Raw genomic sequence first — 143,577 nt, 5'->3', positions numbered from 1 at the left:
TCCTAGTCGCAGTAGAGTATTTCACCCGCTACCCCGTGGCAGTGGCCATCCCTGATAAAACGGCCTTGGTGGTGGCCCGGGCATTTGTGGAACATTACGTACTTAAGCACGGGATCCCAGAACGAGTCGTCACCAACCAGGGTAGCGAGTTCGAGCTGTTCCAGGCACTGTGCCGAGAATTCGGAATCCAGAAGGACCGAACCACAGCGTACCACCCCCAAGCGAACGGTATGGTAGAGCGCATGAATCAGACCCTAGCGGGGAAACTCAAACGTATGGCGGCCGCAAATCAACGGGATTGGGACGAACACCTCCCCTACGCCCTTTTCGCCTACGCCGCCACCGTACACACGTCGACGGGACAAACCCCGTTTTTAATGATGTTCGGACGTGAGTCTCGTTTACCCGCAGATCTGCTATTCGGCATTCCTTCCCCCCAGCCGGAGGAGGGAAGCCGCCCCGTGGAACACCTGTTGGAGACCCTGCGAGAAGCCCGAGGCCGAGCATACCCGCAAGGGGAAGCCGCGCATCAGCGGCAGGAACAGGGCACCCGACCCCGCATGGAACCCCCTTATTCCTGACAGGCGCTAAGGTATGGCTACACACCCCTCGCGTCGGGGCCGGGCAGGTGGGGAAACTGACGACAGATCTCCCCCTGGACGGTACTAATTTATGGCGGGGAGAGGAGTCGAGAGACAATGTCCGCCGCTTAAAACCGTGGAAAGCGGCCCCGGCGAGAGAGAACCCCATCACCCGAAGGCCCCGAAATCCCGGAGTACCCGCACCCCTCGTGTTGGGGGGCCTCGCACACTACATGGGCCCTGCCGAGCCCCCGAGACGCCCCGATCCAGTCCGGAGACGGCGCGGACGACGGCCCCTAAACCCTTCTGCTGCTGAGTTTGTGCCCCAGCCCACAGGTGCCGGAGGACGGGGAGAGCCGCTGGAATGGAGGAGGTGGCCGCCGCAGGAGCTACAGAGGACGGAACCACCCGCCCCGAGACCAGCCACAAGGTCCGGACGGATCCCCCAGACCCCGCAACGTTTCCTCGTGGGCGCGGCCCAAGCAAGGTGCTCCAGTCAACCCTGGACGGGGACTGGCACCTCGGGGGGCTATGTGATGCCGCCGCCACGAAGCCGTTCGGCAGGCGCCCCATCCCCGACCTCGCCACCACCAAGCGACGGAGCCAACCCCTCGTCCCCCTCACCTCACCTCACATGAACACACCCGCACGCATTCCCCCCCCCCCCCATAGAGCTGGAAGGGGAGGTCACCTGATCAACCGGTTTTTATCCGAGAAGCCCTTATCGGGATTGACTTTCACGGTTTCCGGCGACCAGGGAATTGGACGACCTCCCCCGACGCTACGTTGCACCGCGGCGCTGCGACCAGCCTTAAGATGGTATGGTCGCGGCGAGGGGCATTCGGCCACCGTGGTTGAAGCGCATCCCCCACACACACCCCCCACGTATCGACGGGGCAGGCAGGGGAGGGACGGGACGGCATGATTAGCAGGACTGCAGGGGCTCTTGTGCGTAGTCGCTGATGGTTAGGATAATTACGCTTGAGCGCGCAGGCACCATTGTTAGGGAAGGTAAAGGCTTAAGCTGAAGTATGAATAATCAGGAGAGCGGAGGCACGCGGGGAGCCGCGCACAAATTCCCACGGCGAGCCTTTGTGATGGACGCCGCCGCATAATCTGCAATAACAAAGGCCTGCGTGAGAAAGGGATTAATTAGAATTTACGCCGCGCACGCCGCACATTGATTAGCATATGCGCCGCGCATGAGCGGAGAGTGTTTGGGGAGTCCGGGAGAGAGGATAAAAGGGATCGTAGCAAGATCGAGTGATCTCACTTTGCTTCAAGAGGCCCGCGTGCAAGTCGGCTCCCAGCTCTGCCCTCCGGACGTCCGCGTGACGTGTCCGGACGAGCATCGAGGAAAAGCCACAGGACGCCGAATACTTCGAACCGTGAGTAGCAAGGTGAAAAGGATCATAGCCGATTAATAGGGAATAGGTACAGGGGTAGTGGAAGAGGCCAGCCTCGTCGATTCATACTGACTCAACCACCAGTTCCAGGTAGCAAACAATAAATCATTAATAGCGAATCGTGGCCTCGTGTGATCTCGTCGAGCAGTGTGAACGCGTGTAGTGCTGCGTGTACAACGGCTCGCCTCGTGGGAGCGCTGCACAGAGCGGCGCGAGAGTGGGTGTCGCGTGTGTGCAGGTGTGTGCGCTCGTAGTGTGGGGGAAGGGGTCGGTGCGTCCGCAGGTCCCCGCTCCGTCTATCGCCGCAGGGACTCGCGCGGTGTGAGGGCAGCGTCGTTCGCCCTCCGACCCCTGACCCCCGTTTAGAGCGCGTGATTTATGGAGAGACAACACAGCATTTACAGGTGAACGAGAGCGTGCGACGAGCTATGCCTCTCACACGAGCTCGCGGAGGGACGGACCAGGGAGGGGAGCCGTCGGGAGATGAGCCCAGCGACGGCAGCAGCGGCTCGCAGAGTAGCGAGGGGTCGGCGAACGGCAGAGCCCCTGCCATAGGCATGGAGCGCGGAGGGACCCCGGGGGCCAACGGCCCCCACACACTCAGCTCCACGTCCTCCTGTACCACATCCATCACTCCATCTCTTCTCTAGCCCGTGCCGCGCCCGTTTATCCCCCTCGATCCAGCGGAACAAAAGCTGTTTAGGCATGCGGTGACTGGGCATGCGGGCTACATGACCCAGCCAACGCAGCCTTGCCTGCCGGAGGAGCTCACCGATGGGACTTTGTCCAGATCTTTAAAGGATGTGTGAGCTCCTCACACAAACCAGCCTGGTTAAACCCAGGATGGATCGTAGGCAGGGCAGCCTAAATGTTTCTTACCGGCGAAGATGTTCCATTAGGGGGGTCCAGGTTTCGCAAGCGTAGAGAAGATAGGGGATGACCGTGGCCGAGAAGACCTGGAGCTTCGTGCGGAGAGACAGACCAGGTAGCTTCCACACAGCGTTACGCAGCAGATGAAAAGATATTGCCGCTCAACTGATTTGGAGTGAGACCTCTGCTGTAAAACCGGAGCCGGTCATGAGCACACTGCCCAGGTATGGGAAAGTTTTGGAAGAAGTCTTGAAGGTTCTTGAAGGCTGCCGACTCCTTATCTACAGCTCTGACAAATTGTTTCATAAGGCCCAATTCGATGTGCAGTGGTGGCATCAGCACCTTCCGGGGGTCCACCAGTGGCTCCCACTTGACGTTGTGCGTCCCCACAGAGAACTCGGTCCGCTGTGGCCTCTCCTGCCTGTGGTAGTGCGCCTTGGTGTCCCTGCTGTCCCAAAGGCAAAGATAGCAGGGAAACTTGGTAAAACCGACTTGGAGACCCATCAGGAATGCCACCATTTTTAAGTCTCCGATGACCTCCCAGCCGTACTCATCATACTTCAAGGGATCCAACAAGGTCTTGATGCTGTTGTAATCCTCTTCGAGGTGCACCAAGTGAGCCAGGGGAAGAGACAGGTACATGTTACCATTATGGAGCAGCACGGCTTTGAGGCTCCTGGATGAGCTGTCAATGAAGAGGCGCCACTCATTCTGGTTACAGGCGATTCCGATTGCCTCGAACAGACTGGTCACATTGTGGCAGAAGCAGAACCCATCTTGACGGGTGAAGAAGCTGCAAAAAGGTTGGTGACGTTTCTGTAGCGTCGGTGTCAGGCATTTTTGCACGCTTTTTTATTTAACTCACTTCGTCTGTTGTATCCTCAAAAAAGAAATGTTGTAACTCAATTTTTACACACTTCCCAATGTGCTATCGACTGCAAACTTCGTATAGGTATGTCATACTGATGACAACACGATATTCTATCATAAAAAATCCAAAACATGTATATATTTTTTACTTTTACACGCTTTTATTTAACTTACTTTATGTGTTGTCGTATCCAAAAAAATTGTAACTCAATTTCAACCGTATTCCCAATGTCGTATCGACTGCAAACTTCGTATAGCTGTGTCATACTAATGACAATACTATATTCTATCATTAAAAATAAAATATATATATTTTCAAACAATCTTCTTAACGGCTCCACGCTCAACTGACGTTACCTGTAAATCACCACGGTCCTTTACGTCACGGCAAGCCTCGGGGAGCCACGCCCAGGGGCGGGGGATGTGGAAGGAGGGGAGGGGCAATGGGGGAAGGGGGCAGGGGCAGCTCGGACAGGACATTTCGTTAAAGCGTGTTTTTTTTAAAGTATTTTTTTATATTTTATATATAGCATTGTTATGCACACTTACATGTAGTAGCAGACATGTGTCCATAGGGAGTAGTAACCCGGGATAGGCGGGATGAGCCTGACCGTTGGAACACGAGGCTCTCCCAACCCCAAGAGAGGGGTTAGGGGAGATATTCCAGAGCCCCCTAGAGAGTTCCAGAAGGGGGGCGTGGCCAGGGGCGGAGAGACCCTGGCACGAGTATAAAAGCCAGACCTCTGGACGAGTCCGGCAGTCTTCGTCAAGCTGAAGAAAGAAGACCAGCTAGGCTAGGAAGCCTGAAAACCTCAAGACCCGCCGTCCTTCTAAGGGCCGGAGCTGTAGTGGGCCAGTTGTCGACCCTGGGAACCCCCGGGACGCGACATCCTTCTAAGGGCCGGGACTGAGTGGGCCAGTGGTCGGGACCCGAGGACCTTGGCTGGGTCGGGTCAGATAGCCTCCCCCTAGGTCCCCTTAGCCAGAGGAACGTGAGTGTAGTCCGAGTGGTTAGGGGCCGTCCATAAATGACGTCACGCGATTTTGGACGATTTTTGACCCCCCCCCCCCACTTCGTCACACGGCGTCACAAAGAGTCAGACCCCCCCTCAAATAAGACGTCACAAAGCTCTGCCCCCCCCCCCCAAATAAAACATGCTTCAAATTGCTTTAAACTATTGTTATTGTAGTGCGTATTTAATGTGGTGCTGCACTCTGATGTTGTAGGAGAAAATATTTATTAAAAAGTCTATTTAATTAGGTAGAACGTGTTGTCTATATTTATTTAAAGTTGCATATTTTTACGCGACGTCACATTTCTTAAACCCCCCCCCCTCGTCACACATCGTCACAAATGTCTGACCCCCCCCCCCCCAAGTTGCGTGACGTCATTTATGGACGGCCCCTTAGGATACGCTAGCCCGGAGGCTATACCTCCTTGGGTATCGGGTAGAGGGGCCGCTACCCCTCTGTGTTAGGGACCCGTGTATCCCGCAGTTATATTGAATAAACGTGTGCCCCAAGCGCTTCGTCTCCGGTCTCCATGCTTGAGCCTTGACGTCAAAAGCTCGGAATTGGATTTGGTGAGACCAGAGGCGTAGCTAGGGGGGGGCAGGGGGGTACATATGTCCCCGGGCGCCAAGGTAAAGGGGCGCCAAAATGAGGCTTACAACGTTACATTATTGCGGCGGGCGCGGCAGCCTGAAACTACTGCACAAATCTACACCTCAACCTAAAAGTTTATATATCCCGCCACACACAGCCTACATGTCATGTAATTACATTTTGGTATGTGATTAAACGGGTGGAGAGGGGGGGGGCGCCAATTTTATAGTTCGTCCCCGGGCGCAAAATATCCTAGCTACGCCACTGGGTGAGACCAAGATATCTGATCAAGTCGTTGAGGTCTTTTTGGTTGGGGTAGTATGGGTTTCTCTCCTCAGCTCCACCTTTGAAATTGTCATCTGGATCTACAACGTTTTCCTCGCTCTCTGACTTGCTGCTCTCTTCTAAAGATGGCTGCTCTCTCTCCGGAGGAGTGGGCACGGGGAGCTCATGGCAGTGTGGCACCGGGGCGATGGAAGAAGGAAGGTCCGGATACGTGATAGCAGGTGCATTCTTGCCAGTCCGACGTTTGGAAGGGTCCACCATGCAGAAGTAGCAGTTGCTTGAGTGGTCAGTGGGTTCCCGCCAAATTCCTGGGATAGCGAACTTCATGGCTCTCTTTTCCCCTCTGTACCATCCTACAAAAATACATTTATTTTACCCATTACTAATGTGTAAGAGATTCTCGCAACATGTTTCATATATTATATATTTTTCCAATAACAGTGAAAATTGTAAAACATTTTAAAAATGTAATCTTTTACAATTTTCTATTTTTTCACAAATTTTATAACATTAAATTCCGAGCAACAATTGTCCATCTTACCTTCAAAAGTTTGTTTACATTGCTCTCAGGTGAAATGAGGTGCTCAGGGTTTGTCTTGATCCCCGACAGGCATGCCGAAATATGCCTTGTAGGCCTCACACATCTAAGCAGATGATTCCACAGATTACTTTTTCGCTCTTGTCTTGATAAATTGGACGCAGACATAGCAAAATGCGTCTGCCGAATGCTTGCAGCCTCTTGATGCCATCTCAGAAAAATGCAGATATGTATCCACTTAGGCAGCTGGAACTAAACTGAACTGGTCCGCTTAAGGCCCCTGTATTTCTACTACTATTTATATTACTGGAAAGTTATAGAATGTTCTGGAAGTTACTCCAAGTTTACTCAGCACTGAATCTATCATGAATGTTCTGAAAAATATGTAAATTTAAAAATATCACTGTCCTGGTCACAAAAGCAAAGTTTGTGGGGAATAATAGCCATTTTCTGTACTTTTGAGGCATAAGCAATTAGGAAATAGCACTTACTACCCAGGAACAAAAATAAATAAATTGTTACAGTGTTATCGTTGCGAAGAAGAGTCACGATACGATACAAAGGTCGTGCTCAATATCGGCATGTCGTGACTGCGGTTGCTTGTTCGATGTCTTTGTAAAGGCGTGGGGGGCAGTAGCGGCTGTGGCCAGGACACCGTAACGGGCGTGCTAATGTCCCTGTGACTGCCGAACGTGCTGAGTGGCTGATGTTTTCCACTTGTGCACCGCACGATTTATTTGCTCCCCCCCACGAACAGCTCCCCCCCACCCACAGACCCCCCCCCCCCACCCACAGCTCCCCCCCACCCACAGCTCCCCCCCCCACCACAGCTCCCCCCCACCCACAGCTCCCACCCACAGCTCCCCCCCCCACCACAGCTCCCCCCACCCACAGCTCCCCCCCACCCACAGCCCCCCTCCCACCAACAGCCCCCCCCCCACCCACAGCTCCTCCCCACCCACAGATCCCCCCCACCCACAGCCCCCCTCCCACCAACAGCCCCCCCCCCACCCACAGCTCCTCCCCACCCACAGCTCCCCCCCACCCACAGCTCCCCCCCCCCCACCACAGCTCCCCCCACCCACACCTCCCCCCCACCCACAGCCCCCCTCCCACCCACAGCCCCCCCACCCACAGCTCCCCACCCACAGCTCCCCCCCCCACCCACAGCTCCCCCCCACCCATAGCCTCCCCCCCCCACCCGCAGCTCCCCCCTCCACAGCTCCCCCCCACCCACAGCTCCCCCCACCCACAGCTCCCCCCCCCACCCACAGCTCCCCCCCACCCACAGCCCCCCTCCCACCCACAGCCCCCCCCCCACCTGCAGCTCCCCCCCCCCCACAGCTCCCCCCCACCCACAGCTCCCCCCACCCACAGATCCCCCCCCACCCACAACCCCCCCCCCCACCCACAGCTCTCCCCACCCACAGCTCCCACCCACAGCTCCCCTCCCACCCACAGCTCCCCCACCCACAGCTCCCCCCCACCCACAGCTCCCCCCACCCACAGCTCCCCCCACCCACAGCTCCCCCCCCCACCCACAGCTCCCCCCCCACCCACAGCTCCCCCACCCACAGCTCCCCCCACCCACAGCTCCCCCATCCACAGCTCCCCCACCCACAGCTCCCCCCCACCCACAGCTCCCCCACCCACAGCTCCCCCCCACCCACAGCTCCCCCCCACCCACAGCTCCCCCCCACCCACAGCTCCCCCCACCCACAGCCCCCCCCCACCCACAGCTCCCCCCACCCACAGCTCCCACCCACAGCTCCCCCCCCACCCACAGCTCCCCCACCCACAGCTCCCCCCCCACCCACAGCTCCCCCACCCACAGCTCCCCCCCACCCACAGCTCCCCCACCCACAGCTCCCCCCCACCCACAGCTCCCCCCCCCCCACAGCTCCCACCCACAGCCCCCCCACCCACAGCTCCCCCCCCACCCACAGCTCCTCCCCACCCACAGCTCCCCCCACCCACAGCTCCCCCCACCCACAGCTCCCCCCCACCCACAGCTCCCCCCCACCCACAGCTCCCCCACCCACAGCTCCCCCCCCCACCCACAGCTCCTCCACCCACAGCTCCCCCCCCCCACCCACAGCTCCTCCACCCACAGCTCCCCCCCACCCACAGCTCCCCCTCCACTCACAGCTCCCCCACCCACAGCTCCCCCCCCCCACCCACAGCTCCCCGTGGTGAAGAGTTCCGCACTCTGAACTCACTTCCTTACCCCTTTTGGGTTTTGCTTTCGGTTCTCTTCGCTCCCCTCGCAGGCGCTCCCGATCTGCGTGGTGTGGTGTGCGTGGCGTGGTGTGTGTGGTGTGCGTGGTGTGAAGGCTGTATCGGTACTCGCCACTTAGACCATCAACTACTGCCTCTGTATCAGTAACATCTCACGAACACTATCCCCTCCCCCACCAACCACACTACCACCATCCACACCACCACCACCACCCCCCCACCAACCATACCACCACCACCCACACTACCACCACCCACACCACCCCCCCACCAACCACACCACCACCACCCACGCGTCGGGTCCTAGTTTGCGATGGAGAGGGACTCTCCCCGCATGTTCAGGGTGCGGGTCCCGTCAGACGCTCAGAGATTCGGCGTGGTGGCCGTCAGCCTGTGCCAGCTGCTTAAGAAGGCAGCGAGGAAACTGAAGCTCGCAGAGGTGAGTTGTGTGAATGGAGGAGTATTAGTTTGTTCTCTAGCTACTATTTCGCGTTGTTGTTGTTGTGGTTTATCGCGTATACAAACCTGTCAACCCCTATGTGGAGGCCCACGTGCACCCCCTCCACTCCCCCTTCTACTGGCTGGCTCACCACCGCCCGGGGTTATCTCCCCCACGCCCACGTACACCACCACGAACACGGAGGTGGCTGCGTGCACGCGCGCGCCCCTGCAGGCGCTCGTTGCACACAAAGGCTAGCTCTAGAAATAGCCGTATGAATATGCACGTGCCCCTCCTGGTGGTTCAGCCCTAATCCGCGTGCCCGCAATGCTAATACAAACTGAAAAAAACGGCGGCTGTATGAATATGCTCACCTACCCCCCACCGGGTGGATAAGCCTTAATCTGCCGTGCAAACAGGCTAATGCTAGCGGGAAAGGAACGGCTGGACAGGGCTAGGGGACACGCCTCACCGTTAACAGATTTATACTGTGTAAACGCAACGCGCTGTGTAAACACGCACGCGAGTGCAAGCACGCGCAAACGACGGCGGCTCTATGTGCTGCAGTAGACCCGCCTCACGTGCACGCTCAAATCACTCACACCACCCCCACGCTGCAGCCCTACGCTCACGCAGGGCACCCCGTCTCTCCACGCAGACGCACCACACACAGATCACAGACGCTACGCCGAGGCTCTGCCCACACACACAGAAATCACACTACACCGATATTCTGAACTAAAGTTTATTAATGGCGCCAATACCCATTACCCGGAGGAGGAATATTTCGCGAGGAGAGCCTAGCGTAACTCTGCCTATGAACCCAGTTACACAAACGTTCTACCACATACCTCGTAGCTGTACTTACGGTATCGCATGGACGCTGTGAGAGTCGGAGGGAGATGGACGAGCGAAACCCTCGCTTATCACTGCCTCGTATTAGCACTCGCTGGCATTACACGGATGCTGTGAGCAGCTAGAGGAGGCAGGACGGCCGGGAGTGGGTCTGGATCGCCCGGAGGTTGAAGACAACAGAACTCACCGTCCCGGGGCACCTATATTTATTCTCTAAACTTCAAAGGCCCAGGGTGATGTCATACCGCGCAGCCAATCGGGCGCCTACCCGTGCTTCCCGTCGTCGTCCCTCTGTCTCTACCGTGGCCTATTCCCCTCACTTCAAAGGCCCAGGGTGGCATTGTACTGCGCAGCCAATTGCGCGCTCACCTGCGCCGTCTACATGGAGGGCCACGGGGTCTGCTGCTGCTGCTGCGACCCATTGTCCTCCCGTGCTCATTAATTCTAACCCACTGGTCTGCCCTTCTGCCCAATATTCCACCCTCCGCCTCTCCCAGTGTCGTGAGTAACTCATTGCGGTTTGCCCATAATTACTGATTGTAATTATCAGCGAAACGTCGTACTCAAATTTTAAAATGCTGTTGATTCTCTCTTCAGCACACCGGTGGGCTAAAGAAGTGAATTATTTTGTCCTTTGAAAAACGTGACACATTTTTTACTGTTTGGCCATGTCGGGTGGTGGAGGGTTACGACACATTTATAAATAACGCGATCTGACCCAAAAACCTATATTATGAATAATATTGGTCGCGAAAGCCTACGTGTTAATTTGAACCTTTTCGTTCTGCGCCCATGCAATCTTAAGCCAATTTAGGGGCACCGCAATGTCACCTGTCCTGTGAGGGTCGGCCAATCTCCTGGCACCGGGAAACCGTGGGACTCTCCCTCTAGGGGCCCTTCGGATTAAAACCCGATGTGCCAGGCAACCCCCCGTCAGGACGCTACATGGGTGCACTGTGTGTGGGTGTGTGTTTAGTGTGGGGCCGGGAGGGGATTGCGGCGTTTGCGGAGTTGCTCCGTGGTCGTGGCACCACACCTACCTTATTACAGACCAATCCAGACCTTATTGGTCACCCCCGTGCCCCTTATAAATCTCAACGTTCATCCTGAAAAGTCCCATCACAAGGGAGAAACGGACACGTTTTTTGTTGTTGCCCGTATTGAACCGGCTGTACGCCGTATGGACCTGAAAACGAAATGTCCCTGTACAAGAATACGGGTGAGCCGTGTGGGTTGACAGCTTTGCTGCTGTCTAGATGGTTACTTGCTTCGAGAGCTGGGTTCCTTCCCCACGTGCTGGCACGCAGGCCCCCCCCCCCTCACCTGTGAACAATCTGGGGAGTGTGCCGAGTATTTTGCTCGGTTGGGATCATCCGTGCGAGTCGTCCTTCGCGTACAGCACAGGGCTTCATGGAAGCACGGGGAAAACTCAAACGAAATTAAAGTTAATGGTTCAAATGCTTCGCCATCACTGACCATGATGGTGAAGTATGGTGTCACAACCCCAAATCGGGACAAGTCATTGACTTGTGAAGTGGATGGTCCTTTACAAGCCGGTTATAAAAAGTATAATTACACATTTCTAGCGCTTTTCATCAAGGATCTCAAAGCGCAGTACAGGACGCAGCAGCAGACACTAATCATAAAATAATATAAATATTTTTTTTTAAATGACTAAAAGAACTAAAAATGTAATAAGCTTCTTTTTTCACACGCTGGTTTCCTGCTATAAGTTTTACCCACCAAGCAACATAGCAGGAGGCTGTTTCTTCCTGACCTGCTTTTGTGCTTTTGTAGTGGTGATACGCGCTGGCGGTAAGGATCGTGTGTCAGCGCGTGGTGATTGGCTGTGTGTGTTGGTGACGCGCGCTGAGAGTGAGGGATCATAGGTCAGCGCGGGGTCATGGGTTATGTGGTGGTGATTGGCTGTGTGTTGGTGACGCGCGCTGACAGCGAAGGGATCGTGTGGCAGGGCGTGGTGATTGGTCAACTAAGGTGGGTGCTCACATCGCGGTCCGCATAGGCTCCGTCTCCTCGGAGCGGAGGGCTATATAAGGCGGTGCGCGCGGGCGCTCGTGGAGTTGGTGACCAGTGAAGACAGAAGACGGAGGAGGAAGAGATAGGGCCCTGAGACCCCTAGTCCCGCTGTCCCTGTAGGGACCGGGGCCCTGTGTGGCTCGGAGGCGGGACCTTGGGACCCGGGGCCGGACGTCCGTGTGAGGGCCGGGCCGCGGGACCCAGAGGTCGTGACCCACGCACAAGCTGGGGTGGGTCTGTAGGTTCCCCGGATGCTACGGGGCTGGAATGCCCGTGTGTGTGTAGCCGGGTGGAACGTGTAGCGTGAGCTGTAGTGTCCACACGTGTCGGGTGGAACGTGTAGCGTGAGCTGTAGTGACCACACGTGTCGGGTGGAACGTGTAGCGTGAGCTGTAGTGACCACACGTGTCGGGTGGAACGTGTAGCGTGAGCTGTAGTGACCACACGTGTCGGTTGGAACGTGTAGCGTGAGAAATAGTGACCACACGTGTTATTGTGGCAAGACAAGTGACAATAAAGTGTGCTACCCGTCAAGTGGTTTCCCGCCGTCATTCAGAATACTACACTTTTACCATCTACATGGCAGAGGCTCTGTCCCATTAGCAGCAGTTGCACTTTAACAACTCTGGCACCCCCCCCCTCCCAGCCAGTCTACATAACAAAAGCTCAGTCGTAGTCTCAAGCCGCACCAACCTTACCATAATAATAAAAAGGGGACCTGTCCTGGCTCATCCCCCCCTCAACCAGTATATATACAGGGTAGTATCTCTTGGAATTTCTCATTTACTTGATACAGCAAGCGTGCTGTGACGGTTCCACCTGAAGACGGAAGCTTGTGTTGCCTCCGAAACGTCGTGATTTTTATTTGATTTTTTATTTAATTTTTTTACCTACGTGACTTTACCGAAAAAACCTAAGAATATGAATCCTTGCAGTCACGAAAGCTTCAAATCTAGAACGGTTGGACATGATATTGTGTGAAAGAATTTCAACATTATGCCAACGAATATACCATAGGTGGAACTACAGTTGATATTTTTGTACAATACTGCACACACACCATGTCCACAAAACGCTCAGCCTTTGAGCATTATGAAAACAACCATCAAAGGTTCCTGAATAACTGCACTGTGGTCCTCTTGTCTTAATGTCACCCATCAAATACATTTGAGAAAAGTGACCCGACTGACATACAGCAGCAGTGATAGAGAGATGCAGCTATAGACCGGTTTCAGCCTTATTAGAACTCATCGGTACAATGAAGTCACAAATTGTTCTTGTAGTAATGGCGCTTGAATTCCCCCCCGCCTCCCCGCCTTTGTTTCCAGAAAAAGGATAGGCCTCTGCGTGTCTGCTTGGAGGATGGGACAGCGGTGGATGAGGATTATTTTTCTGTGCTTGACAAGAATACCTGCCTGGTCATTTTAAAACGTAACGAGCGTTGGACAGAAGGTGAGTGTACCTAGCACACACCATAACATCCACACAGACATGGGCGGTTTGCAATTCATTTTATTAGGCCTTTGGCAAACAACGGGTTCAACATACAAAGCATCCTATCTTAGGTTGAACAACTATTTGGTGATGCTGCTACAAGTTGGCAGTAGCTACACAAGTACAACAATAAAAAACCGAAACACTCTTCATGAACCCTGCCTTGAAAGAAAATACAGTATAGTCCCTCGGTTTGCGTTTTTAATCCGTTCCACGAAAACTACTGTTAACTCAAATAACACTTAATCGAATTCACTTGTAAGTTGAAAAATAAGTAAAACAAATCACTGAGTCTGCAAGAGAGCTGTTTCCACTGCCAAGACAAACAACGTAATGTAAAAAAAGCCAATCGAGGTATAAACGCTCATAAATGGACATCGCTGATTGGCTGAGGCATGCACAACTCCACTTACGAGCGTTCTGATTGGTCAAAATTGGTGCCCGCGTGCATAACGTCAACGTACCGTTATTCATATTTTTAACGTTAGTCGAAACCATGGGAGGCGAAACGTTAACCGAAAAACCGTAAACCGATGTCACTGTTAACTGTACTGTATAGACAGTCATCGACTTACGAACACCGACTTACGAACACCCAGAAAAACTAACCAGCTTATATAAAATGTATTTTAACATCAACTTAAAACGCAAACTCGGACTTTCAAACTGAACCGCAGGACTGTTTTGTGCAGCGGAGCGATCCTCCGCGAGGTGTCATGAGTCAGCCTCGTGCTGGGAGTGTTTGTGTGCGCGCACCTGCACATGAGTGTGTGTGTGTGCGTGCACCTGCACATGAGTGTGTGTGTGTCAAAGTGTTCATGTGTGAAAGTGTTCACGTGTGAAAGTGAGTGTGTGCGCGTGCCCTCGTGTATGTGGGGAGCAGTAGTGCAATGGCGAGTTCGCTGTGCTACCAACCTGGCGACCCCAGTTCGATTGCCGCTCACGACCAACACCAGTGACGATTATCTGAATGGGTCCTGAGCCTCCCCTAGGTTGATTCGGCCTCAAATAATTATTTGGTGCGGTGTGTAAACATCACCACTGGGGGGTCAAAGGCGGGTCAGGTGTAGTGCTGGCCACTCACCCCCTCGTGTGTCGTTCCGGCCTTCATAGGTACTCGATAACAGCACTTGCCCAACCGTCTGTTAAGGCGATGTGTGGGATCTTTGTGTTTCTGTCTGGGTGTTCCGGCAAAAACAACCCCTACCTACCTCCTTGGTCGTGCCGCTGTGGAGACTCTGAGCAATGTAATGTGTGCAAGGCCAATTCCAATCGGCTGTTCCTCTAATGGCGCTCGTAGTCACCACAGCGGCCAATGGGGGCGCTGAACGGGTGCGAGGAGCTGGTAACGCCTCCACCTTCAATTCAATTACCACTAAAACACGTGTTAAAAATATAACTAAGCTTGTGCCGGAGACCCCGGACGAACAGGTGTCTATGACGTCTACTGGCCAAACCCTATTTGACAGATCCAGGAGACTGAACCCAAAAATGGCGTCACATGACGTCGGGTGACATCATCGTTGTTGGCATGAGATGTAAATGATAAAAAAAATCTGAAAATCCCCCCAAAAATCTGATATCGCGCGTGCTTGCGAGGGATTTGGCTCTCGAACGGCGGGGTTTTTGTCGAAATTGTTTTGCTAGCCAGCATGCCCTAAGCCCCGCGGTGGGAATAGGCTATTCCTTTTTCACGTCCGCCACCTTTCAATTAGTTAAATTAGCGATTTAGTGGGATTTTGCTATATTTATTTATTGCGCGACATCGACCGTACCAACTCACACCAATTGCGTGCGGGGGGGGGGGGCGGACCCTGCCAAGTGATGCGCGTTCGGTCGCGCTCACGGGGGACATTTTCTTTTACGAGTTGAACATGCAATAAATATACACATAACGCTGTGGCTATTTCTTCACTGCGTGATGTCCTCTTCGCCCCCCCCCAACACGATATGTGCAGTTACTGCTATAGAGTCCGTAGATATTAATATTATTACAGAGCTTAGATAGCATTATAGGAGTAGTATTGTTTACTATTCTTCAACAAATACGTTCGCAGATATTACAATAATGTGTGCACAAAACAAAATTTTCATTATTAGGTTGCTAAAAATTCCCTTTTTAGCTGTGCTTTTATGACGCTGCGACGGTCTGTGATGTGGTCTGCTGCCTGTTGATTAATTAACGTCAGTGCCACTGCCACTCTATTATCTACACTGCTAATTTTCCTTTTGCCAGTCTATAATCTGTTGCCTGCTTCTTTACCTCACTCAGTGTACTGCCAGCCTTTCATGTCGACTGTATTCTGCTTTTTCAGATGCTGCCCGTATTGCCAGCTTTTTATGTCGACTGTAGCAATGCTTATGTCATTGAGTCGGCGTACTGGCAGTCTATAATCTAGACTGTAGCCTGCTTCTCAACTTACCTGTGCGTACTGCTGCTCTTTAATTTACACTTATTTCTGCTTATTTCTTCAATGCATGTCTATTGTTTCGATAGCTTACGTCATCTAAGTGCATGTGCTTGTGTGTGTGAGTCGATATGTCTGTGTGTGTCAGTCCATGGGCGTGTGTGTTAGTCGCTTTGTGTGCTTGGCTCCATGTGAGTCAGTGTAAGTCCATTTCTTTAAGGATATGTAGGTCCATGTGCACGTGTCAGTGAATGTATGTGCTTTATTGACCTGCTCAAGGCCTATGATACCATCAGTAGGCCTGGCCTCTGGGTTGTTCTTCATGCTTTCGGAATCCCTCACCCTTTGCTCACGATTCCTTAAGGACCTTCATGATGGTGAGCGACCCCACGTCAAACTACGTGGCCGTCAGTGAGAGCCATTCCCTCTACACCTTGGGGTGTGACAGGGATGTCCTCTGGCTCCCACATTATTTAACATATCTTTTGACCACATAGTTCGTGAAGCCTTCAATGGCTGTACCAGAGGAATTGCCATATAGTACAGATACAATGGGAGGCTGATCGATGCCCGCGTGTGGTCAAGGGATGGCTCCATATTGCTCAACCATGTTATGTATGCTGATGCTCTGGTGATTGCTGCTCACTCAGAGGAGGAGTTGGAGGCACTGCTGCTGAACTTGGAGCTTGCCACTAAGAGGTGGGGCCTTACCATCAGCCCCACCAAAACTAAGCACCTGCCTGGGTATTTTGTACCATCGAACAATCCACCCCCACAACTCACAATTGGTGATGCGGCAGTTGTGGGGAGATTGGAGAGATTCCCATACCTGGCCAGTGTGCTCATGACTGGCTCCGGTTTAATAGCAGAGGTCTCACTCCAAATCAGTCGAGCGTCGTTATCTTTTCATCGGCTGCGTTACGCTGTGTGGAAGCTACCTGGTCTCTCGCTCCGTATGAAGCTCCAGGTCTTCTCGGCCATGGTAATTCCCTCCCTTCTCTATGCCTGCGAAACGTGGACCCCCCTAATGAAACATCTTCGCCGGTTAGAAACATTTAGGCTGGCCTGCTAACAATCCATCCTGGGTTTAACCATATGTGTGTGTGTGCATCTAAGTCGATGTGTTTCTATGTGTGTGGGTCGACGTCTGTGTGTAAGTCCATGTGTGTGACTGCCTTTTTCGCCCGGGCAATGCCGGGTACTTACCGCTAGTAATCTATACAAATCGTAAATGTGATTTTCTTTTCATCTGGAACTCTTTTGTAAGGGCGACCTGGCTTGTAAAATTGAGTCTCTACAGACCTGCATCTAACAGCTGTGCATTGTGTGTTTTTTGTGCCTCAGTGGGTGTGCATGCCGTGTCTCATGCAATGGGTCATTTTGAAAGACCCACACACGACGTGCTTGAAATTTTTCGGAATGATCCTAATGGAAATTCCACAAAAATCTTAAAGAATTTTCTAAATTCCATTGAAGACTGCTCGGAAAAGGAATCCCGGAAAGATGACCCTAAGTGGTTTGAAGGTGGGTGCCATTAAGTACACTTGTGAATTCAAACAGAATTCCCACTATGATATCACTCTTACCCCTCCTATCACGGCAACTGTGTAGACTAAAGGTCAAAGGAGCTGCTTGCCGAGGTGCTGTCTCCCTAGGGAGGCCTAGATAGTCGTGGTGGTTACACCGCTACTGGTCTGGCAAAGCGTGGGGGGTGAACACCGGCAGTCGACGGTGCACAAGCTCCCTTAGTGGCAGGGGGGTCACTGCGGTCAGTGAGCGTACGATGAGAATGAGGTTGAGGGTAATATTTTGGGTGCCCCTTGTCGCTGTCTACGCTCTCCACCGAGGTCGGTGATCTTGAGGAAAAGGAAACCTATGCTAGGCTCCGCCCCTCCCCAGATGGCCTTCAGTGTGGATGATTTATACCGAGAGGACTGCCTTTGAGATGTGTACCAAACCACTGCGGGTCAGGGGCCAAGGATAAGAATTGAGCCTCACTTTTAGACTTTGCAATGTCCAGGCAGCTGAGAATTGCAGGGTTCACTGGTTCCAATGGCCTGATCTGCATCGCTGGACATTGAATCTACGATTCCGGCAGTACAGAGAAGGACATCGATCCCATTCTCGTGGGTGCCCACCGGAAGCTCTTGCACACCTGCAGGGTCTTCAGGAGTGCGGTTTTTACTACATCGTAGACTGCTCATAGCAAACCCCAAGGCTCCTCTAAAAGTCCCGGAGGATTAAATGTCGGATGCCAAGCAGGTTTGAAGCCTGCACAGTTGTTGAGCTACCACCATGCGTTAAACAAGAGTTGTATATGCTGCCGTGCGGGGCTACGTTGCCAGCAGAGGGCAGCGCAGGAAAAAAAAGCCCAGCACCACGAAGTATGGTAAAAACACGCCATGTGGGAGGAGGCTCTCATAAAGCAGTGGATTGACAATATAATATCAACGTTATCTTCCTCGCCTGGTGTATGCAGGCCGGGGGTTCAATCCAGACCCTGGTGCCTGTATATTTAGAGTTTGCATGTTCTCCCCCGTGTTCGCGTGAATTTTTTCTCCGGGTCCTCTGGTTTTTCCCTCCACATTTAAAAATATGCATAAAGACTAGTTAGATTATTTTGCTGCTATAAATGTCCAAATGATGGGCCACTTTGTTGAGCGATCATTTGTAGCCAGGTCGCTTCTGAAATCAGTTAATACCTCAGTGGCTTTTTCTAATAGAGTGGGGATGGTTTAGTTTTATTTGTATGTGTTTGGGTAATTTGTTTACCTTTCTTGTACTATGCACTCATATCATGTTTTTGTATTTTTTGTTGTTACAATGTTCATACCCGCCCATACTGGACATCTGTGAAAAGAGCTTCATTGCTCATCGAATTCCTCCAGTCTAAATAAGTAATCTGATACTGTTATGTATGTCGTAATAATCAAATTTCAAAATCATGCTAAAAGCCACCTCTAATATGGCTGTCCGTGTACATTGTGTGTGTGCCCAGGTGTGGAGAACCGCTTCAAGCATAAGCGGGAAGAGATGCGCTACCGCTGCAAAACGCGGATGCGGGGTTACTTAAGCGACGTACGTCTGTGCTGTACACATATTTCATAATGCAGTTAAAGCTTCTCTATCCGCAAGGGTTACGTTCTTGAAAATGCTCACGAATGCAGAAACCTTGTTCCGATGGGAAAAATGGGGTTACGTTACGAGTGAACGTAGGGGGGAAATTATAAATGCTTAATAACATTTACTAGAATACGTAAATAAATAATATATTAAAAATAATTACATGTTTTTTTTATCACCGATGATGATTTGACGACAATGGAGGTGGTGGTGGTGGTGATGGTGAGGATGACTCCACGGGAGATGCAGCTGTTTGATAACAATGCACAGTTATCATTTGAGCACTCTGGGGAGGTAGTGCTCGCCGCAACACTTTCCCTGATTGCATTCACATCCTTCTTAACGGAACTCACAGTCGACTCATTCATACCAAAATGTATAAACGAGACGACTAAGTACGTATAAAGAAAAGATGCACAATAGTGAGTTCAAAACGGGATCACTGCGAGACTGAGGACGAAGTGGGCAGCCGAGAGGGCTTGCTTAATCTTTGCAGACCGTTTCAAATGTAACAACATTCTGCGCGCACCTCCCTGGTGTCGCTGGACCGGCACTACGTAGACTCGCGAACACCGGAGCTCAGCCGGTCACGAATAGGGAATCAACATACATTTGGTGAATCCAGAACTCGCGCATAGCGAGGGTTTACTCTACTTAGATGTACAGGAGGACTCTACCACGTGGTTAACAAATGGCTTGTTATCTGAAGCCAGTTACGTAACTCGTGTGGCATAGAGTCCCAAGTGAGCCCCGATCTGCCGTGGCCGATTCCTTATATCCCCAGCCTCCTTACGCCTGTGGTTCTCAAACTTATTTTGCCCCCAGCCCTGGTGAGAAAATGCATTCACTTATCACCAGTAACATTGAGGATAAAATCGTCAGAAATAAAAAATTAACTAACAAGCATAATGACAAATAAGACTTCAACTTATAGTGAACATGCTTGTAAAGGTTAACCGACCCGCCATGATTCAGTGCATTGTCACGATTTGGGATCAATATAAAAATTTTAAATGTTAGTTTCATTGGAACCATCCCATTTGATTTACAGTAATGTCTCGTGTACACCTGTGTATTTTTTTCTGGGTCCTCCGGTTTTCCCTCCATATTTATAAATTTCTACGTGATAAGCCACTTGAGCTGTCATTTGTGGCCACTTTACTTCAGAAAAAGAGCTGTATATCTCAGTGGGCCTTACCTGGTAAAATAAAAATATATATATGAATGTGTATCCTACAGTGAGTATAACCGGCAAGTCGTGTGCAGTCGGGTAGAGGGTGGGTGTTCCAACCTCACTATCGTCTGTCTGGTCAGCATGGAAGCCGAGGATAAACGCACCCCTCTATAGCTCCCTCTCGGAGAGGCCCTTCCATTAACAATGGGGTGTTATCAAGCAATTGCAGGGCTGCGCCTTCACCTTTACACAACTTGTCAAAGATTGTATTTATGAGCGTGGGAATCAACAATATGTCAAGTAATTATTACATGCCATAGCGCTTAAGGAAAACAAGGCAAAGGAATATATGGCCATATCAAACAGTGTAATTATCAACAGTAGCATATAATTACAGCAAGTTCAGGGATAAGGCAAGTCCTCATCTCATTGTTGGTGAAATATTGCAGTGGATTTTGGTGGGTAAGGGAAGTTATTTTGTTGCAAATCAAGCATAACTATAATTAGCATTGTGATGGTTTAGTGGTGCGCTGGTGGCTATGCTTACGAATGATTATAACTGTAACTTGGGAAAAAGGTGAAATGTTTGCCATGGAATGTTTTTGTTTAACTTTATTTCTTTTTTGCTTCTAAGGCAGTCGCATATAAAAATAAAGTTCCAATGGCGCACCGGAAGAGATACGAGGAGGTGCTTCAGCTGATAAGGAATGAGTTGCAGACGCAATGCTTCAATCAGGATTACTTCGATAAGTCTGCTGCTGTGGCAGTGCGTTTATGTGGCAACAATGGACAATTCTCTTGCCAGGTGCGTGGCAGTCCCTTTTTACTTAGCTACATGACTGGTAATTATTTGCATTATATCACCATAATAATATATCGATAATGGGATGACTAATCATGTAATTGCAGTTATTGGAAACTGTGTAATAAATGCAGTACTCGAGTTTTACGAAGCAGGAATTTCAGAAAAAGTAGTACAGATTACATTAAGGCTTTGAAATCACTGCCATATGAAGGCATGTTTTATGCACATATACCCAACAAAATCATCCACAGAGATGCAGTAGTGGCCAGGTCGCTACTGAAAAATAAGTGAATACCTCACTGGGCTTTGCTTGGTAGGATGGGGATAGTTTAGTTGTATGCGTTTGGGTGATTTGTTTAACTTTCTAATATTACTTTGCACTCCAATCATGTTTTTGTATTGTTTATAAGGGCAGAGCACGCTGAATAATTAAATGGGGAAAAGTCCGTGAAATAGTGGGTAAGATGAACATGGATGAGAATATGATAGATGAGAAGATGATATATGGTAGATGAGAAGATTGTGGATGAGAAGGTGATAGATGAGATGGTAGATGAGAATATAGGAGATGAGAAGATGATAGATTGGAATATAGATAAGAAGATGGGTGAGAATATGATAGGTGATTAACAATGGGAGTATGAGAGCAGCAAACACAAAGGTAGCTCCCAGGAGCCATAATGCACGATAGAGTCAAAAACATTAAAACAAGTGTAAGTATCTTCTTGGTTCTTTCGGTAAAGTCACGTAGAAGGGAAATAATAAAATAATAAAAATAAAACATAATAAAATACAATTGTATATATAATAAAAATAAAACATTATAAAATACAATTGCATTTTATTATGTTTAATTTTTATTATTTGATTATTTCCCTTCTACGCGACTTTACCGAAAGAACCAAGAAGATTAATCCCTGCAGTCACGAAAGCTTTAAATCGAAGTGTAAGTATATTATTACACAGACCTATATAGCAAACACAATATCTTTAACCACAGGAGGAATGGAATTTCCCAGATAATGTTTTTTCAGATGTCACTAAAGAAGAAGTCATTGCCGTCTTTTGGTGGCATGAACAATGCCAAGAGGAATTACTGCTCATGGTCAAATCAAATACCGGAGGACGAGGTTACCCACATTTGATGGGAAGTGGTCTAATTTTTCTCCACATTTTCAGGGTGCATTTAATCAACAAGACTGTCAATATCAGCACAAGATTAACCCATATGCCAACTGGGAGAGCAGAATACGATTCAGCGTCTGGAACCTAGACCACCGGTATGTCCCTGCACCCACCCATAACAGTAACTTTCTTGCTCCCATTCACTTCCATCAAGCGAGTCAGAGAAGTAGTGACCATGTGTCGTAACCACGTGAGAGGAATTGTGCGTACAGATGCAGGACAGGAACACGTCAGTGGCGCCGGTAGCTTATAAAGCAGATTATATTCGATGGTGTCAGCGACTGGAAAATAAGTAAGTCCTACGGGGAGAAAAGACAGTCATTGGAGTGAGAGAACGTGATAAAATGGTGCATGCAAACCATATTGGTCATCATTATGGGGACCATGTTGAGTGCAATTGTTTGATAGTGTAGTGTGATTGGCCCTTTTAAAGATTTTAAATAGTGGAGGTTTTTAAAAGTGTGAAAAGAGTTTGGAGTAAAGTATAAATGCCTTCAAACTTGTGGTAATGGTGTATGGGTAGCGAGACAATACCAAGGGTAATAGAGGGGCGACTTCCAAACGGAAGTCTCGCAAGATGCAAACAGGTGAAGGCGACGCTGCAATAATGTGGAATAAATAGATGCAAGGAAGAAGATACATGCGCAGTTGATGGATGGCAGAGGGTTTTGTGTTGTGGTCAAGTATTACGAGGTGTGGCACAGAGATTATGGATAAAACAGACTTCCAGTTCACCAGCATGCTTTTTACTAAGGGTCTGTAGAGTACCGGCAAATAAGTAACTGAATCTTTAACAAGTAAATACATCTATCATCTGAATGCAGGTTGACTGATACAGTGATTGGTCTTGTATCAGGACTGAAGATTGAAATTTTCAGTTCACATTGTTAATAATTCAGAATCAAATTTGGTGTTGATAGTGGGATTTATACGTGTGTAATAAAGGTCGTGGAAGCGACTTCTGGAATCCGGTCTTTATTTGTCTTTCGTTCACAACACTCCTGTCTTACTCCTTCACGCTGCTAACAGACAGCGTGAGAGAGAGAGAGAGACTCTTGCTGCCACGTGGCAGGCCTCGACCCCCGCTCCTGCGTGGCCTCACCCTTCGTTCGCTCCAGATCTGACCACGTGTTGCCCGTCTCCACCCCTTTTAATACCTGAGTCACGTGGTGCCTTTCCACCAGTCCTGGTTAACCTCCATGGAATCTTCCAGACTCCATCGTACGATCCCAGGACCACGCCCCTGACTCGTTCCCCCATTGGCTGTGGCTAAAGCCAGCAGATCCAATCATCTACTTACAGATGTCACCTTCCCATTACGTCAGGGCCACGCCCCTAGACTTCTTCCCATTGGCTATGGGCCAGGACCGGTAGAGCCAATCATCGTAACGAGGTGTGATCAATCAACCACCCGGATATATCCTCACATTACACGTGTTAGTGAGATTCCTATAGCTACAGACATTTATTTTTACCTGATATTCATCTGAGGCCTATATTAATGGGTATTTATTTGAAATATGTTGCTATCTTTACGAGGGGCAGAAGTCGCACAGTTTCAGAGCAGCAACCTCATATAATGCATGAGAGGGTAGACCGATCTAGAAAGGGATCTGAAGAGGTTCAGTGAAATAAAACACGTGCAGGACAGATACATTTCAGAGGATTAGGGTATTGTCGGTGAAAGCTGAGAATAAGGGCATATTAAGCCTAATAAGATTGTGTCCATGGAAGCATGACGATTAATTAGAGAAGATTAATATGGAAATACAAATTAATAGGAGTTGATATTTTGTAGAAAATCACCAATCAGGAAGCAAACAGAAGTTAGTGATTGCTATTATGTATTTTGATGTTCGTATACAGTATGGTGCACCAACCCCCACCACCTGGCGATTTGAAGAGTCGTCACATTCTATGATCACGATTCCATTGAGATTCCAATCTTGTTGTTTACATTGCGGTGAATGTAGCCGCCACTGTTGACTGCAGGGATAAAGTGAACCATAGACATACAAAATACATTCTTAGATACACGAGTCAATACTTCTGAGTTTAATAAGAAATAATACCGTATTTTCCCACATATAGCCCGCAAAAATAGCGTTTTGTGTAAAACAAATTTCGGATAGCCCGCACCTCCATATACCCCGCATGCATATCTTTAACGTCGTTACCGCAGCTTAATTCCATCATATTAATACGAAGTTTACATTTGCAATACATTCCACTATCAATTGTTCACATTAAAATCATAACGTGCACAAAGAAAACAAACTAACCGGAAACGAGTGAACTTAAGACAGTAAATAAGTAACAAACGTAAATATCCAATAGATAAGTAACACATAACTGGTAGATAAGTAAGTACAGTTTTAGCACTGGTAAATTGCGCACTTCGCAGACAATAGCGGCACTACGGTAACTCCGTTGTCTCGCCCCCCCACCTCTCTCTCTTCCCTCCCCCCAGCTCTCCCGTCGCCGGTAAACAAAGTGCGCCCACTTCAAACATTGTCGTTTAATTGTACAAACAATTCGAATCATTTAAAACGTGATAAAATGTGCAATTTTAGTGTGAGTGGTTTATTCAGCAGTGCTTTAGTCAAAGGTAAGTGTTGCATAGTGGATAGTCCGACCATGAAAACATTTTACGTGTCACACGTGTAAAATATTTTTGGGATAGTCCGCACCTCCATATACCCCGCAGGGTCTTGTTTTGTTTGTAAAAAGTGGTATACCCCGCGGGTTATATGCGGGAAAATACGGTAATCGGTGCATCATTACACCCCTGCACTGCAGTGTTGTTGTTACCTTGCAGTGGTGAGCGTATAGCTGTGTGTGTTGTATATCCTATACTCAACGTGCAGTATTGTTGTAATGCCCTGTGGTGTTGTTGTAATGCCCTGTGGTGTTGTTGTAATGCCCTGTGGTATTGGTGTAATGCCCTGTGGTATTGTTGTAATGCCCTGTGGTGTTGTTGTAATGCCCTGTGGTGTTGTAATGCCCTGTGGTATTGGTGTAATGCCCTGTAGTATTGTTGTAATGCCCTGTGGTGTTGTTGTAATGCCCTGTGGTGTAGTTGTAATGCCCTGTGGTGTTGTTGTAATGCCCTGTGGTGTAGTTGTAATGCCCTGTGGTGTTGTTGTAATGCCCTGTGGTGTTGTTGTAATGCCCTGTGGTGTTGTTGTAATGCCCTGTGGTGTAGTTGTAATGCCCTGTGGTGTTGTTGTAATGCCCTGTGGTGTTGTTGTAATGCCCTGTGGTGTAGTTGTAATGCCCTGTGGTGTTGTTGTAATGCCCTGTGGTGTTGTTGTAATGCCCTGTGGTGTTGTTGTAATGCCCTGTGGTGTTGTTGTAATGCCCTGTGGTGTTGTTGTAATGCCCTGTGGTGTTGTTGTAATGCCCTGTGGTGTAGTTGTAATGCCCTGTGGTGTTGTTGTAATGCCCTGTGGTGTTGTTGTAATGCCCTGTGGTGTTGTTGTAATGCCCTGTGGTGTTGTTGTAATGCCCTGTGGTGTTGTTGTAATGCCCTGTGGTGTTGTTGTAATGCCCTGTGGTGTTGTTGTAATGCCCTGTGGTGTTGTTGTAATGCCCTGTGGTGTAGTTGTAATGCCCTGTGGTGTTGTTGTAATGCCCTGTGGTGTTGTTGTAATGCCCTGTGGTGTTGTTGTAATGCCCTGTGGTGTAGTTGTAATGCCCTGTGGTGTAGTTGTAATGCCCTGTGGTGTTGTTGTAATGCCCTGTGGTGTAGTTGTAATGCCCTGTGGTGTTGTTGTAATGCCCTGTGGTGTTGTTGTAGTGCCCTGTGGTGTAGTTGTAATGCCCTGTGGTGTTGTTGTAATGCCCTGTGGTGTTGTTGTAATGCCCTGTGGTGTTGTTGTAATGCCCTGTGGTGTTGTTGTAATGCCCTGTGGTGTTGTTGTAATGCCCTGTGGTGTTGTTGTAATGCCCTGTGGTGTTGTTGTAATGCCCTGTGGTATTGGTGTAATGCCCTGTGGTGTAGTTGTAATGCCCTGTGGTATTGGTGTAATGCCCTGTGGTGTAGTTGTAATGCCCTGTGGTGTTGTTGTAATGCCCTGTGGTGTTGTTGTAATGCCCTGTGATGTTGTTGTAATGCCCTGTGGTGTTGTTGTAATGCCCTGTGGTGTTGTTGTAATGCCCTGTGGTGTTGTTGTAATGCCCTGTGGTGTTGTTGTAATGCCCTGTGGTGTAGTTGTAATGCCCTGTGGTGTTGTTGTAATGCCCTGTGGTGTTGTTGTAATGCCCTGTGGTGTTGTTGTAATGCCCTGTGGTGTAGTTGTAATGCCCTGTGGTGTTGTTGTAATGCCCTGTGGTGTAGTTGTAATGCCCTGTGGTGTTGTTGTAATGCCCTGTGGTGTTGTTGTAGTGCCCTGTGGTGTAGTTGTAATGCCCTGTGGTGTTGTTGTAATGCCCTGTGGTGTTGTTGTAATGCCCTGTGGTGTTGTTGTAATGCCCTGTGGTGTTGTTGTAATGCCCTGTGGTATTGGTGTAATGCCCTGTGGTGTAGTTGTAATGCCCTGTGGTGTTGTTGTAATGCCCTGTGGTGTTGTTGTAATGCCCTGTGGTGTTGTGTGGCCCACTGGACGTGCAGGATTGAGAAGTCCCGTGTGGTGCTGCCCAGCTTGAAGATTGCATTGGAACAGTCGAACGGTCGACAGATCAACTGGAGATACTTTTATGGGCTTTTATTCACTTGGGAAAACCTTAAACTAGTAGACATTGTGTGTCATGACAAGACGTGCCACAATCTCAATTGCAATACACAACATTTTTACGTGTAGTAAAATGATCTCATTTTGAGTCAGGTGGGAGAAGGTGGGGGGGCGGTGAGTTTTTTGGGAAGTGTGTGAATTGAAAGGGTACATAAGAGAAATGACGGAGAAAAATTCGTGTGGACCTTATTTTATCTGGGATTTTATACAGCGCTTTTGTGAATGCGCTTTGCAAAAATGGCTAATGGGGAAAAAGAATGGGGTTTGAGTGTTGGGGAGGGGATGGCAAGGAAGGGCGATGATAGGGAAAGGGAGGGGCGAAGTTAGGAGAGAGAAGGCCGGTGAAGGTTTCAAGGACGAGGACAGGAAGTAGAGGGATACGCTATTGAAAAAAATATAAAAAATACTTTTTAAAAAAACACCCTTTAATGAAATGTACCGTACTCCTAATGGCAGAACTCTACGACTCCAGGAAGTGGCCCCGCAGCTTGCCATAACGTAAGGGACCGTGGTGATTTACAGGCAACGTGAGTTGAGCGTGGACAATTAGACCCGTAAAAAATGTTTAAAAATATATATTTTTAATGATAGAATATAGTATTGTCATCAGTATGACATACCTATACCAAGTTTGCAGTCGATACATTGGGAAGACGGTTGAAATTGAGTTACAATATTTTTTTAAGGATAACACAACAGACAGAGTGAGTTAAATAAAAGCGTGTAATAAAAAGATAAGTCTTAAGGGAGGAACGAAAAACGTGACTGAGCACAGGTAGGAGGGGCGTAGTAGGGACCAGTGAGATTGTGAACGCAGGTGATAGATGGGACCTAATAAGAAATAAGAGACGCGAGATAGGGTGGGGCAGAACCATGAAGCGATTTTTAAACAAGGGTGAAGAACTACATCATTAGACCTCCTTTGCCAGTACCAACATATAATAATAGGGTTTTTCCCCTTTTTTCTGGCAACAAAACTGAAACCTTTTTACAAGGAATCATGTCTGCATTAACCACCATACTTGTGGTCAAAATGCAAACAAAAACACACTCTGATAATACATGCATTAAAATTGTTTTTTTACCCTTTTATCTGGCAACAAAACTGACACATTTTTTATAAGGAGTCATGTTTGCATTTGTAATAAAGGTCGTGGAATCAACTTCTGGAATCAGGTTATTTATTAAATCCTTTATATTAAGTTCGCTTGCTTGCTTGCGTGCTTGCTTGCGTGCTTGCTTGCTTGCTTACGACCGTGCAAATCTTTTGGTCGTTTTTTAACCCACTTCCCGTGATCCAATCGAGCTGACATTTTCCACACAGACTCGTTGTGCCAGACAATTAATGTTCGTGAAAAAAAATTCCCAAAATTTTACACTTTTTAGGCAAAAAAAAATTATTTTACATATATTCAAATAGAACTCATTCATCGCTTTGGCTGAACGTCACAGTATAAGAGCCCAGAGCGTAACCCCTCCACAGGCCGTGGCGGAGTAGCGCAGTTGGTAGCACCCTCGCTTCCCATGCCAAAGGTCGCGGGATCGATCCCCGCGTCCTCCACAGGCGAATATATTTTAAATCCTTTATATTAAGTTCGCTTGCTTGCTTAGGACCGTGCAAATCTTTTGCTCGTTTTTTAACCCACTTCCCGTGATCCAATCGAGCTGACATTTTCCACACAGACTCGTTGTGTGTGACAATTAATTTTCGTGAAATTTTTTTCCCAAAATTTTACACTGTTTAGGGAAAACAAATTAAATATTTAATTACCAATTGCTTAATACTGGCAGACAATCATCTGACCCATAGATTGCAGCCATCTCAAGCCAGAGGACAAGATGACTTTAGCCGCCACGCATATAAAGGATTTAGAGTGAAAAACTTTGTTTTTACGGGTTTACTTGTTTCTCTTTCGTTCACAGCTCTCTTTATATAAACAATGGGCGAGGCAAGTGGCACATTCGGCACGTCAGACCCCGGCAGGTCAACAACTGGGGATGAAGGACCAACATAGGGTTTGAGCCGTGACGAGTGAACATACCAACGACGTTGACCGTACTGGATGCGAACACTCTGGGGATTCCGAATGTCCACCAACCTCACAGGCCCCGCGCCAAGGCCTGTGCAGTTTAGGGGACGTACCCACCGGCACCTGAGGGCAATGGAGCCATGCCACATCGCCCACCGACCAAGGGATGTCAACTCGTGATCGACGCGCGTACCTCTCGTTCCGTGCCTGCGTACATTATCAGAGTTGTGTTTTTTGTTTGCATTCCGACTGCAGGTATTGTGGTCAATGCAAACATGACTCCTTGTAAAAAAGGTGTCAGTTGCCAGATTAAAGGGTAAAAAAACTATTATCATGTTTTGCTACTGGCAAAGGAGGTTCCAATGGAATACATGCATTGTCTAGAGATGGCTTTCTTTAGAGCCTCGTCTCAATTGGTGCTAGACCAGAGGACGCCAAAGGCAACGTTAGGGGTCGGTGGTTGAAGATCGAAGAGGAGCTCCCCTTCGCTGCTGCCCCGCCATCTCCACCTGCCACGTGGCGGCTCAACCTTGAGCCGCTCAGCTGCTCCCAGCGCGCCGCCAGGTAGCGGTGCGGTAGAGAGCGGGGTGAGCGCCACGTGGCGCGGGGCATCGCAGCCACGAGAGCGGGTCGGCATCCGCGAGAACGAGAGGAGGTGGCTGTACCAATTGAATAAATAATGCAGAAGTTACATACCGTGTCGGAGCCACCTATTGCACAAGGATGGCGGCAGGCGCTGTGTGTTCTCGTAAGTGAAGTTTGGATTTACGTTTTCTTTGGTAAAGTTTTTCACCAGGACAAGCACTATAACGAATTGGCATTCTATGGGGTCACGCTAAGCAAGGTCTGTCTGTATTCTATATATATAAAAGGGAAATTTGGGAATGTGTCTGTTCAAGATGTTTACTTCCCGACATGCAACAAACTTGAAATTTGCCATGTAGGTACTTTCCAGACTGTACACTATGCAAAAATTATACAAATAGACTTTTGTATTTTGGGGGGGGAGCGCAATAATGGATATATTTTGCACGGCAAGTGAGCTGTGACGTCACATCTGTCATGTGACCCGTGTGCGGAAGCGTCACGCAGTGTGCCTGCTCATGTCACCCCCCAACCCTCCGCGGGTAAAGTGAAATACAAATGTGTTGCAGGTCTAAGGCGTTCTTCGCGCAGCATTGGTTTATTATTTGAGTCGTTTACTGCCGTACGCACCCTTAAAGTTGTGTGTGTCTGCAGCAAGCGCGTGTATGTGTACCTATGGACGCGCGCGCGCGTGTGTGTGTGGGGGGAGCGGTAGTGTAGTGGTTAGCGCGCTACGAACCCGGCGACCCGAGTTCGATTCCCGCTCGCGGCCACCACCGGTGACGATTATTTGAACTGATCTCGGGCCTCCCCTAGGTCGACTCAGCCTCAAACGAGTAACTGGTGTGGTTTGTGAACATCGCCACTGGGGGGACAAAGGCGGCCGGGCGTTGTGCTGGCCACCCACCCCCTCGTGTGCCGTGCCGGTCTTCATAGGTGCTCGCTAACAGCACTTGCCCCCTACAGTCTCACAGGCTACACGGGGGATCTTTGTCTTTATCCTGTGTGTGTGGGAGGGGGCAGCGACTGCGTAGCGATTCGCGCGCTGCGCTACGAACCCGGCGACCCGAGTTCGATTCCCGCTCACAGCCACCACCAGTGATGATTATTTGAACCGGTCCTAGGCCTCCCCTAGGTCGACTCAGCCTCAAACGAGTAACTCGTGTGGTGTGTGAACATAGCCACTGGGGGGACAAAGGCGGCCGGGCGTGGTGAATCCAATTCCTGGGCGAAGCCGGGTAGTAAAGCTAGTTCAATTTATGAAGCGCCTTTCACCGAGGACACAGCGGCAAACGCTGAGCACAAAAACAACTCATGAAACAAATACATGCCAATGGGCATTTTCTTAACACATAGTTGAATCAACGGAAGTGTATAAATGAGTTTTAAAAAGTTTTACAAATGTTTACGGACTCGAGAGACACTGAGACCTCGTGAAAGAGAGTTCCAGAGTCTAGGGGCCATGTGGAAATAAGGGCGATCGACCGAAGCCTCTGACCTGGGAACGAAAATCTGCATCCCCAGATCTTAGGGGCCTTGAAGGCACATATGGGTGCAGTGTGTCTCTAAGATAGGCTGGGACGAGGTGGTTCCGAGCTTTGTAGGTTAGCAGTATGATTGTAGACTGAATCCTACGTGAAACTAGAAGCTAGTGCAGAGAGGCCAACACAGGCGTATGTGATCTAAAGGAGGTGTTCTGATTAACACCCGAGCAGCCGCATTTTGAACATGCTGCAAATTGTTAAGCACCTTCTTAGGCATGCCAGGGAGGAGCAAGACTTTGCAAGAGTCGATGCGAGATGAAATTAAGTCTTTGAGCATCTTATCTGAAGCAGAGATAAGGGACCAGATACGGAAGGGGTCGATTCATGAGTAATGAATGAAAATGAGAAATGTAGAGGTATGGTGGTTATACAGAACAATTAAGCATCACAGGTGGTGATTAATGCATATGGTATCAGGAAGAGGTGAATGAATACGTTGGAGCACTTATACTTGTGTATAATGAAAGGCAGGTTGTAGAGGAGACTAAAACAAGGGACTAAGAGGTGTTGAGAGATTCTAGATTTGAAGCTTTCGTGATTGCAAGGATTCATACTCTAAAGGTTTTTTCGGTAAAGTCACGTAGGTAAAAAATATAAATAATAATTTAAATAAAATAAATTACGACGTTTCGGAGGCAACACAAGTCTCCGTCATCAGGTGGGATCGTCACAGCTAAATTTACTGTATCAAGTGAGGCCAAATCCAAGAGACAAGCTCTTAAATACAAGTTAAGGGGGAGGGGGGAGGGGCTTATCTGAATGTGGTAGCCAGGGAATGGAACGGTGGGGGGGGGGGTCTAAAAGAGAACAATGGTGCACATCGACTCGGGGTTGCGGCTGGTGTTGGCTGACAATCCAAATACAAAAAAGGCAGTACTGTTAAACGCTGGGGATGTCAACACTCGGTAAAGTAGAATAGTACCTGTCAAATAAGATGGTACAAATATGTGTAGTTAAATCTTTTTTACATGTGTAATGCGAGCAAGAACAGGGTGGTTGCTGGCCTCCGCGCCTCTCACACGGGCCGGAGTATTGAGAGGCGGAGCGTGTGGGAGGAACCACTGCTCACCTCGCTCCAATGGGAGACGGGGTGAACGGGGGGCGGAGACGGGGGCAGCATGGGAAGGAGGAGTCAGGGTCACGTGAGAGGGGGGATATAGGGAGAGAGCCGGAAGGGAGCTGGAGGAGAAGAGAGTGAGAATAGGGTGGAAGCCACGCTGGCGGTTGAGGGAGAAGTGGCGCCATTGCCACGTGGTCGGGGACCTACGCGCACCGTCGTCTAGCGGTGTGCGTGGGCAGCCGGGGCCAGCAGAGTGTGCGGGGTCGCACGTAGATAGCGAGCAGGCCAGGAGAGTGCGGGGCACACGTAGCAGCGGTGTGGCTGGCGGCGTGTGCGGAGGAGCACACGGAGGAAGCGGAGTAGCGGTGTGGGCGAGGGCCACACGGAGCGTGCGCACGGCGCACGGGAGAGGCGGCGCGGGTCCGAGCGAGGACCAGCGGGGTGCGAGACAAGAACCCAAATAAAGGACGAACGGAGACCTACATCGCCTGACGGAGTCCTTTATTACACATGGTTAATAACATCTTTCCAATGATTACTCAGTTTGTACCCATCATCACGGTTGAAGTTATGTCTGTGTTTGTATATCAAACCTTTGATGGTAGCCAGAAGGTTTGCAGAGCACCTTGGTCTCGGAAAGACAATATCATGAAAGCCCACAGCGTTGTAGCAATGATCGGCAACGGCGTAAGACACACATTTTTTTTTGATCATTGCTATTTACATTTAGAATCAACATCACGCGTTGAGAGTGATTTGGCTGCTATAAATTCCCACGTGAGGACAAGCCACTTAGTTGAGCTACCATTTGCGATGTCCAGGTAGCGTCTGAAAAAAGAGCGATATAGCTCAGTGGGCCTCACCTGGTAAAATAAAAAAAAATGTGTTTATTTTTATTTGTATCTATGGTTTGTTTACCTTTCTAATACTTTGCACTCCTATATCGTGTGTTTGCATTGTTTATTCTTGTAACGCTCTGACCCGCCTGTGAAAAAGAGCTTTATAGTTCATCGGATTCCTCCAGGAAAGATAAACATTCTGATTCTGTGAGAAAATAATTATCTCATCAAAACACTATACCACAGAGCTCATGGCATTTCCAACCAACACCACCTGGCCAGTGAATTAAAACATGTACATCGGGCTCTCAAGATGAATGGATACTCTGACCGCACTATCCACCAAGCTGTTTCTCCCACCATACAGAAACAACCACTTGAAACTCCGATCAAAACTATCCCGTTGCAATACATAGCAGGCGTGACCAAAAAGATCTCCAAAATTCTAAACAAACATAAGATCCAAGTCCGATTCCGTACAGTACTTAAAATCCGTGATCTGATTCCATCTGTAAAAGATGTCATTCCTGACTTGCAATACCCTGGAGTCTATAAACTGAGTTGCAGCTGTGGTGATTGTTACATTGGGGAAACGAAACGTCATGTTTCTGATCATGTCCGCGAGCACAAGTCAGATCTGAAACACGGCAAAATTGAGTCTTCTGCCGTTGCCGATAATTGCTACAACGCTGTGGGCTCTCATGAGATTGTCTTTTCTGAGACCAAGGTGCTCTGCAAACCTTCTGGCTACCATCAAAGGTTTGTACACGAAGCCATCCAGATATACAAACACAGACATAACTTCAACCGTAATGATGGGTACAAACTGAGTAATCATTGGAAAGATGTTATTAATCATGTTAAAAAGATTTAACTACACATATTTGGACCATCTTATTTGACAGGTACTAGTCTACTTTACCGTGTATTGACATCCCCAGCGTTTAACAGTACTTCCTTTTTTGTATTAGGATTGTCAGCCAACACCTATTACAACCCAAAAATGCACCTATTCATCTTCTTGGTTCTTTCGGTAAAGTCACGTAGAAGGGAAGTAATAAAATAATAAAAATAAAACATAATAATATGAACCATCTTCTTAGGTTTTTTCGGTAAAGTCACGTAGAAAGTAAAATAAAATAAAAACAAAAATCACGACGTTTCGGAGGCAACACAAGTCTCCGTCATCAGGTGGGACCGTCACAGCCAGATTAGCTGCATCAAGTGAGGCAATGATTCAAGATGTAATCCCTTAAAAGCGAGTTGAGGGGGGAGGGAGAGGGAGGGGGGAGCTCATCAGACTATGGTAGCCAATGAAAGGAACGTATCGGGAGGGAGGGGGGGCGAGGCCAAAAGGGTGGGCGATGGACGTGGAAGCGCTTGTGCGCAAGCGGCCAATTACTGCACACGCCAACACAATGGAGCGATTGTGTGCAAGCGGCCAGCCACTGCACCCGCCAACACAATGGGCAGAGAGGAGGAGGCGAGGTCTAATACACATGATAGACAAAAGAACGAAAATGATGATGGGTACAAACTTAGGGGGAGCTCATCAGACTATGGTAGCCAATGAATGGAACGTATCGGGAGGGAGGGGGGGGGCGGGGGGGGGGGCGAGGCCAAAAGGGTGGGCGACGGACGTGAAAGCGCTTGTGCGCAAGCGGCCAATTACTGCACACGCCAACACAATGGAGAGAGAGGGGGAGGGGGGGGGTCTGATACACATGATAGACAAAAGAACGAAAATGCCCATGTTTATACCAATGCTGGCTGAACAATGAAGAGAGTACTGTTAAAATAACTGGGGATGTTAACACTCAGTAAAGTACAGTAAAATAGTGCCTGTCAGATAAGATGGTCCAAAAAATTTGTGATTAAGTCTTTTTTGCGTGGTTGATAACATCTTTCCAATGGTTACTAAGTTTGTACCCATCATCACGGTTGAAATTATGTCTGTGTTTGTATATTTGTATGGCTTCGTGTACAAACCTTTGATGGTAGCCGGGAGGTTTGCAGCAATGATCGGCCACGGCAGAAGAATCAGTTCTGCCGTGTTTCAGATCTGACTTGTGCTCGCGGACACGATCAGAAACATGACGTTTCGTTTCTCCAATGTAGCAATCACCACAAATGCAACTCAATTTGTAGACTCCAGGATACTGTAAGTCAGGAACGACATCCTTCACAGATGGAATCAGATCACGGATTTTATGCACTGTACTGAATCGGACTTGGATCTTATGTTTGTTTAGAATTTTGGAGATCTTTTTGGTCACGCCAGCTATGTATGGTAACGTGATGGTTTTGGTCGGAGTTTCATGTGGCTGTTTCTGTGTGGTGGGAGAGACAGCTTGGCGGATAGTACGGTCAGAGTATCCGTTCATCCTGAGGGCCCGATGTACATGTCTTAATTCACCGGTCAGGTGGTGTTTGTCAGAAATGCCATGTGCTCTGTGGTATAGCGTTTTGATGAGAGAGTTCTTTTGAGATGGGTGGTGGTGGGAATCCGGTTTCAAGTAGGAGTCTGTGTGGGTGGCTTTTCTGTAGACAGAATGTCCCAAGGAACCGTCAGGACTCCTCTCAAACAGAATATCCAAGAATGGTAGTTTACCGTCTTTCTCCACTTCCATGGTGAATCTGATGGATGGGTGTCTAGAATTGATGTGGTCCAAGAAGTGGTTCAATGCTGGGAGGCCATGTGGCCAGATGACGAAAGTGTCATCCACATATCTCTTCCACAAGGAAGGACGCAGGGTGGATGTCTGGATGGCGTCTGATTCAAACTTTTCCATGAATATGTTGGCTATAACTGGTGACAAAGGGGAGCCCATAGGGGTACCCTCATTCTGTTTGTAGAAAGTGCCATTCCAGGTAAAATAGGTGTTGGTGAGGCAATGCCTAACCAGCGCAGGTGCATCAGAATTCAATCCATGTTGGACTAAGTCCTCAATTATTGTTAGGGTGTCCGGTACTGGGACTTTGGTAAACAAAGATACTACATCAAAGCTGACGAGGATGTCATCAGGAGATAGTACCATGTCCTTAACCATAGAGACTAATTGGGTTGAGTTGAGTACTGCTGAAGAGGTCTTGCCTGTGAAAGGGAGCAGAGTATCTGATAGAAAACGGGCTAGTTTGTACGTAGGAGAGTTTATCGTCGACACAATGGGTCGTAGTGGGGTGCCTTCCTTATGGATTTTGGGAAGACCATAGAGTCTGGGAGATCTTGCCGCCGATGGTTTTAGAGAGGGACGTTTGCTTGGTTCGATTAGGGAAGTCGAACTCGTGATGATACTGTTGGTTTTCGTCGTTAGGCTTTTAGTGGGATCGTTTTTAATTTTGGAGTAGAGAGCACATGGCATTTCTGACAAACACCACCTGACCGGTGAATTAAGACATGTACATCGGGCCCTCAGGATGAACGGATACTCTGACCGTACTATCCGCCAAGCTGTCTCTCCCACCACACAGAAACAGCCACATGAAACTCCGACCAAAACCATCACGTTACCATACATAGCTGGCGTGACCAAAAAGATCTCCAAAATTCTAAACAAACATAAGATCCAAGTCCGATTCAGTACAGTGCATAAAATCCGTGATCTGATTCCATCTGTGAAGGATGTCGTTCCTGACTTACAGTATCCTGGAGTCTACAAATTGAGTTGCATTTGTGGTGATTGCTACATTGGAGAAACGAAACGTCATGTTTCTGATCGTGTCCGCGAGCACAAGTCAGATCTGAAACACGGCAGAACTGATTCTTCTGCCGTGGCCGATCATTGCTACAACTCGGTGGGCTCTCATGAAATTGTCTTTTCCGAGACCAAGGTTCTCTGCAAACCTCCCGGCTACCATCAAAGGTTTTTACACGAAGCCATACAAATATACAAACACAGACATAATTTCAACCGTGATGATGGGTACAAACTTAGTAACCATTGGAAAGATGTTATCAACCACGCAAAAAAGACTTAATCACAAATTTTTTGGACCATCTTATCTGACAGGCACTATTTTACTGTACTTTACCGAGTGTTAACATCCCCAGTTATTTTAACAGTACTCTCTTCATTGTTCAGCCAGCATTGGTATAAACATGGGCATTTTCGTTCTTTTGTCTATCATGTGTATCAGACCCCCCCCTCCCCCTCTCTCTCCATTGTGTTGGCGTGTGCAGTAATTGGCCGCTTGCGCACAAGCGCTTTCACGTCCGTCGCCCACCCTTTTGGCCTCGCCCCCCCCCCCGCCCCCCCCTCCCTCCCGATACGTTCCATTCATTGGCTACCATAGTCTGATGAGCTCCCCCTAAGTTTGTACCCATCATCATTTTCGTTCTTTTGTCTATCATGTGTATTAGACCTCGCCTCCTCCTCTCTGCCCATTGTGTTGGCGGGTGCAGTGGCTGGCCGCTTGCACACAATCGCTCCATTGTGTTGGCGTGTGCAGTAATTGGCCGCTTGCGCACAAGCGCTTCCACGTCCATCGCCCACCCTTTTGGCCTCGCCCCCCCTCCCTCCCGATACGTTCCTTTCATTGGCTACCATAGTCTGATGAGCTCCCCCCTCCCTCTCCCTCCCCCCTCAACTCGCTTTTAAGGGATTACATCTTGAATCATTGCCTCACTTGATGCAGCTAATCTGGCTGTGACGGTCCCACCTGATGACGGAGACTTGTGTTGCCTCCGAAACGTCGTGATTTTTGTTTTTATTTTATTTTACTTTCTACGTGACTTTACCGAAAAAACCTAAGAAGATGATTCCTTGCAGTCACGAAAGCTTCAAATCTAGAATTAATATAATAATATGAAATAAATTATTATGTTTTATTTTTATTATTTTATTACTTCCCTTCTACGTGACTTTACCGAAAGAACCAAGAAGATGAATCCCTGCAGTCACGAAAGCTTTAAATCGAAAAATGCACCTATTGTTCTGTTTTAGCCCCGCCCACCCCTCCAATACGTTCCATTCATTGGCTACCACATTCAGATAAGCCCCTCCCCCCCTCCCCCTTGACTTGTATTTTAGAGCTTGTCTCTTGGAATTTTGCCTCACTTGATACAGTCAATTTAGCTGTGACGGTCCCACCTGATGACGGAGACTTGTGTTGCCCCCGAAACGTCGTGATTTATTATTTTATTTCTATTATAATATTTATTATTTATTTTTACCTACGTTACTTTACCGAAAAAACCTAAGAGTATTCTGATTCTGAAAGCTTCAAATCTAGAATTCTGATTCTGGTCAGATTAACAGCAATTGGAGGCGTCTGCGAGTGTGACGTCACGCTTTTGTGACGTACGCCTATGGCGATGGCGTCATTTTTCATTACGACGTCACGGTGTGAGTGGAGGAGGAGGGGGAGGGTGACGTCAATTTACCGCTCAAAACGATTTGGTGGTTGACGTCACCTCGTAGTGTTGACCGCTGGGTGACGTCACGCTCTCCATCCCGCCTACCTCCGCCGCCGCCTCCATCGCCTCCTCGTTCACTTCACTTTAAATTCCCCCCCAACACCGGCGGAGCCATGAGGGACGTGACCGCCTTCCTCAAGCAGCAGCAGTGCAAGAGCGCCCCGGAGCTCGCGGCCGAGTGGCAGAGGCTGGAGGAGCTCTACAACAAGAAGTGAGCGATTGGCGCACGCTCGCTGGGTGCCGCTGAGTCACCTCCGCCGTCCAGGCCTCAGCCTCGGCCTCGCCTGGTTGCCTTGGCCCGGACGCGAGGCGCGCGTCCCGCATGGGAGGGTCAGGCGAGGCCGAGGTCGCATGTCGGGGCCCCGTTGCGTGTTCGAGGCCTTATTGGGTTGAGGTAAAACTCTGCGGGTAGAGACGCAGTGAATGAACGAGGGAGGCCACTCTGGCATTGGTGGTGTTATTCTACAAGCACCGGCGCGTCTGTATCGGCCTGCCAAGTCGCGAGTTTGAAACAACAACCAACAACAACCAACAACAACAAACAACAACCATGACGCGTCACAATCGAGGCGGCCGCATCTGCTGTGTTAGTCTGTACTTGTTCAGCCCGTAGCAACATCCACCAGCAGTCGCGTCTACACCGTCAAACTTGTAGCGTTACTGTGTTTATTATATACCGTCAGCGCGCCGTGTTTACGTTTCGGCATTTTGTGCTGTTGCAGTGGCGCTGTCATTGTGCTGGCGTGTTTGATCGGTTGCATCAAGTTCGTCCGCACCATAATAGAGGGCTTTTGGGGGTTATATCGCGTAGAAATATAAATGTTGTGTCGTTAAACCCGCCACCACCCGCCACTGCAAATTAGTAAGGTTTGTCTTGTAAACAGAACATGCCAATTCGTTACTAGTACAGCAATACCGATGTGTTGGAGAGTAAATCCATAACATTTACAATTTGAGTCCGACGTTTCGCCAGTAATTACAACTAGTTTCATCGGGTTTAACGACACATTTATATATACGCGATTTAACCCAAAAAAAACCTCTTTGGTCGCAAAAAGCTACATGTTAAACTGTTTTTTTGCACCGTACGTAGCCAACCGTGCTAACAGGAGGTGCGGGAGAAAGGACGACAAACTAAACACAAAAAAGCAGTTCTAAAGAAGTGAGTTTTCAATCTGGATGATTAATTAAAAGTGCATAGCTCCATTGGCTTACTAATATCTGAAGAGCGTTCCAGACGGCCCAAGACACGGTTCGTGTCGAGGTTTGGTGAGCCAGTAGAGGGGTTTCAGGGGGTAGCCTAGGGAATATCCGACATCCATAAAGGTTTTTTTGGGTTAGATCGCGTAAATATAAATGTGTCGTTAACCCACCACCACCTGACACAGCCAGTCAATACGATTTTTGCACGTAAACAGGACGTGCCAATTCGTGACTAGTATAGCACACCGGTGTATTGTGGAGAGTAAACCCACGACATTTACAATTCGAGTACGACGTTTCGCCAGTGATTACAACCAGCTTCATCAGGCGATTTTCCGGAATTGTGAAGAAGTCATATTTTAGTCTTACATTATTTGAAAAGTGCAGAAAGGCAGTTCTGGTGGATGATATTTGCATTGAAGGAGAGGCGTCCTAAAGTGCCTTTTTGCAATATTGGTGCTGTTGAGTATTAAATGTCCCTTTTTTGTTTGCGGTGTGTATTTAGACTGTGGCATCAACTCACACTGCACATTACCACGTTTGTGCAGCATCCCAGTTTTGCTGAAGGCGATGGCTTACTCAAGGTATGAAAGACACGCCACTTCGGATTTGTCCATGCACCCTTACAAATTCATCAATGTCGCATATGTCCATACCAAGTTAAATGTATGTCAGACCCATGCTGATTTAACCATGAGATAGCTTCTTTAAAAGGGTGCCAAGTATAGTTGATTAATATTGATTTATAAGGTTCACGAAACTTGCAAGGGTCTTTAATTTATGTAAGTCTAATATATATTATTCATGTTAAATATAAGCCAAATGCGTGAACACATTTGTACACACAAGAAATGAAAAATAAAATGGAACACATAAATGACACAGTAAAAACTATACATAAAAAAGGGGGTGTATTTGTGAAGCATTGTATCTAGTCAATAAAAACGGGGAAGGGCTGGGGGGGGGATAAAGTAACAGGGGAGGGGAATAAGCAACAACAACAAATCAAATATGATGTGCGCAGCAGTGTCAGTCTGGTTGTTATGTGTCACTCATAAGCATGATATGTGATTTGTTACAAGCGTAATGCATTATTGTTATTAATCTCGCCATGTCTTACCACCAGTAACATGTTTATCCAGTATCGGGCACCTGATGGTGATGTGGCTCAGTCTGTAGCCCTGGCAATGTCCTCCATGGAGCACGGCTCCTGTAGGAGAGCAAACAGATCAATTGCTAGCTGCTCCTCGGTCTGTGTGTTACTCACGGTCACGTGTGTGTCACTCACGGTCACGTGTGTGTCACGTGTGTGTCACTCACGGTCACGTGTGTGTCACTCATGGTCACGTGTGTGTTAATGTCGTGAGGGTGGCCCCACCACATGTGACATGTCTACCATCTATGCACTCTTTCCCCCATCATAAGCCACTTCGTAGAGCTATCATTTGTGGCTTGGTCGCTTCTGAAAAAGAAGCTAATAGCGCAGTGGGCTTTACCTTGTAAAATAAAAAATATTTTTTGGTGATTTGCTTACCTTTCTTATACTTTACACTCCTATTGTGTTTTTGTATTGCTTGTTGTAACTTCGTGGCCTGCCCATACTGGGCATTTATACAAAGAGCTTGATAGCTCATCGGGTTCCTCCAGTGTAAATAAAGATTCTGGTTCTGACAGCCACAGTCTCCTATGACCAGTCTAGGTAACTTTGTTCAGTTAAGTCTTTTGTTAAGTTGTTAAGCCTTCTGAACAATTGTGCTTTATGGTACCTTTTGTTACAGTGTGAACAATCCTTCCATGGTTTGTCAGCAAACCTGGTTGGGTTGGGCCCCACTTTTTGTATATACCTTAACAAATGTATGCTGTCTTTTTTTTTTATACAGATGTATGAAAACTTTCTCTGTGACTTTGAACACAGGTAAGCCTTGTCGTAATGTGCACAAATAATTTCCAATTAATTTTAAGTCCTAATTCGTCTATTAAAATGTGTGCACTCTCATGATGATTTTTTTTGTGTTTTTTTTCCTTTGCAAACTTTCTGTGCTGTCTAAAGAGTAAACCCACTGTCCCTGGTGGAGATCATACTGCACATCATCAAGCAGATCACTGGTAAGTCATGGTCACGCACGTGTAGAACCACGTGTTTACTATACACTGTGCTCTTCTATTTACGGAGAAAAGATTCACCGAGTCTGTAGACTCTTGAGGAGGCCCTTCATTGTGGTGCTTAGTCACTGCTGCGTAAAGTATGACTCGTGCCTCAACACACAAACCACCACCTGTGAGGAGTTAATAAAAAAAAATACCATGTAGCTGAGGCAGCAGCCTTCCTGCTCTTCTCCACAGTGCTGGATTACAAGTGTGCTCCGGGCAGTGGTGGGTGGCTATACCACATGGCCTGTAATCCAGCACTGCGGAGACGAGGATTGGTGGATCGCACAAATGTTGTGAGACTCCCTTCCTGTGGGTGTGGAGGTGCCGTACCCAGGCTTGCCGGGAGAATACCGTGCAGCAAGTGTGTAAAAAAATAATCTCCATCCGTTCCATTTGTATGGGATAGTATTTCACCCTCGCACGTGTGGGGGTTTCTCCAGGTTCTCTGGTTTCTTCCCACATGTCAACACTAAATAATTGGCTGATAACACCTTAGTAAAAGAATGAGTGAGGTTTCAAAAGTGCAATTTAACCCTTTCCCGTTCAGAGACATCTGCAAGTTGCAGAGTGGGGTCCCGTGAATTTTATTTAGAGAGGCGTAGCGCCATTGTTTTTGAAGACATTGGACTCACCGCGGAGAACCGTAGCGACGCGACTGCACTGATGGCTGGAGCCAAACTGTGCCACACGCCCTCCCGCTTAGACTTGTGGGAGCCTCAGTACGTCAAAGACGTACAAGTGAAATTATTTGATTTTAGTTTCTCTGACGATTTACACGTACGTCATCGGAATGGGGAAGGGTTAAACATGAGTAGGGTTAAACATGAGTAGGGTATCACAGAGGGTATGATATGCGCATTGATAGCAGAGGAAGGAAGGCTCCGTTCATTTTTAGATTAGTTGGACGACACTCCAGGACTGGAAAGGAAGAAGACGGGGTTCTACAAGAACGAAATGCTTAATGTGTGTACATTTTCCTGTGTTCAGATCCAAACGAAGCTCTGCAGTTTTTGGAAAAGACAAAGGAAAAGGTGAAATGCACTTATAAAAACGGGTACATTTCCCTAATCAGATGGGAGTGGGTGAACGCCAATGTGCGTGCGCAAATCTTCACTTTGCGGTCATTTATACGATGTGTGCGTGGAAACGTCAACTTCAGTGCTGGAGAGAGAAAATAGTGAATCCTGGCGTTTACAGTTCCAGATTCCCTACATATACAAGTGTTGAGAAGTGACAGTCAGTAGAAATATCTCATGATTGGAGAGACTGATATTCGATTTAGTTATAGAATATATTAGTAGTGATCTTTTTATGTTATTTGCTTCATGTGTGTATTTGTTAAATGCTTTGTTAAGCTGTGCTGACCTTAATGGTTTGTTACAAACGGCACTTGCTCCAAAAGTGCCTCGGCTGATCAGTGGTTCCCTGTGCTGTCGTGCACGTCGTTCATTTAAATGATCTGGCTTCTAGAAATTTTAGCATTTTATTTCCAGCCACAGTTTTCAGAATCATGTTTAAGTGAAAAGGCACCGTATGTCGGACCGTTAGAATTCTCGTAGACTCACCACCCTCTCCTGTGCTTTGTCGTCGCGCGCAGGTGAAAGGCAATGATGAGGCTGTCATCCTATGCAAGACGTCCATCGGGGTGCTCAAGATGCAGCAGAACGAACTGCAGGACACCAAGGTACTGGAAACCGTCTCCTGACGTTAGAAGGGATAGGTCGGTGGGCGGCGTATTTGCCGTCTCCTGATGTTAGAAGGGATAGGTCGGTGGGCGGCGTATTTGTCGTTTTCAACGGAATGTGGTGGCGTAGATGGGCGTTGCGATGCACGCCTGTAAAGTGGCATTCTAAAGGTGGAGGCTGGTGGATTGTGCAAAGATCGTTGCTGTGAGGCTCTCGGCCTGCCGGGCCGTGAGGTGCAAGGATAATGGCAGCGCGACAAACCAGTTTATGCGGTAGCCGCTCGGTTTTCCTAGAGTTCTTTTCTTGCCACCCACATAGAAAAAACGAATAAGAGTTGGGCGAACATTATCAGTGCAGGACCCACCTTAAAACATGTTTCTTCTTGGTGAATACATAATAAATACACATTCCAGATGTAACATCCTTAACTCCTTTGCATAGCTTATGTGATTTAATGCCTCTGTCCCAAAGGTAAGTTTGCCATGATATATAACTATGAAATGCAACACATGTTGGTCATATTTTTCCATATATATATTTTTTTAATGTTAGGTTGTCAGCCCGACTCGTGCACGTGACGTGAATGTGCTGCGTCTGTTTGCGAATCTTTGCCTCAGAAACTGGTGGAGGAGGTGGGGGAGACCCTGGACAGCCTGCCCGGCGTGACGAGTGTGCACAGCCGCTTCTACGACCTGTCAAGCCGCTACTACCAGCTGATGGGCGACCACGCCTCCTACTACAAGGACGCCCTGCGCTACCTCGGTTGCATCGACATCAAGGACATTCTTGGTAATAACCCAACCAGCCAAGTCAGTTGTGGCCTAGCATGAAGGCAACCCGATGTCGTCGCCATCTCTCACAGTCTCACGATTTAACAATCCACCCAGCGCCTGCAGCATGAGCCGATCTTATCGCTTCATCCCCATGACGGTCATCCACTTGGGTGTCTTCTTTCCATCGTTGCTCTCTCTCTCGGGTGTCCGCAAGCCAGGATTGCAAATGACGATGGTGATGACCACTGCCCAGCGGGATTGCTTGACTCCGTTTTACCCTGCCCCGTGAACCAGGTGTTACAGCCTAATTAGACCAACACCCATCCCTTGCCCTGCGTGTTGCGATGTGTGCAGTGACAGAGCAGCAGGAGAGGGCATTCACTCTCGGCCTGGCCGGGCTGCTCGGGGAGGGAGTGTACAATTTCGGGGAATTGGTAAGCTTCCTCACTCAGCCGTTCATTACTCAAGGCACTTGTGTAACTGTTTCCTCAATAGGGAAAGCTCCTTTCACGTAGACTTTGGATCCCACATGTTCCATGTTGCTGCCAGACCACCCGACCTACTGGTAAATAAGGGTGGCCGAGATATGTATGTATGTAGGTATGTCGAACTCCTTTCTCACCGTACGTAGCCAACCATGCTAATGGGAGGTGCAGAATATATGGCAATATAATTGGTGTACATTATTTTTTTTCGCTTTTGTCGTTTTGGTGACCCACGTCACTCTTGCAAATGAGCATCATCCTGATGTCTGGAGTTCTCACCAAGGGGCACAAGTAAACTTGAATGTGGCATTGTGTTGCTTGAGTGTATACTTAGAGTGCTATCCTAAAAAAGCAAAGATGGCAAACTTGCCAGTGCAAGACCCTCTTGAAATATTTTCCCAGGCTACATATAATACCTTACCAAACCCAGCGGTGGGGTGTTCTGTGGTTCTAAGTTTGTATGTTGAAATTCTTCTTGGTGTCGACTCGGGCCCCCATCACATTGTGATTGTCCCAAGTGATGTTATTTCCCCCATCAAAGAAATGTGGAATTTCTGGCATTGGGCACAAGGCCCACAGTGGACATATGAGCTCCACCCCATTGCCTATACGACTTTTGTTAACCAAGGAATGTCTCGCCGAGTCTTGGGTCTTTTTCATCTGGAGGGTCCTGCTCGCACCTCCGATGAGCGCGGTTGGCTTTGTACTGTGCGAAAGAAGTTCAACATACTTTCTCTGGATGTTCGACCAGTTCTCCGAGTTGAGGTATTGTAACGTACGAGTCATGTCACGTCAACGAAGCAGGGGCTCGTCCTGAATGCTGCCCCTCTCCGACAGCTCATGCACCCGGTGCTCGAGTCGGTACGCAAGACGGACAAGCAGTGGCTCATCGACACTCTGTACGCCTTCAACAGCGGCAACGTGGAGGAGTTCCAGGCACTGAAGCCCAAGTGGGGCACACAGGTGCGGGATCTTAATCTTCTCTACATAAACTATTTTTTATTTTAGCAGGTAAGGCCCACTGAGCTATGTAGCTCTTTTTCAGAAGCGACCTGGCCACAAATGATAGCTCAACGAAGTGGCTTATCACGTGGTAATTTATAGCATCCAAATACTCTTAACTCACGTTTCTAAATGTGAAGGGAAAAACCCGGATGACTCGGAGAAAAATCCACACGACCACGGGGAGAGAGACATGCAAATTCCAAGTATACAACAAGCCTCAGGTTTGGGATCGAACCCATGATCTCCTTTATACTCGGCGAGGGAGTTAACATCTCGCTATCACGGCGCTCCATGCATCTCTCAACCCTCTCACGTCACCAGTCTCTATATCCCCCACCTGCATGGTGGAGCTATAGTAAACTAACGTTTAACAGCACTGTGGTAGGCACCTAATAAAACAAACCGCATTGCGAGAGAGTGGCAAAACCTTGTACGTAGAAATGAGTTTGAGGCTAACGTAGTGGTTTGCCGCGTTTGCCCCCAGCCTGACCTCGCTGCCAACGAGTCCAAGCTGCTGAAGAAGATACAGCTGCTCTGCATCATGGAGGTGAGTGGTGGGGAAAATCGAAAGCCCGTTTTGACGGGCGTGGTATCAGTAAATCAAATCAGCCGGAATGCGCCCCGATCTCGTCCCATCTTAGAAGCTAACCCAGATCGAATCCAGATAAATGCTTGCATGGGTGATCACCACGCACAACAGTCTGTTATATGCTGCATGGTGTGCGTGGCAGAGGACGGTGCATCAACATCCATTGGTATAATGTACCTCTATGCTCTCAGCTTTCTGTGTAATCATATCTCCTCCCACAGGGATGTATGGTAATTGTGAAAAGTCTGGAGACTCCGTAGCTTCCCTGGGTACATAAGCACAATGTATTTGTTGTTATTATTAACGATCATAATATTCCTTTGGATAGCGCTATGGTTAAGAGTCCTCAACTGACATGTTACGTGCTAGGAAGAAGGGCTATTGCCACAAACATCACCTATCTTGTCTGTGTGTCTGTCTGTCTTTCTCTGTGTGGATGCACACTTGCGAATGATTTGGCTCTCAAACCGTGGGGTTGACGTTTAAAAAAAAGTAGCCAGGTACCACGCCGTAAGCCCAATGGTGAGCCATCGCTATTCCGTTTTCCCATCCGTCAACTTTAAAGTAGTTAAATAAACTATTTAGTGCTATTTTATTATTTCCTCGCGCCACTCCGCGAGGGCTAAAGCTGCCCGGGGGTTGCCCCTAGCAACGCACACGTGTCATCGGTGGAGGGGGGGGATTTCTCATTCGCGTTCAAAATTTAAAAAAACGCTGAGGTAAATTCTTCAAAGTGTAATGTCCCCCCACCCCAATGTGTGCATTTAGTACTCTCTGGTCGGTAGATAGTAATATTATAGCGCTTACATACTATTACTGTAGAGCGGGGGGGGGGATGGTGGGGGGGGGTAACGGCCCAGCCCCCAGCCTGCCAAGTTGCCACCTCGGCCGGCTAGGCAATCTAGGCGAGGTCGTGGGCTCTTCGCGGGACTAGGCCTCACGACGGCACTCTTGTCAGGTTAGTAGTTTGTGCTTTAGAGTCCGCATGTACTACTGTAGTGATAGCAGGTACCACCACAGTCAGTATGTACTGCTGTAGTGATAGTAGAAACTGCTGTCGAGTTGGTATATACTGCTATATAGAGTTAGTAGATACTAGAGTCAGTAGATACTACTATACAGTCAGTAGCTATTACTGGCTCGGTCGATGCTACTGCACAGCCAGTAGATACATCTGCAGAGTCAATAAATACTACTTAGTTGTATGTAGGGTGTGTACGTTTTTTACCTACGCGGGGGTAAAAAATAATTTTTAAGGGGGGGGTCAAGAATTTTCGGAAACCCTACTTTATATAACTTTTGGACTTCTGAAAGCCTCTTATAATTTTGTTGGTGGAGAAATGGACAAACGGGCCACCGGGCTTTAACAATAGCTTAGTATCTGTAGTGTTTTTAAGATAAGTTTTGAAATATATGTTTTGCCTGGGCAACGCCGGGTACTTCCCGCTAGTCTTTTCTATATTTTTGAAGGCCACAATGTTATTGACAAACGGGTTGAGTTTATTTGATAACTGCGCTTGTGCACCATTGTCAACGCAGCAGCATTAGCGATTCATTTGCTCAAGGCACATTTATTAGGTTGCAAAGTTCTAATCTCATTTGAGTGTTTACTCAGCCCATTACCCACACACATCGAGTGACAAGGCAATATTTGTCCTATTATACAGGCTCCTGCTTGTCATAGGTTCGTAGAATTTGCATGACTGGGTTGTGGCCGCTAGTGAGCAGGTAGACCCATTGCTTTACATTGCAGTAGTGGAGAAAATGTCGTTTTTACGTACGGCTGGATGAATAGCCACTTACAAGTCTTATGTCCAGATTCGTTGTACCGGAAATGACTTGGGTTGATGTGCAGTCAAATTCTTCAGTGCCTGCAGACTTCACGGCGGTTCACAGTGGTCGAGCAGCCTAGTCGTGTTTCCGTAATCGTACATCGGCTTTCTCCGAATTTCTATCGGTGATGGCAGAGGGGGTGGATCTGCCATGGAACGTGCAGATGTAATTTAACGTGGACCATTATGGACTTTCACAAAAAGAAAATGCCTTTTGTGGGCCCACTTTCACTTGAAGTGGGGGGACCATGCTGGCTGCTTTGCGAGTTGCCTTGCTTGTATTTCCATGTCTCGTTTGCCAGATGACGTTCACACGGCCGGCAAACAACCGGCAGCTCACGTTCCAGGAAATCTCCACCAAGGCGAAACTCCCGGTCAACGAGGTAATGCATCCTCACAGCCCACGTGAAGTCGGTCACTTTCCCATTAATGCTCTGGCTCGGTGTTCTTCACTGCAAGGCCCGTGGGCCACTGGCAGCCCCTGGAGGCGAGATGTTAACTATCTCGCCTGGCATACAGGGGGTTTGCATGTTCCGCCCGTGGTCACGTCGATTTGTCTCCGGGTCCTCCGGTTTTCCCCTCCACATTTAGAAACATGCTTTTTAGAGTATTTGACTGCTATAATTTTCCACGTGATAAGCCACTTCTTTGAGCTATCATTTGTGATAGCCAGGTCGCTTCTGAAAAAGTGTTGTATTGCTCAGTGGGCCTTACCTGGTCAAATAAAAAAGTTTTTATCTTACACGCACACACCGATGTCACCAATGCCTTCCTCCCCTCCGCCGCCACCCTGTGCCAGGTGGAGCTGCTGGTGATGAAAGCCCTGTCGGCCGGCCTGGCCAAGGGCAGCATTGACGAGGTGGACAAGAAGGTGCACATGAACTGGGTACAGCCGCGTGTGCTCAACCTGCAGCAGGTGACCGCTCCTCCCCTCGTGCTCGCACCCTCCGCGGCTCTGGGGATCAACACGCACCTTCTTGGACGTGCGCAGCCCTATTGCCAATCCTTTGATGGATGAGGGCCCTACCCCCCATGCTGTGTGGGTCATGGTGGGGTGAGCTATAAAGCTTCTTTTTAGAAATGTCCAGTTCACCAAGTGTCATCACACTGGTCAGTGCTGGTTGGTGACGGTAGGGAACACGCACGTATTTGGCTGCTATAATTTTCCACAAGCCACTTCTTTGAGCTATCATTTGTGGCCAGGTCACTTGTGAAAAAGAGGTGTATAGCTCAGTGGGCCTTAGCTGCTAAAGTATCAAATAAATATAACAATGGCTGTTACTGTGCGTCCGTTTCCCACAATGCATTGTAAATGCTCGTTTTTTGCCGGCGGTTTCCCATTCACCGTCTGGGTACTTCCCGCTTCACGTCAAAGATCTGACACATTCTAGGCGATTTGGTCATGGGGCCACCATATGTAATGCCATGTTGTTAGGCTATTCCTGTAACAACACAGAACACGACTGAAAAGGTCGTGTGGCTCTGTAGCAGAGCTAGACTCTGGAATTTTAATAAAATGGGAGTTAAAAACTAAGCTGGAGGCCAACTCGGTATACTTTGCCTATGGGGTCCATAAAGTAAAATAGGTGACTGTGCAAAGTCAACGGTGCCCCCCCCCCCCCCACCGCAATAAGGGATGTAAGGTTGCCAGCACGGTCGCAGGACTACCAATGGGGATGAGCCTCATTCCTAATTTTAGCAGGAACACGCTTGAAATGTAGGAGAAAGTTATTAGATGACTCCGGTAGCCACCCATTACTAAACTGGCTTCACAAGTGCAATGAGATGGTCTCGGATTGGTCACCAATGACTGCAAAAAACACAACCATCACGTTAAATTTGGTTCTGCGCTCAAATTTGGCCCCACTACCGTATAGACCAGAGGTGACGAAGGGATTTCCGAGGCAGCTGTTACTATCCATCTATCGGAGCCGTTCGGACACGAGAGGTTTTTCGCTGCTCTGCAAGAAGACGTAAATTGATTAATCTCATTCCACCATGTCCATATCACAATTGGGACAAACGTGAAAACAAAACGGCGTTCACGCAGCCGTCCATTTTCACTCTCTCGGCCCACCGCGACGGGTACTGACGTTGTCGCTTGCTCGGCACAGATCGCGGGGATGAAGGAGAGGCTGGACTCGTGGTGCGACAACGTGAAGAACATGGCTGTGCTGGTGGAGGACCGGGCCCACGACATCCTCACCTGAGGCTTCCCCCCCCCACCCCCCCGCGTAAAACACGACGCGACCGTCGCCACAAAACGGCCCGTCACGGTCCACGCGCACACACATGCACGCACACACACACACACCGTGCGTTACCGAGGGGCGACGGGAAAATCTGTGACCCGACGCGGTGGCACGAGTAACCTGCACGAAGCTTTGATATTTTACTTACGTGGGTCAGCTTGAAGTGCATAATTCACGTTGTTCAAACCACAACACACACGTCACAAATTAGCTCTTCCCTACAAGTGATTATTTAATTGGCAACATATGGGAGGCACTGGGGAGCCAGGTCTGGGTAAGAGGATTCCCCCTATTTTCCTAATCTTTTCTTAAATCTTGATGCATTTAGCAGATTTATCCACTATCAGCAAACACAATGTTGTCAAATTCATCTCCAGCCATAACATTTGGTATTTCTCAATAACGCGCTCCAGACAATTCACTTTATGCAGTAAAACCTCCTGTTGTAACCCCACAACTGTTTCCATGGCCCCTCACTAGAGGACTTGAATGTGCTGCGTAATCCACAGCTACACCAGATGGTCGAACTCAATTGCCAATCGTGTAGGAGACCTCGTGACCCCACCCCCTATTCAAGTTTACTGGCCGAACACATTTTTTCAACGTCAGTCCCTGAGAGAAAGTGTGGTAAGGAGTTGTATTTTGTTCGCGTGCGATGACACAAGGATTGCCACTGTGCAAATTGCGTTTTGGCTTGTTTTTCAACCGATGGATACCGAGTAAACGTTATTTCATACGGTTGAGCCTCCCCATGTTTTATTCATTAGTTTGTGTTGGGTTCACGTTGAGCTTAATATTGCAATAGAATTACAAGTGCTATTTTATTTGATGGATCGCCAGTATGTGCATGTTTAAATGCTTTCTAGCTCCGGTTGAAATTGTTTTGCAACAATTAGGGCTTTAAGAGCAAAGCTCTTGAGATAGCTTTCAAGAGCATGATATAAAGTTAAACTACAGTAAAACGTACAATTCTTGACTTATAAGCTTTCGTGACTGCAGGAATTCATATTCTTTGGGTCTTTCTGCAAAGTCACGTAGATAGGTTCAAAGAAAATAACAAACTACGTTTCGATCGCAACACAAGCCGTCGTCATCAGACTGAACAAGTATAACCTGTAAAAACAAAGTTTTTCACTATAAATCCTTTATATGCGTGGCGGCTAGAGTCCTCTGGCTTGAGATGGTTGCCACCTATGGGTCAGATGATTGCATGGCAGCATTAAGCAATTGGTAATTAAATATAATATTTTTGTCCTAAAAAGTGTAAAATTTTGGAAAAAAATTTTCACGAACATTGTCACGCACGAGTCTGTGTGGAAAATGTCAGCTTGATTGGATCACGGGAAGTGGGTTAAAAAACGACCGAAAGATTTGCACGGTCCTAAGCAAGCAAGCAAACTTAATATAAAGGATTTAAACAAGTAAACCCGTAAAAACAAAGTTTTTCACTATAAATCCTTTATATGCGTGGCGGCTAGAGTCTTCTTGTCCTCTGGCTTGAGATGGCTGCCACCTATGGGTCAGATGATTGTCTGCCAGTATTAAGCAATTGGTAATTAAATATTTAATTTGTTTTCCCTAAACAGTGTAAAATTTTGGGAATTTTTTTTCACGAACATTAATTGTCTCGCACGAGTCTGTGTGGAAAATGTCAGCTCGATTGGATCACGGGAAGTGGGTTAAAAAACGACCGAAAGATTTGCACGGTCGTAAGCAAACAAGCACGCAAGCAAGCGAACTTAATATAAAGGATTTAAAAATATACTCGCCTGTGGAGGACGCGGGGATCGATCCCGCGACCTTTGGCATGGAAAGCGAGGGCGCTACCAACTGCGCTACTCCGCCACGGCCTGTGGAGGGGTTACGCTCTGGGCTCTTACACTCTGACGTTCAGCCAAAGCCATGAATGCGTTCTATTTGAATATATGTAAAATACATTTGTTTTGCCTAAAAAGTGTAAAATTTTGGGAATTTTTTTCACGAACAATAATTGTCTGGCACAACGAGTCTGTGTGGAAAATGTCAGCTCGATTGGATCACGGGAAGTGGGTTAAAAAACGACCGAAAGATTTGCACGGTCCTAAGCAAGCAAGCACGCAAGCAAGCACGCAAGCAAGCAAGCACGCGAACTTAATATAAAGGATTTAAAAAGAGAGGAAAGCTGCTGAGGCAGACTGTTTTACAGGTTTAAAACGGTAGCCCAAGGGTCACAGACGAAGTGGGCGGGGCTCTTGATGTTAATGTGAGAAATTAGCATGTTAATGGCAGATCGGAGGCCGACCTCCACGTCAACGCACGAGGTGGCTGAAAAATGTAACCTGTTAATGTAAAATCAGAGCTGCAAATAACTAAGATTTCCAAAATCATGAACACAAGATCCAGGTTCGATTTAACACGGTACATAAAATTAAATACCCCGGCGTCGACAAACTAAGCTGCGTCTGCGGCAGTAGTTACATTGGGGAAACTAAGCGACATTTCTCGGACCGTATTCGTGAGCATAAGGCAGATCTGAAACACGGGAGGACCAACACCTCGGCCGTGGCTGATCATTGTTTTAATGCGGTGGGCTCACGAAATTGATTTCTCCAAGACGATGGTACTTTGCAAACCCACTGGATATCAACAAAAATTCGTTCATGAAGCCATCCATATTTATAGACGGACACAATTTCAACTGAGAAGATGGTTACAGAGCAATCATTGGAAGGACGTTATTAACCAGTTGAAGTCATAACTGCCTGTGATGTTTCCATCCTACCTTCCGATGTTAGTTATTTGCTGCTCTCTGATTTTACATTAACAGGTTAAATTTCTCAGCCACCTCGTGCGCCCAAGTGGCTGCAGCTCTCCGATCTTACATTACATGCTACTTTCTCACATTAACATAGCCACCTCCGATCTTACACTACATGCTTTTTCACATTAACATAGCCACCTCCGATCTTACATTACATGCTCATTTATCTCACATTAACATAGCCACCTCCGTGGTCGTCCTCCGATCTTACATTAACATGCTAATTTCTCTCACATTAACATAGCCACCTATGCACTCGTCGTAGTCATCCTCTGATCTTACATTAACATCCTCATTTCTGTCATTAACATCAATAGCCCCACCCACTTCATGTGTGACCTTTGGGATATACCCATTTCAAACCTTTGAAACAATCTGCCTCAGCAGCTTTCCTCTTTTTAAATCCTTTATATTAAGTTCGCTTGCTTGCTTAGGACCGTGCAAATCTTTCGGTCGTTTTTAAACCCACTTCCCGTGATCCAATCGAGCTGACATTTTGCACAGACTCGTTGTGCGTGACAATGCATTTTCCTGAAAAAAAATTCAAAAATTTTACAGTTTAGGGAAATTTTTTAAAATATTTAATTACCAATTGTTTAATGCTGCCAGACAATCATCTGACCCATAGGTGGCAGCCATCTCAAGCCAGAGGACGAGAGGACTCAAGCCGCCCCAATGCCACGCATATAAAGGATTTATAGTGACAAAACTTTTGTTTTTACGGGTTATACTTGTTCAGCCTGACGACCACTTGTTTTGCGATAAAAACGTAGTTTTATTTTCTTTGAACCTGACTTTACCGAAAGACCCAAAGAAAACATTATTACATAAATTAGTAATCTTCCCAAAACTTGCCTGCAACTTCCATCCAGCAATAAACTAACGCATCAAATGCCCGTTATAACCAAGATGCCCAAGAGATAAGGTCCTTTCCATTTCCTAAGGCAGTGTTGACATCACAGCATGACAAGCAGCACAAGCAGTTGTATTGAACTGGGAAGGCTAAATCGAATGTCAACCAACACTTTAAACGTTTTTCAGTTACTTGGGCTCTCCTAAAAATTACACCTGAACCCCCCCCCCCCCAAGCCCTGCCAACCTCCCGTCCAGAAACACGTGGGAATGGAGGAGGGAGACATTTCCAACTGTGTTATCTGGTTTGTCAAGAGTAAATAATTGCACGTTTAACTACTTTCACACCATACGTAACCAAACATACCATAGTGGCCATTACTTCAGCCAGGCCTCCCGTAATATCCTCACTCTGGTTGCATTGCGTCAGAGCTCGTACAGCATGCCGACTCGATAAGAAAAGTGAGGTTCAAGTGAAGCCACGTGGAAATAATTTCACCTTTATTTTTATACCAAACACCACAGCCAGCACAGGCACTCGATACTTTAAGGAATGCGCGTGCACAGGACGAGGCGCGATGGTTAATAGAGGCGCTGTGGTCTGCCCATGGTGCTCTTGAGGTAGAGGGCACGCACGTTCTGCCAGTTCTTCTTCAGCAGCGACACCAGGAAGTTGATGGCAAGGTGCAGGTTCGACACCAGCTCGTCTTCCGTCATCTTTACGTGCCCAACAGCAACCGCCAAGCAAAGCACCTGCAAGAAGCAAGACAAGGAAATGGTATTCCTAGTGGAAATATTTACAGACGCAACCATTTACATTCCCAGCTCCCTGTAGAAAACTACGTTTAAGGCTTTATTTTTTAAACAAGTCATCTTCCCGTGTATTCAGACGTGAATATGAACCACACTTTGTTAGGATTGAGTTTGTCATTCACAATAGGGGTGAGGAACCATTTATTTAACGAGGGAAGAACAGGGCTGGCTTACAAATAACTTTTGTGGGCCAACACATGAAAACACCTTAATCATCACTTGACAGAAGTGTCCACGCTAAAATGAGAAAGCGTTGGAAATATTAAAATATTCGGGTCCAGTATCTAATTAGTGCAGCCAAGGTGATTGCAGTGACAGATAAGCGTTGTTTGCAGACTGTTTAGAATTGTTAGGTCAAGTGACTCGGCCGTGCAAAATTAAGTTGCGGGCCATAGGTTCCCCACCTCCTGTTATAGCCTTGACAGGCCAGATTATCTGTGTTTTGTACCATTGCACAATAAACCTCCAGCTATTTGGCCCCGAGCAGGAAGACAAACACGAGATGACGTACCTTCTTCATCTGGAACTTGATGGTCGACTTCACCTCGTCGACTTTGCTCGCCATGTTTTCGTTGTGGGTGAGCAGAGAAGGGAACTTGCCAGCCTTGTTCAAGCCAGGGCCCAAGATACGAGGGATCTGCTTGATGAGCGACTCGGAGGCAAGGAAGGCGTCGTACTTCTTGGCTGTGGCGATGTAAAGGGTGCAAGGAGGGTAGAGAGGCGTCGCTCAGGATGGGTGCAACAGCAACGGTCGTCGCGTGAGGCAGGCAGAGGCCTGGTTGCATCTCAATTCCCATTAACCCATAGGTCAGCACTCAACAAATGTGATTCCTTTTCTGCCCCCCATCATGGTTCATCTCTGTTTAGCAACGTTCATGGAAATGCAATGGCAGTCACAAAGCTCTGCACTGTGGAGTAACGCAAGGGCTAGGCAGTTAAATGGTTTAAACTATAAACTATTTTTATTTTACCTTATTTAGGCCCACTGAGCTATATAGCTGTGATCCGGCCACAAATGATAGCTCAACAAAGTGACTTATCGCGTGGAAAATGACAGCAGCCAAATAACTCTTAAATACATGTTTCTAAATTTGGAATAAAAAACCAGAGGACCGCCGAGAAAAATCCACACGACCACAGGGGGAGACATGCAAACTCCAAATATACAGGCGTCTCTGGGTCGGGATCGAACCCAGATGAGAGGTAGTGAACATCACGCCACTGTGGCGACATGTTAACTATGGCAAGTAGTCAGCGGCTCAGGGATAAATCCTGGAGTCACCCATAAACATTATTAATCGGGTCGTTAAGTGTAGAGGTTATGTTCTGAGCTAAGCCACCAATTCATGTGCATGAGCAGCCGTTCATTAGTTGACTTAATTCTGAATTCCAGCTTTTGAGAGTAAAAAAAAATACAACTTCAGTCAGACCATGATTCAAATATCTATAGCAGGGCAGGTGGGAGAGTGCTTCCCCTGGTGTGTATAAGAGGTCACTTGAAGTGATCTCATAGTAGTTCTGTGTATTTGTATATACAGCAATAGCTCTTATCCGACACTTTACCATCCAGAATGGTCTATTGACCGGCATGTGTCATAGGCGGCAATATAAATCTTCCTTCACGTATGCAGTAACATTCCAACGGCCCTGCATCTTGCCGTGCGTTTATTTTATCATAGATCCGTTTGTTACGGGAGCTTTAGGACGCTGCCGAGTGGTGGCGCTTGCGGCAGTCTGCACATCCAGTACTGTACACTGTACTCTAAATAGCCACAATGCTTCTCTACGACACTCAGAATGCTCTACAACTGGTGAGGACCTCTGCAGTTAAATTGTAGGCTTAGTTTATTTTACGAAAAGTGTTAAGTGCTTTGAAAATTTGGTGTACCACAAGAACAACTCTTAGATAACCGGCATAGTCGATGAAGCGGCACCCTCCATTCTCCCCATGGATGCCGGGGATAACAGAGCTTATGCGGTCTGTAGTAGTTATAGACATCACTCTCCGCAAGAGGTTGTCAAATAGGGCTGATGCACTGCTTTGTGAGTTGCGGATTGAATGATCACGAAAGCGCAACTTGGAGGGTGGTCAAAAAAAAAGCTCAAGATTGAGAGGAATGTTGTTGATGCCTTCCTAACTGCCAAATAGCACAAATATTTCATATTTGTCACCTAACCACCATGGAAAGCCATTCCAGGACATCAGTGTGTTAGGGTTCAGTATATTCCCTCGTTATTCACAATAATTGCTATCCGTGACTCCGGCTATCTGCGGATCACATCTGGAATTCGACACGACAGCATCCCGAGTGAGATAAAGTGATGTGAGAAAGTGATGAGATAGTGACGAGATTAAGTGATGAGAGAAATAAAGATAACTTCTCGCTTTAAAGCATCTGCAGATGTAGGCCAAATTATCTGCTAAAGTTGCTTTTTACGAGCATCTCCAGAACGTATCCCTCGTACAGAACCACATCAGAACGAGGTTTACCTAGCTTCTTGACAAGCTTCTTGTTTTTGTTGAGCTTCTTCAGAGCCTCGATGTCCATGTGGGGGATGCTGGCTGCCTCAGCCTCATCACAGTGCTGCTGGTCTCCCAGGAGGCAAACGGAGAACTTGGGGCGGGGAGTATTCTTCAGCCTGCAACAGGATCAAGAACAGACTGTCAGCTCACACGATGGTGCCAGGGACAACCGTGACCAAGCCAGCAAGCACTTTCGCCACGCCACTTGCAGAGGGCCATAATGGGTTTTTGTAAATACGTATTGAGCCACAGGCTAAAATTTTGTTCTCAATACATGCATCGGATTCTGTAAATAATGATCTTCTATTGCACGTATTCCACTTGAGATTTTAAATAGCCATGAGATATTCCACACTGCATGACTTAATTCCCCTCCCACCTACGCGAGGTTTGATTGGGACTTTTAAAATCACAGGCACTCTCCCCGCAGTGCTCGGACGTCACACCATTGACATATTAAAATGGCAGTGACATCAAGTGCAAGAAAGCTCTTGAGCTGCCACTTTCATGTGCCGGGGGGCACTGGGATAGAGACAACCCCAATGAGGTTATTTTCAAGGTTGCACATTCAAGCGACAATCAGTCTTACAGCACAGAAACACTCGCAGATGCCTAGAAAAAACACACCTTCAAGGGATCTAATAAAAGGCATCTTACCAGATCAGCGCAGCTGGCTTCGTCTGCACCTGTGATGGCAGTCGCATCCACCAGCTGAGCTTACCTGTCGGCAGGATCAGCCCGAGGGCCTCTCCCACCTCCCCTGTTATTTTAAGACCCAGGGTGCAGGTCCGTCCGCCCGGACGGGGTCGGACTACCTGTGCACTACTACTCCGGGGTTTCTATGTAGAGCAGTCCCTGACTTATATCAATTCAATGCCGTGTGATGTACACAACTGTGAGTGTGCATGGGGATGTCCCTTGTATGGGTCCTTTGTGAAAAGAGCAAGTTTCAAGCGTTGGTCCCTTGGGCTAGGCTACATGTTGAGCATTTCTTCTAAATGTAATCAATTGCAGCCAATCAATATTCATAGACTTAAGAGTCAAATGATTAAAAGTAGAATTATCTTGCCAACATAGTCTTAACAAATTGACTGCATGCCATATGGGAGATGCTGTTACAATCTGCAACATAACTGCCCTATGTAAATGTATGATTTTCCAAGAGATGTATGCGGCGAACATTCTAATTGTCACCTTTATCTTATATGGAGATAAAAAATACAGCGTGTATATGCCAAGTAGTGTATTAGTATGAATGCTCGTTCTGCAATGGGATGGGTGAGTCGGGGACTGCATTGATTTCAAATTCCATTCCAATGGTAGCAATGCGTGTAACCCCGAGAGCAGTAGGTCAGGTGCGCAAACTAATCCAAGCAAAGAGCATCGACCTGACGGTTCCGGAAAATCGCTTGTCCTTCTGTGGATCATAGTTCTTCAGGCTGATCTGGAGTTCCACAGTCTCTCGGAACCTGCGGATGGCAAGAGGACAACCGCGATTAACAAAGCACTCACCAGCACTCCGGTGAAATGATTCAGGGTCAAAACGCGTCACACTCAATAAACCCGAGGGGGGGAAACTTCACTTACGCAAACCAAATCTTATTTCCCAAGTATTCACTTGCTGGTCATTAACAGATATGTAAAACAATCAATATATTGTTTTTGCATGGAACTTGTAAATACTTCTACAAGGGAGTATTTAATGAGTTTGGAGAGTTTTTTGGTTTGTACTTGTGAACTACCACAAAGTCTATTAATGATAAACAATGGCACCAGTTGCTACCAACACATTATTATTGAGGTTAAATAAAAAATGATTGTCAACTATTACGCCACACCATGCAAGTGATGCCTAACACATTACAGAAGGACCCTTTAATCCCCAGTGATAGGTAGAGTTAATACAAAAAATGTAACGATCATTTCGCCAATAATTCATGCTACAAATGCATTAAATCGAGCTTATATTCGAATGCAAGGTGTTAGTTCATTGACAGGTTTGTTTGAAAATGTGTACAAGATTCGGATGGGCTATATCCATGAACATCTCATGAATTCTACATGGGGCAAAACACTATAAAGGCTGCCGTTATGAATCCACAATGAAATCCTCTAATATGCAATTGCTGAATTCATTGTGTGCCACCAGGCCCTGCCACTACGGATTAAAGTCAGTAGTGATCATGTCACAAACTTGTACATTAGTATATATTAGTACCTATGGTATCCATCGTATAGTACGTATTTGTATTCACGACATCTTTAGTGCAGGCTATTACAAAGGTGCGATGTTTCAGATATGGATGTTGCCATGCGGTTTTATCCAATCAACTAATTTGTGGCCAATTATAAAATGTAAACTAACACCAGCACAAAGGGGCTCGTTTTTCTAACATCACGTGATCTTTAACGTCCTCTGTGAAGCGGAGAACATCCACGTCGCATGTTTTGGGTCCTTTAAATAACAGGGTGCAAAACACACGGCCGTGTGATCGCACCATCTCAAGCTCTAAAGTTTAAAGAGGCTTCTTTGGGAATCTTGGGGCTCCAGACAAGGAAGGGGGTTGTCACAGACCACGCACCTTTTGCGGTTCTTCTGGGAGCCTAGGAGGAGCTCCCGCACAGCCTCGTGCAGCGTGTCTCGAGAAACCTTGCTGCAAACCGACGCAAGCCCACAAGCACACTCGTCAATGCAAGGCCCCTTATTAACACCAACGTCACATTCTCTCGAGCTCGTCACATGGTGGCGAGATGTTAACGCCAGCTCGCCTGGTATACAATGTCGTGGGTTCGATCCCGACATCTGTTAATTTGGAGTTTACGTCTCTCTCTGGTTTTTCCTGCCACATTTAGAAACATGTATTTAAGAGTTATTTGGCTGCTATAAATGTCCACATGATAAGCCACTTCGTTGAGCTATCATTTATGGCCAGGTCGCTTCTAAAAAAAGAGCTACATAGCTCAGTGACGTACGCAGGGCACAGAACTGTAGTGGTAAAGTACTTATAGTTCTGGTGGATTGCGGATACCTTTGAGAAACACGAGATCGGATCACTGCTTGGTGTATTGGTCACCGCTGTGATAAGTTTGTCCAATTATAACCACTAGACCCGTGGCAGGCTTTACACGTTACACTTAGACCTGCAGTACAACTTCTCGGTTATTTTTTATTCTTCCAAATAAAAGAACCATTTAATATCGTATTAATTACACCGTGGTAACATCTAAAAGGTTGCACAATCATTAATCGTGACCAATCCGCTGCTATATTAAGGAACTCGAGGGTCCAACGGGGCCCATCACCCCGACGTGGCCATCCGAACTGTGCATAGCCAAGAACGTGGCATTTTCACAATTGGCCTGTAGAATCACAGCAGCAATGAGCAGCTAGAGACTCCACCAGTGGCCGCCTTGACTCGATGTCCCGTCCCGCCACCCCCACCACGAACAAGAGGGAGCAGCTCCCCATTCTGGACTTGGGACGCGGTCACCAAAGTTCGAATCTCAACCTAAGAGGGCCCAGGGATTACGAAACCCGCATTGAACCAGGAATATTGATCTATAAAGCTCTTCTTCACAGATGTCCAGTCGCCTTCGGATGGGGGACCCAAGTTATTTGATTTCATCCACCCAACGCTTCATTCTGCCAAAGTCGAATGTGAACGTATGTCAGCTTAAGCTATTTAAAGTATGGGTCACACCACTGTACCCGCATGACCCCACAAAACGTGGGGAAAGGCCTCCTGTAGCGGATTGACACATTTAAAACGTTGTGGGTTTACTCTCAAACACAGAACCGGTGCACTAAAGTCGTAACCAATTGGCACATTTTGTTTACAAACTTAATTGGCCGTGTCGGGTGGTGGTGGTTTAACGACACATTTATATGTACGCGCTCTAACCCTAAAAACCCTCTATTTTTAAAGGGTTTATGTACTGCAGTGTAGTGGTGTGTGGCCTAGGGCCCACCATTAACTATGGCCGCTGTACTCCACAATTAACAAGAGGCGCACAGTGAGCGGCCGATATTGTGTTAAACGGCCACAGTTACCAAACTAACGATGGCCGCTGTTACCCGGGCACGTTGCGTGAAGCACACGCGGTGCAAACGATGGCTCGGAGGCCGCGTAAGACGAGGATGGCGAACGATTGGAGTCGTGTACCTCATGTCGCCGCGCCGCCTCGCTCCGTCGCCGTGAAGGAAAGGGAGAGGGTAGGACCGGAAGAGGGAGACGAGAGGGAGGGAGCAACGGGGAGGCGGGGCGCGAGGGAAACCCCCTGCACGGAAATGACGCAATGACGTTCGTACGTCAAGGCGTTACTGACCGACGTGGTTGCGTCATCACGCAACGTAGCCACACCCTCTCGCCGCGACATGACGTAACGAGCGGTTGGCGTTGACTTTTTTTAGAGAGAACGCGACTTGACGTCATACCTCAATGACGACATGGAACGTCGATATCGGAATGAGAATCGTGATTCATACTCGAGGAATCCGATGAGCTATGAAGCTCTTTTCACAGTGCAATGTAGAGGAAAGGTAATCAGGGCGAGGGGGCCGAGTGCTCTCTCACCACTGGCGTGGACCAGAGGTTGGCAGTGATGCACAGGCACAATTGTAGTGAAACACAATCATGCACATATTGCCACATTTCGATTTAAAGCTTTCGTGACTGCAGAGATTCATCTTCTTGGTTCTTTCAGTAAAGTCACGTAGAAGGGAAATAATAAAATAATAAAAATAAAACATAATAAAATAATTCTCACGACGTTTCGGCCACAACGCAAGCAGCCGTCCTCAGGTGAAGATGCTGTCTTCCCGACAGACCTGTTCTTCACCTGAGGACGGCTGCTTGCGTTGTGGCCGAAACATCGTGAGAATTATTTTATTATGTTTTATTTTTATTATTTTATTATTTCCCTTCTACGTGATATTGCCACATGTAGAAAGGGAATGATAAATGGGATGTGGCACCACAGCAGGGAACTTGCAGGGATGCATCGCTGACAACTCACACGGGTTACTCCGTATTCTTGTACAGGGAAATTTGAGTTTTCAGTTACAGCCGTTTCAATACAGGCAAATTAAAATAATTGTCTATGTGTGTTTCTCCCTTGTGATGGGACTTTGTAGAATGAACGTTGAGATTTACAAGGTGCACGGGGTGACCAATAAGGTCTGAATATGTCTGTAACAAGGTAGGGCACCGATAAGGGGTTCACAGGTGTGGGGATGAGACTTCCCGACTCTGAATGTGAATACCTACGGCAACCACTGGGTGGACAGAGACCCCCATCCCGTCCTTAGGGGTCATCCATTGAGTGCGTACGCATGGGGGAGGGGGGGGTTAACCAAAATGCGTCCGCTTGCGTATGGGGGGGGGGGGGGGGCTACTGACAATGTACGCATAGGATACGGGGGGGGGGGTGAAGCCTCGATAATAATTAGTCAACATTGGCCTTCAAATTAGATAGTCCGATGGTGGACTGTTTGCCGAGACAAGTTAATATTATTGATCTTTGATCGTTTCTGCGTGGATTAAATATCGGCCGTTCCATAGTATGGGGGGGGGGGGGGGGTGTGCGTCAAGCTGTACGTACGCAGGTGGGGAGATAAAAAGTACACGTGCGTACAGGGAGGGGGGGTCAAGTCTTAACACATGTTTGCGTCCCGACTCAATGGATGGCCCCTTACAGCTCGTGCCTGTCAGTTGCGGCAGGTCAGAATCAGAATGTGTATTTATACTGCAGCAGGAGGAATCTGGAGCTCTCTTTCACCGTCGTCCAGTCGGGCCGGGTAAGAACGTCACAACAAACAATATAAACCATGACAGTTGTGCAAAGTACAATAAAGGTAAATCATCCAAACACAAAACTATAACATCCCCATCCTACCAGGCAAAGCCCACTGAGCTATTAACTTATTTTTCAGAAGCGACCTGGCCTGCAAATGATACCTCAACAAAGTGGCCCACCTTTAGGACATTTACAGCAGCAAAATACTCTCAATGCATGCTTCCAATTGTGGAGGGAAAAACCCCCGAAGGACCCTGATAAATAAAAATCCACGCGACCACGGGAAGAAAGAGAGACATGCAAACTCCAAATATACAGCAGCAGGCGCCAGGGCCCGGATGGCACCAACGACCTCCTTCCAGTGACGTGCGGTGAGGTCAATGGCTGGGGAGGCATTGACTCGTGTCAGAGCTAGATTCACACACTGAGGGGGCGTGTCCTCACTGAGGGGGGCGTGGCCTCACTGAGGGGGGCGTGTCCTCACTGAGGGGGGCGTATTCGACACGTCCCCCTCAGTGAGGCAGATGTGATAGCTGCCTCCCCTGGTGCTTTTTCATTGCAGTTTCATGACGAGACCAGCGAGCCTAAATATCTTTATACACACACGTGAAATAAGTTACCTGGAGTATGGAATGCGAGGACATTAAATGAAGAGGTCTACAAACATCACATTGGTTACACTGAGATAGTAACAAGGCATGCGCTTATTGCCCGCGCTCTATCCGGTTACTGAGGGGTTGCGCAATCAGAGGGGAGGCTGAGCTCGTCGCTGCCTCACCTCTCTCGTCTCTTCCTGTATTTGCAGCGGAGCTCCGCAAATTTGGCGATTTTGACTATAAAAAATTAACCCGTAAAAACAAAGTGTTTCACTATAAATCCTTTATATGCGTGGCATCGGTTTTATTTTATTATTATTTTAAATTAAATATGAAAATTTTTTTTTCCTAAAAAGTGGAAAATTTTGGAAAAAAAATTTCACGAAAATAAATTGTCACGCACAACGAGTCTGTGTGTAAAATGTCAGCTCGATTGGATCACGGGAAGTGGGTTAAAAAACGACCGAAAGATTTGCACGGTCGTAAGCACGCAAGCAAGTGAACTTAATATAAAGGATTTAATTACAGTACGTGTTCAATGGGCCACAACCCAGCCCACATTGGTCTTTGAAACGGGCGGCTAGAGTCATCTCGTCCTCTGGCTTGAGATAGCTGCCACCTATGGGTCAGATGATTGCCTGCCAACATTAAGCAATTGGTAATTAAATAAATACAAATTCCTAAAATGTTGAAAATTTTGGAAAAAAAATTTCACGAAAATAAATTGTCACGCACGAGTCTGTGTGCAAAATGTCAGCTCGATTGGGTCACAGGAAGTGGGTTAAAAAACTACCGAAAGATTTGCACGGTCGTAAGCGCGCAAGCAAGTGAACTTAATATAAAGGATTTAAAAATGATGGGAATCGTACAGAAATTACATTTATAACACAGATCAGTGGGAAATTCTTAATATTTATTTGATATGTTTTCTTTTCGTGACAGCTATTTTCGTTGGAGTGTTACAGGTGAGGCTCTGCCTCCCCTGACCGCACGTCCCTGCCTCCTTTGTACCAGGCGAGGGAGTTGAATATCGGGTAGATAGAATGTAGTGAAATGGCAGTTGGAGTGAAGCCCGAAGAGGAGAGGGAATGGCCGGGTTGTTGAGAGCTCTGTATGAAGTTTAGAGAAACACATTCCTGCGGAGGGAGCTGGTAGGAACGTTGGGTTGCTCGGTCAATGGCCAGGGTCAACGGCGGCGTGGTGTATTCCGCAAATATGGCCGACTGTGAGGGCGGGCACAAGCCGGCGTGAGTAGGTTAAACGTTGAGTTTTATAAGGGCACCACGGGGTGACCAGCCCCTCCCCACCCAGCCCCACCCCTCCCACCCCCCACCCAGCCCCACCCTCCCCTCCCTGCACGACAGACACAATAATCCCCTGTGGGCTGGTGTAACCAGGAGGTTCCTACCAGTATAAATAGGAAGCTTCAAATCAAGTTTGATCAACAGGAAGCTTCTGTAAGAGTGCAAGCACGTCGCCGATTGTTCCAATTGTTGGAGCAGTCGTATGTTTTATTGTTACGTAACCATTTGGGTTCAAACATACACGACTGTCAGTCTTGACGTTACACAATTAACAAACACATTCGTCAATAACACACTAAAGGAAAATAATACATAGTAGTCGACGTTTCGGGCAATGGCCTTTCTGCGTAGCACTCGCGAGCTGCCGCCTCCACGCTGCGGCGAAACCCCAACGTCGATCGAAACGAAAATGACGTCACTGCGAAAATGACGTCACTACAAAAATGACGTCCCTACGCAATCCACGCATGACGCACGAGACGCGACATATGTAAAACGCGACGTTCTGACGTCACGACGCACTAAACTTTCGAACTTACGTAGACGCTCTCGGGCGACGCGATGAACTCGTTACGCAAGCCCAGACGCAATGGACAGGACATTGCACGCGATGACGTCGGGGACGTATTCAGACGATTAGCACTTGACGTAATTTACGTAATGACATTGACGGGAGGGGTGCCGTGGTGACGTCCCGATACAAGTGCTCGCACCTACAGCACTGGACGTCTGTAAAAAAACAAAGAGCTTTATAGCTCATCGAATTCCTGCAGTATAAATAAATGACGTCACCGCACACACTCAGGATACAACCACGACGCGTGACGTCGACGCCGAGTTCCTACGCGATGACGTCATGACGCCAGCCGCGCGTGGTGTCGTGTTGCGCGTGGGGAGGGGTGAGGGGTGGGCGTGGGCAGGGGTGTGGGGGGTGAGGGGGAAGGGCGTGGGGAGGGGTGAAGGGGGTAGGCGTGAGGGGGATGGGCGTGGGGAGGGGTAGGGGGATGGTCGTGGGGAGGGGGAGGGGGAAGGGCGTGGGGAGGGGTGAGGGGGGTAGGCGTGAGGGGGATGGGCGTGGGGAGGGGGAGGGGGATGGGCGTGGGGAGGGGGAGGGGGAAGGGCGTGGGGAGGGGTGAGGGGGGTAGGCGTGAGGGGGCTGGGCGTGGGGAGGGGGAGGGGGATGGGCGTGGGGAGGGGGAGGGGGAAGGGCGTGGGGAGGGGTGAGGGGGGTAGGCGTGAGGGGGATGGGCGTGGGGAGGGGGAGGGACGTGGGGAGGGGGGTGGGCGTGGGGAGGGGTGAGGGGGTGGGCGTGGGGAGGGGGGAGGGGTGAGGGGGTTGGGCAGTGACGCGAGGCGCGGAACTCTCGCGGGTTTCCCCCTCCCCCCCTCTAAGTCTCGCGAGATCCGCTCCTCCATCTTGGCGGCTTGTGGCGGGGGCAGAGGCATCCGCGATGTGGCCCTGAGGAGGAGGAGTAGGCGGCGATCAGCTGTGGGCGCTGCTCCCTCGACTGCTCCCTCGACCGCTACGCAGCCGACAGCGCCAGCAGCAAGCCAGGCAGCCAGCAGCGAGCCACCGAGGAGCCATGTCTCTGGGCGAGGAGAACCAGCTGGTGCCTAAGCAGGTCCCCACTTCTCTTCCTCTCTCTGTCGACTGTCACCACCACCCTCACCCCACCCCCAGTGCCCTGTTCCCTCAGTTCGCTCTCCTTCTGTGTTCCCCTTTGTCTCGTCCCCTCTGTGTGCTGTTCTCCCTGTCCCCCCGTCTGCCTGTGCTCTGGGTTCCCTCTTTGTGCTGTTACCCTCTGACCCCCCGTGTCCTGTGTCTCGTCCCCTCTGTGTTCTGGTCTATGGTGTCTGTGTTGTGTTCTGTGTTGTGTTCTGCCCCCCACCCCCTGTGTCCTGTATCCGCTGTGCTCTGTTCCCTGTGTGTTCTGTCGGCTTGTCGTCTTGTCTCCCCGTGTTCTCTACCTGCCGTCATGTCCCAGCTGTGTTCTGACCCAAATCCCCCGGTCCGTCTCTGTACACCCCTTGATTCGAGGTCTCCGTCCACCTGCGCTTCGTGTAAAAAGCTAAAGTTGACGGGCAATCCAGCGGGACGTGGACGTGACGGCATTGGGCCGCAGTGCCTCGTCGACAGTAATCGTGTGGTGTGTAAACAACAACAACAAGAACAAGGGGTCAGTGAATTCACAGCTTAGTCCTGGGCTGATTGGGCAGGGGCCGTGCACAATTGTGGTAATCCCACGATGGTCGTCATCACGCGGTGCCTCCTCCTCTTCTCGTTGTTTCACTTTCTCTCGCATCAACCACACGAAAGATTAATCTGTCCTGAGCCTACGAGCGTCTTCATAGAGATAGATACCCCCCCCCCCAGCAGCACCACACACACCACTTGGCTCTCTAAGAATGATGATGTGACAGCTAAACACGATGTACTCTTGAAGTGCATCGTCACCCACGCGGCTGTCAGCACATTTAAGATGTAGTAAGGTTGGTACTATAATAATGCTCATTAACAGGGAAGTGTTTTTGTGCACATGGTAATACAATAACATTGCAATCCCATCAGTCTGTGGGGTTTTTAAGCATTATATTCTGGCATTATTTGCTTCGGCAGTCAGTCATGCGCATTCGTAACAATTATTTAAGCGACAACAAAAATGTTTGAAGGTCGATGCTGCGAAATATGTCTCGGTTCAAAACATGGGCACATCATGCCTCAATTGAAACGAGAGATTCGTTTCAAGTTGTATTTTTAAAAGTGCCCATTCATTCATGGTTGAGCACATTATCCATTCATAACTCCCGTGTGTCACCCCCACATTAGGAGGTGAAGTCGCATGGCCTACCTTTGAAGTCTCTTAAACACCCTCTCATCCATCCACACTTGATGCTGTGGTTCTTACATGCACTGCTGTAGAAGGTGTTCAACACTTTGTAATAATAAAATGAGAGGGTTTTTTTCTCTTTCTAGTCTTCAGAGCCGGCAAGTTCTGGATTAAGAGACCAATGGGCCAGAGAGTAAACCACTGTCGCCTGCGCTCCTTGAACAGAGGAATAGCAAAACTACACGAACTCTCTCCTGAAGCCTTCTTCTGGCAAGCAGACCTGAATATATTGCAACACACAACAATAGAATATAGACCAATATATTAATTTAATGGTTTTGTTGAACAGTTTATTGATGACAAAGCTGAGACCATAAACAAAGTACACTTGAGAGCCCAGTTTTGGAAATGGTCGGTTGCCTGGATTAGAACCCAGGGTTAGAACTCAGGGTTAGGACCTGGGTTAGAACTCGGGGTTAGAACTCGGGGTAAGAACCCAGGGTTAGAACTCAGGGTTAGAACTCAGGGTTAGGACCTGGGTTAGAACTCAGGGTTAGAACTCGGGGTAAGAACCCAGGGTTAGAACTCAGGGTTAGGACCTGGGTTAGAACTCAGGGTTAGGACCTGGGTTAGAACTCAGGGTTAGGACCTGGGTTAGAACTCAGGGTTAGAACCCAGGGTTAGAACTCAGGGTTAGGACCTGGGTTAGAACTCAGGGTTAGAACTCAGGGTTAGAACTCAGGGTTAGAACCTGGGTTAGAACCAGGGTTAGAACTCGGGGTTAGAACTCGGGGTTAGAACTCAGGGTTAGGACCTGGGTTAGAACTCAGGGTTAGGACCTGGGTTAGAACTCAGGGTTAGAACTCGGGGTAAGAACCCAGGGTTAGAACTCAGGGTTAGAACTCAGGGTTAGGACCTGGGTTAGAACTCAGGGTTGGAACTCGGTGTAAGAACCCAGGGTTAGAACTCAGGGTTAGGACCTGGGTTAGAACTCAGGGTTAGGACCTGGGTTAGAACCCAGGGTTAGAACTCAGGGTTAGATCCCAGGGTTAGAACTCAGGGTTAGAACCTGGGTTAGAACTCAGGGTTAGAACTCAGGGTTAGAACTCAGGGTTAGAACCCAGGGTTAGAACTCAGGGTTAGGACCTGGGTTAGAACTCAGGGTTAGAACTCAGGGTTAGAACTCAGGGTTAGAACCTGGGTTAGAACCTGGGTTAGAACTCAGGGTTAGAACTCGGGGTTAGAACTCGGGGTTAGAACTCGGGGTTAGAACTCAGGGTTAGAACTCAGGGTTAGAACCTGGGTAAGAACCCAGGTTCTCTGTCGTACTGGCCAGGTGGTTGACACAGTTGTGAAACACAAATTATAAAAAAAAACCCACCACCTTAGTGAGCACTGCCTTAACAAGGAATGGTATTTATGTTTTGTTCTTGTGAATGGCAATATGTAACAAGAGCTAGATGTCAATATATAAGAAGCCCCAACAGTTGGGTTGTTCAACCTCCCAAACTGGAGTCCATTGCCCCACACAGTCGACTTGTATTTGTTTCTGTGTTATTGGGCAGAGTAAATCACAAAGGATGTGGGTTTTTGATTTGTATGTCGAACCTAATATTTTTTTAGGCTTCCCTTAATACTCCGAAGTTAAAAATCACGAGCAGCAGCCGGCCGCTGTGAAATGCTAATGTACAAATGCACCCCAGTTGGTATCATAAACCACTCGCTGGCTACAACGATGAGCACAACCTCACAAATCAAATACTTTTACTGCCACTTACTCCTCTCGCCATATCCTCCTTCCCACTTGACCGGCCAAACACGATATGCCGTCACAATCAATCGCGTGTAATTACCACCATAAACACACACCCACACACACGTCCTAATTCGCGTGTTGGATAAACGGTGCATGATAGTTACATTTGTTAGAGGAAAAAAACATACCTCTGTCTGCATCACCAGGGACGTTTCCTCAAGATGCGAACTTGGCCGCGTTCTCGCCAGCCTTGTTAAATCTACGCCCTTTCCACGTTAAATGCCGCTCAAGTTGTATGACAATTTACCCCCCCCCCTCCTCAAATATACAATCTACTCCGAGTGGGTGGAATGATTATCCCGCTCCCCAATCCCACCCTCCCCCACCAACCGGGTGATATGATGAATTGTCACAACAGATTTAGGATTTGAGTCAAGATTTTTTTTCTCTATATATTTTGGTGGATGTCAGCGTCTCTCGTGGTGGCAGGGGTGACGTGTAACCATTACTGTACATTAATCTTACGAATGCACATTCATCGCTTCTTTCTAGGCATGCCGTAGGCTCAATAAATTCTATGAATCGATCAATCTTCGTATAATTCCACGCCTAGTATCCACACAGGTATGAACTTTGATTCGGTAGATGTAGATGGACAGAAAACGGCTCGTCTCCAAACACACGAATTACTTTCACGCCCGTCATTTAATTGTGGCCAACTGTGAACCAGTGACTCCCAGTAAGATGTGTTGTTTGTGCAGGCAAACCCTGGACTCGTTTAATCTGCCGAGTTGGCTGCTGGGGTTGCTCAAGTCATGTTAGGCAAGAGCCCGCTAAGCGCACACGTGGCTCTATTCGACGGCAGCGCAGTACAGCAAATCGCTACGCAGTTTTATCAGACGTCGTCTTAGCGGGGTTGTGATGGATTGTGGGGGCTTCATGTAGCCTTGGGAGGTGTTGTGTACGGTCTTGGTGTATTGAGGGTGTCGTGTTGCCTATAACCGTAGATTGTCAGTCGTGTGCCGTGTCATGATAGATTGGACCAGCTGTAAATTCTGGGACTACGTAATGTCATTTATTTCCAGAGTTGGAGAATAACATGTTACTGTAATGCGATTTGCCAGAAGCGGAGGTACCCCTAATCTCATATTTACTCAGTTTTCAGTGCATAATCAGATTGCTGTTACTTAGTGTGTGCTTGATGAAAACCTTTTATGATTACTGTCCTTGCATTTGTTTCTGAAACATTCATGAACGATTCCAAAAACAAAAGTGGGGGGGGGGGGGTGAAGAGATGATCATGTCGAGAGTTTCTGCTAATGGGGGGGGCAGCCGTGGGCAATGCATACAGCTCGCGTTCCAAAGCCTATAATCATAGCACACAGGGCTATGTTGCTAAGGTTTAAATGAAGCTAAATGTTTAGGTATGTAGCAATTCCATAAATCAATTCAAAATTCGAGTCAGTTCAAGATTAAAATATTTTCCTCTTTTGTTTTAACCGTTTCATTTTTATCGGGTTTTTTTCTGTCAAATGTGCAGTTTGTGTTCTGTATTAGCTTATATACTGTAGCAGCACATAATGAACGCATAATGTGCTTAAATTGTAACTGTTAATTCTCACGAGCATCATTCAACATATGTATCATGAGCATAAGAATCGATTTGACATTGTTCCTGCTGATATTCATTTGAAAAGAATATTGTCCCTGTAATAATTGTATGATTTAACGTATAATGCCAATGTATACAGGATTACATTCCTTCTGAAACTTTAAGTAAGCGGTGATTAGCACCCCGATCTTTTAAAGCGTAACCCTCCCAGCAGCATTCGTTCGATCGCCATAATTTCCAGAATCGTGCAACAAATCGTTGCTGTCAATGGAACTTCAGAATCGTTTTCCTGGAATAGCAACAACCCTGGGTGTAATCGGGCACCAGTCAATGATTGGAGGGCGAGAGTGGGGGCGGTCTGTGCTCTATAAATGAAGCCTATGTGACTGAGATCCCCAGCCTAATTAAAGAGTTGTTGACAGCACTATAGGCCCGAACCCCCAATTAATTTATCAGGAAAACAATTTTTTGATTGGTGTGACATTTCTGCTGAATTAAGGATCCAGCAGTTGTGACAGTCGAATCCTACTCTTCCATCGAGTGTCCCAAAACTATTTGGCGAGCGTGCAGCTGTGTGTCGGTCTGGGCTGTCCCAGTGGCAAGATGTTATCTCTCTTGCTACGGTATATAGGAGGTCATGGGTTTTGATCCCAACCCTGACACCTGTATATTTGGAGTTTTGAATGTTCCTCCCCGTGGTCGCTTGGATTCTTCTCCGGGTCCTCCGGTTTTTCCCTCCACATTTAGTATCGACATGCGTTTAAGAGTATTTGGCTGCGATACATTTCCACATGATAAGCCACTTGGTTGAGCTGTCATTCGTGGCCAGGTTGCTTCTGAAAAATAACTCTTTAGGCCAATGGGTTTTACATGGTAACATAAAAGTTGTTTAATAGTTTAAATGTTTTTTAGTTTAAAATAGATACCTACGTTGCCATTCCATGCGTTGAAGTGTGCGTGTGAGAATTGATTACTATTTGTAAACAACTGTATGTGCAGTAAAATTTCAGTGTTGGACTAATTGTTGGAAGAGCCTTTCTGGTCAACAGGGATGTCCTGCATACTAAAAGTAATTAAATATGAATTAATAGCTAAATAACGATTGCAAATGTTACGGTCCGTATGCAGGCGATCCCCGCTTTTTACGACACGATGCGTATCCCCGTCGTCGTAAATGGGATTTTCATGAATGGGATCCTACTTTATGTAGGTAGCAGAAACATCGCTTGCCAGATGTGTTTTTTTTCCCTTTTTATCGGCCATATTTAATGGTGTTTAATAGTTAAAAGTCCACAACCACACTTGAGAATAACAAAAGCTACATGCCAAGTCTCATCAGAAAACCACACTGATGTGTTCAGAGTCATTGTCAGAAAATGTGTCATAAATCAAGTTTCTGCATCGTATATCGATCCATGGTAGCATTATATAAACGTCGTAAAATGTGGATCCTCATAAATCGGACCATTGTAAACTGGAGAACGCCTATACACATCATTAACACCAAACCCATTTAGGTGTTTACAATTCAACAATAAAAAGGGTGCAAAATTATTAAAGTTTCTGATTGGAGTGCACTTGTATTATAAATATGTTATTCTTTTTGTGTATTACATTTCAGCTTGGGCATTGCTTCAAATATAAATGAAATCGCATTCGGAACGTGGTACGCCATGCTTGAATGCGTTTTTCTACTATGAGACCTCCTTTACTAGTGGCAAAATATAGTAATAGGTTTTTACCCTTTCAACTTTTGGCGTCATCTGGTCCAACACCAATGGAGACTAGGCTCTAAGAAAAGCTGTCTCGGGTGTGGACCAATCAACTTCAAGGACAGTGCATATCATTATCATTATCAGAGTTGTTTCTTTTTGTTTGCATTTTGACTGCTTGTGTTGTGGTTATTGCAAACATGATGCCTTGTATAAAGGTGTCAGTTTTTGTACCAGTTGAAAGGGTAAAAGCCTATTACTATGCGTTTTACTAGTTTCTTCCCCGTGTCACTTCCCTGTTGCCATTCCACAAGATGAACGCCATCTCCTCGGACCGATTGCTACCTTTAACTTGTTGAATATTAATTGCTACACGAAAACGATCCGCAGGACACTTGCTCACCCTGCAACTGCGCTACAAGCTGCTCCGCAACACGTCACAGCATGCCACCATGTCAGAATATGACTTCACACCTGGTTATTTCAGCTGCTGAGGGCTCCATTGAGCGACGAGGACGACTATGGCCCAAGGTCATCGGCAGTGGCGCTAGTGAGGTGACATTGCAGGGTTGGGTAATAGCACCCCCTAACAAGAGCAAAAACAAACAAATTATGTACGTGAAAACCAATGCCAAAAATGTACTGCAAACAGTATAAATAATTCGTGCTTAAAGACGAATCAAAACTGTTGTCAGATGCGTGTCCGACGTGTTTTTCGTATTGGTATATACTATAGATGCTAGTGTATACAATGTTACTGGAATACTTGGAAATTTGTGATTCTAAGGTCATTTGTGATCCAGTCCCCTCTGGTCAGTTGTGCTTATTCGTTCCGTTGATGTTTCAGAACCCACTGAGTGAGCTGCGATGTCAAGTAATATACATCGATGATCATGAGGCCTTGCCGTACAGATTTGGCACCCACCCAGACATTTTCCCCATCATTTTTCCAGGGGTGTTCATTCCAGCTCCCTACCTAACCCATGCACCTGACCATGTAGGGTGGGAGAATGACGCGAGCGTTGCGCTGCGGGTGCAGATCCCTGCCTCGGCATGCGATTTCTGTAAGGCCCTTGGCTAACAGTAATTTCAATCCCTTCAAGGCATGAGCCACGGCACATGTGTGGCAAGACTGCTCTATCATGAGTTTTTACAGTTTGCTATTGGCAGCCGCAGTATTGGCACCGGGGCCCATCCTCGTACTATGGAAATGTTGGCACCAAATTGTGTTGTTTGGGTCTTTCGGTAAAGTCACGTAGATAGTTTTGTTATTTTCTTTCAACCTATCTGCGTGACTTTACCGAAAGACCCAAAGAATATGAATTCCTGCAGTCACGAAAGCTTTAAGTCACCAAATCGTAGTTTGGCATAAAATTATCCGATGGGCCTTTCGAGATGTCCTCTCTGGGCTATAAGGCTGCCTAGTCACTCTCGTGGCGTTGATCATGAATTCTATAAAATTAACCCGTAAAAACTAAGTTTTTCACTATAAATCCTTTATATGCGTGGCGGCTAGAGTCCTCTCGTCCTCTGGCTTGAGATGGCTGCCACCTATGGGTCAGATGATTGCCTGCCACCATTAAGCAATTGGTAATTAAATATCATTTTTTTTTTCTAAAAGTGTAAAATTTTGGAATTTTTTTTTCACGAAAATTAATTGTCACGCACAACGAGTCTGTGGAAAATGTCAGCTCGATTGGATCACGGGAAGTGGGTTAAAAAACGACCAAAAGATTTGCACGGTCGTAAGCGCGCAAGCAAGCAAGTGAACTTAATATAAAGGATTTAAAAATGGACCGATAGGTGGGCACACAATGGCCAAGTTACCGGGCCTAGCGCTGTTCGCCCACCGTCATGGTGTCATTGACCCCAGCAGCAGCCTTGGGGCCCAGCCCCAGTGTCCTAGCCAGTGATGTTGCCGCATACAATATTTCAAAGCGAGATTTATCAAAAGGTCAATTAGCATAATGCATGGGCATAATATGACTTTGAAGCCCCCCCCCCAAATCCTACGCATTTCCCATGAATATGCTAAATTCCTCTTGATATGCACATTCTTTTTGTTAAGGCACTCTTCTTCCACCTCCAACCCAGCGTATATATAAGCTCCTAGCTTGGCAGTGTCTCATTCTTCACCTGAAGACAGCTGCTTGCGTTGTAGCCGAAACGTCGTGAGAATTATTTTATTTCATTATGTTTTATTTTTATTATTTTATTACTTCCCTTCTACGTGACTTTACCGAAAGAACCAAGAAGGTCAATTAGTTTATTTGTGAAAGATCCTGTGGTGTTACAATACTTTCTAAAAGCTAATTTTCAATGTTCATTTTAAATGCTAAAGTCAAAATCATGTGCCCAGGAGTCGGTGTAACAACCCTGTAGGTTTTCCCCATTCGTTCGTCATTTCCATCCGTAAAGTACAAGGGGAAAATATCAGCTACAGGAGTTTACATTCTCAAATGCGTATGCCCATCTTTTGGTTGACCTATGTGTGTGCTCGAAGTTCTGAATTCCCATGACAGTGCCAGCTCTCTCTGTAACATGACTACTGATTTAGGACAAAGTGATCCTCTACCAACCACAGAGGAATGATGAGCACAGTCGACCTTCAGCTGGGATTTGATAGGGACAAAGTGCTGTAACCACGGTGCTAACCTCTTAGAAATTGTGGGTGCTCGTGTCTGCTCGGGTGATGTAATATGTATTTTGAGAATGCTAATAACACAGTTGTTGCTTGGTGCCTTGTTTTCGGGCTTGAGGCAATGGGATTTGAATATTCTCATTTGATGTCGACTTGTACAAAAGTGCCACTCAACAGATGCAAACTGTTTACGCCGGGTGTTCCTATGGGGGGCCCATCGCGTAGCATGCATTCATTATGTAAACCATAGCTGCACAGTGTTCATTGCTGGCTTGGGAGATCTATTTTAATGATAGAGTTTGTATCACTTGTAATAAATAAATATTAATGCCATGAATGCGTCTACTCGTTTGTTTTTGTCTAAACATACTCATGTATTTTCCCTATCTGAATCTTGAACCCATGTATGTTGTCACAAATGTGTGCAGTCCTTTTGTTGTTATCATTGTTCCACGGCTGGATGAAAGGCCTCTCCATGCCATATCGGTCATGGCAGGTGTTTGACCATACTTCACCAGTCAGTGCTGCTTGGTGAATCGGGGGTGCTCAGCATTGATTTCAATGTAATTTTTGGATTATAGGACAATGGACCAGCCACTGCGCCACCACTCCCGCTTGTCGACAACAGGGGGCGTCTTAAACCATTATGTAACAGGGCGTGTGGCACTATTTGGTAATACAGTATCAGCGATAATAGAACGGTCAAGTATTTATTGTTCATTCAATCCTCACCGAGTCTCAAGATTATTTTTAACGATGATGTCTGCAATTGGGATATTTGGCCCACTCCAATTCCGAGTATTTATCACGTGACAAAGGAACTCAGATTTCCATGACATCCCTTGCATGCGTAGGGATAACAATTAAAGCCACGCAAAGACTTCGAGACTCCATTTGCTGTACTGTCATCTCTTATGCCACGTCGCAAACCCAGTTTGGCAGTTTCTCAAATCTATAATCTGCCAACCGTTGATCCCAAAGTGCTGCATTACAGGCATGCGGCCACCACGCCTTGAAGTGTGCTGAGACACAACATTTTACATTTTCACTTCCTGTAGGTTTGTTTTACTTGAACAGCAAAGGAACACTCGTTGTGCAACGCAGAAGTCCAACTCCGTCGTGGCCTGTTGATGGGTATCCAGATTGTGTCCGCTGGCTTTCTGGATGTGACATAATGCGGATTGGGTCTGCTTGAATCGGAATGGGGTCTGATCAGATCCAACGCGATCGGGTTCGATCAGACACGAACCTCTCGCCCTGAGTAAATTACTGAAGTGGGATCATCGTCCCAGACTGCGAACACGTGACAGGACCCTCTTGAAAATTAGCCATATGACTTAGGCTTTTTGATGTAAACAAATATAATAATTTGAGTATCTAGGAATGTACATGTGTGTTTGGACAAAGTACAGTTTGTACAAAGTACAGTTTGTACAGTCTCTTGTAAGTCGGTCTGACTTAGGGCAATGCTACAGACAGAAGTAGTGATAATGGTGTGTGCGTGTGCTTTGTACGCCCCACGGCCGAGGTAGCCGCTTGATGTGTACATGTGTTATCCCGTATGTGATGCTATTTGCACGTAAAGGTAAAGGCGCAGCCCTGCAATGTTTTGTTAATGCCACTGCTGGCAGAGGGGCCTCCAATGGAGCGAGCTCTCGAGGCCCCCTCTAGACGGCTTTTAGCTGTTCTTCCACGCTGGGCAGACATGGAACTGGTGGAATGACTGTATGTATATATTTTGAACACACTGCATGCAGCCAACTGCGCTAATCGGAAGTGCAGGGGAAGGACAACAAATGAAACACAAAAGGCAGTTTTAAAGAAATGAGTTGTCAATCTAGATTTAGAAGTGCATAGCTCCAGTGGCTTCCTAATATTGGATGGAAGAACGTTCCAGACGGTTGCAGAAGCGAATCTGAAAGCACGTGATGCAGTGAGCGTCTTTGTTCGATGACTAGCCAATAAGCCGCTACTTTTGAGGATGACCGGAGTTCGCGCGATGATGGTTTATGTTCCTTGACGAGATCAGCAAGGTATTGTGGTTCATTTGTGGCAAGCACTTTGTGCGTAATGAGTGCGACCTGACACCACATTGTATGTATGTATATTGAACTTCTTTCACACCATACGTAGCCAATCGTGCTAATCGGAGGGGCGGGGAAGGACAACAAACTAAACGCAGAGAGCAGTTCTAAAGAAATTAGTTTTCACTTTACCCCAACTTGCACGTGCCCTGCCTATCCACTAACTGTGGTGAACCTGTTTTTTACACCAACTCTAAACTAAACTATGTTTTATATTACCAGGTATATAGCCCAGTGCACTATACAGCTTTTTTTCAAAAGCAAAATGGCCACAAATAATAGCCCAATGAATATATTTATGTATGTTGAACTTCTTTCGCACCGTACATTGCCAACCGTGCTAATCGGCGGTGCGGGTGGCTTATCATGTGGACATTTTTAGCAGCCAAATCCTCTACGCACGTTGATTCCAGTTGTGGAGGGAAAAGCCGGAGGACCTGGAGAAAAATCCACGCGACCACGGGGGGGGGGGGGGGGGGGAAGAGCGACATGGAAACTCCATACATACAGAAGTCGTCCGGGTCAGGATCAAACTCACGACCATTCATCTGTCCCAGGACGGCAAATAAATACAAAAAGACAAAATACCAAAACAAATACAAGCATATGGTAAATATAACAACGGAATTTGCCTACTATATAATTTAGAGCACACTGTGTACTATAACATGCGTGATAACATGCACTAGAGCACGTTGAATAGTGTATGACTTGTAATGCATGTAGTTAAAGTGTATCAAATGTACTTAGGGTAATACATTAGTGGTGGGGGATGGCCGGAATGGGGTAGGGGTGGTGTTGCATGGGGGGGGGGGCAATGACATTCTGTACTACACGGACTCTACACAATACACAACCTAATTACATGCATCACATAGGTGCTCTTCACATTGGTTTTAATTGTAATCGCAAATGGCTCGACTCTCAAGATCACCACCACCCGCCGGACCAGCACTCCTCTCCCCCGCTCTTATTCCAGCTCGCCAGGGTGTTTCACTGAGTGTGTGTAGTGTGTATATGGAGCGATACTGCGCTCACGGCCAATAACAGTGGCGAATATTTCAACTGGTCCTGGACCCCCCCAAGGTCAACACAGCCTTAAATGAGTACCTGATGCTGTGCGTAAACATCGCCACTGAGGAGGCAAATGTGCCGAGCGTGGTGTTGGCCACACACCCCCTCGTGTGCCATGCTGGCCTTCATAGGTGCTCACTTAACAGCACTTACCCCAATAGTCTGTGAAGTCTATATGGGGGGAATCTTTGTCTTTATAGTGCGTGTGCTCTTCTATACCATGTGTGTTAGATAAGTAACAATTCATCCCTCCCACAGTTCGATTCGTTGTCATGTTTCAGGGTCGCAAGTGCATTCAAGAATCAATCAATCTTTAGCTGGTTTAAATCGTCTGCATTTTCTGTCCCCTTTGTTCAGACTTATTGTGGCCCGTTATGTGATGCGACCGAGTTTCAGCCCCGTTGCCTCTTGTTGCAGCGCGTCGCAGTTGAAGACCCTCCACAGCTTCTCTGGTGAATCCAGCACCGTGGAGGCGACGGTTTGTGGATCAGCCAAACGTTTTAAAACTCCCTTCCCATGGCTGTCGAGGTGCCATACCTTCGCCTGCCACAAGGCAGCACAGTCAGTGTGGACTCCACCCGTTCCATCTGCATGGGATATTGTTGTACCCCTCTCATATTTGCGGTTGCCTCTTGTACGATCCAATTTCCTTCCACATGTAAAACAAACATTAATCTGATAAAAACATGTAGAGGACTGCAGACTTTGGGCAATGGTTGGGGCCGGCTCACCGCGTTCCTTAGTTCCTGAATTTGTGTGTTTTTTCGTGAGTTCTCTTTGAGAATGATCAGAAACTGCGTGCTACAAGATGGAGTTATTGCTATTAATACTCTGGGTGTATTAACTATAAATTTGCTTAGTCTGCTTCAGTATTAAAAAAATTATCCACAATGTACTCATGTGAGAAGACACATCGATAATGGCCCTGGATATGACTAACATTACTGCATACTTATGCCTGCGTAACAGCGTCTTTGAAGAAGCCCTTGCTTTATAACAACGGTGCGAACACCAGATAGACCAATGATTCCGTGTGATGATTTGAACCGGCGTATGCCCGTGGGTCCGGTGCTTTGGAGGCAGAAGGTTGGTGGATCGCATTGATTCGTAAAACTCCCAAACCCGCTGGGCTGCATGACGTCGTGGTCAAGAGATGGCAGTGCAACAGCTCGCCTTGTAAACCTGTTTTGGTGTCTGTGGGCCTTCTCTGGTTACCAGTTTCCCCCAAATGCAAAAAAAAACCCGTACGCGATAAGGATTTTGGTGAAATATTCTCATGCAGGACCCGTCTTGAAGAGTCTTAAGGCCCAATGAGGCTTTTTCTGGATAAGTAATTGAAATAATTATAACTTTTATTTATTGTACGATGAAAATTGTTGTAGAGTACTATGTTCTCAGCCGTGGTCGTCCCTTTTGGCATTACGCTTGCTAGAGATAAAGAGAGATTTTAGGGCCCAGGTATTGGTACCCGGTTCCCTTATCTCGGCTTGCTCATATTTTGTTTCCAGTCGTGATGAAGCGAGATAAAATACATCGCTCTTTGAATAGTGTAACATGTAGCCAGGCAGGAGCCTGCACTTCCTGATATGACGCAATCCAGTATTGCCACGACACCACAGCACGCATGATGCAGCATGTCCTCAGGCAGGGATCGGCATCCTGCGGCTCTCTAAGGGCCTGCTTCGTGACGTTATATATTAGGGAACACCGTCTCGTAGTCAAATGCATTGCGGCTCTTGCAATATTGAGTTTTTTTTACCGAGTTTGAATAAAATGGCTCTCCTTGTATATTGAGATACAATACATCTCGCCACTGTGGGGTGCCCCACGGTCGTGATATGTTAACTCCCTCGCCTGGTGTGCAGGAGGTCGTGGGTTCCATCTCCCCGTGGTCGTATGGATTTTTCTCAGGGCCACCCGGTTTTTCCATTCCACATTTAGAAACGTGCTTTTAGAGTATTTGGCCGCTGTGCATTTTCACGTGATAAGCCACTTCGTTGAGCTATCATTTGTGGCCAGGTTGCTTCTGAAAAAGAGCTATACAGCTCAGTGGGCCTTGCCTTGTAAAAAAAAAATAGTAAATAGTAATTTTGGTTGCTGATCCCTGTCCTAAGGTATCACAATACAGCTGGACTTCACGATTTATGAATTCATCGATCGCTTTATTGATTTTCGGTTCGTTTACTCAACGAATCGGGTTGCCAACCATTTTTACAATGGGCCGATTAATCGGCCATAAACACCAGTAGCCAATAACAATCATCAGTCGATTAATCGACTTGCGCGACTAACCGTACCAATGCCAGGTCAGAGCAAAGCTTGCACTTGTGTTGTTAGAAGTGTTGTGTGACTCAATTCACAATGAAGAGGTCATCATTAGGAAGCCACTTGAACTATGCACTTTAAAATCTAGATTGAAAACTCATTTATTTACAATTTGCTTTTTGTGTTTAGTTTGCTCTCCTTCCCCCGCACCTCCAATGAGCACGGATGGCGACGTATGGTGCCAAAGAAGTTCTACAATACATATGGTTGGCTACATACGGTTCAAAAGAAGTTCAACATGCACACGTGCATCATGACCATTGTTTTTGGCATCACTTGGCCCATTACTTCCTTCTTTCAGACCTCACAACTATTGCATAGTTGACACCTGATTCACAAAGTTAACGTGAACACGATCCTACCAGATGGCTTTGGGTCATGCCCTTGGTTGCTCACCTTTGGGTGCCTGCCTTGCTACCCTGGACCCCTACACCCTGCATGTGCCGAATCAATCGCAACCTCTTTCTCTTTGTCCTCCTGTTGTTCACAATGCTTTCCTTCCATCACATCCTCTTCTGAGCTGACAAGTTTGCTTACCCACTTCTGCCAGTCAATTCCTCGTACGTTATTCTCTGCCTGGATCTACATTCACGACCCCTGTAATTACCATACCTAACAGTCACGTTTCACGCTGACAGCACTGTAGTTAAAGTGCCGGAGGCTTAAAGAAGTTTGTGGGTTTAAATCTCTGCTCTAGGTTGTTCGCAGTCCATCATCCCTCCCCTGTGAGCTTTTGTGTGTGTGAAGTCAACAGTCATCATACTAAAGATAGACTGGCCCTCTTTTCCAACCTCTGGCCGAGGGCCACCAATCGGCAAGAGGTGAGCAGCCCCCCCCTCACCGCTGCTGCCCTCTATCAGCAGGTGAAAGTGTATCGTGCTCGCGTTCATTCGGGTCGCTCCATTTCGCGGCTATGCGTCTTCACTCCCGACGGGTTGACTCCAAGGTGGCTTGGGTGTGCGTAACGCGAACCCGTGGTTCGCGGTTAGCTCAGCCTGTGTGAAACCCCATCTCCCCACCCCCCCACCATCATGCGAGGGGGGGGGGCGGCGTTTCTCTGCGGTGCCAGGCAGACTTGTCAAGGAAATTATCCATGTGCCCCCCCCCCCCCCCCATATCACTATTTGTACACATGTTTATTTGTGGATACACGAGGTGGCCTCGGGCAGCAGCTCACGAGGGCTAATACTGTGTGAGGGCACCCTGAGCTGGCACTGATGAGAGATGTCACCGATGATTATTGTTCAGCCACTGATGGTTAAGCGGAGTTCTCGATTGGTCCGCAGCGCGTCTGGATGTCAGCGTCGTCGGTCTGCGATAACTCAGCCAGATCTAACTGCTGATTTCACAGGCTAAAAATAGGCACTTTTCAAAGGGCAAAGGGGACTAAGACATGTTGTGAGTACATGCAGGTACGCGTGTGCTGCTGGACCCGTCCAGTATTGCGAGACGTTTTCCACAATTCTGTGCCGTGTAACCCAAGCAATAATTTACTTGGTGTATGTTATTTCATATTCAGTTTTGGCCTGAATGCAATTTTTTTGCCGAATCGTTAAACTGTCATTACGATTCACAATTTATTTTCGGTTGGGATCGATCGCGGAAGTAAAAATTTGTGTCTGAATCCCTCCTCCACCCCAACACAGCCAAATATTAAAGCTGTCAGCACCGTTGTGTTTTGGAGAGCGGTCTCACAACATTTGACATTAGGATACGACGTTTCCGCCGATGGTTACAACCAGTATCATCGGGCAGTTTCCAGAATTGTGCAATGTTGTGAGATGGTTCTCCAACACACCGGTGGTGGTGCTAAAGCGACAATAAATTGGCCACGTTAGTGCACGTGACAACTTTATGAATCGGCTGTGTCGGGTGGCGGGGAGGGTATTTTACGATGCAACATTTTACTCGCACAGCGATCTGACCCAAAATGTGATTACGAATCATATTGGCCACGAAAGCCCAAGGTGTTGACTCGAGTGTAGACCTAGACTATCCTGTTAAGTAATTGTTTAAGCTGCAGATTATCAGTGCAATCGTTCAACTATAATCGCATGACGTGACAACAGTTGGGGAACAAGTCCTCACCTCTGTTCCCACGTGGTGCCACTGGACGTGAGATGCAATTGCCGTGATGCCCGGTGACGGTATCGCCATAATCGGTGATGCCACGCTGATACCTGGCGCACCGAACTTCCCATTTTATCAGGTTAGCCATGAATCAACTTTCCTGATTCCTGTGATGTCTTCTGGTTGACTGAACCACAGTTGGGCCTCCAGGCTGTTGTGATTGGCTCAAAATGACCTTTGGTCGGTTGTGAAATGCACTGACATCTGTCTATGTAATGTTTTTGGTAAACAAGCTGTCTAATTGCACTACCAAGTTTGAAAACAGCCATGCAACATTGCATGCTGCTGCAAATAAATACTAGATCTAATGCGCGGACCCTTTAGCACGTGCAAAGCCAAGTACTTTATTCACACTCAGACTTTCTGTCAATACTTTAAAATGTTTAATTGTCTGCAGAAATCCGTACATATCACCTTCCTGTTTTTATAAAGCCTAAGTCATATGTATTTATAGTAACACTCGTACCTCACAGCAAGAAGGACCTGGCGTTCGATTCGCACAATGTGACTGGTATTGGCCGAACATCCCAGTGTTCCAACTAAATCTTGGCAGGGATCCTCCTTAAAAGGTCCTGAGACATTGAGGCTTTTTCTGACTTATCAAGCGGAATAATAATAATGATGACTTTGGACTCGCTTTAACACGTAAGCTTTAGCCACCAATATTATTCATAATCAAGGTTTTCGTGTTAGATTACGTAAATATAAATGACACAATCTTGTTCTATTTAAGACCCGAAACAGGAAAACTTCCTCATAATTCTGGCAAACCACCTGATGAAGCTGGTTGTAATCACCAGCGAAACGTCGTACTCAATTGTAAGCATTGTGGGTTTACTCGGCATTAAACCGATGCGCTGAATTAACAGCTAATTGGCGTTTGTTACTCACGTGACAAATCTTACTAATTGGCTGTGTCGGGTGGTGGTGGTGTAGTTAACGGCACATTTATATTTACACGATCTGACCCAAAACCTTTTATTATGAACTATGGACTCCCCTTCAATTCTCCTCTAGACTCCCTTTCACCCTTCTGCCCGTGCAGTCCCATCCAGTAGCCATCGCGGCGTGCGGACAACCAGAGGTGGTCGTCGCCACTTCTCCTGCTTTTCCAAAAAGCCATCAAGTTACTCACTCGATCTCCCTGTTCAAGTCCAAGACTTTCATTTTCTCATCCTCCTCTGGGGAATTGCCCGGTGTATTTCTTGTCATTATTATCAGTATTCATTATCCTTATTTACCCGGGAAAGCGGCCACTGAATCGCAAAATACTTCTTATGGAGGGTCCTGCCAAGTTTTCCTTTTTACAGTAGGGGGAGGCGATGTTGCTGTGCGTAATCCCGATTGAGTCATTGTTAAAGGCATTGTCATGTTTTAGCATTTGGGATATTTGGATTGTACCAGCTACATTGTTTTTTTTAAGTTGTTGGAGGTAACCGGAGAATTTGGAGGAAACCAATGCAGAAAAGGGGGAGAACATACAAACTTTGAAGTTACGTCGCATTTCTCCCTTCTCCCCTCATCTCATACCTCCCTAAATGTCCCCATGGTTCGTTGTTGGATTTTTTTAACACCGCAATGTCGCCTCTCCCTACCCTCGTACATTTGTCGTGAGACGCTGCTACGTTTCACGATGCCGGCAATCGGGCTCCTAGTTGTGTGGGTGGGGTGGGGAGGGGGAATGCTTGAGAGGGGGGGGAGGCCTTGTCGAGGGGTAGAGAGAGAGGGGGCTAGTTGTACCTGCCTGCATACCTTTGACGCGACCGCATTTGCATTTAGCCCTCGAGCGGGGGAGGTCTGTTGCAGGTGAAGACGAATCCATCGCGCTGCGTCGTCACGGAAGTTAAACGCGGCCCAAGCTTTAGTTTGGGCGCGTTACCTCGTTTGTTAACGCTTTCCAAAAAAACCAAACCATAGATGTCGCGTTGGTGTGCACAGTTTGAACGCGTTTTAGTTTTTCGCCCCGATGTTTTTTTTAGTGGGGCCCCGTTCTTGTGCGAGTCGCAGCCCCTTCCCCCCCCCCCCGGCAGCCTGACAGTGAACGCGTCCAGGAAGTTTCTCTGCGTGTTGATCACTCGCGCCGACATTGAAGGGAAACCAGGAAGTGCACCGATGTGCGCTATAGCATTCAGGGTTACCGAAGGCGTCTTGCTGCAAACTTGCCCGGTGCCACACGGCTTGAGGTCTTTCTGCGCTCGTACGAGGAGTCGTGTAATGTGACAGTGTAATGTAGGCCAGTTATATATATAACTTACTTGCCAGCCATTCAGGCTGTCGTTGGTGTTGCGATCCTTTGCTGTATTATTAATGCGGCTGTCGCGTCGCTGAGTTTAATGGTGCCGTGTGTACGCTTGGCCCGGGCAATTGGGGGTGCTCGTCGTCCTGTAGCCGTGGGCCATGGCCGTCGCTGAGCACGTGTGGTCATGCAGACCTCACTGGACCGCTGGCGGAGCCAGCTGAATAGGAGGCACCTCTCTGTTTACAAGACCATCCTCACTGTGGTCAGGGTGAGCCGGCTCAGCAAGAGACTTCACTCGAAGGTAAGGGGGGCTGCCCTTCGTAGCCAAGGCATTTCACCGTTTCGAAGCATGCTGCTGTGTATTTGCAGCGTTAATATAAAGTGCTTTATGCGGTGTTATTGCCATCGGTTACCAAAAAAAAAGTCCCGCCTTCAATTTCGGGATGGAGTCGTTGACTCATCATCGCTCCAGACTTCTACTGTTGATAAAATAAGTGCCGCGTTGTGGGAAGTTAATGCCAGCTGTTCTTTGGATTGACTGGCTTATGCCGTTAAAAAAAAATATTTCCCGAAACTGTCTAAGGGACTAAAGTGGAGATTAGCAATGGCGAACACACCGAGTCGCGAAAAAACACATTAACTTGAGCTGTGTTCTGTTCCTCCTCGTTCATGTTTCACAAACTGGCCCGGTGACTGTGTGTGGGTGGTTTGCTGTGCACTTTGCCAAGTTGTTGTTGGTAACCGGAGTTGTGCAGTCTCGCTTATCAGCATCTTGCAGTAAGGAAAATAAAATAGTTTTATATCGCGACAAATTTAAACAAATAAATTCAGCTGACTAAATCGCCATGGGGATTCCCACTCGTAGACCCTGTCGACGGGAACTCAGGAGATGGTGAGATGTTTCCGATAACGAGGTGGATTCGGTTGGGTGGTCTGCAGTGGTTCGAGCACGAAACTCTCAAGGTTGTGAGTTCAAATCGCGGTCAAGTAGTTGGCTTCGCTCTACACATTCCTAGATAAAAAAAATTGCGTCAATAAAACCAGTTCGAAGTTGCTGGAAGCCAAATAGTGTTTACCCCCCACCCCCTGCCGTCCATGAACAGACTGGGCCCCAGCATGGGAGCGTGGAATTTCCTCCACTGGCTCAGGGCCACCGTTTTTGATAGGTACCACCTCTCAGTCAATTGAGTAGGACGGCTCTTTGGTTGAACCGCGATTTTGATGTTCGCTGAGATCACCGGAAACTTCAATTTCATTTATTTCATTTCAGTTTCATTTACTTGGAATAACCCTGTGAGCCATTCGGCTCTTGATTCGGGTGCAACCGCAACAAACAATACAATTACAAGATACATTTAAAATGTACTTTACGCAAATTGAAACATGCCCTTACTCAGCACCCTGTGACCTGACCTTTCAGTAGGACTCTCGCATATCTGAAGTCACACACGCGCCCTTGCCAATCCACTGCACGCCTAGCGCGCGGTGGTTTTTGGCACGGCGTAACTTTTATTTCTTTCATAGCGGTCACAAATGTGACATTTCTCCTGTCCAGTAATGCGTTCAAGTCGTGTGAATTCACTTACGGCTGAAGTACAACAAAGCATTGGTCCACATTTAAAGCACATTGTGATTTTATGTTTGTCCGCTGACCTGTTTGCACAGTGGTGTAACTTTCATTCTCGATAGACGTTCACATATTCGACCTTCTCACATTTTCTACGATACCCCAGTCCCCCCCCCCCCACAGCGAGTCAGATATATGCGACGCAGTACAAATGGGCTTGCGGAAGCTCATAATGCGCATATGCTGCTCACATTCTCGTGCCTCCGATCCGCACGGTTGGCTACGTACGGTGCGAAATAAGTTCAACATACACACATGAGCTGCAGTACATTCTGCTCACGGCACTGACTGATCAATGTGTAAGCCAGCGCACCTTTTTGGCAGCCTTGCCTCTTGGGCCCTATGTCAATTTAAATGTAAAACAAAGTAACCCGTGATAAGTTATCGCTGTGGGCCTCGTGACTGTAAATCACGGTGTAAGATCGCGGTCCTCTGAGCGGCAGTAAAACCTCACTCTCAAAGGAAGAGACGGTCGATGGTGATGTGACAGGGCCGTGTGCTTTGGGGTTGTCTCGCACTGGTTTGAAGAATAGTAATCAGGAAACAATCTACTTCTTGAGTGTCATCTTGGAGTATTGACGTTGCCCGTAGTGATGTCATTGCAATGATGCATTCAAAGTCATGGCAACTCTCCTGGGAGTCACTTTAAAGGGGTTTTTTTTTCCTCCGTTACGAAGCTTCAAACTCTTGGACAGCTGGGAAACACAGCCTAGGCAGGCCCTGTGTGTACAAAGTAACGTGTTTTTTGGGGTTTAAGAGTTGTCAGGGTCCTCTACACCAGTGCTTTTCAATGGGGGGGGGGGTACGTTTACCGCTGGGGGTACGTGAGGCGATATATAAATGTGTTAAATTATATAATACACGAGCGTCATTGGTGAATAATCGCGCACGAATCTGCCAATATAAAATAACTCCGATAAAATGTAAACTCATGGTAACCTCGAACTATATTGAAGACATTTCTTAGCTCGGTCATACACAATGCGGTCTCCCAGAGGATGCGGGGAGCATGAAGTTTTAATTCACTTGCAGTTACTATCCAGTTAGGATAACTCACAAAAATAAGTTGTTTTAATTCGCTTGCAGTTACTAGCCAATTAGGATAACTCACAAAATGGACATTTGGTTAAACTATTGATATTCATTATTCATACGTTTATTTCTCAGACCCTGTACAAGAATACGGGGTAAACCGTATGGGTTGACAGGTATGGAGGGTTGGAGTTGACCCTGATTGCAATTTGCACCTGCAATCTTCTCATTGTGAGCCACGATAGCCTAACGAGCGTTGGCTGGCTTCGATGACAATTCTTATCAGCTTTTCTTCGCCGACGTAACTCGTATCGTGCATCGTGGGATGTTGACGTCTCGTCCACAAACGGAGCAAGTTTTACCCACGCATTTTCAACTGAAATCCAAGGGGAAATCCCCTTATCCGCTAATTTTCATAATTGTTCTACTCTACTTAGAAAAATATAAATCACCTTTCGCAGTAAGTAGTGGCAACAAAGAGGCACTGTTGAGGAGATGGAGTGCGGGTAGTCGCCATCACGCAGGGTTTGTTAATTCATAAATCACTCCACAGCGAGATGTTATGTCAGTGCAAGATTACACACAAATCTACAGACTTTCGACAGGCAGATTGCAATTCCCAAGTATCGGCCAGGAAGCTAGTTGATGCCTTGTGCAAGGGAATACGTTTTTTGTTTTCGGTAGGATGTTGCTACTTGCGGAGTTGCACGATGTTTTTTGCGCATTGTTATTTTTAATCATCAAAGTTAAACACAAACGTCATCTGATGAAATCTCTGGAAGGTGGACGCACTGTACTTCCTCTATGATATATTCAAGTTGATTCAATAATGTTTTCCTGCTCAAATGAGCATCACTCATCTCCATTGATGGCCGTGAGCCAAAGGTATATTCCACGTTTGTATGCCAAGGAAGGGCTGGACAGTGCTTAGGAAAAGCACTGCTGATTTGCACAAGGCCACGTGGAGAATATGAGTGATGCTCGTTCTATTCAGCCCAGAAGAATAACAGCCCGAGTTTAACTTTGACCAGGATTTGAACTCGTAATCTTCCACTTGAGAGTCGGCTGGCAATCTCATCTCACGGTGCGACTAACCCGGTGCATACCCCACTGACACATATTTAACATTGCACGCGACGCGTGTTCCTGCGGTACAGCGTCGCGTATCTGACCCCGTCACGTATTTGCCTCGATGCACAAATGCTGCCCACGCTAGGGCAGCATGTATTTGTATTTGGTGTAACTCTCCTTTTGAACAGATGTTCACAAATCTGACCTTTTCACACATAGCCACGGAGTGTTAATCTCGCCGTTTATTCGCTCAACTTCGAAAGTATGTTTCTACATTGAAAGCAGTTTGCAATTTAGTTTTGTCCAGTAACCGACAGTATTTGTGCACGGACTAACTCATTTTCTATAGATGTTCACAGATCTGATCTTTTCACATGTCCACCTGTACCTCACTCCCCCCAGAGAGTTGGATATGCGGCGTTGGACTGTGCTGCGTTTGCGTAAATTTAAATTACGCTTTTATTTTTTTCGATAGCATTCAATGCATATAATTGCTTGTGACTTTAAAATCCCTGTTGTTTTATCTGCTGGCGTTGGCGCCCATGTGGGAGGAGATATGCCCGTGGCAGTAGCCGTCTGCTAAAAATGAAAACAAGAAACCACGGCGCTTTGTCTGTCATGTATATATCTGTGTATGTTGAACTTCTTATGCACCGTACGTAGCCAAATGTGCTCATCAGAGGTGTGGGGGAAGGACAACAAACTAAACACAATAAAGAAATTAGTTTTCAATCTTGATGATTTAAAAGTGCGTAGCTCCAGTAGTCTTCCTAATATTGAGAGGAAGAGCATTCCAGACGGCCGCAGAAGCGCATTTGAAAGCGCCGTGTGATGCGGTGACCGTCTTTGTTCGACGAGTAGCGAAAAGCCGCTGCCGCGAGGATGAACAGAGTTAGAGGCGCGCGCCCCCTTCGATTTTACAACGGCCACCGCGTTGCCTTTCCGCACGCACAAAACTATCACGCTGTGTGGTCAACACAAGACGACGTCTCTATCTGTATGTTAAGGCTCCCATAGACCCGCTGCTCCATTAATGGTGGCCGCTCTTTTAGCCGCTGTGCCCCTCCTCCCTGTGGAACTCCCTCCCCAGGCAACTCCCCGTGGTGCCCGCTCTCCCACTGGTTTCAAGTCACTTGTAAATCATTTTTATTTTCACCCCCGTCCCCCGCCCGCCCCACCGTCTCTTCGCATATCCTCCTTCATTGCTTCCTTTCTCTCCTTCCCTTTGCTTGTTCCGTCCCCTTCTTACCTCACCGTTTTGTATTTTTATTTCTGCGCATTATTAGCGCTGTATAAATGTGGATTGTTGTTGAACCAGATTTGTTTTTGGGTTCGGCCACGGTAATTGTCACTGACGAGGATGTAGGCATTGATCGACTACGTGACCTAACCCACGGACAAATACGGATCGTTGTACTGGCTACGGTAAGCTATGTTTGAAGTCAAGCTGTTGTTTATGTGCGCATTTTCCATTTGCAATTTCTTGTGACTTGATCCTTGAATTCACATTTTTTTCCTGCTGATGAAAAGCAATGTATTGTTAGTATTATTATCACGACTGCACCTCCACTCGCCCTCCATTGCAGTTACCCTCATACATAACCTTCTGCAGCCAACAATCAGCTGGCCGTGCTATAGTGAACACACCACCAGGCTGGTCACAGTTTAAAACAAATAAAAAAACAAACCAGCCAATTACATTGTAATTGTGGGCATGGCTTGGCAACGCGCGCGTGAGCCTCCAATCCCAGCCCTCGGCGCGTAATCAAATGTCTATAAACAAGTAAACAAGTTTCGATTTAAAGCTTTCGTGACTGCAGGGATTCATATTCTTGGTTCTTTCGGTATTATTATTTCCCTTCTACGTGACTTTACCGAAAGAACCAAGAATAAGTAAGTAAGTGTTTGTAAACAAGTAAATAAGGATTTGTGCACGAATGTAATTTGCCCTGCTGCCAATATCGGGCAGTGTCCACTCTTGCTTGCCAGTGGGGTTTCCGTGGACCAAATGGCATCGCAAAATTGCGTCGTCGATAAAAATTTGTCCCACAAGCCGTTAATTTATTCAACTCTCGCATGAATGTTGTCAATGTTGGTGTCATTTTATATTCGGGAGCTGTCTTTTTCTCTCGCCATATCTCACTTCTGTGTAAAACTGCTCTTTCATCTGTGTAGGATATCCCGATTCGTAACTTTGTTACGAATTTGTTGTTGTAACGTTTTGACCCGCCCCTACTGAACATCTGTGAAAATGAGCTTTATGGCTCATCGGATTCTTCCAGTTTAAATAAATATTCTGATAATTTAAGTTGCGGCTGAAACACTCATTCGTGGCTTTGTAACCTCCACCCTGGATGACTGCAGTTCTCATTCAGATGGTCTCCCAAACGTGAACATCTCAATACCCATTCTCTATTACCTTGATTGGCTCCCCAGCGGTTTTTCGAATCAGGTTTAAGATTGCACTGATGGTGTACACACATTTTGAGTGGACTTGCCCCACCCTATCTATCTCCCCTCATTGCAGCCTACATCCCCCCACCCAGGGTACTTTGTTTGTTCATCCAGTATTCATTCATTCATCACGCTTAGTCATAGAAGGACCGTTAGGCCAAACGTTGTGTAACCTCTTGTGACAGCATTCGCATGAACTGCTCTTGCTGCTGTACACCGGCGTTTCCAGCCATTTGTTTGATCCACGCGGGGGGGGCGGGGGAGGCTCCATTTCTTTGAGGGTCGCAGTCCACCGCTTTGAACATCGACCGCCAACTCAAGTGAGGTGTGTTGTTCAGTCAGTATGGGGTTGCTCATTCAGCCGAAAATAAAATGCAAGTGGGTGGGTGGGCGCGCCTTCCCATCTGCAGCTCCCACGACAGTGTGTCACGCACTTCTGTGCCATGTTCGGCAACTTAAGTTCCTTCCACTGTCGAAGTCCCATTGAAAGCCCGTATTGTTTACGTCGGCCGTTCGTTGAGTTGACCTTGGTTTGGGTGTTGCTACGTGTCTTGCGACGTACAATATAATGTTTTAAATTGTTTTTTTCTTGCACAGCATTGTGAGATATATGTTTGTTGAATTTCTTTCGCACTGTACGTAGCCAACCGCGCTAATCGAAGATGCAGTTTTGCATGAATGACACTGTAAAAATGTTTTGTTATTATATTAACGTGCATGATTTATAAATAATAGATTCTTACACGAGTAATTCGAAGCATAGCTCGTGAGTGTTGTGACTATTTTCTTTTGAGTTCCCAAATGTCATCCTGATTATTCTGTAGGCATGTCACCAGACGAGGAATCCATTCACAACTCTCCCAGAGGAGTAAATCGTGCGCTGTCTTAGAGAGTCCACAAATTGCCTTTGGAATCTCAAGTGACATGCTGCATACGAGGGGCAGCACTGTTCATTGTATGACAGTAATAACGATTTTTTCTTTTTACTTTCGGAGCTGGCATTCTGCCCAATTTAACGTGATGGTTTTTTTTGTGTGTGTGATCATCGGTGACTGGGCTAACACCGTTAGCTCACTGTTTGTAAACCGAGTGCAACCATGGGCAGTTGTCACGATTTGAATCACAGGATCTTGGTAATGCCAGCTCCAGTGGTCGGACGTCTTCGTGACTCGGCCACTTCCCAAGATGAAGACGATGAATTGATTGATCATTGCTCGTCTGGATTGCTATCTATTCAGATGCCTGTGCCGACAGTTGCGGATAGCGTCTGCCACGTGGCATTTCACGAGGATTTTGTGGAAGTGGCAGGTAAAAGCAGTTGCGCTCGTAATGGTGATGGAAACAATCGACACTAACGCCATCGTTGCACTTCCTCACTGCTCCCTCCTTGCTACGGATTCTGTTGTGCAGTCAACATGTGGCCACCAAGGCCTGCGCGTGTACCCAAAGCCTGCACTTTACTACTTAAACTATGAACTATTTTTTTTAACCTGGTAAGGCCCACCGAGCTATGTCGTTTTTTTCAGAAGCTTCTTGGCTCTCGAAAATGACAGCTCAACGAAGTGGCTTGACGCGTGGAAATCTGTAGCAGCCGAATACTGTAAACGCACGTTGATTCTAAATGTGGAGGGGAAAACCGGAGGGCCTGGAGGAAAATCAACGCTACCACGGGGAGAACGGGCACACTTCAAATATACAACAGGCGTCAGGTTTGGTTTTGAACCCACGACCTCCTGTATACAAGGCGAGGTAGTTAGCATCTTGCGGCGGTGGCATCCCCAAATCCCACCGTCTGACCTTTGGCCTTTCCCTTTGTCTCTGACCTCTGAGTCCCATTGCGTTGCCCATGCCTGCAAACTCTAACTTCTACTCCTCCATCCTGGCACAGCCAAAGGTATTATTTTTTAACATCAACAATAGTTTTTTGTATGTTGAATGACTCGTTAACAAATTTTTGTTTACCAAGGTCAAGTGTGTCATTATAGCAATATAGTGACATCACTGTGAAGTGACATCACTGTGAACTCGCATACTTTGTAATATCCAATCTGTGATTTAAAAGTTTGTTATATTTCTCACGAACGGATAATTAAACTGTCGGAGAGCCTGGTTGGACACAGCCCTAGGTGTGTATAATATCTGTGATAATTCGGTTCAAAATGTAGCTTTTAACTTTAAATAGGTTGACCTGACATACGCTTACATTCGACTTTGTTTAAAGATCGCTTCCCAAACATGGGCAGCATAGGGTGGGGCAGAATGGAGAGTTCAGGGGTGGATGGAATCAAATAACTTGATTCTTGGGTCGCCCATCCGAAGTCTACTGGACATCTGTGAAAAAAGAGCTTTATAGCTCATCAGATTCCGCCATTATAAATCAAGATGCTGATTCTGAAGTCGCCCTTGCAAAGAGGCAATGCATTGCTTGTCTCAGTGGGCCTGTGCTTCGTCATCTCTCTCCTGGTTAAACAATGGAGTCTGCTATGGGAACACGAATGATTGGAACTCTGCTTGTTTCTCACTTTGGTCAGGCTCCAGCCCAAGTCCAGTCCGAATACTAAACTAAACTATATTTTAAACTATTTTACCAAGTAAGGCCCACTGAGCTTTTTAGCTCTTTCTCATAAGCGACCTGGCCACAAATAGTAGCACAATTAAGTGGCTTATCATCCGAGCTTAGACATATGTAGTGGGTTTGACTTAGGTGCACACACGCAGCTTGGAGGCAACACTATTTATTAGCGGTAAGCAATATAACACTGTACATGAGGTGGTGACCACCTTCCTCAACTCACTAACACTCTGGAACGCGACACAGACTGGACCAGGCAGGCAACGGCCTGCCTGGCCCAGGACGACGACTCGGGACTTGACGACCGATGATGTCTTCTCTTTGGAGTCCAGTACAACAGCCTCGCTCTGCGTTCACACCACGCTTATATCTGCTTTGGCGTGGCTGGCTCCGCCCCGGCGTGGCTGGCTCTCTTCAGGCCACGCCTCCCTTCCCAGGACACGCCTCACTTCCCCCACCTCTGGGAAGGTCCGGATCCCTCCACCACGTGACCCCCCAGGCACCCCCTTGGGGCCCCCAGCCTTCGTACGGGCCGACACAGTAGTGACCGTTCTATGTCACTACACATATATAGCAGCCAAATACTCGAAACGCAAGTGGAGGAGCATGCCAGAGGACCGGGAGAAAAATCCAGGTGACCATGGGGAGAGAGAGATACGCAAACTCCATTTTCACGGTCGGGATCGAACCCACGACCTCTATACCAGGCGAGGTAGTTAACATCTCGCCACTGTGGATTCGTCGGAACTCGGCTTAATTATCACTTGAGTTGGGCTCCGGCCGAGCTCCGGTCCGAATATGACGAGACGTGGAAACGCGGGGTTCGGAGTTCACCGTCTGGTCTCGTTTGCTCAGGCTGCCAGCTGGGGCTGCAAGCAGATCTTGCTGGAAGAGCTGAAGAGGAAGCTGTCTCACAAGGCGGAAGTGCGCACCGCGTGTGACTCCCAGTGCATTGCATGCTGCTTTTCTTTGTGCAGTGCTAAATTGGGATTGTGTAGACCAGGGGTTGGCAACGTATCAAAGAAGAAGGGCCATTCTTTTTGTTTTCCGTCTTTCCGTCTTTCCGTCTTTCTGTCTTTCTGTCTTTTTGTCTTTTTGTCTTTGACCAAAATCGTTAGAGAGCCGAATCACACGTGGAGCTGCTTGTACATGAACACAAACATGGCCAGGTATACAGCAGCCACCTCATGCGGCTTCGGAGCCGCAGGTTGCCAGCCCCGGGTGTAGCCAAGCCTGCTGGGGGTGGCTGCTTTGCCCCCCCCCCCCCCGTGTGTGTGTGTGCTGCTGGGTATTAGTGTTGACGTGTGCCTGGCAGCATGTTGAAATGCTTTTTTTTACTAACCTCGTGCCATTACTGTGCAAGCAATACATTTGTAATACAGAGGTATGTCCACATCAGGGAGTGTCAAAAGTTTTGGATGAAGTCAAAGTTCTTTGGCAATCTTTATGCAAACTACATTCTCAGTGGAAGGATAAACTTTTAAAAAACACAAATGGGTCCTGTTTATTACATTCTCAAAACAATAGTGATTCACTGCAATGTGGCACTATGAGCCTGCTTGTGTAAATTAGAAGTCGGACATTCTGCCTTTAAATTCTTGCTGCAGGGTGAAGTGCCACCATCACATGTTTTAACCCCCCCCCCCTCTTTGTGCTGAGCTCCAGAGACGAACATTGTTGAGCTGCGTGTCCAGCACGGAGAAGCCCTCTTTCCAAGTAGAGAGGGGCCTCCAAGTTGGGGGGGGTGACCTCACCACTGTGCTGACTTTGCTGAAAAGTCACTCGCTGAAAATGTCAATTCTCTTTATTTTTCATGACTTGTAGCCAATGATACACAGCTTTCGTACCCCACCTACAATTTGGCACTATTGTTTTTGGTTGTGTTGCATCTTGGTTTACTAAACTTTCACAATGCAAGGTGATGTTTGATAAAAGCGAATATAAGCTGAGCTCCTTTCTGTTTCTCTGCACGTAATTATAAACGTTTAATCCTGCAGCCTGTTGGCTTTTCAGACCAAGCTTATCAAGCAGCAACTGTTAAAGAAAGCAGATTGGACCGGTTTCGACCTTATGGAGCTCATCAGTAGTCGACCAAATGCCGCTGAATTCCGAGATAATATTGGCAAGAGCACTGCAAAGAAACAATGCGTATGTGCCAAGCGTTTTTGTGGTTATCTCACCTTGGGGAACGAGTGTGTGACACACTGCAGACGGACGCTAGAGTGCAGCGTGCAAGGTAGTTTAGGGTTGACTAAATTGTTACCCGGATGATCCTGTTCAGCCAGTCGTCTGGCTATATTACAAGGTAGATCTGTGTTGCGTGTGCACAGCGACAAGAAAAACAAAAGACAAAAACATTAAATATGGCAGAGAACAAGAAACAGGCTCCCTGAGGAATAATGCACACCTAACAAACGAGGTATTTGACCATTGTAAACGAAACACACAAGTACAACAAAATGCAGTGCAATTATATAATGAAAGCATCACAACAAGTGAGGGGATATGAAGAGGGGGGGGGGGAGTGAAGAGCTGGAACCAAGCTCGAGATGAGCGGCAAGGGTATTCCAGAAACGTGGAGCAGTAACGCGGGAACTTTTTACCAAGCAAAGTTTTAGCAAATTGAATGTTTAGTCGGACTAACGATGCACTTCTGAGGCTACAGGAGGGAGTTAGAAGGAACGAAATGGTCTTTTAGGTAATTGGCAAATTAGCTTAAGAGGACCCTTTAGGACGAAGACAGCCCAGTGATGGTCTTTCCAGATATCCAAGGGGGACAGAATTGAGTTAATGTGCAGGTTGTGATGAAGACTTCTACAAGAGGCGTCAAGGGCAAAACGGAGAGTGGAGTTGTAGAATGGAATGAAACGTTTTAAGGTGGATTCAGGAGCGGTAGAGGGTGTCGCAACAATCAAATGTGGGCAAGGAATGTTGGCTTTAACTGTGTTCATAAAGAGTCGAGGTGGAATACAGCGTCTGTTTCTGTACAGGAATCCAATTTGTTTTTTTAGTATCTTATTGGCCATGTCATCAACGTGCATCTTGAAACACGGTTTTGAGTCAAAGATAACGCCTAGATGTTTAAAGTTCTCGATCTGCTCAATAAGGTGCCAGTCTAAAGCCACAATATACGTTGGTGGTGAGACAGGTTTTTTGGAGAACAGCCGCAGGATAACATCACTTTGGTATTTTTAGCGTCAAGGACCAGTTTTAGGGGATTGGGTTGAAGTTGAATATTGTCCGAGTCCTGGAATTTCCAGAGGGCCATCAGGGCTGCCTGCGTCATCAGCAAAAGAGGTTAGTGTCCGAGTGCAGATTGGAGATGCCGAGGTTGTTGACGTACAGAGAAAACAGAAGAGGGCCAGGCACAGAGTCCTGAGGAACTCCCTTCGGAATGGGTTCCTGTCAGAGGATGTTTTATTGACGAGAGACAATTTGAAATCTGTCAAATAAGTTAGTCAATACACTGCAGTCTACGATACAGTATATACACACACACATACACTAAAGTCTACAAATTCGTCTACAATACAAGTATGCGCAACATTAAATATGAAACTGAAATAAACAATCACAAAATATACATGTAAGAAACTTTATTAAGGGTGATGACTCATCTCTCTAAAATTTCTTACCCATGGCCCCATCCCCTCACATCATGGTGGGTAAGGGAAGCTTTACGTTGATTAGATTGGCAGTGTCCCTTTCTTTTGGATACATTTGTTTGAAGGTTGCACGAAGGGTCCCTTTATGAATCGCAGTCATTTACAATATTCATCATGTAATAGGTTCAGATGGGGCGATTGGACTGACCTTGAATTAGATCCCCCAACGTGATTTGATTTGGTATAGATCACATCTTAATCAGCTGATTGAACCATGTCCAGTGTATTTGTTTATCACATTTCACGCATTGTGTCTCACCATTACATATTGGCCACTTTAATCATTTAAATTGGATACTTTTAAGCCTTGGTGTACGGAAAGTGTAATGCAGCGTATGTGAACAGCAGCTTCTTAGAAGCCCTACTTCTGACAGCCACTGTGCTAGATAGCACGCAGGACACATTGTGCTTGAAAACCAATGTCGCAGGTTTGAAGCATGTGTGTATACGGGGCGCAGGGTGGCACAGTGCGAACACTCGTTCCTCGCAGGAAAGGGCCTCGGTTCGATTTTCGACTTGGGCACCTATCAGTGTGGAGTTTGTGTTCTTTCTCTCCCCGTGTTCTGCACTGGTTTCTTTGAAATTCTCTGGTTTCCTCCCATAGATACAAAACAAATCATCGCACAATGTAACTGGCATTGGCCAAACATCCCACTGCTGACAAATGATCTGAACATTACTCAATTGGGATGACACACAGAGTAGCAAATGCTTGGCAGGACTCTCCTGGACTCGGTGAGGCTTGCCAGGGTAAACAAGCATAATAATAATAACAGTTCAACATCATTTTTATATTGTAATTAATACACATTTAATTTGCTTTGCAGATGTGGTTATCAATACAGTGGTCATCGACACGCCCTGAATTAATACACATACATTTATTGTGCTGTGTACACTGTTTAGTTAGTGTAGTTGGTAAGATTGGTAATCTTTACTTTTATAAGTGTTTTTCTTGTATTGTTGCGAAAGCATTCAATTTAATGTTGAATGCATTAATTGTGTTATCGCAAGTGCTACTTACGCATTGGCTTTTAACAGTGAGCAGCTTTAACGTGGCTTGTTTGCCTGTGCGTATGCAAATATGCTTAACGGAGATTGAACGCCGACATGTTAACAGCTCGTACATGATCATCATATTCCTCCTGGTTTTTTTCATAGAGGCCTTACTGCACCGATGGCCAATGCCTGAAGCTTCGTTTTTGCATCCGCTGCCAAAGGTTTATTTTGCTGCACCATCGTGTAATTGTGTTTAACAATTTGCCACCTTTCTCACAAGCTGATGACTTATCACTGTTGGGGTGGGGAAGGTGTGGGTCATAATTCAATTGAAGAATCATTTGTCCTCTCCGTTGGTCTGTCACTATTAATCACTGTCGTTTGTTCCTTCAGGGTAAATGCAACATTTGCGTAAATCAAAGCTTATTACGTGCACGATTCGCTGCAAGTGCCGTGAGCGTAATAATTAATATTAAGAGACAAATTATTACATGCGTCACGTCTACACATCTAAAAGTTGGATTTGTCCGTCCAAATTTAATTGTCAACTTGCATGAGAGATGGTTAGCGGCTTGCGGGAGGCCTTCATCCAGCAGCGGCTTGACCACTGGCGAATATGCGAACTTTACTCAAACATTTTCCGATGTTTGAACAGCACCACAAGTTGAGCGCTTTTTAACATGGCAGAGAGCACCACATTGTTGAGTGTGGTTTCCCACTGACCGTTGTACTACGAACAATGGGGTTCAGGTGGGGGCTATCCATGTAGTTGGCACCTGCGGCGCTGGTCCGCGTGACCGTGCCCCCCCCCCACGCACCTTGTTTGACGCTCCGCCGCGCGTTGTCATGTGTGACGCCGTGCGTTGCCGTGCAGAAGGCGAATGCGGCGGAAGAGGCGCGCGTGCTGTGCATCGTGACGGACACGACCCGCGGCGACACGCAGCGCATCACCGTGAACCTGCCCTTCTCCACGCCGCTGCGCGAGCTGCAGGCGCACGTGGCCGCGGAGGCGTCCTACCAGGCCCACACCTTCCTGCTCGTGTGGAAGCACGACGAGCATGCAAAGGTCAGTCTGGCGACGCTCGTCGGACCACGATCGTTCCGCTGCTGGGGTCGGGGCTTCCCACCACAACCCCCCCCCCGCCAACCATCGCTGGATTTTCATCCTTGCTTCGTAATGAAGACAGAATCCCCCCCCGTTGAGCCATACAGACGGTTGGGCCAAGTGCCGTTAACGAGTGCGTATGAAGGCCGGTACGGTGCACTGGGGGGTAGTGGGCCATGGGGGGGGGGGGGTAGTGTGGCCAGCACCACTCCCGTCGCTTATGTTTAATACACAATGCACCAGGTACTCATTGAAGGCTGATTCAACCTTGTGGGGAGGTCCAGGTATTGGTTCAGATAATTGCCACTGAAGTGAACTTGCCAGGTTTGTGGCACTGCTCCCTATCCACTCGGCTACAACTCCACCCATGTACTAAACTACACTTTTTATTTTACCACAAGTTAATGCTCAACGGAGTGGCTTATGTGGAAAGTTATAGCAGCTGCCAAATACTCTAAACGCACGTTTGTATGTATACATGTTGAACTTCGCACCATTCATAGCCAACCGTGCTAATCGGAGGTGCGGGGAAGGACAACAAATGTGGATCGAAAAACCGGAGGACCCGGAGAAAAATCCACGCGACCATGGGTCGAACATGCCAACTCCAAATATACAGGCGTCAGGGTCGGGATTGAACCCACCACCTCCTTCGTACCAGGCGAGGTAGTTAGAAACTTGCCACCGTGTAGTGACTGTCCACCGAGCGCCTGTACATCGCCCCTGCTCCGTAGCGGACGTCCTCTCGGACGCGTCCCCTTCTCTTCGCTGCCACTCACTCCATTGAAAACGCTTGACAACACTGTCATGCGGTTTTGCAATTAGGAGTGCACTGCATAGTGGGTGTAACAGTGCATGCATGCATACATACACACATACATTCATTCATTGATGAATATTGATCCCTAAAAGCGTGGAGTCGCATGTCAAAAGAATGATTGTTTTTCATTTCGGTGGATTATTTGCCAATGTTACATTTAGCCTAAGGGAGTGACAAAGCTACGATTGAGATGGAATAATGAGAAACAATACTCATGGGGTAGTAAACACGAGATGGAAAAAAATATTGAATCTCATATCAAATCGCACCTCTCAATCACGACAATTTGTTGACTCACAATGGTGAGCGAGGAGTGATTGTGGTGAATTGTTAACACCTCTAGCGGTCATGGAAAGGTAATCCGTTAAATTCCCACTTTACGCTCATGTTACATGCATCGAAACGTTTGCAATTGATGCATCTATCATGGAAATGTTATGTATTGGCTAACAAAGCGAATTCGGCTGGAAAAATTAGACGCAATAACCAAAAGAATTACACACGAAACGGTAAAAATGCGGACAAAAAAATGCTGTTTCCTGAATATAATCGTTACTTTGAATCCTCACAATCCATCAGATTATAGAGAGGGGGGGGTGCTGCAGTGTATGGCTCACCTTTGAATTTCACTGTTTGGGCAAATACCAGATATCTGATTAGGCATTTTGCCGGAGTGCCAACCCCAAAGCCTTTGAGTTGTGAGTTTTAATCTGTGGTGTGGAAATTCCCCCACCGAAGGTCAGGAGTTAGGATGAGCACCACTCTTTTGTTCGTTTGAGCAGATCAATAATCCTGATTTGGCCTTGCATACATTATATCTGAGTATATGGTCTTAATATTGAGTTATCGGCATGCATGAATGAGTGGTGGTGTGGTGAGTGACTACATGTTTCAAACGATTAAAGGAGTCGTGTTGTTTTTTAACAAACGTGATTCCTGTGCCGATGTTTGGTGCGAACAGGAACCATTGAATGGAGAGTCGGAGGAGTCCCTGAAGGATGCTGGCTTCGCCGAAGGAAAGAAGAATTATCTGCACCTGACCGACAAGAATGGGATACAACCTCTTCCAGCTCCGCAACCTCCACCTGTGAGTTCGCCTTCCTGATTCCGAATCCGTTCCGTGAACAGCGCTGTTGAGTGAGTCCAAACCCATCATCTCTGGAATTAAATGAAATTTCGTGTTCGTCCCGTCAACCAACGGGACCTTTTGAAACCTGGTGTTCTAGCACTTTTTGTTTCCGCAGTGCAAACGCTGGACCGGTTTCGACATCCCGAGTCACATCACCGTAGCATGGCTTGTATGTTTTTTTCCAGACCACACTCAGCCAAATGAGACTTTCAGACAAAACCGATTTAAACGAGTGCTGCTGGAAAAAGATTCGTCAAAAGATTCCCGAAGGCTGTTGGGTAGTCGGTGACCTAAATGTTCGTGCTTGCTGTGTACCCAAGTGAAATTAAGGTTGGCAGATGCAGCATTTGGATTACTTTGAATATTTGGCTGCTGTAAATGCCCACATGAGATAAGCCACTTCGAGCTATCGTTTGCGGCCAGGTCCCTTCTGGTTAAAAAGCTAATCTCAGTAGGCCATACCTGGTAAAATACACATTTTTTACGTTTTATTTGTGTTTTTGTTTGTGATTTGCTTACCATTTCTATACTTTGCACTCCTATCGTGTTTTGGTATTGTTTGTTGTTGTGACCTTCTGGCCGGCCCCTACTGGACATCTGTTAAAATTTCAGCTTTATAGCTCATTTAGATTCCTCCAGTATAAATAAGTATTCTGATTCTGTAGTTCCCTACATCGACAGTCACGCGCAACTCCGCGTTAGCGAACGCCGCCTCTGGTCCATGTTGTGGATTGACGAGAGTGGCGGTGATGTGACGGTGGTGGCTACGCACGTGGCCTGTAATCCAGCACGGGGGTTGGTGGATCACCGCACACACTTTGCGAAACTCCTTACCCGTGGGTGTTGAGCTGTTTCATACTTTGCTCACCAGGAGAAGTCAGGACAGCAAGTGGACTAATTGCCATCTGTTTCCATCTGTATAGGGATAGTTGTCCCATTGCTTGCCTGAGTGTTCCCTAGGTGCTTCAATTTCCTCCGACATAAATTGGCTGAAAACATTGTAAAATAATAACCAAATGCAGGACCTTCCTGACAAAGAGTCCTGCTACTCTCTGTGGCTTTCCTGGATTCATACGTTTAAATTGTCAGTTCTAAAGGAGGTAAAATCAAGGTCACTCATTACCCTCTCGGTGCTTGGCCACAGACTCTTGTTCCGTTTCGCCTTGTGCGAGATGGCGTGGTGCAGACGTAGAGCTTCCCCGCTTCAACCTGTCCTGTCTAAACTGGACATCTGTGAAAAAGAGCTTCACAGCTAACGGTGGCTGCGTTAGTGAATGTGGCTGTGAGGGGTGCCATTGTATTGTGAGAGATAGCATGTCAATGTAAGACAGCGCAGTGGCCACATGGAGGTGGAAAAGAATGGCCTCGCTGCCATTTCTGTGTTAGTGAATGGTGGCTTGCCATTCTTTTCCACCTCCATGTGGTCACTGCACTGTCCGACCACTCGCTGAGCTTCAACTTTCTTACATTGACATGCTAATCTCTCACAATACAATGGCTACCCCCCACAGGTTCTGTAGTACCTCCCCCACATTGGCATTAGCTGCCCCGCCCATTTCTAAACCATTTATAAACAGCTCTTTGATTGGTGTAGACCTACTGCAGGTTAGGATACCTCTCCGACATTAACATTAGCTGCCCCGTCCATCTCGAAACCTTTATAAACAGCCTGCCTCGGCAGATTTTCCCCTCTTTTTCACCTGAAGACAATTGCTTGTGTAATGGGTTCAATTGAGGCGCACACTCAACTTGGAAGCAACACTATTTATTAACACGTAACATTAACACGGACACTATGCATAAGGTGGTGACCACCGTTCCTACTCTCACTAACACTCGGGAGCATTACATAGCGTGACCAAGGCAGGGGGACGGCTGCTTGGTCACGAACGACGATTGGAGACTTGAGGACTTCTCATGGCTTCTTCATCCCAGAGTAGAACAGCCCAGCTCCCCGTTCACACCCCGCTTATAACCGCTCCGGCGTGGCCGGCTCCACCCCAGGCCACGCCCCCCTTCTCGATCCTTCGGGAAGCTCCGGGCCCCCAACCACGTGACCCCCAAGCTTCCCCGTGGGGCTCCTAGCCCCCCCTTTATGCGGTCACGTGTCCTGTTGGGTTCACGCGGAGTGCCACGGCCTGACACGACCCCCGTGACACCCGCCTACAGCCCCCATATTGAGCCGACATGGTAGTGACGTCATATGTCCCTACGCTCGTACAGTCCCGACATAGTAGTGACGTCATATGTCACTAAACTTGTGTTGCGATCGAAACGTCGTGATATTGTTATTATTTTGATTCTTTTTTCTATCTATGTGGCTTTACCGAAAGACCCAAAGAATAAGAGCCTCTTAGCCAATCTCGCCGAACTGGGACGGCGAGTTGGATTTATGGAGGCAGGGCGACGACAATGGTATCGATAGGATTGACTCCTCGCCGCGCTGCGAAAGAAGTTCTACATACGTACTTATGCGGTTAATTGGAGGATTCGAGTTTGTGGCACCGTTCTCAGGATGACTCTGGGGGTACGAAGGGGCCCGGGGGTGGAGGAGGCGGCGTGGACGAGAACGGCCACGAGAAGGTGACGGGCTCTCCTCCCAGCGAGAGCGTCGCAACCTGCGCCAACGATCCCGCCGGCCCTGCTTATGGAGTCCTCTGCAAGTCTGAGACCGGTAACCATGGTGCACCATGTAATTTACTGTGCGCTTTTCAGCGTTTTGTTCAATCCACTGCTGTGATGTTAAATCCCTCGTCCCTGGTATGCTGGAGCTTGACCCCCTGATGCCTGTATATTTGGAGTTTGCATGTTTTCTCTCCCTGTGGTCACATGGAATTTTCTCCGGATCTTCCAGTTTTTCCCAGCACATTTAGAAACATACGTTTAGAGTATTTCGCCGCGATAAATTTCCACGTGATAAGATTCTTCGTTGAGCTATTATTTGTGACCAGGTTGCTTCTGAGAAAAAGCGCTCTGTTTCTGATTTGGGCCTTACCTGGTAAAATAAATAGTTTAAAATATAGTTTAGTTTAGTATTCGGACTGGACTTGGGCTGGAGCCTGACTAAAGCAAGAAACAAGCCGAGTTCCAATCATTCGTGTTCCCATAGCAGACTCCATTATTTAACCAGGAGAGAGATGACGAAGCACAGGCCCACTGAGACAAGCAATGCATTGCCTCTTTGCAAGGGCGACTTCAGAATCAGAATCTTCATTTATAATGGTGGAATCTGATGAGCTATAAAGCTCTTTTTCACAGATGTCCAGTCGACTTCGGATGGGCCACTCAAGAATTAAATTATTTGATTCCATCCACCCCTCAAGTCTCCATTCTGCCACCCTATGCTGCCCATGTTTGGGAAGCGATCTTTAAACAAAGTCGAATGTACGAGTGTGTCAGGTTAAGCTATTTAAAGTTAAACGCTACATTTTAAACTGAATTATCATGTAGATATTATACACACCTAGGGCTGTGTCCCACCTCATTTGCCAGTAAAAATATGATAATTGTTTTTTTTACCCTTCTATCTGGCAACAAAACTGACACCTTTTTACAAGGAGTCATGTTTGCATAGACCGCAATACCTGCAGTCATAATACAAACAAAAGACATAACTCTGATAATGTGCACTGTCCTTGAAGTTGATTGGTCCACACCCGAGACAGCTTTCCTTAGAGCCTAGTCTCACATGGGTTGGACCAGATGACGCCAAAAGGCGCACAACTCAAAGACAATGCACCATCAGAGTATGAGAGCTCGGGGCAAGCATCTACACTATGGGAACCTCATTTGCCAGTAAAAATATGATAATTGTTTTTTTTACCCTTCTATCTGGCAACAAAACTGACACCTTTTTACAAGGAGTCATGTTTGCATAGACCGCAATACCTGCAGTCATAATACAAACAAAAGACATAACTCTGATAATGTGCACTGTCCTTGAAGTTGATTGGTCCACACCCGAGACAGCTTTCCTTAGAGCCTAGTCTCACATGGGTTGGACCAGATGACACCAAAAGGCGCACAACTCAAAGACAATGCACCATCAGAGTGTAATAAAAGACTTGACCACGATATCTGGCTCAGTGTCCTTTATTCGGTCCGTACTGCGTCCCCACACGGCTGTCTCTCTTATTCTCTCTGTGCTGGTTCCGATGTCACTCCAGTCCACATCAGCAGCCCCGCTGCTGTTCTTGTCGCTCTTGCAGCCCCACAGCAGCTCCGCTGCTGTACTCTCACACAGCTCCCTTGGCTGTTCCTGCTGCAGCTCTGACGGCCTCGTGCTGTCTCGCCTTCTCGTCGCTCCTGCGACTCCTGGCAGCCACCCCGCTGCTCCTCACACACAGCCTTACTGCCTATCTCTATCTGCAGCTTTACACCTCCCAGTAGCTCCCTACTGTTCCCAGGGTTGGCTCCCGCTTCTGACGGTGCCCCCTCGGCTCGTACGCCCGCGTGGCCCCACACCTTTCCATTCACACCCCGACTGCCTTCTCCTTCCGGTTTTTTCCCGCTTAAGGACCCCCTACCTTTCACCCACGTCACCTGGCTCCGCCTCCTCGTGACGTCACATCCGGAAGGTCGCTTTCGCCCGCATTACAAGAGTATGAGAGCTCGGGGCAAGCATCTACACTATGGGAACCTCATTTGCCAGTAAAAATATGATAATTGTTTTTTTTACCCTTCTATCTGGCAACAAAACTGACACCTTTTTACAAGGAGTCATGTTTGCATAGACCGCAATACCTGCAGTCATAATACAAACAAAAGACATAACTCTGATAATGTGCACTGTCCTTGAAGTTGATTGGTCCACACCCGAGACAGCTTTCCTTAGAGCCTAGTCTCACATGGGTTGGACCAGATGACGCCAAAAGGCGCACAACTCAAAGACAATGCACCATCAGAGTATGAGAGCTCGGGGCAAGCATCTACACTATGGGAACCTCATTTGCCAGTAAAAATATGATAAGGACAGTGCACATTATCAGAGTTATGTCTTTTGTTTGTATTATGACTGCAGGTATTGCGGTCTATGCAAACATGACTCCTTGTAAAAAGGTGTCAGTTTTGTTGCCAGATAGAAGGGTAAAAAAAACAATTATCACTATTGTTCATGTTAAAAAATAATACTTTTGGCTGTGCCAGAATGGAGGAGTAAAAGTTGGAGGTTACAGGCATGGGCAACGCAATGGGACCCAGAGATCAGAGAGACAAAGGGAAAGCCACCGCGGAAAAATGCTAACTACCTCGCCTTGTGTACAGGAGGTCGTGGGTTCGATCCCAACCCTGACGCCTGTTGCTGTATATTTGGAGTGTGCACGTTCTCCCCGTGATAACGTTGATTTTCCTCCAGGCCCTCCGGTTTTTCCCTTCACATTCAGAAACATGCGTTTAGAGTATTTGGCTGCGATACATTTCCACGTGATAAGATACTTCATTGAGCTGTTATTTGTGAGCAGGTCGCTTCTGAGAAAAAGCTCTATATATTTGAGTGGGCCTTACACGGTAAAAAAAAGTTTAGTTTTAGTTTAGATATCACTCGCCACTGGTGTTAATCACGGCTGGGCATCAAAGTCAATGTCACCTGGTTAATAGCACGAATGTGCTTATCACTACGCCACCGCTCTGCTTCATACTGTTTACTACACCCTTTACTATACCCTGTTAAATGCAGCTGCCTGCCAACCCCACCATGCCCTATCAGAGCTTGCCACCCAGCACAGTTGGCAATAGCTCAGTGCGATGCATATCTCCTCGCCCTGGCAGCTGCAGGTCACCCAGCGGTGCCGTATGGATGCCCTCTGCTGCAACACAGCTGTGTACTTTGGGCGTGTTGTTGTTGGGGCTGTTAAAGTCTATTTATGTTTTTGTGCATTGCCGGTAACCGCCTGAAAAATACACGGTGAACACCGTTTACCGGTTTGCCACAAACACAGAAACGTTCAAAGCAATAAACATGCTCTTACAGTTTTTATTTAAAGCTTTCGTGACTGCAGGGATTCATATTCTTGGTTCTTTAGGTAAAGTCACGTAGGCAGCCAGAGTTGATAATGCTAGTTGTAATTATTGGCGAAACGTCCTACTCTGAATTGTAAATGTTGTGGGATTACTTTCCAACACACCAGTGTGCTGAACTAGTAACGAATTGGCATGTTTTCTTTATGTAACAAACCTTACTAATTGGCTGTGTCAGGTGGTGAGGGGTTTAATGACACATTTATATTCACGCGATCTAACTAAAAAAACCTCTTATGGATAATATTGGTCGCGAAAGCCTATGTGTTAAATGGATGTACCATTGACTATGATACCAAACAACACCACTTACTATGGATAGGTGGTCTCTGTGGCATTTTCAGAACGTCTCCCAACGGGGATCACCTAAAGGTTCACGTCGGAAAGGGTATTCAGTGAGGAATATTGTCTTTTGAATGTTGACGATTGGCCTGATCGTTGTATGACTGCATTTATTTGCCCTTTCCAGGCTATGTGGGCCTGGTTAATCAGGCCATGACCTGCTATCTGAACAGCCTCCTGCAGACCCTGTACATGACCCCCGAGTTCCGCAACGCCCTCTACAAGTAAGTGGCCAACCTTTGCTCGTCCACGTGGTTTCCCTTGCACCGATGGTGGCTTGGCCGATGCGATTGCAGGCACTTTGAGCCTTGAGCTACCGATGCTGGAAAAAATGGTGCCGGGTGGTTCGAGCTCCCAAGAGTTTAAATTACAGACGCTCCGCAAATTAATTCGGCAAAATGGATAAAAAAAAGTATCAATCGTCCCATGACTAAATGCATGTAATAACTTAAATTTTATCATCATTTACTTTTCCACTGCTGGAAAAATGAATTCTCCCACATTATCCAATCCATTAATTGTGCGTTAATTTGTGCAAATATAGGAAAAACGTGTGACGAGCTATCATCAGCACTGTGCGAGATCTGTTCGGGATGGCTTCGAGAACCTATTTATGGAAAAGTTTGACATTGGTGCGTGAAGGGCAAGACTCCCGCTTTGCTCGCACATGACATGAATGGATGTGACAATGCGGGCCAATGGGAGTTCTGTAACTTCTTGCTGTAACATGTGTGTCTAATCACGCGCCACTTGGCAGCTACCGTCACAATTTTACTGAGTGCAATAACCTCGGAGAGTTTTGCATTCGGGTTTATGAATACATTTTGGCGTGAGGTTGATCCCACGCTTACTTGCGTAACGAGCATCGCGCATTGGTGTGTTCTGCTGTCAATTTGTTTGTTTCTTGTGTTGTAATTGACTGGATAGCACGAACACGTAGCAGGCAGGCGTAATTCTTCGTATTCAGCCGTGATATTGGGAACAGGCCATTGCGAATAAGAGAGGGGTTTGTGTGGCAGCAAATTGGTTACATTTTTTATTGATAATATGATAACAGTAAGAGTTTTCGTGATTTTTTTTCAGCGTTAAATTAATTGTTTACATCTTAATTTAACTTCATTATTTTTGTTGTTGTTCCAACTGGGAACGGTTAATAATTGAAAGAAAAAAATGCCATTAGGGGGTCATTTAATATTTTTGGGTCACCTTAAAAGCATCGCTGCAGGCATTTCCCCCTCCACACCCACCTGACGACGGTTCCCTCGTCGGTGCCAGGGACGCTGATCGTTTTGAACTCGCGCCCAACTCCCGTTGTGCCACCGCGTTATTTTGTGCCACAAGGTGGGAGTTTGACGGCTCAGAAGAGGAGGGGGACAAGTCCATCCCCTTCCAGCTGCAGAGGCTCTTTGTGCAGCTGCAGACGAGCCGCAAGCGCGCCGTCGAGACCACCGATCTCACGCGCAGCTTCGGCTGGGACAGTAGTGAAGGTGAGGAGGAGGGAGGGAGGGAAGGGAATGAGGGAGGGAGCGGATGAGGGAGGGAGGGAATGAGGGAGGGAGGGAGGGAGGGAATGAGGGGAGGGAGGGTATGAGGGGAGGGAGGGAATGAGGGGAGGGAGGGAATGAGGAAGGGAGGGAATGAGGAAGGTAGGGAATGAGGGAGGGAGGGAATGAGGGGAGGGAGGGAATGAGGGGAGGGAGGGAATGAGGGGAGGGAGGGAATGAGGGGAGGGAGGGAATGAGGGGAGGGAGGGAATGAGGGGAGGGAGGGAATGAGGGGAGGGAGGGAATGAGGGGAGGGAGGGAATGAGGGGAGGGAGGGAATGAGGGGAGGGAGGGAATGAGGGGAGGGAGGGAATGAAGGGAGGGAGGGAATGAGGGGAGGGAGGGAATGAGGGGAGAGAGGGAATGAGGGGAGGGAGGGAATGAGGGGAGGGAATGAGGGAGGGGGGGAATGAGGGAGGGGGGGAATGAGGGAGGGAGGGAATGAGGGAGGGAGGGAATGAGGGAGGGAGGGAATGAGGGAGGGAGGGAATGAGGGAGGGAGGGAATGAGGGAGGGAGGGAATGAGGGAGGGAGGGAATGAGGGAGGGAGGGAATGAGGGAGGGAGGGAATGAGGGAGGGAGGGAATGAGGGAGGGAGAGAATGAGGGAGGGAGAGAATGAGGGAGGGAGAGAATGAGGGAGGGAGAGAATGAGGGGGGAGGATTGAGGTAGTCGGCTGTTGTCAAGCAGAGTTTTGATGCGAGTGTCTCTTGTCACCGGAGTTAAGGGAGGGTGCGATGAGAAGGTCTTGTAAAAAAAAAAATATATATATATTACCCAGTAAATATTATCTGATACAATAATACTATAATTTTTTTGCCGGTTTTATGCCAGAGCTGCTTGCAGAGAGACAGGGTAGCAGTTCATCTTGGTGGCGGGGCCACGCCTTTCGCCGTCTCGTATTCCTCGTTTTTCTCGTATTTGGCATCGATTAAACAACAACATGAAAAACTAAAATTGCCACATTTGTGATGCATGATGTTACGTAACACCCTCCATACAGCAGCACTTTTCTGCAATAAACATGGAGAGCAATGTGACACGCATTAAGCACATCTGTGCTTGATGTTTTCTTTCAAACTGCTTTTTGTGTTTAGTTTGTCGTCCTTCCCCCCGCACCTCCGATTAGCACGGTTGACTACGTACGGTGTGAAAGAAGTTAACCATACGTACATGATATAATCAGAAAGTTGCAATGAATGGGTTGCGGGGGGGGGCACGTGTACAGGATGGAAGAGGGCACGTTACCAACATAGGCATTGCTGTGTCAACCAGAGGTCAGTGACCAGAGCGAAGACCTTAAGCTAGATTAGTGGGATACTGTAAGAATAAACCTTGGAATTTCGGTGCCAACTATGAAACAACTGAGCATGCCAGCAGCAGGAATGAAGCATTGGTGAGGTGTCGTGCCCATCGATGGCTGTGATGACACTTTGACCTTCAGGGTTAACCCCAATCAGGTTCAGATGAACGAACGGCTCTGCGAGGCTTTTCATGCTACTTTTGTTTTCAGCATGGCAGCAGCACGATGTCCAGGAGTTGTGTCGAGTCATGTTCGATGCCTTGGAGCAGAAGTGGAAGAACACGGAGCAGGTATGACACCGCTCCTCCCAGATGCAACACATCACCCCTTGTGTTTGTTAGCTTTGTAAAACGAGCTTTAAAAGATATCAATGTTGTGGCCCACCATCAGAGTTAAGAACCGTCTTTTTTCATTTGAAATACCGGCCAATTCTAACTCTTGCCTACAAGCTGGAATTGGGGTACCTACAATTAAGCGGGTGCCTTCACTTTGCAGTGAACAGTTTACATTCCTCATTTACCTTAGGCGTAGAGCGCTCGTACCGCTGTTAATTGCTGCATTGTGCCATATATCACACAATGGTGCCAATTCTCAGCAATTTGCTCACACGTGGGTTTTTGTATGGATGTATGTATGCATGCTTTTGAATGCATGGTCATGGATTTTCTTCCTGCTTTCAGCATAAATACATGAATGTAACGTGACAGCCCGCGTGTGTCATGTAGTGCTTTGGAGGCAGCTCGATGACCAGGAGATGGCAGTAAATCAAGAGGATTCACGGCCCCCTGTGGGTTTTCTTAGCGCACTCCGGTTTCCTCTCCAATACCAATACCCGCCAATCGCCACAAAGTGACGGTGATGCCACCACAGCACCTGTGCCAGGCCAGGTGCACTTTGAGACCACGTGAAGTGTCGAAGGCTCGCTTACAGGAGGTTATGGGACAGACCCAGGTGCCATGGGTTGACTGACTGAGATGACCTGCAGATGCACCAGCTCTACCCCCTATTGTGTTTCCTCTCACCTCCTGAAAAAAACATACATTTACAAGGTATTGGCCAAGTCTATCAATGTTATATATTCCTGAAAAACAGCCGCAAGACTCTATGACACTTTCCCAGATAAGAGATATATTACATTTACGTACAATCGATTTTATTCATGTGCCACTGTATTGTTGCTCTGGAGGCTGGGAGATGAATGATCGATGTTTGGTCGCCGCGTTGATGATATTTGCCATGCGAAGGCTGCCATCGTCTACTCCATTACATTCCCGTACAGTTGAAAACTCTCCAATGTGCGACTGTGGTCATCCAGAACAGACCGTACAGCAAATCACGACACAATGCCACATTCACAAATACGAAGGAGGCATCACAGCGATTCCCTCCCCTGCTCCTGGCGCTGTTATATGGCTTTGACCACCTGTGTGTGAAATAGTAGTCTTTGCTTTGCGTCTACATCAGCCATACGAAAGGAGAAGAAGACGTGCCAGTCTGCGGTGTTGATCATGTGTGCTCTTCGCCTCCCACTCGACCAGGCGAATCTGATCAACGTGCTGTACCAAGGCCAGCTGAAGGACTACGTGCGCTGCTTGGAGTGCGGCCACGAGAGCTCCCGTCTGGACACCTACCTCGACATCCCTCTCGCCATCCGGCCGTTTGGCTCCAACCAGGCGTACTCTAGCGTGGTGAGCTTCCGTTGTTGCCGCGAACGTCGTTTACCAATAAGCGTGTTGGTTATTCACTAACTTGCTATCCCAGATTTTGGCTATCCTCGAATTGCATCTGGAACTCTACATGGCTGCATTGAGAGAGAGAGAGAGAACGAAAGTGGTGAGATAGTGATGAGAGAGAATGTGATGCAATAAAGTGATAAGATAAAATGATGCATAGCATCTTCATAATTTAAGGTAAGTCCATTTATAAACTAATTTATTACTTCAATATTTATTAAAATGTACTTTATGTTTATTATGACCAATAACAAAAAATTGTGATTAGAATTATTTTGTATTTAATAGCTTCGGCCAATATTGCTATTCACGACCATCTTCAAAGCGTATCCCTCGCGAATAGTGAATGCGGCAGTTTTGTCGACAGTAGAATTTGCCCCAAAGTGCGTGTTCCTGCTTAAACGAGCACTTTGTGGCGACGCTCATCCTCGGTGGTGGCTCAGAGCCAGCGGTGGAGATTACAAGCACCCCCCACTGGGGACTTGTTTTGTTAACCTTGGAGATGTTGACCGCCCAACTGATTCAAACTCGTAACCTTCTAATTGCAAGTTGAGCGTTCTAAACACAGCAGCAGCACCACGGATAACGCTGTGTTGTAGTGTGATGTTGACCGTGGTTCTTGTTACACCGGGCTGTGCTGTATAGGACTGCAATGATAAGTAAACCTTCGGGTTAAACAGGCCTGTTGCTTCTCTTGATTTGAAGCTTTCGTGACTGCAGGAATCCATCCTCTTTGGTTATTTCGGTAAAGTCACGTAGGTAGATACCTACGTGACTTTCCCGAAAGAAGGGCTGTGCAGCAGTATGGTGGTTTGTGTTGAGCAGGCCTGTTGCTTTATAAACGTGCGTTTGCAGTATTTGGCTGCTATAAATTTCCACATTGATAAGCCACTTCGTTGAGCTATCACTTGTGGCCAGGTTGCGTGTGAAAAGAGCTACATAGCTCAGTGGGCCTCACTTGTTTAAAATAGAAAATAGTTTTTAGTTCATAGTTTGAGTTTTCTGCCGAGGGCTGTGCAACGATGTGGTGGTTTTTGTGGCAAGCAGCAGGCCTGTTGCTGTAAAGGGCTGTGCAGTGACACCATTGTGGTCGTGCTCTTTGTCTGGCAGGAGGAGGCGTTGCAGGCATTCGTGCAGCCTGAGACACTGGATGGCACCAACCAGTACTTCTGTGAGCGCTGCAGCAAGAAATGCGATGCCCACAAGGTGAGCTTACGGCCTGGTTGAATGAATATAAAGTTGATTTTGAAATAAAAGAATCGTATTTATTATTTCGGTCACCAAGAGGAAAGAAAGATTCTTCCGTTTCAGCACACATATAGACTTCTAAGTAGGGTTGCCTTGGATGATCCCAAGATGATCCTCTTGTTGAGGTAAGCTGTCTTGGGAAATCTCTTGAGTCTTCCCTGGACAATATAAGCCCCAGTTTTTATCCGTTTCTTCATCATACACCACTCAAGACAAAGCACTTACATGCCGTTCTCCCTCCTTGCATTGTAATATATTCTTCCCATGATATTTTTCCGTTATTTACCCTCATTTTGTGTAGAACTGGCCTTGTTCTGCAAGAGAAAGGGCCATTTGGTCAAAATGTGAAAGTCCTTCCTATAATTGACAGTAAAACGCCCTGTATTTAATTCTAATGAACCAGCCATTCATTGCATAAGTTTACCGAGGCAGCCACTTTGCACATTGTTTATTGTAAGGTGTACAGAGCACTTGATACACTCGAACAGGGGTCTCTATGTTGTGGAAATCTTATTGCCGTGCTAATCCGAATACTTGATAGAGACGTTTCATTATGCCGAGCGTCAGGTTCAGTGGCTGCACACTTCTTATTCCCACGTAATCTGTCTTGGAATTATAGAACGTCAGAGCACAGGGTCTTGGTGGTCAAAGCGAGCAATGGGGGGCGATGCTCATCTCCATTGACATTGCCGAGCCAGTCGTAGAAATTCCACATTACCCTGGTGCGGGCCAGCTTTTATCAACAAGATAACCACTGTTGACTTCCTACTAAAGCGGCTGTCATTTTATCTTCTCGGAAAGGGGTGACGAGTCAAGTTCACCCCCGCCCGGGATTTGAACTTACACAACCCTGCTTTTGTTATTCAAGCACTCTCATCACAACACCACAGGGCTGGCTGTGTGTTATTATTGTGAGACGAACTCCGATGTCCCCTCTTCCTTATGTTCGATTTGCCTGTGGTATTATCGCTGTAAAGCGAGCCCGACAAGTTTGCACAACTTTGCTATTTTGTTCGCAAATCCTATTCCTGTTTCGTTTTCAAGCATATTTTCTCGCAAAATAATGTAGATTTTTTTCTTACTCAAATAATGGGTTACTTGACGCAGGGCGTAGGCTGTGGTAAGAGGTTTCGATGTGGTTTAAGGCCTTTTGTGTTCTTGTGCTTACCAAAATGATGTCATCAGCCGTCATCCATTTAATGTTCAGATTGTCGACCCCCTCTTGAGGGCCCTGCTATTTGTTTGCAGCTCAACAAACAACCACGTTTGTGCCGCCAGGATGAAAATATTTGATTGATTCGTGAATATAGACGATACAAGTAAATCAAATCAGATTGGCGACACAGCGCTCGCGTCACACTAACACAGGCCGCCACCTGCCCTCCTCTGTGCCAGCATGCGTTAGTAACGACTACCGTTGCGTGTTACTGAGAGTGCGATTCCCGTTCTGTGCTTCCGCAGGGCCTGGAGTTCCTCTACTTCCCGTACCTGCTGTCCTTGCAGCTGAAGCGGTTCGATTTTGACTACTCCACGCTACACCGCATCAAGCTCAACGACCGCATGACCTTTCCCGATCACCTGGACCTCAACGCGTTCATCGAGGCCCCCGATGAGGAGGTAATGCTCAGGACACGATGAGAGAGAGAGTGCGTGCCGTTGTCACCCTGGAGAGAAGGCGATGGATCGAAGTAGTGGAAAGTAAAAAGAACGCCAAAAGCGGGACCCTACCCCAGCGGACAAACGCTCGAAAGAAGACGAATTAATAAAATGTTACGTTTTATACATTGTTGATTTTCTTTTGCGTTGTTCTACATGGCGTTTACATGATAAGCCACTTTGTTGAGCTATCACTCGTGGTTAGGTCGCTTCTGAAAAAATAAGTTAAAACCTCTGGGCCTTACCTGGTAAGATAAAAATAAAAATCTTTTTTAAATCTTTTTAAGTGATTTGTTTACCTTTCCTTTACTTTGCATTCCTACCGTGTGTTTGTGTTGTTTGTTGTTGTCACGTTCTAACCTGCCCCTACTGGACGTCTGCGTAAAATAGCTTTTTATAACTCGTCGGATTCCTCCAGCCTAAATACAATTTTTTTAATTCTGATTCCACATGCACACACGCTGCACGTGTGTTCAGTGGTCGCACGTGCAGGTAATCTCACGCCGCGTGTGTGTGGTCCCGCGTTTTTGCGCAGAAGTGCGGTCAGGCAGACAGCTGTGCGGACAGCGGAGCGGAGAACGAGGGCAGTTGCCACAGCGATCAGCTGCTCACGGATTTCAGCTACGCAGACGCCGTGGACGAGGGCATCGACCTGGAAAACAGCAGCCTGGGCGAGCGCAATTGCAAACCCGTTCTCGCCAAGGTGAGGGGTGGGGGGGGGGGAAGCGTTGTCCGGCACGCCGCGGTGGCTATGAGGTGTTAACTACCTCGCCTGGTCTACAGGAGGTCGTGGGTTTGATCCCGACTCTGACGACACCTGTATATTTGGAATGTGCGCGTCACTCTCTCTCCCCACCCCCTCCCGTGGTCGCGTTAACTTTTTTCCAGGTCCTCCGATTTTTAAATCCTTTATATTAAGTTCGCTTGCTTGCTTGCGCGCTTACGACCGTGCAAATCTTTCGGTCGTTTTTTAACCCACTTCCCGTGATCCAATCAAGCTGACATTTTGCACACAGACTCGTTGTGCGTGACAATTTATTTTCGTGAAAATTTTTTGTCAAAAATTTTACACTTTTTAGGAAAACAATTTTTTTATATTTAATTACCAATTGCTTAATGGTGGCAGGCAATCATCTGACCCATAGGTGGCAGCCATCTCAAGCCAGAGGACGAGAGGACTCTAGCCACCAAGCATATAAAGGATTTATAGTGAAAAACTTTATTTTTACGGGTTAATTTTTTCCCCTCCACATTTACAAAATGTGCATTTGGAGAATGTTGCCGTTATAAATTTCCACGTGATGAGCCACTTTGTTGGGCTATCATTTATGGCCAGGTCGCTTCTGAAAAAGAGCTGTAGAGCTCAGTGTGTCTTACCTGGTTAAAATAAAAGTACTTTAGTTTTAGGTCAATCATCCCTGCGCAGAATTTCCTCTTGATGGAAAGTAAAATGTGCTGGCCATTGAACCAGGGCAGCTTCCCGCCATGAGCAAATGTTAATTTGTTTTGACATCTTTGAGCAAACATCTTGTATTGCATGTAGCCCCAACACATTTTACCACGTCGTGATGAAATGCACGTGGATGATATCAAAGAGATTTTGACTCGTCACGCTGCTGGTGCGTGTTTGATGTCAGCGTTATTCTTTTTTTGTATTGGCAGAATCTATGAGCTTACAACACATTTTGATAAAAAAAAAACATGGTTAGGTACTATGGTGATTCATACTCATTGCTTTACATTGGAGTTGTGCTCTGTCTTTGTATTAATACGTGCTCATTGCTGTGAAAATTGGATGTGTTGTCGAGAATTATGTGGTAATGTTGGTGGCATGTGCACATTTCCTTAATTTCGAATGTAGTAGATCATCGATTATCCGGCGGCTTCGAAGGAAAGGGGGTGCTGGATTTTCAAAAACGCCGAATAATCACATCATTATTTAGAACTAGTTCATAAATAATTAATCTCATGTGATTTTTTACAATTTGTATCTACAATCAGAGACTAACAACTACGACTTGATTCAATTTCTTATATTTAAAGACATACCCATCGGAGACCAGTCAATTGAAATATTTCATTCTTTTTTTTATTAGAACAAAAATGTATTAACTTAATACTCTGAGGGGAAGCTTCTATCTTTTACCGTTTTAAAATGATTCAGATTTGAACATCATAAAATGGGATTTTTTTCATTCAAAACCACTTAAAAAATCTGAAATATGACAACAATAAAATATATAAGAATGTTACTCGCTTGACTTTTATTTGCTGATTAACGCTCTATCAAATGAAAAAAACACAATCTTATATTTAGAACGGTTTCTGAATGTCACGCTCGAACATGTTTATGGGGCACTTAAAATCGAGATTTGTGGGCCTTAAAATGAAACATCTCGGATTTTCAGATTGTTCTTGTTGTTTGTGTTCTAAATGCTACCTATGTACCAAATTTGTCAGGAGGTTTTTGAGACGTACAAGGTATTTATTTATATATAGATGGATTATTTTGCACTTGTTTTACATAATGTTTTTAGGTGTGGATGGCTTTTTAGTGTGTTTAAATTTGTGTATTAAATTAAATTGTCATAAATAAACATAAGAACAGACAAAAAAAAAATTCCTACTGTAAAAAGTTGCTGTATTTACTGTACCGTACTTAACACTCCAATCTCGAAGATTCTTCATGGGGTGATGTAGGTGCTATGCTCTTGTTTCAACACCCATGTGTTTGACGATTACCGGACTGATGCAGTCTGTAGACCGGTGCTCCGGCAAACGCCGAATTACTTTACGCCGGATGGCGCTGAATTTCTTCTGTTTTTATTACTGTATGCAGTGTTGAACTTCTTTACACCGTACGTAGCCAACCGTGCTCATCAGAGGTTGGAAATAAGGCACCGTGTATAATATTTGACACTGAAATCAAGCATAGCTACTTTTTTTTTGCCACACACATGGTGCCTATCGCAGGACTTGGGAGCGTTTTTTTTTTGTTGGATAACTGCTCGCCGGATAATTAATCGACGTTCAACTCTACTTCTAGATTTGATTCTAGATTTGAAGCTTTCGTGACTGCAAGGATTCATATTCTTAGGTTTTTTCGGTAAAGTCACGTAGGTAAAAAACTTTTTCTTTTCCTACGTGACTTTACCGAAAAAACCTAAGAATATCAACTCTACTTGTTTATTAATAAAGGGAATCCTCACCGAGTCTGAAGACCATTCAGAAGGAAGCACCTGCTCAAGGGGTTATGGATAATTAACTATTGAGTGTGTCGAAGCAGGGAACAAGTACCTGGTTAAAACCCTCAAGTGTCCACACGGAAGGATCAGAACCCAATTGTACACTGCAGTGAAGTCACCCGCACCTCCAATTAGCATGGTTGGCTACGTGCGGTGCGAAAGAAGTTCAGAGTACATGCGTGCGACGATGGCAGTCGTCGCCACCGGCGGTGGTGGTGGCGGGATGGGCGCTAACGCGGCGGGCCTGGTTTGCTGTGCCTTTTGGTTGGAGCAGCAGGGGCCCTGGGTGTACGAGCTCTTCTCCATCATGGTGCACTCGGGCAGCGCGGCCGGCGGCCACTACTACGCGTACATCAAGTCATTCAGCGACGGCCAGTGGTACAGCTTCAACGACCAGCACGTCAACAGGGTGAGCGCTCTCGCCTTCACGGCGCGGACAAAACCGCTCTCAGAGGGAGAGAGAGCAGTTGCCACGTGTCGGCACTGAGCTGCCACCGTTGGGGGCCTGGGTTTTTATCCAGGTCTCGCCCACCTGTGGTGAGAAATTTTTCCCCATGTGTAGCGAGGTGATGGTTTCGGCTTGGTCACCAATAACTGAGCAAAAGATATCCATCAAATGATATTTGTTTTTTTTCCACTTCATTCAGCAAATTTTACCTCTGAAGACTGCAGTGTTGTTTGTCTTGTGACAAATTCTGCCATAGCATGGCTCTCCAGTGCGTTTGCGGGTTGCACCGCGTATTGTTCGGCATCATGCCCGACGATGTTTCACCCCACACGACACTGAATTCGGTTCCTGAACGAGCTTCCAGCACGTGGAGCGAAACGTCGGACATTGCGCCGAAGTAGCATGCGGTAGAACGCGGAAACATGTCGGAGAGCTGCAACAGCACAGCCGTGAACACCTCCGCAGTAGTTCTGCAAGATCGCTTTCTGAGAGGCTTTTATGGTTCTTGTGTTGAATTATGTTTTATTAAATCGTTTCAAATGGAAATGTCTTCATCTCATGATCGCATTATGCCAATTGCACCCTTCGGATATGACTAGGAGAATAAATTACGCAAAAAATTTCAGAGGCCTCGCCTTCATGACCATAGAAAAAAACCGGTTTGGTAATGTTTATCCGTATAAGTGGTGTGTAGTGTACACACACACACACGCACGTCACTCCTCCATTGCCCATTCTCTCTATTCCCTCCCATCGCCCCACCTTCTCTTCCCTCCCCTACTATTTTGTGATCCCTAAATACCCTCTGGCTGTCAACTCATCCTCCGATTAGCACGCTTGGCTACATACAGTGTGAAGGAAATTCAACATACATACTAATAATTATATTCTGTCACCGTTTTGTAAGCCACATGAAGCACCCTTGAGTTGAAGGCGCTCTATAAATATTTAATGACATTAGATTGAATATCCCTCTCTAACAACACTGTCACAGTTGCCGATTTCCCACCCGTCATCTGTTCGGCCCATCCGTGTTGCGTGTTGCAGATCACTCAGGATGACATCAGGAAGACGTACGGGGGAGCGACGGGGAACCGCAGCTACTACTCCAGCACATTCAGCAGGTGGGTCTCGCTCTGAAGCCCCCCCTAGCCCAGCCATCGCTGCACCACTGAAGCGTGGTTGGCTACAAACGGCGCGAAAGAATTTCGATTTAAAGCTTTCGTGACTGCAGGTATTCATCTTCTTGGTTCTTTCGGTAAAGTCACGTAGAAGGGAAATAATATAATAATAAAAATAAAACATAATAAAATAATTCTCAAGTGAGAAAGATTTAATTATGTTTTATTTTTTTTATTTTATTATTTCCCTTCTACGTGACTTTACTGAAAGAACCAAGAAGAGGCGCAAAAGAAGTTCAATGTACATAGATACAGAGAAGGGTCTCCGCTCGAAGGAGCTCGAGAGAGTATTTTGGCCTACTCGCCAATGCTGGCCAGATGTTGTGGAAGAGGTGGGAAAACCCACACTTGAACCCACCACACGTGAAGTTCAACATGCACTTTTGTTTTTTAACCAAGTAAGGCCCACTGAGCTATGTAGCTCTTTTTTTTATTAAGCGATCTGGCCACAAATGATAGCTCAATGAAATGGCTTGTCTCATGTAAATTTTAAAGCAGTGAGATACTCCTAAACGCACGTTGATTCTAAATGTGGAGGGAAAAACCGGAGGACCCGGCGAAAAATCCACACGCGCACGGGGAGAACATGCAAACTTCAAATATACAGGCGTCTAGGTTAGGATCGAACCTACGACCTCTTGTATACCAGGCAAGATAGTTAACATCTTGCCACCGTGGCGCACGCATACATACATCATACAGTTGGGTGTTATTGAATTCCTTGATCGAAGCAAAGTTGATCCGTGTGCCAAGGAGCAGGTGATGTAAAAAAAACTCAAACGCATTCATCATTAACACTGCCTTAAAGTGTAAAAAATACGTAATATGCAACGTTCATTACGTTACATATTAGATTATCTATGTGCAGTGGAGAAAGGGACATGCAGCATCACCGATGATTTGTTTAGTTTCTAGTGAGACAGCTCGCATATAACGTGGGTGGATATTTTGAAGACTGTAATTAACTTGTCATGAAGATTGAGTGCGGTTTTTGTAGGTGGCTGGGTGTATCGGGGGGGGGGCGGTGCTTCTTTGCCACATCAAGAGCTCTGAGCTGGTACCACTGGCATCCTGGGTTTGAATGTGCGCTGCCATCTGTAACTAAAACAGATTCGCCGGTGTCGTGCTTTGACGCTTTTTAGCCTCGTCCACCGATAGTGTCACAAAATAGCCATTGCTTTTGGTTTGTCACAGCATTTCCCAACTCTTGTGGTTTAATTTCATTACAACAAGTACTCAACGCACATGATATATAGAGGAAGGCAACACCACCGAGTGAGGCTACGAAGGATAGTCGCAGCTAACGCTGTGTTTCTTAAATAAGGCGGAGCTCCGCTCGCCGCAAGAGATCCGAGTGGATATTTCTTGCCGTCTTAATAAAACATTGGTAGCACAATTGGAGTTAATGCGTCACTGGACACCCGCGATATGTAGCCCACATGTCCAGCCACTGCATGCCCAAGCAGCTTCTGTTTGGCCGGATGGCTGATGTGATAAAGAAGAATGTGGAGATGACTGGACTAGCCAAAGACCAGCAGTGTCAAAATCGTCCTTTGTGGAGGAGGCTCGTAAAGGATGCTGCTGGGGAATTGGAGGCAGTTGCCCTCCAACAACAGCGGAGGGCATAGTAGTGACGCTCTCAACAAGTAACAAAGCGCCGGGCGGCTAAAATGCAGCGAGTTGGCATAGTAGGGATAACAGCTGGTGCATCTGCAAGTCATCTCAGTCAACCCATGGTACCTGGGTCTGTCCCGTGACCTCCTGTCCACGAGCCTTTGACACTTGGCATGGCCTTAAAGGTGCACCTAGCTTGGCACAAGCGTCGAGGTGGCATCACTGCCACTTAGTGACGAATGGCGGCTGTTGTTGTTGAATATAAGAAAGTAAATAATTGAGTTTTTTTCATTTTGTTTGTGTTGCAGCTCTACCAATGCATACATGCTCATCTACCGGCAAATACAACCATCCAAGAATGCGAGTGAGTACACAAGCAGCTCTGTGGCGTTTCTTGTGCTGAAGGAGTTATTTTCTACGATCTAGTCCCGAGACTCGGCGAGACTCCTGGATAAATACAACATGTTATTTATTCAATTTTCGTCGGCCGTACGGTGCCCCACTAACTGACTGCCGCTGTGGTGGACGCAGAGTTCATGGAGGTGACGAACTTCCCGCAGCACATCCACCACCTAATGAACGGGGAGAAGGAGCGCGAGGAGAACGAGAAGAGGCAGCGCGAGATTGAGAGGAACACCTGCAAGGTACCGCAGTGCTCCTCTGCTGTGTGTGCCATGGTGGCGAGATGCTGATTACCTCGCTTGGTATACAGCCCCCCCCCCTCCCAATACGTTCCATTCATTGGCTACCACATTCAGATAAGCCCCTCCCTCCCTCCCTCCTCCCCCCTTAACTTGTATTGAATAACTTGTATCTTGGAATCTTTGCCTCGCTTGATACAGTAAATCGAGCTGTGACGGTCCCACCTGATGACGGAGACTTGTGTTGCCTCCGAAACATCGTGATTTATTATTTTATTCTATTTCTATTATTACTTTTAGTAATTTTTTATTATATTTTTTTACCTTGCGTGACTTTACCGAAAAAACCTAAGAGTATGGTATACAGGGGTTCGTGAGCTCAATCCCAACCCTGATGATGCTGTATATTTGGAGTTTTGCATGTTCTCCACATGATTGAGTGGATTTTTATCCGGGTCCTCCGGTTTTTTCCCCTCCACCTTTAGAAAGAATGCGATTTGAGTATTTGGCTCCTATAAATTTCTACTTGATAAGCGACTTCATTGAGCTATCATTTATGGCCAGTTCGCTTTTGGAAAAAGAGCTATATAGCTCAGTGGGCCTTGCCTGGTAAAATAATTGTTTTTATAGTTTTATTTATAGTTTAGTGTGCGGCTACCAGGAAGTTAATGTGTAGCCACCTGCCCAGAGCGCTGGCTGGTGTGAATATCTACGTGGATTTTGCAGTCACCTGCCACACAATACTACACACAACCGGTGATATTTCTGTAATCGTCACCATCATCATCATCATTGTCATCAACCATGATCACTCCACTGCTGGATGAAGCCCTCTCACAGTGCTGTGATGTAGCGATTCACTTAGCGGTCCTGCACGCGAGCTGATTTCATCACTCCATCGACCGCCTTCCCATCTCACCACCTGCCATCTAATACAAATTTAAATCTCCTTAAGTGGGGCGTGGGGGGGGGGGGGAGGCCAGGGAGCATATAAACTCGTGATGCGACATCTCCGCCGACTTTGTAATTGTACAGCATCGGAGAGAAATCCGATATCACGACTGTCGTCATTTCGTCAAACAAAATTCACGCCGTATCGGAGCTGCCCCATTGCTGCCATCGTGTAAGAAGTCACCGATGGGTGTTTGTGATGCTGCAGATTAAGCTCTTCTGCTTGCACCCGGTGAAGAACACCATGGTGGAGAGCAAGCTGGAGGTGCATAAGGAGCGCACGCTGGAGGAGGCCACCTACCTGGCACACAAGGCAAGGCTCCCCCGCGCCGTGGCGTTCGCCGGTGTGCTTCACGAGTCCAGTTGCTGCCTTCTGAGCTGTGTTCACCGTTGTCTCGCTCTGAGACGACTGCCCGTTGCAGGGTGTAGGGGTGTAGGGGTGTCCTGTTCGCCGCCGAATCTCGGAACGCACGAGCGGCTCGGCATTACTTTTTGTTTTGAGAGGTGTAGCGCCATTATTTTTAAAGACTTTGTATTCACCGCAGGGAACTGTAGCAACACGACCGCACTCTACCATGGCTCGCGCCAAACTGTGCCACACGCCCTCCCATATGGCCTTGTGGGAGGCTCGGTACTGATAAAGTAATTTTATTCAGAATTGGAAGAAAAACTGATGACGCACACGTACACGTACGTCATCAGTTTTTCATGGGATCGTTAAGGGGTTAATGAGCCACACAGGCTGAAAGTTTTTTTTGCCAAAAATGTAAAGGGTCAAGGTGCAGCCCTGCTTATTACTTGCTTGTGCCACTGCTGGCCCAAAGGGCTTCCACGAAAAGGAGCTCAGAGAACCCTTCTAGATAACATTTTGGCCTACTCTTCCACGCTGGCACCATACATCTTGGAAGAGGTGGACCACAGCCCCCAAGGGATACAACACAGCCACAAATGCAAACGCGTCGCCCGTTCCTCGGCACGTCGCCCATTCTGCATCGCGTACTCCCCTCCCCCTTCGCCGCATCCTCACGCCGGAGCGTGCCGCCGCAGCTGCTGGATCTGGAGGACGTGCTTCCCGTGGAGCGCTGCCGGCTCGTCAAGTACGACGAGTTCCACGACTCGCTGGAGCGCTCGTACGAGGGTGAGGAGGGCACCCAGATGGGGACGCTGCTCGGCGGCGTCAAGTCCTCCTACGTGTTCGATCTGCTGCTCGAGACCCGGCGGGAGGACCAAGACTTCCAGCCTTACAAGCCCGGAGGTGCCCCTTCCGTCCACGGCCCCCCTCCCCCTCCCAGTCGTCACGGTTGCTTACGCGCCGGAGATGATCTTCACAATAATTCTAAACTGAACTGAAAACTATTGTTTATTTCCCCAGGTAAGGACCTGCGGAGCTGTGTAGTTTTTTTTCAGAAGCGACCTGGCCACAAATGATAGCTCGACGAAGTGGCTTATCGTGTGGAAATGTACAGCAGCCAAATACTCTTAAGCATCACTGATGCATGCAATTATCCGACTCTGCAAGACCGTCTCTGCCCGCCCGCATTTGCCCGAGTCGGTGATCTAAAAATGACAGCAGTTCTTTTGAGCTGGCGGTCTGAGTAAGGCTGAGAGCTTTTGTACACGCAATGTCGCGCACCTTTGTGTGTTTTTAAATCTAATTGTTTTGTCACCTGCACTTATTTGTACTCGTATGCTTTGTTTTTCTTTATTTTATTTAGTTGTATTCATATTGAATTGCTTACCTTTTCCCTACTTTTGTTGTTGTTGCATTGTTTGTTGTTTTAACTTGTTAACCCCCGCCCCTACTGGACATTTGTGAGAAAGAACTTCATAGCTCATCGGATACCTCCAGGATAAACACAAATTCTGATTCTGAATTATTCTGTTGTGGTGCGATTTCTCATCATGTGCAGATTTTTGGAAGACCTGCGAAGCTTACCACCCTCGAGATCGCCCTGCGCTCTAAGAATGGCATAAATACTAAATGTACTCTCGTGATTATTAGTGTCAGCCTTCATGTAGACCCCAATGAGTCTCGCTTCCTTGGAGAAAACCCACACGTTAAACCAGGACTTGTGTTAACTCTCTGAATAAAAGAGAATGATGGTGATATTCTTCAACAAAGGTTTTTTTTCTACTTGTCGACTATGACTGGACGCACGAGGATCAAGTGCGACGATGACTACCTACAATTGCTACCCCCATCGTCGGCCTAAGTGTGGCTGTGACGTCACAACATTAACGAGTCTCAATGAAGATGCAGACTTAAATAACTAAGTAATGTTATTAGGGACTGCAGCGACTGTAGAATACTGGCATTGGGTATTGACTGTCTATGTATGAAAACAATTACTGAGTTCACTGATTGGATGCCAATATAATATTGGAGGGGGGGGGGTTTTAGCAGTGGGGTGGAATTGACCGCCCCACACTCCAACGTCCAATAACTAAAAGTTGGTTAAATGTTGGACTTCGTGAAGAAACCAGACTAAGGGAATTGACTAAATTAAATCCACACACTTGAGACAAAAATGTCACAGGTTGTCGTCAACTAGACGAAGACTACGACTGAAGTAAAACATGCCGACTAACTTAACGCCCAGAAAATGGGGGCATCTCACCACGTCGCAATGAATTGTGCGCGATGCACCAATCTCCCATCTTCTGATCGCTGCCAAATTAAACGACGGGTTAATCTCGAGCAGCTTGTATCGCCGTGGCTCGCAGCTTGCCTGGCTTTTACACAGTGCTGTGGTGTCCCTCTACCCACCCCACCCCCTCTGCCGTCGTCCTGGCAGGCGTGACCGTGAAGGTGCACGTGGTGGACCTGGTCACGGAGGCGGTGTCGCCCGGCGTAAGCATACGAGCCTACCTTAGCCAGTCGGTGAGCGAGTTCAAGGCACTCATTGCACAGGTGAGAGTGGAGCCCTGCGTGAGCCGTGGCGGGGCGTCTTGGTAGCACGGATTTAGTCAGGTCATTGTGTGACCTCGCCCCAAAAATCTGTCACGACTCGTATTGTTTCCTGCGAAAACCTACGTGTTAAGTTATTGCGTGCGATGAAAAGTAAATAAGAGGCCGCAGGTTTTTCACGGATAGATTCGTCAACCAACCGCCACTATGGCTGAAAAGCTAAATTTATCGTGGCTGCAAGGTGCTTGATCTTGTCTTGTGAGGCACACCTGCTCAAACACACTTGCGTCTACAGCCTCGGTGGGAATATGAAGTAAGAATTGTGCTGTTTGGTGTAAATGTGTCTGCTCAATCCACATCCATGGCCACACGTCTGTGTCTTCTTCTGCTCGTGTATCGCAAGAGGTCGTTGTTGCTGCTGCTACGATTGTTGCTATATGTATGTTGAACTTCTTTTTGCACCGTACGTAGCCAACCGTGCCAATCGGAGGCGCTGTGGTTGCTGCACCTGTTAGTGCCGCCGCCGCCGTCTCAAGATTATCGAGCGTCCTTGCTTTGCAGGCGACGGGGCTGGACGTGGAGGGCATGCGCGTGGTGCTGGAGCGGTACTACAACGACCTTCGCCTCTTGTCCGTGCCCAACAAGTCACTCAAGTCGGAGGGATTCTTCCGCAGCAACAAGGCGAGACACTCGCTTCGGCTCACCGTGACGCTGTGTTTCCGCTGCTGTGAAATCCCTTCAGATGACCGGTGGACCTGCGCAGCTTGAATGTGTCTGCTGAAATGAAAAACTGCCATGAGTCATCTCGTGACGGAACGATAAATAGTGGACTGTAGTGAGAGGGGGGCCGATAGTGTCTGACTTATCCTTAGAAATATTTTGCAAGAACAGCCTTTCATTAACATATTGAGGAGCAAACTACTTGTTTGGAGTGTGCACTACTGAGATAATCTGTCTTGCAGTTACATTAGGGTCTACACTACGGCTTTACACGTTTTACCGTTAATACAAATACTGTAATTCAATAACATTACCCTGGCATTATGATGGAGTTGGCACGATTACAAGATCACTATTATGTCCATGATACGGTTAGTAACGTAATTTAACCCTGAAGTGGAGACACGAGACTTGAATGACCAAAGGAAAGTGAAGGTTCTGCTGCCACTGTCAGCTGGTGGACAAGCCAAATTTCTTGAAGCTGATACTGCCTAGTAGCGATATACACTCTCTGCACCATCCAGTTGTCACGATCCGGGGTCACAATTTGATACGTCAATTGATAACATTGTGCCCCAGTTTAACTGGCTCTCCTTACTTCCTTGTTCTCACTTCTACATGCAGTGGCTGCAGCATTTCGATAAACCGATCGACAACAACATCTAAGGGGTGTACGTGATTAATTATTGCATGCGTGATTCGATTGCGCTCGTGGCGAGCCCCTACGGTTAACCCGACTCGACGAATTCGGCTAGCCGCTGCCGCCTCCGTTGGCTGATCCGGCGTCGTGGCGACACGTTGCCGCCTGCAGGTGTTCGTGGAGAGCTCCGGCTCCCCAGACTCGCAGCTCTCCTTCCCGCAGTCCCTGCTGTGGCGCCTGCTCGACCGGCACGGCAACACCATCCGGCTGCTGGTGGCGCTGCCGGACGGCCCGGCAGCGGCGACGGCGACGCGCGCCGGCCCGGCCGCGGCGGCGGCCTCGGCGGCGGAGAGCCAGGCAGAGCACGCCGCTCGCGGCCGCGACTCGGAGCGATCCGAGCGCGGCTCGCGCAACCGCGCCGTCGAGGCCATCCTGGAGGAGAGCACGGAGCGGCTGCGCAGCCTCTCGCTGGAGCAGGAGCGGCGCGCCGCCCGCCGGCGGGAGAACGGCGACGCCGACGCCACCGCCGGGTCCCCCCCTCCCCCTCCCCACCGCGGGGACGGGCTCCGCCCCGGCGCGGCCGACGGTGCGGCGGCTCCGGGCGACGGCGAAATCCGAGGGCGCGTCGGCCCCCCCGATTCGGATTCCGAGACGAACAACGAGCAGAGCGCCGGCTCGCTGTGCGACAGCGACGCCACGACGGGCTCGCCCTCCCAGGACGTCGACTCGTCGGCGTCGGCCGGCAGCCGCGAGAACGAGGACGGCCGCGCCACCCCGCCGGAGACCGAGCCCGAGTTGGAGCGGGACCTGGACTCGCGGTGCCACTCGGACGAGCGCTCGGACTCGGAGCTCAATAACGAGCGCAGCACGAGCTCGGTGGACAGCGACCTGCTGAGCTCCAGCCACAGCAGCGACACGCTGTGCAATGTGGCGGCGGCCGCGGCGGCGGCGGCCGCCGCCTCGGCGGCGGTGGTCGGCACGGCCGGAACGCCGTCGGCCGGAGCCCCCGGAACGCACGACGACGACGCGGCCGCCTCCTCGTCGTCGTCGTCTTCGGCACTCCCGGTTGCCGGGATGGTACTGCCCAACGGGCTCGACGCGTACACGGGGATCACGAGCAGCCGGCGCTCCAAATCCCTGGCGGGTGTGGACACGGCCAAAGCCAAGAAGGAGGGGAGGGAGCGCAGAGAGAGGGGCTCGGGCAGTGAGAGCGAGGGCGAGGACGAGGGCAAGGAGAGAGAAGGCGGCGCCGGAGCTGCCCAGGCCTACACGTTCTTTCGTGCCGAGGAAGGACCCGCGGAGGAGGGGACCGCCGGAGACCGCTTCAAATGTACGGTACCGCACCCGCTTGTGCCGCGCCACGGTGGCGAGATGTAATCTCCCTTGCCTGGTATGCAGGAGGTCGTGGGTTTGATCCCGACCCTGACGACTGCTGCTGTATATTTGGAGTTTGCACATTCTGCCAGTGGTCATGTGGATGTTTTTCCTTGTCCTCCGGTTTTTCCTTCCATATTTAGAATCCAGGTGCGTTTAGAGTATATGGCTGCGATAAAGTTCCATACGATAAGCGACTTTGTTTAGTTATCATTTGTGGTTCTGAAAAACAGCTATACAGCTCAGTGGGTCTCACCTGGTAAAATAAAAAATAGTAGTTTAATCGTTTAGAATCCTGCTTTTTGCTGCTGGGGCTGCACTTGCAACCCAGGGCACAGGTGCTCTTGAACCCCCCCCCCCCTCCCCCTTGTCGTGTCGTCGTCGCACACCCAGCTCGAGCATGAAACCCGTACCGCGTGGCTCTTTTGGCGATGGCTCCAAGATGGTCATGGTTTATGGGTAGTCGCGGCCAGTGAGTGCGGTTAATGCCATCACACCTCACACTCGCACCTCACGCCCTCACCCCTCGCATCCTCACGCGATATCCATTACAAGGCTGCCACTCCGACCGCCACGGTTGCGCGGTGTGGTGGCTGGTAGAACTGAGCAGTAGCCGCACCCGTCCCAGCATTTATAGATGTTACCATACTTGTGGCGGCTCCTATGCCTTTGAAAAGAATACTTGAAATGATGTGTCATCTTGAAAGGTTTGTAGATAACTTTCCAGAAATCCATGTCGTCAGAACGCAGAGTGATTTGCTAGTTTGTCAGCATTCATTTTAGCAGGAAAACTCTGGTCACTTCAACTTTCCCTGTCTCATCAGCAGTCTTATTTTTTTCGCCTTTGGTAGTTGTACTACAGTATTACAGTTGGGCATTAGTTGCCTCTGGTCCGTTTGGGGCACCATTTTGGCGAGAAGATGTTATCTCCCTCACTTGGCACGCAGGAGGTCATGAGTTGGATGTCGGCCATGACGATGCCTATTGTATATTTGGAGTTTGCGTGTTCCATCTCCTGTGTGGTGGTCGCATGGATACTTCTGTGATGATGATGATGTAAGCCGCTTCAATGAGCTGTCGTGTGTTTACGAGGTGGACTGAAAATGAACTCACAGCTCAGTGGACTTTAGTTTCCAATCAGAAACCTCGTACAGATCAAGCAAAACAACAGATTACTCGGCTCTTCAACCCAAACACTCCTCCAGCCACCAAAAAGCAAACGTAAAACCAATGGGCGACCAGATCATTCTCGTATGCAGCACCAAACATCGGGAACAACCTCCCCCGAGGCAATCCGCACGCTCGACTCCCATCGTCGCCGCATTCAAGTCCCAACCCGACAGCAACAAGACGTCTCTTGACGCTTGCATCCAACAACGAACTCAAAGTCTAGAACTTACTTTTAATCTTCTTTTAAACTGCAATAGTTGTTTTTTTATGATTAATGATACACTTTGGGTTGCTGATTTTGCATAAACCAAAAATAAATTGACTTGACTTGGTGTTAGCTTTTAGTTTGGGTCCGCAAGGCCACAGGGAAGCGGTCTGCGGAAATGTCGCAAATGCTGGAAACTTGGAGTACGTTTAGTCAAATATTATGTTTTTCTTGTAGCAAAACAACGCAGGCCCCCCAAGTTACAGTACGGTGGGCGAGCATACACGACTGGGAGCTATATCGTTCGCGAGGCCCACAAGCCCGGCGCGATTGAGCCATTTGAAGAACAGGAGGGGAACCCATGGGAGAAGGGGGGGAGGGGATAGGAGCCCACTGACTGCCGCATTCACATCGGGGCATCGTGCCGGGGGGGGTGAGCGAGGGGAAGTGAGTCGTTAAATGAGGGGGAGGGGTGAGAGGATGGAGGGAGATTGCGAACATGCAGGGGAAAGAAAAAGGGGAGGGGGGAACTTAGGGTAGTTTTAATAAAAAATGTAAATGTTGTTGGTGCATGGGAGTCTGTGAAAATGTTTAAGGGTTAAATTTCGATTTAAAGCTTTCGTGACTGCAGGGATTCATCTTCTTGGTTCTTTCGGTAAAGTCGCGTAGAAGGGAAGTAATAAAATAATAAAAATAAAACATAATAAAATAATTCTCACGACGTTTCGGCCACAACGCAAGCAGCCGTCCTCCGGTGAAGACCAGGTCTGTCGGGGAGACATTCAGACGCTGTCTCCCCGACAGACCTGGTCTTGACCTGAGGACGGCTGCTTGCGTTGTGGCCGAAACGTCGTAAGAATTATTTTATTATGTTTTATTTTTATTATTTTATTACTTCCCTTCTACGTGACTTTACCGAAAGAACCAAGAAGATGTTTAAGGGTTGACAAAGCGACGGGGCTTCATGCTCGTTTCAGCTGCAATTGCGTTGGCTGTGATTTCCAGTGTGCAACAAAACTCGATGCATGCTTGTTTTCTCGCGTGCAAGGGTCCAAATATGTTCAGCCACGTATCCTTTTGGAGAGATAATGCAACACAGTTGTAGGAATTGCATCCGCACATCTTATCTTACTCTGATGCAATTATTGTAGAGTAAAGTTTGGTAAATAATACACGTTATGTATTATTATGTAATACATATAAAAAAAATAGTTCACGTAATTTGACATTTTAGCTGTGAAAAGTAACAGATATTGGTTTGACTGCTCTGCATTAGTGCATTGGTGCATTGCAGGGCATGTGGGAAAACATTCCCCCGTAGTATTATGTGGATTAAGAAGTTGCTTTAATGGATATATCAGAACTAGTTATGTGACGTCTCATTCCACGGGCCATTCTCAAGCACGCAGGGTCATGTGTTGCTCTGAATAAAATAAAAAAAAGACGAACACAAAAAACCCTCAAATGTGCTCCAGTAACCTCTCACCTTTGGCGTGGTATGCGTACACATGTGGTGTGTGTGTGCCCTTTGTAATGTTTGGCCGTGGCTAATGCTTTCCACAGCAATATCAGTCCTGCACTGTTGAAGCTGGCCATTGTCTAGGAACGAAATAATAATGGACAGGGCCTCTTGCCTGATACTCGGAGGACGGTCATGACTGGGCGTATGTATGATGTATGTATGTATGTTTGGGGGGAGCAGTCGTGTCGCGCGCTGCACTACGAATCCGGCAACCCGAGTTTCGATTCCCGTTTACGGCCAACACCAGTGACGATTTTGTGAACCGGTCCTGGGCCTCCCCTAGGTCGACTGTCTCAAACGAATACCTCGTGTGCAGTGCCGGCCTTCGCAGGTGCTCGTTAACAGAACTTGCGCCCCACAGTCTGTTAAGGCGGTACGGGGGATCTTTGTCTTTCTTGTGGTTAGTTTGCTGCACGATTAACCCGGTGACCTGAGCATTGAACTTCTTTCGCACCCTACATAGCCAACCGTACCAATCGGATTGCTGCATTTACTCCCCCTACCCCCCCAGGCCTGACGGTGCACGTGGACAAGCGCATGACGCTGGCAGCGTTCAAGCGCCACCTGGAGCCCGTGGTGGGGGTGTCCTCCAGCCAGTTCAAGGTCTTCCGCGTCTACGCCAACAACCAGGAGTTTGAGAGCGTGCGTCTCAACGAGACCCTCTCCTCCTTCTCCGACGACAACCGGGTGAGCGCGCGAAACCTGTCGTGGGCGACGGGTACATACATAAAGTTCACACATCAAAGTAAGTACGTACATTCAGAGATACATACGTTTAAGGGCATAAATGATAAAGTACGCTTCCGCGCACTCGTGCCTCGCAGCAAGAAAGGGTTCGGGATTCGATTGTCGACTCGGGCGCCTGTATGCGTAGCGTAGGTATTTGTTCTCTCCCTCTTGTCTATGGGGTTTCCCCCTCAGGTTCTGGTTTGCTCCCACAGTAAAAATAAAATGTAATGTAAAAAACGTTCAACGGAATAAGTATTGGGCCAAACATCCCAGTGATGAAAATGTACCTGCAAATTATTGAATTGGGATTGCACACATAACAACATTGCCCCCCCCCCCCCACCCAATTACTGAGAAAACTGGGCAGGATCCTCCCAAAATAGTCTTGAAGACTCGGTGAGGCTTCTCTGATGCAAACTAGCGCATGAATAAAAGTAGCGCACTGTTATGACGAGTCACGTGTATAATCACTTATTATACTGGTAGGAACCACCTGGTTCCACCAGCTCACGGGATTATTGTGTCCGTCCTTCGTGCATCAAAAAATGGGAGGGGCGGGGCGGGATGGGAGGGGTCGGGCTGGGTGGGGGGTGGGGCTGGGTGGGGAGGGGCTGGTCACCCCGTGGTGCCCTTATAAAACTCAACGTTTAACCTACTCATGCCGGCTTGTGCCCACCCTCAGTCGGCCATATTTGCGGAATACACCACGCCGCCGTTGACCCTGGCCATTGACCGAGCAACCCAACGTTCCTACCAGCTCCCTCCGCAGGAATGTGTTGATCGTGCAATGAAGCGATCTCCAATAAGTCGTGAAACCACTTTGCCACCGTATTGGCTGTGTTCCTCTTCTTATAATCAAGGTTCAGGTGTCATCAATATATATAACTACATACCTGTAAATATGTTTCCGTTGCTGATACCCACAGCCATCGCAGGCATACGTTCCTATCTTCTTTTTACCATTGTATAGTCTTGTTTGGCTCTGCTTATTTCTATGCATAGATTCTCTATAGCGACATCTTTTTTGACGCAACACATAATTCGTACGTGGAGAGGTTGTGATGTGGCCACTGTACTTGACTCATGATTGTGGAAGGTCACTTTGTTCAAATCCAGGCCTGTGGTCGAATCCACTGGTCGTCTCACTGTTGCCATTTGAATATTGTTGGGAGGACAACGGTAGCCGTGGAAATTTCCACTTCTCACTACCTGAGGGCTGCACATAATACTGGCCGGGCTTTTGTATGAGTAGATGTAGGTGTAAGTTGTGGTTGCTGTACGGTAAATAACCTCCACAATGCCTGTCCATTTATAGCATTGTAATTCAAAAGCTAAGATTGTTACATATGAAAAGAAATCTCACTACAAGCCAACATTCTGATTTCATCTTGTAATACTATGGATATGATCTTACAATGCCATAACTGACCAGGGTGAAATATTTATGTTGAAAGTACAGTAAAAATGTCCTTTTCTTTTAATAGCACTTTGCTGACTGGAAATGCAGCTGTGTTTATAGTTGTGTTCAGCTTGTTGACTCCAAGGACAGTCATTAATCTAGAGGGCATTTGAGTCACATGTATTTCAATAATTATTTATTGAGATGGCTGTGGGTGGCTTAGGTCACAGCAACTGAGTTGGCACTACTGCCCACCTGGGTTCGAATCCAGTTCACTGCTCATGATTCAACCTGGTTCTCGAGTGTCGTTGGCTTGGTGGCCTCAGCCCGATCACCGATGGCTGTGCAAACAAAACCCACCAGGTAAAATTTGGTCCCCACATAAGTTGGCGAAATTACAGCCGTGCTAATTAATATATTTGTTTGACTCTCATACAAAGAGCATTACTCTCGCATGACAGTGGGTGGGAAAGTATGGATGCGATTGTTACATGCATGATGCGGGTGAAGGATAACAAACTAAACGCAGAGCATACTATGAGACCTCCTTTACCAGTGGCAAAATATAGTAATAGGTTTTTACCCTTTCTACTGGTACAAAAACTGACACCTTTATACAAATGCTTACCCCGAGCTTTCAATACTCTGATAGTGCGCTGTCTTTGAGTTTGCACGCCTTTTGGCGTCATCTGGTCCAACACCAATGGAGACTAGGCTCTAAGAAAATCTGTTTCGGGTGTGGACCAATCAACTTCAAGGACAGTGCATATCATTATCATCATCAGAGTTGTTTCTTTTTGTTTGCATTTTGACTGCTTGTGTTGTGGTTATTGCAAACATGATGCCTTGTATAAAGGTGTCAGTTTTTGTACCATTTGAAAGGGTAAAAACCTATTACTTTAAACGCAGAGCGTTTACACTTTAAAATTGTCAATACAAATAATTGCGATTTCAGGCTACAAATAGAGACTTAAATTTCGATTTAAAGCTTTCGTGACTGCAGGGATTCAACCAAGAAAATAGAGACTTGTCCAGATCTCGTGAACACTTTTGGATATTGTGTCCTGTAAGGCTTACACGTCTCACTTGTGCCCGTGGATGCGTGCGTGCGTGTGGTTGACGGTGTGCGTGGCGCGTGCAGGTAACCATTCGGCTGGGCCGCGCTCTTAGAAAAGGGGAGTACCGCGTAAAGGTTTACCAGCTGCTGCTCAAGGAGCCCGAGGTGAGTGGTGACGCCCGTGTGTCTTGAGAGGCCCTGTAAACATCGCAACAAAAAGTGGACACGATAAGTGAACAAGCCACAGTTGCAAATCAGGGGGAGGAAAGGGGTCAAGCTAATAGGGCAGAACAGCCTAGCCTACCTTTAACCCGAAACAAAATAACATACCCCTTGAGTCTAACCCAAACCTCACCACTGGTTTTAATTTTAACTTTTGGTCGTCTTAGTACGACGGATGTTAGCTTGCACATTCGGTAGACTGGCAATCTGTATGTACTGTCTGTTGACGTGTTATGCCGCCGGTTTGACATGGCCGTGTGAGAGCAACGTGGTTTAAAAGAGAAGAGCAACGTTACTTTAGAACAGGGATCGGCAACCTGCAGCTCCAGAGCCGCATGTGGCTCTTTAAGGACTGCCGCTTCGTGGACGTTGTTCATGAAGGACCACGTCTCGTATTCACGTGCATTGCAACTCTTGAAATATCGATTTTTTTTTACACAATTCCAAAAAAATGCCTCTTCTTTTTATTGTGGTTGCCAACCATTGCTTTAGAAGGAGGTGATGACACCTTCTATATATTCACTGCCCATTCTACTCGACTCACTTTGCCTAATTTTCATGTTGTTTCTCATGATCCGCATATTTGTTTTGTCCTGACCACCTACCCGTCCATTCCATTACGCTGGATATTCGAGATCTGACTGTAATTATGTGCAATGTGTGCTGCAATGCCCTCTACCCAAGCCATGCAAGTTCCTCCTGGACACCGTATTTGCCAAGGGCATGTCCGTACGGCAATCCAAGGAGGAGCTGCTGCCACAGCTGCAGCAGCAGTGTGCACTGCACCTGAACATTGACAGGTACGTGTGCTTGGCTCACCGCTGCCCCTGAACCTGGGTGTTGAGGTGAGGGAAAGACAGATAATGCCCTTTAACAGACTGTCGGGGTCTACTGCTGTTCACGAAGATCACCCATGTAGGCCGGCACGTTACGAGAATGGGGTGGGTGGCCAACCTTCCACATCCGGCCACCTTTGTCTCCCCAGTGTTGATGTTTACACACTGCACCAGGGACTCATTTAAGGCTGAGTCGACCTAAGGGGAGGCCCAAGATCGGTTCAAATATGCGCCGTTTTTATTGGTCGTGAGCGGGAATTTAACTCGGTTCGCCCGGGTTCGTTGCGCAGCTTTGCGCCGCCGTTCCCCACAACTGGCACGCATCTGTCCACGTGCCTCTCAGCTGATGGCAATAACGTGCAATACGAGCAGACATTGGTACCATCAACAACAACCGCCATTCGCCACTAAGTGGCGGTGATGTCACCACGGCGCTTGTGCCAGGCTATGTGCACTTTTGAGGTTATGTGAAGTCTCACAGGCGTTTGGACAGGAAAAAACTAACTTTTAATCAAAACGTAAAAAATCCAGCTTTCAACCTGTCAATTCTACGCCGTAGCTTGGTGACGTTGGGGCGGAGGGGGGGGGGGAGGTGGCTAACCGTGCGCATGCGTCCAACTTTGGCCAGGTTCCGTTTGCGGAAGAAAACGTGGAAAAATCCCGGGACGATCTTCTTGGACACGCAGACCTACGAAGACGACATCCCCATCTTCAGCAATTGGGAAGTGTTCCTCGAACTTCTGGAAGGTAATCATCATTATTTTTCTCCTCTTGGTATTTGCGCCATTATTAAAACGCAACGATATCACGAAGACGCCGTTTCACCGACAGGTATTGCCTGCCCGTAGGGGCTGTTATTGATTTGCGATTTTACCAAATGAATTAATTTACGAAACATCTTTCGTATTTGGTAAATCTGGATTATGACGCCGATACGTGGCCTCGTCTTTTTTTCCCGACGAACGTCCACCGCATCTTCTGGTGAATAGACGCGCCGCATTAACCAGGGTGGCTACGGGCGGCTCGAACCACGAACGGCTGCAACAAGCGGGCGAGCGGCGCGCCGCTGTGCGGCCACGTCACCTCGGTGCCGGTTTGATGCGGTAACGAGTGTGTGTGTTTCCCACAGCTCCAGAGCGTATGGTGTGCATGTCCCAGCTGGCTGTGCTAGCGCGACGCTGGAAGCCTTCGACGCTGGTGCTGGAGCCATTCGAGGAGGTTGTCCTGGAGAGCAACAGCGTGGATGAGCTCAAGGAAAAGGTGCAGCTTGTGGTTAAGGGGGGGCAGGGATGGAAACCCATTGTGTGTGTGTGTGTGCCCCAAGGTCCTGGCTATCTGTGGGCAGATCCACAAATGAGGCAATCTCAAAGTAAAAACAACAACAAAAAATAACACGTGGTGTCCTTTTAAAGGTCATGATCAATAGTCCGTTAAAATATGGCTTGCTATTGATTTTACGTATGATGGCTAACCAACACCATCCCAACGTGGATGAAAAAAGTAATCCCAAGTACGTCCGACACCATGGAACAGAAAGTCCGGCACTTTACCATCCGGAGTGCTCTATTAACCGGCATGTGCTATAGACGGCGGCAGCAGAGAACCGCCATGAGGCTGTGTAACAAGTACAACTCTCGATAACCGGCGTATTTGATTAACCGTCACCTCCTTTCCCCATGGATGGCCGGATAAGAAAGCTTTGTGCTCTATTTTGTGGCCAATTCTCAATTGCCAAATAAACATAAGACACATTGTTTAAACGCTCGAGTAATTAGCCACTTTATGGTTATACCTATACCACCACTTGCCTCTTCAAAGTATCCGAAATCTACACGCCCGGAGTGTACGTCTAAAGTTTACACACCCGCCGTCCTCCCCCTTCCCCCCACCCCCCTTGTCTGCATTGTCGGCTGGTGTAAATGTTACCCGTGATAACGTAGCCCGCGGAGTTTGGCATCAAACGGTAAATTGAGTTGCTGAACAATCCCCTCTGCGTGCGCGTGGCGCGTTGCTCAGAGGCGCTCGCGTCGCGAGCGGGAAAAGGTCGCGAGGTCAAACAGCTGCGTGTGGCGTCGACTAGCATCTTCAATCAGTGCTAGAGGTGTTTGAATGCTTCCTCCTGTTGGGTCTCGATAGAGAGGATGCTTTTATGAAGTGAAATCTTTGTTGAGAACCCCCGACAACGTTCCTCAATGGAATAACTTTGTATATTGGTGTCGTGTCTTCTTATCTTTTTCAGCTCGGTAAACTTGGTCAGATTTCTCCAGAAGATGTTGAATTTGCAAAGGTGAGAACTCTTTCCGGTGTAAAACGGGGGGGAAATCTGCCGCCAAGTTTTCCAATACTCACGCGGGAAAACGGTTCTACCCATGAGCTCGATACCACCGGATTTCCAGTTGTCATTTGTTCAGTTAGAATTGTTTGCAAAGTTGATAGGATTGATAAAAAAAAATCTTTGTCATTGCAAAAAATACTTGACCAGGATATGAAGTGATGCGTTGAACATTTTCCTCTAGTAAATGCAATTACGATGCAATGAATGTGACATAGAAATGACATGCTCCCATGTCGTCTTTTTCCCTGCCTTCAGCAACCGGCACTGACCAGCAGTGGATTTACAAAAGGGCTGTGCAGCAAACCCTTGAGATTCGCGCATTTTATAAATCGCGGTTTTGCGTTATTCACTGGTGCTGTGTTTTAAATATTCGCGGCCGTAGCTCGTGACCACCCAGCGAGAAGTACAGTAGTGTACGTACTGGGGTGAGGCATGGATCGTGAGGCCGTGAAAGTTGCCCCACTCGCGACGTCTGCCACACTGCTGACGCGCGCGACTGCTCTCCTTGACGATTTGTTTTGAATTCCGTACTAGATACTAATTATATAATGTTGTTACTTCTTTATTCGTCGATATTTGCACTTATCAATGTCTGTGCATCATTATTAAAGGTACGTTAAATCACACAATACTGTACAATACTTGTATTCATGAATATATACGTAGAGCTTTAAAGTTTATTTTTAAACGTAATATATGTTTGCGTCCCTTAACCCTGTTTTCCTCATAAGCTTTCAATATTAATATTTGCAACATTCTACAGGAACATGTCCCTGCAAATATTAAGGGTTTACTGTACATGTATTTGTCAAAGCTTTTTCCTTTGGGAGACTGGCACTCACAACTGCCATGTGATTGTGGAATTGACACTGCTGAATCATTGGCACAGACATATCCTCATGGTGGTTTGCATGTATGTTGAACTCTTTTGGCTCCGTACTTAGCCAACCGTGCTAATCGGAGGTTGGGGGGAGGGGGGAAGAACAACAAACTAAACACATGAAGCAATTCTAAAGAAATTAGTTTTCAATTTATATTTTAAAATGTGAATCTCCAGTGGCTTCCTAATATCGGAAAGAAGAGCTTTGCAGATGGCCGCAGAAGCGCATCTGAAAGTGCGCGATGCAGTGACAGTGTTTGTTCGACGGTTAGCCTTAAGCCGCTGCTGCGAGGATGACCGGAGTTCACGTGACGGTTCATTTTGAGCCAAGAACCTTGTGTGGTTTGAGCAGAGCGCCCACTTCACTTTGTTTCCCTTCTACCGAGGCTCGTAATCATTTAAATGTAAGGAAGACCCTTTGCCTGTGGCTGTCGAAGCCGCGTCCTGCAGCAGTGCGCGTTGTTGTTGTGGGAACAGGGCCGCGGGACGTTCCCATGCGACATCTCTGTGCTCGAGATTCACCAGGACCTGGACTGGAACCCTAAGGTGACCACACTCAATGTGTGGCCACTCTACATCTGCGACGATGGAGCTGTTGTCTTCTACAGGTAAACAATTCAGTCTAGTTTCACGGTAGTGCGGCAGATGAAATCTTCCTGTTAAAAAAAATGTGGATTCACTTCTCATTGCCCGGTTTGTGGCTACAGTGTTTAGTCCCTTCATGAGGACAGATTCAAATTCCCCTCCATGCGCTGGCCTCCGTAGATGAACATGGAGTTCCACCGCATGCATTGGTGCCTCGGTAGCGAGATGTTAGTGACCTTACCTGGTATATAGGAGGTTGTGGATACTATCCCTATCCTGTGGTCGTGTGGATTTTTCGCCGAGTCCTCCGGTTTTCCCCTCCACATTTAGAATCAACGTGTCTTTCGAGTATTTGGCTGCAATAAATACCCACGTGATAAGCCACTTCGTTGAGCTATCATTTGTGGCCAGGTCGCTTCTGAAAAAGAGCTACATAGCCACAGTGGGCCTTACCTGCGTGACTTTCATCTCCGTGACTTTACCAAAAGAACCAAAGAGTATGGGTCCTTGCAGTCACGAAAACTTCAAATCTAGAACAAATAAATTTTTTTTTGCTTTTCTTCGCCAAGCGTGCACGGTTTGCTACCACTAGAGGGCGCTAGTGCTGCGTGCCTGAATGTGATAAGGTTGTGACTTGGTGGACCGTGGTGAGTTACACCCCCTCCTACCTAATACCGAATCCCATATCTTCACGGCAAACATCTGATTACAAATGCGCATTGTCTCCAAGCACAGGACATGTGTTATGTCTTGCCTGTAACTTCTGCGCTACTGCTCACATGTATAGTCATATCTTACACCTGCGATAAATCACACTCACAGGCGAGATAAAATAGTGAACGAGGAGGGATCGCTGCCCCAAAAGTGTTGCCATATGGTCTCCGTGGGCCTGGATAGCTACTTTCTATCCCAGCTTCCAAATCGCACTCAGTGCTGCTTAACATCAGTGGAGTCTCGGACGAACGTACAATTTAGTCGAACGTCCCTTTAAATCAGAGTGAGGTGTTTTGGCATACTATGTGTGCCAACAGGCAGAGTACCTATGCCGTTGTCCTTTCCCCGCTATCCGATTAGCACGGTTGGCTACGTACGGTGCGAAAAAGTTCAACAAACGTACGCACGCGACAAATGCTACCATCGTAGCTTTACCGTTGTCTGCACGCGCCGTCACCACCGTCGCCGCTGATCGTTCCCCGTGTTGTTGTCGTCGCCGGTGCCGCCGTAGGAATCGCGACGAGGCCATCCAGGAGCTGTCGGACGAGCAGCGCAGCGAGCTGCAGAAGAAGGAGAGCATGCGGCTGCAGCGGACGGGGGGCCAGCAGGTGCCGTACTCGCCGCGCAAGGAGAAGGCCCTCAAGATCTACGTGGACGGCGGGGTCACGCGAGAGTAGTGCCCGGCCGCTGCCGGCGCCCGACCCGGCTTGGCTTGACACTCGACGACGCAGACCCAGGGGGAGCAGGCCTGGCGCGGCGCCGATTGCCTTTGCGGGGACGGCATGGCAAGCGCGGACATGGTTGGGGTGCTCATTCGCCACGAAAGGGAGAGATGGGAAGGAGCAGCAGCAGCAGGGAAGGCATGTAGCTGTGGAGGACTGTACCAGGCCCCCCCTTTCTTTTCCAAGAAATTGTTTGGGTTTTATTTCAACTTGGCTCGGTTGTTTACGTTACGCTTTGGTGGCCACGCAAAACATTTGTCCCGACGTGATTTCTTGTCTTCGGTAACTGATGCTAGATTTGGCACCAACATACGTTGCGTCTGATTTTTCTTTGTACCGCATCTGAGGGTTGAGATCTTCACTAGAAGGCAAAAAGCTGCTACCCTTTTCAAATGTGACGCGTGTGACCGAAGTTGATTGAAGGCATGGATTTAAATGGTAAGTGAAATTGGCATGTTTGTTTCTTTTGTCCATGTGCATATACAATCATCTCGCATATACAGTAGCAACCGATTCGTTTGAACATTAAAAAAAGTATCCTTTCATGAACCTACGGCTGCTCTCTATTTTGAGCTTTTTAAACGTCCGAGAACGATGTTCACATGCATCCGCAATGGGCCGTAAGTCACGTGCTGAAAACCCAATGGAATAACATTTGCCACTGTGCTAGTGATGCTGAACATTCAGTTCAGCCTTGTTTTGGGACTACTACCGCACTGTAAATGAAACTGCGCACGGCATTTCACCATCTCATGTAACCCAGAAGTATGACCGTTTAAACATGTGTCATATGTTACAGGACATTGCACGGTCACTGGTTTGTGGAAACCCTTTGTGAGATTTGTAATTACGAGGCAATGAGACAACACTGAAATGCTGCTACATGCAGAACGAGAGCCTAGCTCATGCTTTGTTCATTATTGATTACAAGTCTTTGTTTTACCCCTCTTTGAGTTAAATTTTGCTCTGTTGTGTTCCCTCCCCCCACCCCCCATAATAAGGTACAATGTGGTTTTGGTTGTGACTGCTGATTGGCTGGCATCTCGCGTTGTATTTAACTTAAGCGCTCGTGTAATTACTGGTGTTTATGACTTCTGGTTTCAACGACTTGGCAGCAGTCGTCGATATTAGATGAATAAAGAGCAACATGTGGATGAAATAACCTGGAAAATAAAATGGTGTCACTCTTGCCATTTTATTTGCTATACAATAAACAGTATCAATGAAAAATTAGCGAGTTTTCTTACTCGCGAATGCAGCGCAGCTGTTAACAATAAAAACACCCTCGATGAGAGAAGCCTTGATTCACAGAGCTTGAGAAACAGCGGCGGGCACAACAAATGCGAAAGCTTGCAAGCTCAGTCTTTGGAGTATCTTCATCTTCTGATGCCGTTACAGAGCTGGAGACCCACCGCGGACACGCCAAATGCAAAAGCTTGCGGCTCACTCTGAGAATCTTTGTATTCTGATACTGTTTTTTTTACACCTTGCTCTTCACCCACGCAAGGTTTCTGAAGGGCCACAGCTGTGGAGGACAGACATCGTAGGTTGGGCTCAGACTTATGAACCACAACACGAATTCTATCTTCTCATTAACACTGCCGTAGAGCATCAATGTATATATGATGCACTCACATTGTTACATGTGTAGTGAGTTCCACGGAGACTTGAGACGTCTTTTAGAGGCAACACGGTTTATTCGAATCTTAAACAAGAACTCCCCTTAACTCCCACTACCTCGGGAGGTCCAGCCTCCGGGCTCGCGTGCCCTCACACTGGGATTCCTGGCTCTCAGCCCTCTGCCTAGCAGTGCCCTAGGGGAGGCTGACTGACCCGGGTCTCGACCACTGGTCCACGCTCGGCCCCGGCCCTTACAAGGACGTCGGGTCCCGGGGTCCCAGGGTCCTAGCCTAGCTGGTCTTCGTCTTCAGAGCACTGCCCCGAGCCGACCTGAGAGCCGCCTTTTATACACCGCTTCTCGTG

General features: G+C 47.5%; 4 protein-coding genes across 9 annotated transcripts; 3 read left to right on the top strand and 1 right to left on the bottom strand.

The window, feature by feature from the left end:
* Nucleotides 1-8,472: 8,472 nt before the first annotated feature.
* Nucleotides 8,473-27,707, top strand: LOC144936392 (DNA fragmentation factor subunit beta-like). Its single transcript, XM_078863442.1, has 7 exons — nucleotides 8,473-8,832; nucleotides 13,053-13,176; nucleotides 16,971-17,150; nucleotides 18,625-18,704; nucleotides 20,558-20,728; nucleotides 21,908-22,008; nucleotides 26,526-27,707. Exons 1-7 carry the CDS (start codon nucleotides 8,707-8,709, stop codon nucleotides 26,713-26,715), a joined length of 972 nt encoding a protein of 323 aa, XP_078719568.1. The 5' UTR covers nucleotides 8,473-8,706; the 3' UTR covers nucleotides 26,716-27,707.
* Nucleotides 27,708-38,125: 10,418 nt separating this feature from the next.
* PSMD13 (proteasome 26S subunit, non-ATPase 13) lies at nucleotides 38,126-50,836 on the top strand. The gene is made up of 13 exons (XM_078863545.1): nucleotides 38,126-38,331; nucleotides 39,829-39,907; nucleotides 41,204-41,238; nucleotides 41,374-41,429; nucleotides 42,462-42,505; nucleotides 43,072-43,158; nucleotides 43,777-43,948; nucleotides 44,287-44,366; nucleotides 45,255-45,380; nucleotides 45,907-45,969; nucleotides 48,146-48,226; nucleotides 48,643-48,759; nucleotides 49,958-50,836. The coding sequence occupies exons 1-13, from the start codon at nucleotides 38,234-38,236 to the stop codon at nucleotides 50,051-50,053; spliced, it is 1,134 nt and encodes a 377-aa protein (XP_078719671.1). The 5' UTR covers nucleotides 38,126-38,233; the 3' UTR covers nucleotides 50,054-50,836.
* Nucleotides 50,837-54,231: 3,395 nt separating this feature from the next.
* On the bottom strand, nucleotides 54,232-61,356 carry RPL10A (ribosomal protein L10a). Of its 2 annotated transcripts, XM_078863547.1 has the most exons (6): nucleotides 61,248-61,356; nucleotides 59,667-59,738; nucleotides 58,473-58,553; nucleotides 57,052-57,200; nucleotides 55,072-55,244; nucleotides 54,232-54,500 (listed from the first exon to the last, which is right to left on the bottom strand). In XM_078863547.1, exons 1-6 carry the CDS (start codon nucleotides 61,250-61,252, stop codon nucleotides 54,330-54,332), a joined length of 651 nt encoding a protein of 216 aa, XP_078719673.1. In that variant the 5' UTR covers nucleotides 61,253-61,356; the 3' UTR covers nucleotides 54,232-54,329. The 2 variants fall into 2 exon arrangements, with proteins under 2 accessions (XP_078719673.1, XP_078719674.1); XM_078863548.1 differs by lacking the exons at nucleotides 58,473-58,553; nucleotides 59,667-59,738; nucleotides 61,248-61,356 and adding an exon at nucleotides 57,742-58,460.
* A 4,827-nt stretch (nucleotides 61,357-66,183) lies between these two features.
* On the top strand, nucleotides 66,184-142,824 carry USP47 (ubiquitin specific peptidase 47). Of its 5 annotated transcripts, none has more exons than XM_078863543.1 (28): nucleotides 66,184-66,402; nucleotides 99,479-99,667; nucleotides 101,488-101,613; nucleotides 104,170-104,329; nucleotides 108,140-108,236; nucleotides 109,354-109,499; nucleotides 111,070-111,149; nucleotides 112,398-112,547; nucleotides 113,703-113,798; nucleotides 115,302-115,457; nucleotides 116,032-116,199; nucleotides 119,016-119,150; nucleotides 120,237-120,313; nucleotides 122,293-122,348; nucleotides 122,516-122,628; nucleotides 123,785-123,889; nucleotides 124,624-124,831; nucleotides 126,372-126,487; nucleotides 127,046-127,165; nucleotides 128,016-129,174; nucleotides 132,627-132,802; nucleotides 135,385-135,465; nucleotides 136,207-136,322; nucleotides 136,987-137,105; nucleotides 137,488-137,618; nucleotides 138,598-138,645; nucleotides 140,051-140,181; nucleotides 141,384-142,824. In XM_078863543.1, the coding sequence occupies exons 1-28, from the start codon at nucleotides 66,364-66,366 to the stop codon at nucleotides 141,547-141,549; spliced, it is 4,464 nt and encodes a 1,487-aa protein (XP_078719669.1). In that variant the 5' UTR covers nucleotides 66,184-66,363; the 3' UTR covers nucleotides 141,550-142,824. The 5 variants fall into 5 exon arrangements, with proteins under 5 accessions (XP_078719669.1, XP_078719668.1, XP_078719666.1 ...); XM_078863542.1 differs by having other exon boundaries at nucleotides 99,476-99,667; XM_078863540.1 differs by lacking the exon at nucleotides 66,184-66,402 and adding an exon at nucleotides 66,863-66,957 and having other exon boundaries at nucleotides 99,476-99,667.
* The last annotated feature ends 753 nt before the right edge of the window (nucleotides 142,825-143,577 follow it).

This window comes from Lampetra fluviatilis, chromosome 16 (assembly GCF_964198595.1).
Source record: "Lampetra fluviatilis chromosome 16, kcLamFluv1.1, whole genome shotgun sequence".
NCBI classification, from domain to species: Eukaryota; Metazoa; Chordata; class Hyperoartia; order Petromyzontiformes; family Petromyzontidae; genus Lampetra; species Lampetra fluviatilis.
This window is presented reverse-complemented; position numbering and strand designations above follow the sequence as displayed.

What these genes read in the sequence shown, in the direction of transcription:
- LOC144936392 (XM_078863442.1), top strand. Translation starts at nt 8,707, where the DNA reads ATGGAGAGGGACTCTCCCCGCATGTTCAGGGTGCGGGTCCCGTCAGAC. An exon ending in TAACGAGCGTTGGACAGAAG is followed by an intron (nt 13,177 to 16,970) that starts GTGAGTGTACCT and finishes TTTGTGCCTCAG; the next exon opens with TGGGTGTGCATGCCGTGTCT. An exon ending in ATGGACAATTCTCTTGCCAG is followed by an intron (nt 20,729 to 21,907) that starts GTGCGTGGCAGT and finishes CCACATTTTCAG; the next exon opens with GGTGCATTTAATCAACAAGA.
- PSMD13 (XM_078863545.1), top strand. Translation starts at nt 38,234, where the DNA reads ATGAGGGACGTGACCGCCTTCCTCAAGCAGCAGCAGTGCAAGAGCGCC. An exon ending in CTCTGTGACTTTGAACACAG is followed by an intron (nt 41,239 to 41,373) that starts GTAAGCCTTGTC and finishes TGCTGTCTAAAG; the next exon opens with AGTAAACCCACTGTCCCTGG. An exon ending in GTGTGCTCAACCTGCAGCAG is followed by an intron (nt 48,760 to 49,957) that starts GTGACCGCTCCT and finishes TGCTCGGCACAG; the next exon opens with ATCGCGGGGATGAAGGAGAG.
- RPL10A (XM_078863547.1), bottom strand. An exon ending in TCCCAGAAGAACCGCAAAAG is followed by an intron (nt 58,554 to 59,666) that starts GTGCGTGGTCTG and finishes TGCCATCCGCAG; the next exon opens with GTTCCGAGAGACTGTGGAAC. An exon ending in TCAAGTTCCAGATGAAGAAG is followed by an intron (nt 54,501 to 55,071) that starts GTACGTCATCTC and finishes TGCTTCTTGCAG; the next exon opens with GTGCTTTGCTTGGCGGTTGC.
- USP47 (XM_078863541.1), top strand. Translation starts at nt 85,366, where the DNA reads ATGCAGACCTCACTGGACCGCTGGCGGAGCCAGCTGAATAGGAGGCAC. An exon ending in AGTGGAAGAACACGGAGCAG is followed by an intron (nt 111,150 to 112,397) that starts GTATGACACCGC and finishes CCACTCGACCAG; the next exon opens with GCGAATCTGATCAACGTGCT. An exon ending in CCACCTACCTGGCACACAAG is followed by an intron (nt 123,890 to 124,623) that starts GCAAGGCTCCCC and finishes GTGCCGCCGCAG; the next exon opens with CTGCTGGATCTGGAGGACGT.